Source organism: Perognathus longimembris, chromosome 27 (assembly GCF_023159225.1).
Source record: "Perognathus longimembris pacificus isolate PPM17 chromosome 27, ASM2315922v1, whole genome shotgun sequence".
Taxonomy (NCBI): domain Eukaryota; kingdom Metazoa; phylum Chordata; class Mammalia; order Rodentia; family Heteromyidae; genus Perognathus; species Perognathus longimembris.
The window spans coordinates 924,760-1,060,754 of NC_063187.1; the positions used below are offsets into that span (position 1 = coordinate 924,760).

The window sequence follows — 135,995 nt, forward strand, 5'->3', positions numbered from 1 at the left end:
TTCTTTTTGCCAGTCCTGGGCCTTGGACTCAGGGCCTGAGCACTGTCCCCTGGCTTCTTTTTGCTCAAGGCTAGCACTCTGCCACTTGAGCCACAGCGCCACCTCTGGCTGTTTTCTGTATATGCGGTGCTGGGGAATCGAACCCAGGGGCTTCGTGTATACAAGGCAAACACTCTTGCCACTAGGCCATATTCCCAGTCCTGTGATGGTTTTTCTTTATTCAGGCTCACAGAGGCACTGAATGGCTAGAAGAATCTATATATGAGCAATGTTAAAGGTCAATTACTTCTACAAGTAACAATGGTGTTGCTTTTATTAGTAGACCAGAAAGCAGAACTTATTTATGTGAAACCAGAATTCTTTTTCTTTCTTCTTCTTTTTATTTGTGGTTCTGGGGGAATTAGAACCCAGGGGCTCCAGAATGCTAGGGCAACATTTTACTTCTTGAGCCCTAGCTAGGAAACGGTTTAAAGGAATATTTCACTATTTTTTTTCTTGGTAGATTGTAAGTGGTGAACTCCGGGCCTGGGTGCTGTCCCTGAGCTCTTTCCCTCAAGGCTGGTGCTCTACCACTTGAGCCACAGCTCCATGTCCAGTTTTCTGGTGGTTCATTGCAGGTAAGAGTCTCACAGACTTTCCTTCCTGGGCTAGGTTCGAACCATGATCATCATCTCAGCCTCCTGAGCAGATGACAGGTGTGAGCCACCAGTGCCCAACTATAACACTACAAATGTTTAATAAATATGAGCATAATATCTTGCATGTCATTATTGAGCATATATTTACTGGATCAAAAATAAGCTCTCCAGAGTTCAAGCCCCACAACCAACAAAAACGAAAATAAGCTCCAGGCTAGGCATGTGGCTTAGTGGTAGAGTGCATGCCTAGCATGCATGAAGCCCTGGGTTCGATTCCTCAGTACTATACAAACAAAAAAGGCCAGAAGTGGTGCTGGGGCTCAAGTGGTAGAGTGCTAGCCTTGAGCAAAAAGAAGCTCAGGGACAGTGCTTAGGCCCTGAGTTCAAGCCCCAGGACCGGTAAAATAAAAAATAAAAATAAAAAGCTCTTTTCAAAAGACCCTATTCCCAGTACGATTGCCTGGACGTCTCCTATAGCACACTTAGTGCAAAACCTAGGACTGCATTCCCACTCCCCTCCTGGCACCTCATAAAGGGGTGACAAAGCCCCCAGGGCCTTGGTGACAGAGCTGGGTGACAGGTTATCAGGCAAGGAGCCAGGTGGATTGATTCAAAACTCTCGGGATTATTCCCATCTGAAAGTGTGCAATCTGTGGGAACACACATTGTCTCCTGACTGCTCACAGTGGGTCTCTGTCTTGGATTCTGGGAGTACCCAGGAATACTGAGTGAATGAATGACTTCTCACTGATACTATTTCCCCCCTCACACACCATCATCAGTGCTAAGCTTTAGTGAGTCCTTAGCATGCATTCCTTTACTGAAGGTACCATTTATAGGAACCAAGTGTGTCCCAAGGCACCGCCTCTCTGTTCATTATAGATGAAGAATTTTACAGAAACAGCCCAGAGGCCCCCACTATAGAAAAATAGATCCAAAAAAAATGTGCTACACAGAATGGAATTTTACATGGCCAGTACAGAGTAAGATTAGATCATTTGCTGGGAAATGGAGGGACCTAAAACAAGCTGTGTTAAGTGAGGTCAGCCAAGCTCAGAGAGCTAAATGGCGCTTGTTTTCCCTCCTAGGCAGAAGCTAGATCTGATGATGAATAATCAGGACTCCGCATCCACACACAGGGAGACGCAAGGAGGATGCTCTCAGGGGAGAGACACAAGGGCGCAAGGCCGCTGGGCCTCTCATCAGGTAAAATCATATTTATCCAAATGAACTCCAGGAAATGGAAACAGAAGAATTTTTTCTTTGTTGTTGTTGTTGTTTCTTTTTGTCTTGTGTGTTGGTTTCTCTGTCTTTGGGAGGGTGATGGGGACACAGAAATGGAGGGACAGAGGGGGAACAAAGGCAGCCGTGGTCCTCACTGGACGCGATGTGGAAAATGACCTCGACAACTCGTGCGTGGGGACGGAAGGGGAAAACTGGGAGAGAGCGAGGGAAGGGGGGACACGGTCCAAAAAGAAATGCACTCATGACCTGACTTATAGAACTGTCGCCCCTCTGCACATCACCTTTGTCATAATATATTTTTTAAAATAGAAATGACTCAACATCTACTCTTCTCAGGGCTTCCAGCAATGACTAAGGCTCAGCAAACCCAAATAAATCATTTCAGGTCACAAAGTCAATCAATGACAAATTTAGGATCAGAACTTGATTTTTGGGGTCCCCCGCATAACCCTTCCTTCTGAGGGAGAAATAAACTTCTGATCATGTGCCCAGGTGGGGAAAGATAGCTGTGGATTGAAATTATCTGACTTCATGATCAACTCATATTCAAGATGTCATTTAACATACTATAACTCATGTTTCCAGATGATTAAACAAAGGCACAGAGAGGCTAAGTATTTGTCCCAAGATCACGCAGTTCCCAATGGCACCAAATTAGCATGGAAAGCTAAAAAGTATTGTACTAGAAACTGATCAACTCCCAGTATGAGTGATTTTAATAAATGAACTACAGTCAGCCTTATCAAATCCACAACCTTATCAATGATAAATATATATGATTTCATAGATCCAACTAGTGTCCTAGACTCCTTCCTCATGAAGACCAAAAGAAACAAGACAAAGATAACACCCACAAAAGCACGAAAACAAGATGGGCACTGGTGGCTCACACCTGGCAGGAAAGTCCATGGGACCCTTATCTCCAGTAAACCACCAGAAAACGGGAAGTGCAGCTGTGGCTCAAAGTGGTAGAGGGCTAGCCTTGAGTGAAAGAGCTCAGAGACAGCTCCTAGGCCCTGAGTTCAAGCCCCATGGCAGGAAGAAACTAAAACAACAAAAACAAAAATGAAAGCATCTCACTTCAGCACTGATTGCTCAGAAATAAAGCAAAAGCTACATTCTAACCACCTCCATTTCCCAGTCAAAAGCCAATAGGAGCAAAAAGGTGTCAAATTGTTTGAGAGCTTAGATCAAACCAGCCAACAGATAAAATATGTCCCATCCTTCTTTGGACAAGTAGACACGTATAATCACCTGGAACCCCAGATTCAAACGCAGACGTCCCACATTGATCAAGAGTCACTGTGTCCATAAACTACTTTGTTGCATGATAACTGATCTGTAAAAGTACTTAAAGAAAATAAAACGTTAAAAATCCAACGCAGGCATCCCAAACCCCAGTATGTTTAGTGCTGGAATTGGGGGCGGGGGGGGTCACCCCACTTGCACACAAGTCTGCATCCTATTGTCTCTCTCTCCATCTTTGGGAGGAGGACGTGACTACCCCCGAGGGACGGGAAGAAGCACAGGAAATGCCCCCACATGGACAGGCAGGCTGTGAAACTGGGTAGGTCACCTGGATCCGTACTCCATGGGTGGGGGACCCCCTACACAACGCAAAGGAGCCGCCCCCACCCCCCCCCCAAGCTTAGGACGGTTGGGACCAGACGGTGTTACAAGACAGGAAATCCAGGTTTCCTCCTAACCCAGGTTTCATTCCAAAATGGAATGTCCACATGCTCCCGACTGTTCTAGAAACAGCAAGGGGGCGCGGGTGTATTCTGAGATGACTTGTGACCTGTTCATCTTACCTCAAAATCACCTTGTGTAACTACATCTTACCCTAGTCACACGAGCCAATCACGAGCAGATCGTGAGCCTGAGCTCAGCCAATCGGAGCAATCGGGGTCGGGGTCTGCCGCGTGAGGGGTAACTCTATGTAAATACATCCTGCTGAGCTCAGCCAATCGGAGCAGAGGGGCGGGGCCTGCCGCGTTGGGTGTAAATACAGGAGCAGCCTGCTTGCTGGCCAGGTTTCTGGCTGATGGTGCATCTTTCTACACAGAAGTAAATTTTGCCTTGTCTGAGACAAAAGCAAACAGACAAGAATTTTTGAAGAAAACATGCTGCTTCCTTCTCTGATGCAGAGTGCTGGCCACCCAGTAGATCCCTGCTAAATATTAACTGATCTGTGGCCATAACTAAGATTCACATTATCAAACTCTTTTATAATCCACCTTAATGAATGTGCTTCCCATTTGCTATGTGTGTGTTTATTTGTTGTCTCTTCTGATGTCCCTAAGAAAGTCCAGGACAGTCAGGTTCTGATGGCTCACGGCTGTAATCCTAACTACTCAGAAGACTGAGATCTGAGGATCAAGGTTCAAAGCCAGCTGGGACGGGGAAAGTCTGTGAGACTCTTATCGCCAATAAACTACAAAAAGAACTAAAAGTAGAGCTGTGGCTTAAGTTGTAGAGCGCACAAAAGTTCAGAGACGGTGCCCAGGAACCTGAGTTCAAACCCCAGGACCAGCACACACACACACACACACACACACACACACACACACACACGGGGGGGGGGGAGAGAAAGAGAGAGAGAGTAAGAATTGATCAGGTAAGCACAGAAAGTGGTGGCTTAGCCATAAGGCTGTGCCAGGCAGAGGAAGTTAGGCAAAACCAGCACAACTGGTGCCTTTCAAGAACGATAATCCAGTCTTACTAAAGCACAAAATGGAAAATTGATGAAAGATGGAGAAAAGACATCAGGGCTAGATCATGCTATAATAATGCTTTGATTACCCAAGCACATCAGAAAACAAGCATGAAGAGTAAATCAAATAAGTGGATGGAGTTTAAATTAAATAATGGTGCTAGAAAACCAACTCCCTCCTTTTTCTCATAGATTCTCATCTGCAAACCAAGGGACAGGCAAAAATCTATTTTATAGAACTACTTTGCGGGACAAAACATAATACACATTGGGTCCAGTATATTTGTGTCCAATAAATGCCCATAAAGGATTATTTTGTTTGCTTTGATGATTACTGCTGAGCTGTTTTTTTCTCTCACATTTCTAAAGTGGCTAACACAATTGTGCTTTCCTTTCTTGGTAATTTTAGTCTTGGTTTTTGTTTGCTTGGTTGTTTCTTTTTTTATTTTGTTATTGCTTTGTGTTATTGTTTGAATGGGGGTATTTTTTAGTTTGGGTTTTGGTTCTGAGAAGTGTCTCATTTTGTGGCTTGGGCTAGCTTGAAACATACAGTATAGCTCTGCTGGCATACAACTTTTTATTCTCTAGCTTCCACCAACCAAGTGCAGCAATTACAGGTATAAGCCACGGCACCCAGCTTGTATCTTATTTTCTCAAGTATCAACATTTATTTAACTTGCCATGCATGCCCTCAGCTCATGCCTGTCATCCTAGCTACTCAGGAGGCTGAGATATGAGGATCCCAGTTCAAAGCCAGCCCAGGCAGGAAAGTCCATGGGACACTTATCTCCAACGAATGGGGGGGGGCGGAGCCAGGATAAAGGTGTGACTTAAGTGGTAGAGCACCAGCCCAGGTCCTGAGTTCAAGCCATCTTATTAAACAATCTTTTCCCCATATCACTTTTTTTTTCTGTTTTAGCCTCTGCACCCAGGAACTCAAAGTGGGAAAGAAAAAAGCCACATCAAGGCAGACATTTTCCAGTTAGTGGTTTGTTCAGGAATTTTTTAAAAAATTAGAAAATCAAAACACATGGAAACAAGAGTGTGGCTGAGTCATAGTCACACTCAGTGAGTCAGTAACATTTTCAAAACTGCTTTGCTGTTTCTTATCCTATTTTCTCCCTCCACGTCCCCTGAGTGCCGTCATGTGCCACCGTTCTGATAGGGGACACACTGCGCATGCCCAGCCATAGTTCCTGCCACCCCGCTTCTCTCGAGCCAGGCTGCAGCTACAGTCAGAGACCGGGACCTGACTGCCCTCTATCCGACTCCCAGCCTTGCTACCGAGGCTTCCTCGGGATTCAGCAACAATGCTAAGAACTTTCATATGCTACAGCCCTTTCTTTTCTCCCTGCTATGAAAATCAGCCTTTACCGCTTCTGTACATACACACACATAGAAATATACAGACTTTTATAGAGAGGAACAGGGTTCTAGCTCCATACATAATATCTAGATAGCTATAGAGGTCTTAATATATACAAATATATAAAGGGACATATTTCTGTATCTCTATAATATACAGATGTCTACCTATAATATACAAATATCTTATATAGATCTATATATAGGTAGATGATAGAGATATATCTATATACATATATAGACATCTAGATACCTATATATCTATATCTTTATATACCTAGATTCCTGTATATCTATGTATGGCTGTATAGCTGTATATATCTATAATATCTATATACACACCTACCTATCTATATATACCTATATAGATGCTTGTATATATACATATTTCTATTGATCTATATATGTATATAGATATACCTTTATTCTATCTATAAATATCTAACACTTATTTATATCTATGTCTAACCGATATTTATCTGATCTAGATATCTAGGTAGATATATAATCCATAGAGCTAGCCTTATAGCTATATGCGATCTCTATCTCTAGCTACCCTAGAAATATGTTTTTAACTCAGGACATGTTTTTAACTCTATAGATATGTACAGATATGGGGAGAGACAGAGTCAGAGAGACAGAGAGATCTGTGATCTGAGATCTGAGACAGTGATCTGTGGCTTTTGTGCCATTCTGGGAGGTGCTCTGAACACAGGCTGGCTGGCGAGCCTTGGTGTGATGTGCATGCAGAATAGCTACCTCTACACGGTTTCTGTGAGGACTGTGTTTGGTAACACAGCCTCCGAAGACAGGTAGGTAATAAGCACTTACATTGTGTTTTTTTCACAGCTCTTGCTTTGTGGTTTCCCTGTCCCTGTACCAAGAATAAAGGCTTGCACAGACACTCCGAGCTGAACTTCATCTCTGAGGAGGGAATGGTGCTGTGGGAAGGAGCTGGTGAGAGAGACAAGCCCTACTTTGCTTTCTAATCTCCCAACGACTTGACTACTCCATCCAATGCTCCAAGACTAGAAGAAAAGTCTGTGCCATCTGCTCCATTTCTGTTTTGTTTTCTTGTGCTGGTCCTGGGCTTGAACTCAGGGCCTGGGTGCTGTCCTAGAACTCTTTGTGCTCAAAGCTGGTGCTCTACCACTTGACCCACAGCTCCACTCCCAGTTTTCTGGTGGCTCATGGGAGATAAGAGTCTCACAGACTTGCCTGCCTAGGCTGGCTTTGAATCAAGATCCTCAGATCTCAGCCTCCTGAGTAGCTGGGATGACAGGCGTGAGCCACCAGAGCTCAACCTCTGTAATCTTTCTATAGGGAAAAACTTCCTGGCTGGCTGGTATTTCTCACTCAGTGTGCCCAGGCTCCTGGAGGAGGCTCAGAGTTAGAGAAGGAAAGTCACCAAGATAAAAGTCAGCATGAGGGCTGGGAATGTGGCTTAGTGGTAGAGTGCTTGCCTAGCACGCATGAAGCCCTGGGTTTGATTCCTCAGAAATGCATACACAGAAAACGCCCAAGTGGTAGAGTGCTAGCCTTGAGCAAAAGAAGCTCAGGGACAATGCCCAAGCCCTGAGTTCAAGTCCCAGGACTGGCAAAAAAAAAGGCAGCATAAAAGTCAAATCAAACAGGAGAATCAGAGGCTTGAAAGAAAATGGGAACCACTTCTCCACTGTCTTCATGATATTAAATGGTATCCCCTGCCCCCCTCAGGACCTAGGCTTTCATCAGTGAACTACTTTCAGCTCTAGCTCTTTAATAAAGCCCTTTTAAACTAGTATGTAGATTTTTTGAATGATATTCCTGTTAATTTTCTGAAATATAATTCTGGTCATAAAAAAGATCATTTTAAAATAATCTTCACAGATGAGACTAGCAATTTCAAACTGAAAGGATACAAAGCCATGGATGATCAAATACAGTCTACAGTAGCAAGTTTATATTGTGACAGTAAAGGAATCTGATCGCAAACCTAAGAACAGTATTTCCTACCAGTACATTTCTGTTTGTTTTGCCAATCACCCTCTAGTTAGCAATCAGCTACTGCCAAGTACTGGTGGCTCACGCCTATAATTCTGGCTACTCAGAAGGCTGAGATAGATCTAAGGACCAAGGTTGGAAGCCAGCCCGGGCAGGAAAGTACTTGAGATGTTTATCTCCAATGAGCTAGGAAAAAGCCAGAAGTGGAGCTGTGGCTCTTAGTGGTAGAGCCTTGAGCACAAAAGCTAAGGGACAGCTTCCAGGCCCTGAGTTCAAGCCCCAGGAGGGCACCCAAAAAACAAACAAACAACAACAACAAAAAACACCCAGAAATAATTTTCTCCCAAAAGTTGAGAGACATAGCTGGAGATCCAGCTCCCACCCTGGCTTTGTTCTTCTTGCTCCTTTGCTTTGCTTTGTGCTCTTGATTTCAAGTCCTGTCCCTGAAGGGCATTTCTGTCTTCCAGAAGCGTCTACGCAGCCCAGCCCAAGCTCAGGAGCCTGGGAGCGCTCACACCACGCACCCATCACTGGGGGGAAAGTGACCTTGGAGAAGTGTCTGCCCTTCCAGACAAATCCACCAAAACATCAAACGCCCAATCCCCGTGCAGTGGGGCAGCGCAGCTGGCACGTCAGTACAAAGTTGTGATTGCCGCACACTCGTGCACGCGCGGGCACACTCACGCGCTACATGCGCACAGCCCCGGGGCTCCGGAGTCCGCTGCGGGACCGCGGGGACTCGAGCGTCAGCCCAAGGTCCGCACCCGAATCGCCCCCCTCCGTCCCCACGAGGGCCTGGCTCAGAGCGCTCGGGGACCAGGGGACCCCGCGTCCTCCCGGGGAGGCGGAGGCGGCCACGGTCTCAGCACAAAGCCGGGGTCGCCCGCCCCCTCCCCGCCACCGACAACAAAGGGGACAGGAAAGCTGACGGGGGGGGGGGGGGGAGGGGAGGAGCGGCGCCTGAAAGGGTGCTGCAAAGTTGGGGCGTGCAAGGACAGACGGTCAGGCAGGTACACAGACAGACAGACGGCCAGGCAGGTACACAGACAGACGGCCAGGCAGGTACACAGACAGACGGCCAGGCAGGTACACAGACAGACGGCCAGGCGGGTACACAGACAGACTGTCAGGCGGGTACACAGACAGACAGACGGTCAGGCAGGTACACAGACAGACAGACAGACAGACAGACACAGACGGCCAGGCAGGTAGACAAGACAGACGGCCAGGCAAGTACACAGACAGACGGTCAGGCGGGTACACAGACAGACAGACGGTCAGGTAGATACGTAGACGGGCAGACAGGCAGACAGAAAGGAGGGCAGACAGACAAACAAGCAGACAGGAGGGCAGACAGACAGATGGATGGACAAACAGGCGGGCAGGTGGGTGGGGGGGAGGGTAGATGGACCGACCGGCGGGCAAAAGGTTGGACAGACAGGCGGGTAGACGGGAGGGCAGAAGACAAGCAGACAGACAGACAGGTGGGCAGGCAGACGGATAGATGGATGGTCAGGCGGGCAGACAGACAGACAGGGGAGCAGACAGACGGGGGGGGGGTACAGACAGGCGGGCAGACAGGAAGGCGGGCGGGCGGGCAGACGGATGGACGGACGGTGAGGCGGGCAGACAGGCGGCGGTACCTGAAGAGGCGCGCGGCGGTGCGGTTGCGGGCCCAGGCGGCGCCCCTGCGCAGCACGGCGCGGATGATGTCCTGGTCGCGCGGCGGGCGGCCGGCGGGCAGCACGTAGAGGCCGCACAGCAGCAGCGCGCACAGCGCGCTCGCGCCCACGGGCAGCCGCGTCCGCGCCAGCCGCCAGCCCCGCGCGGCCATGGCGCCGGCCCCCCCGGGGCTCACGGCCGCCCCGGCGTCCCGGGGCCGCAGCCGGGACGCGCGGGGCCTGCGGCGACGCCCGGCGCGGGGGGCGCCCGGGGGCGCTGCACCATGCGCGCGCGTGCGCCCGGACACGCGTGCAGCCCCGTGTGCGCACACACACGCGCCCTCGCGCACCCGCGCGCGCCTTCCGTCTCCTCGGCTCCCCGCGGCTCACCGCCCGCAGGCGGCCGGCGTCCCGGGCGCCGCCGCTTCTCCGCGGCGTCCGTTCTCCTCCGCGTCCCGGGGCGCGGCGCGGGCGCCCGGGCGTGGGTCACGCGCGGGGCCGAGATCGCCGCGGGCGCCCGGGGGCTGCGGGGGCTGCGGGGGCTGCGGGTGGCGGCGATCGGCGCGGCTCGCGAGCATCCCCGGCGGCTTCGGGGAGGATCCCGACACTCGCTGTCCCCGCCCCGTCCCCGCGCCCCGCGCACGGCGGCGCCCCGGGAACCTCGGCCGCCGGGATGCGCTCGGGGCCGCGACGCCTGCCCACCCGCCCGCCGCCTCCGCCGGGCCCGGGCCGGAAATTTCCACCGGGGTCCCGGGGACCCCGACCCGGCCCCGGCCACTCCCCCGGCCGCCGACCCCCCCCCCGCTCCTCCCCGCCGCTCCCGGCCGCGCCAGCCGCCAGCCGCGCCGCAGCCTCCCCGGCCCGGAGGACGGAGGACGCGATTGGTCCGGACGCGGCGGGGACCGCCCTCCTCCCCCCCTCCTCCCCGCCCTCCTCCCTCCCGTGGCCCCCACCATCCTCCCCTCTCCCCCTCCATCCCCCTCCCCCTCCCTTCAGCCTCTCCGCTACCCTCCTCACTCATCCTCCCCCCACTCCCTCCCGCGCCCCCCTCCTCCCACACACCCAGCCCCGCCCCGAGCCGGGCTGCGGACAATGAGAACCGCGGCGCGCGAATCCCCACATTATGGACATGCGCACCGATGGGCCATGCGCCCCGGGGCAGCCGCAGACCCTCCTCCCTCCCCACTCCGTCCCCCTCCCTCCCCCTCTCCTTCCCTCTCCCCCGCATCCCAGCAGCCCGCGAGGACCTGGTGGAGATTTTTACTTTCCCGGGCTCCTAACCCCGTTAGCCGGTCCTCCGACATCCGTGCGCGCGCGTGCGCAATCACACAGCCATGCACACACATGCATGCACGCGCACACACGCTCACTCGCCTACATTCGTGTGCACACACATACAGGCCCACAAGAACACACGTGCATATACGCAGGTGCACACACATGCATGCACACACAAGCGTGCGCACACTCCCGGGACCTCCACCCCGCAGAGAGGCTCTGGGGGCCCGCGGCCAATCCCTGGAGCCCAGGCCGCATCCCCTCCTGCACCAGGCTGGGGGTCATATTCTGTTTTGTGTCTGTGTCAGTGCACCCCGGGTTTTGCCCATCGGCCCCGCCAGGAGCCCCAGAGGCTCAAGGACCCGGGTCAGCCGCGCTGGCTCTGCTCAGGAGCGTGTGACATCCCCGATCACGCGTGCTCACACACCAGAGCCACCCAAGGACCAAATCTCTCTAGCATCTAAATCCACGGACAGCCTCACCTCCAGGGTACACAGAGAACCCCAAACTAGCTGTCCTTCATTTCCACACTTAGTTGGTTTGGGGGGGGGGGGGCTTTGTTTTTGGCAGTCCTGGGGCTTGAACTCAGGGCCTGGAGGTTGTCCCTGAGCTTTTGTGTGCAAGGCTAGTGCTCTATCATTTGAGCCAGGGCTCCACTTCTCTGTTCTTTCTTTTTGGTGGTTCACTGGAGATAAGAGTCTCACAGACTTTTCAACCCAGGCTGGCTTCAAACTGTGATCCTCAGATCTCAGCCTCTTGAGTAGTTGGGGTGACAGGCAGGAGCACTGTGCCTGGCCATTCTCGTGCTTCTCCCCATGGCCCTCCACTAGCAGTCAAGCTCCAGGACCCAGCCCCCATCCTTAGCAAGTAAGTGGAGACCCCAAAACATCTTAAGCTACATTTTACTACAGTGGGGCCTGATACAGATTCTTTACAAAGAAGAGCTTCATTGGGCACTGGTGGCCCATGCTTGTAATCCCAGCAACTGAGGAGGCTGAGATTGGAGGATTGTATTTCAAAGCCAGCCCAAGCATCTCCAGGGAACCACCGAAATGATTAGACTGCTAGCCTTGAGGAATAAATAAATGAATAAATAAATAAAGCTCAGGGACAGCACCCAGGCCCTGAGTTCAAGCCCCAGCACACACACACACACACACACACACACACACACACACACACACACGATTTTAGCAACCCAGAGATCCAGAGAGAAAATAAGCACATAGGTACTTACACAACATCAACATTTATGATAAATACATAACATATATATGTATATGTACGTATGTATTTGTCAATCCTGGGGCTTGGGACTCAGGGCCTGTTCCTGGCTTCTTTTTGCTCAAAGCTAGCACTCCCACTTGAGCCACAGAGCCACTTCTGGCTTTTTCTGTGTATGTGGTACTGAGGAATTGAACCCAGGGCTTCATGCATGCTAGGCAAGCACTCTACCCCTAAGCCACATTCCTAGCCCTCTATGGTAAATATTTTAAACTATAGTAAGATTTCACTAAACACCTACTAAACTAACACAGCCAATTAATTAATGAACACACAAGTAATAATGCCAAACACTTGTGAAGATGGAAACTCCACAATAAGGGCTTGGAGGTATGGCTCAGTTGGTAGAGCACTAGCCAATGAGCAAAAGCAGCAAGTACTGAGTTGAGAAAAAAAAAAAAAAAAAAGGCAAACCCTCACAGGACTGAAGTCCTGGCCCCTGAGATTGGCAAGTTTGGCACTTCCTGATACAGAGACACCTGACTCACTGGGTCACTAACTGACTGTAATCCCATTCAGTTATTTTCCCAAAAAGCAATGAAAACTTAAGTTCACACCAACGGTGTATACTCAGATGCCTGTAGCAACTTTATATATAAATGCCAAATCAGGAAGGAACTCAAATTCTTTCCCTAAGGGGTGCTATAAACAAACAGGGCCAGCCATAAAAAGGAATATGAGCATTAAAAAAAAAGTAATAATAAAGCAGGTGCTGGTGGTTCACGCCTGTCATCCCTGTTACCCAGGGGGCTGAAATCTGAGAATTGTGGTTCAAAGCCAACCTGGGCAAGAAAGTCTCTGAGACTCTTATCTCCAATGAATCAATAAAAAGCTGGAATTGGAGCTGTGGCTCTAAGTGGTAGAGCACTAGCCTTGAGTGAAAAATCTCTGGGACAGCAACCAGGCCCTGATTTCAAGTCCTGGGACACACACACACAAAGTGAGATAGTACTATAGTCTTGATTTGCATGAGATGAGGGACTTGGTGCAAATAGATCACTCATTCAGAGACAGAAATGCTCACGGTCAGTTCTGCCCTTGCTGACCTGGAACTGGCATCAGAATCTCATGGAGGCAGAAGTTCTGTTGTCTGGCACATGCAGAGATATTATCAGTACTGCGCCTTGCTTCAGTCTGGGGTAGACTGGCCTCTTGTCCATTTGGGACTATGCTTGCCTACCCTGCCACTGTGGAGCTTCTAGAACATTCCCTCCACCACCATACACCCACCAGGTTGGGTAGCAGCCAGTGTTGGAGAGAATAGGAAGACAGAATGCCTCTGATGGTGGTGGTGGTGGTGAGGCCTGGAGACTGAGAAGGCCACCAGGGAAAAGTCTAAAAGTTCCTCAGTTATTTGGAAACAGAGCTATCACTCCTGGACACAGACCCAGAAGTGCACAGGCCAGGGTGCCGTAAAGACGCCTGCACACCCATGTTCACTGCCGCACTGTTCACAATAGCCATGTCGTGCAAAGAGCCCAGATGGCCCACCACAAAGAAGCATTTGAGACACAGTAGAATTTTACACCGCCAGTACAAAAAGGAAGATTATGTCAGTTGCAGGGAAATGGATAGATCTAGAACAAACCATGTGAACATTCCTGAAAAACCCAGCCAGCCAAGGAAAGAAGATACCCAGTATGGGATTCTGCATCCAGAGGAGTATTACTCAGCAAGGCAAAGGACTGAAGACATTCTGCCACGCCTCTTACAGCCATCACATGACTCCATTTTTTTTTTATTATTGTCAAGATGGTATACAGAGGGGTTACAGTTACATGCTTAAGGTAGTTAATACATATACACTTGTCATACCAGTTATCTCCCTCCTCCCCTCCCCTCTGGCCCCTCACCCCACCCCGCTTGCTTTCTTATTTTTTCAAAAACCAAAACATAAAATAACGTAAAAAAAGAAATCTTATCCTTAATGTACATTGTCACTTTAGTCTACAGTGCTTATGTCCTCTATGATTAGTAACTATGAAACAATTCCTTTCGGCCTGAGTTGCTTAGTTTGTTCTCCTCAGTGTCCATTGCAGCTGTTGGGCCCTTCTTACTGTATGTCCCCCATTTTCCATTCATTCTGTGTCCTCCTTCCAGCTTCTTTCAGATGTGTGTCTGTCTACATCTTGTGTGGGGTAAAGGGCATAGGGTCCTTTAGTTTCTCTAAGATTGATTTCGAAGACTTGGTTCTTTATCTTTGGTGTTTACAGCCTGGATATTAAATTATGTATGAATTTATGTATGTATAATTTAGAGTTTGTGTTTCACTTTTGGGTGCCTTTCTCCCAAGGCTGCCTCCTCCCCCCCTCTTTTTTTGTCTCCCTGTGAATTGGTATCTTGGGTCCTGCTTCTTATTTCTAACATCCACATATCAGAGAGACCATGCGCCTTTGTTCTTTATGTTCTAGGTTTGACATGACTCCAGTTCTATCTAATGTACAGAATAAAAATTCATGAAGACAGGAGAGCAGGGAGGGGCCTGGGATTAAGGATAGGAGCTGGGGCTAGTGGGGACAGGGTGTGTGGATGGGGGTGAAAACAATTTACAGTTATAACCTGGTGATGTTTATGTCACGTTGTGAATATACTCTTCACCCCTGAATTGTATAATTAGGACAAATGCACTCTGATAGTCTCAGCATTCAGCCCAAAGAAGGATCTTGAATTTGAGGCAGCCTCTGCTACCTGGTAAGCCCTTCTAGAAACAAAAACAAAACAAAACCACAAAGAAACCAAATAACGAAAAAAGGAAACATTCTCAATAAAGCTATTCTTTTTCGTGTATGTGCTGGTCCTGGGGCTTGAACTCAGGGTCTGAGAGCTGTCATTGAACTTCTGTGCTCAAGCCTAGCGCTCTACCACTTGAGCCACAGATCCACTTCTGGGTTTTTAACTCTTGTGGACATTCTTGCCCAGGCTGGCTTCGAACCCTGATCCTCAGATCACAGCCTCCTGAGTAGGTAGGATGACAGGCGTGAGCCACCAGCAATGGGCTATTTTTCTGAAAAGAATTAACACTCAGATCTTTTTGTTAGCCTGTTTGGTATGAAGTATAAAATATCAGCTATAGTTTAAAATAGGATATAACATATTGTATGTTATTCATAAACATACTGATACATTGTAAGATGGAGACAGTGGGCTCTAAGTTCTACTTGAGCAAGAACTGTTCACTGCAATCTATACATTATGCTTTCTATAATACCTTAAATAGAGCCAAGATATGGGGCCCCACGGTGGCTGCGCCCGCTCTGGTGGGCACACTCTGGACAGGTAGGCAGGGCCCCCCAGCGGCAGCGCCCGCTCTGCTAGGCGCATCTCTGCACAACTGGGTGGGCCGCCCATCAACAACACCGGCCCCGGAGCAACAGCCAAACTCAAACCCAGAGCCAGGACACAAACTAGTCTCCCACTGACGGACCAGCTTGAACCAGCACAAAGCCAAACCAGGGAAGCCACCCACAGATCTGCAGATGCGCAAATCACAAAGAAATGTAACGAGTTTCGTCAAAGGGCAAGCCAACTCGCCAGCTCCAAAAAGCAGCACGACTGAAGAGGAGATGGAGAATAAAAACTCAAATGAGGCCATGTTAACAGAAATGATGGAAAGCGTCAGAAACGAAATCAGAAAACAATTCCAGGAGTTTAGAGTGGAAGTCTCGAAGGACATCCAGGAAGCCAAGAAAGAAATGGAAGCAAAAATGGATACAGTGCAAACCTCTGTCAAAGAAGACCTTAACATCCTGAGAAGGGAAATGCATGAAAAAATAGATTTAAAATACAACTCTTTAAAGGAAGAAATTTCCACGATCAGAGCTGATCTGGCAACCATAAATAGCTCTCTGACATCCATAAACTCCGCAATTGAATCCACAGCACAAAGAATTGACCACATTGAATCAGAATCTCTCTCTTGGACGATGATGCAGCCGACAAGAACCAGAAAATTACCACACTCCAAGAAACGGTAAAGCTCCAGGGCAGAATAATCCAGGAGCTAGTGGACAAAGACAAGAGATATAATCTGCGCATAATTGGAATAGAAGAAGGAGCCGAATACCAGAACAGAGGGCTTCAAAATATTCTCAATAAAGTGATTGCAGAAAACTTCCCCAATCTCACAAGGGACCCCATCCAGGTAACCGAAGTCTACAGGACACCTGGCAGACCAGACCCCAGAAAAGCCACACCAAGGCACATAATATTCAAGACTTCAGATCTCAAGAATAAAGAGCTAATTTTGAACGCAGCCAAAGCGAAGAAAGAAATTTACTACAATGGGAAGAGGATCCGAATAACAGCAGACCTCTCCACACAAACCTACCATGCGCGAAGAGAATGGAAGAACCCCATCCAAGTTCTACAGGCCAACAATTGTCAACCTCGAATAAAATATCCAGCGAAGTTGGAGTTCACATTCGAGGGGAAAACCAGATCTTTCCATAGCAAAGAGGATCTAAAGGAGTATGTGAATAAAAAACCAGCCCTACAGCGAATTCTAAGAGGGGAATCCCACCCAACAGAAACCGTACAGGACACACAGACAGAAACAGAAAGAAACTACAATAGCCAGAACCCAACAGAAAGAGTAGCTCACTAAAAACAAGAAAAAAAAAAGAGGAAAAACAGCCCAGCAAGAAAATGGAAGGAGAAAAAACACTCTTATCCTTGATCTCTTTGAATATAAACGGTTTAAACTCTCCGATAAAGAGGAGCAGACTGGCAGAATGGATCCACAAACAAAAAGTTGACATCTGCTGCATACAAAAGACCCACCTTACAGCAAGGGATAAAAACAGGCTCCGAATGAAAGGATGGAGCAAGATCTTCCAAGCAAACGCACCTACCAAAACGGCAGGAGTAGCCATCCTGATCTCAGACAAGGTGGACTTCTCATTAAAAGCAACACAAAAAGACAGAGAAGGGGGCTGGGGATATAGCCTAGTGGCAAGAGTGCCTGCCTCAGATACACGAGGCCCTAGGTTCGATTCCCCAGCACCACATATACAGAAAACGGCCAGAAGTGGCGCTGTGGCTCAAGTGGCAGAGTGCTAGCTTTGAGCGGGAAGAAGCCAGGGACAGTGCTCAGGCCCTGAGTCCAAGGCCCAGGACTGGCCAAAAAAAAAAAAAAAAAAAAAAAAAAAAGACAGAGAAGGCCACTATATTTTAATACAAGGAAAAATCCAGAATCAAGACATCACAGTGATAAATGTATACTCACCGAACAAAAGAGGCCCTACATATGTCAAGCACATTCTCACAGAACTACAGAACAAGATAGACCCAAACACAATCATAGTGGGTGACTTTAATACCCCACTCTCTCCAAGAGACAGATCCAACACCCAGAGGATTAGCGAGGGAGCTGAGGACCAAATAACACCATAGCCCAAATGGATCTGACAGATCTATACAGAATCTTCCACCCTACAGAGACCCAATACACCTTCTTCTCAGCAGCCCATGGATCATACTCCAAAATAGACCATGTCATAGCCCACACAAAGAACCTCAGCAAATACAAAAGTATTGATGTCATCCCATGTATTATATCTGACCACAGTGGAATAAAGGTAACCCTCAATAACAACGGTTACCACAGACACTATACACACTCTTGGAGGCTAAACCCCACACTGTTATCCAACACTTGGGCCACAGACCAAATTAAAGACGAAATTAACGAATTCATAAGCCACAATGACAATGAAAATACATCACAAAGAAACCTATGGGACACAGCTAAGGCAGTGCTGAGGGGCAAGATCATCTCCCTCAGCACTCACATTAAAAGAATGGAAACAGAGCAGGTGAATAACCTCACAATGAAACTGAAACAACTGGAGAAACAAGAAATGGTCTAACCTAAAATGACTAGGAGGAGAGAGATCACAAAGATTAAAGAAGAGATAAATCTGATTGAAAATAGAAAGACCATTCAACAAATAAATAAGACTAAAAGCTGGTTCTTTGAGAAAATAAATAAAATTGACAGACCCCTCGCAAGACTTACAAAAAAAGAAGAGAAGAGACTCATATACGTAAAATCAGGGACTCCACCGGAAAAATAACAACTACACACGATATTCAAACAATCATAAGGAGCTATTTCCAAAACCTCTACTCACTAAAAAACAATAATTTTACAGAAATAGATCAATTCTTAGAGAAGTATAAACTGCCCAAACTGAACCAAAAAGAAATAAATCAACTAAATAAACCAATAACGTACAGCGAGATACAGGGGGTAATCAAGAACCTCCCAACAAAGAAAAGCCCAGGCCCAGATGGATTCACCAATGAGTTCTATAAAACCTTTAGTGAGGAGCTAATAATACCAATACTCTTCAAACTCTTCCGCGAAATAGAAATAGAGGGAGAAATCCCAAACTCATTCTATGAAGCTAATTATCATACTCATTCCCAAACCAGGCAAAGACCCAACAAAAAAAGAGAACTACAGACCAATATCACTAATAGACACAGACGCAAAACTCCTCAATAAAATATTAGCTAACAGGATCCAGAAACTGATCAAGAAAATTATACACCATGACCAAGTATGCTTCATCCCCCAGTCACAAGGATGGTTCAACATCCGTAAATCAATCAATGTAATTCACCACATAAACAGATCTAAAATCAAGAATCACAATGTTATCTCAGTCAATGCCCAAAAAGCCTTTGACAAAATACAACACCCATACTTATTAAAAGCTCTGGAGAGAACAGGAATAAATGGAACATTCCTCAAAACAATAAAAGCCATATACAACAGACCAACTGCTAACATCATATTAAATGGAGAGAAACTTAAATCATTCCCCCTAAACTCAGGAACAAGACAAGGATGCCCACTCTCCCCACTTCTTTTCAACATAGTGCTGGAATCCCTAGCCATAGCAATAAGGCAAGAGGAGGACATCAAAGGGATCCACATCGGCAAGGAAGAAATCAAGCTATCCCTATTCGCAGACGACATGATCTTATATCTGAAAGACCCAAAAAACTCAGTCCCCAAACTCCTACACCTAATAAACTATTTTGGCAAAGTAGCAGGATACAAAATCAATCCACAAAAGTCAGCAGCTTTTCTGTACACCAGCAATGTACAAGCAGAAAAGGAAATTGTTAACAATTCCATTTGCAGTAGCCAAAAAAAAAGTACCTAGGGATCAACCTAACCAAGGACGTGACGGACCTATTTAATGAGAACTATAAAAATCTAGTAAGGGAAATCAAAGAAGACACAAGGAGATGGAAAGACCTCCCATGCTCATGGGTAGGCAGAATCAATATAGTGAAAATGGCCATATTGCCCAAATTGTTATACAAATTCAATGCAATCCCTATCAAAATCCCAGTCACATTCTTCACTGAAATAGAGAAAGCAATCCATAAATTCATATGGAACAGCAAAAGACCTAGAATAGCCAAAGCAATTCTAGGCAAAAAAAAGCAATGCAGGAGGTATCACAATACCAGACTTTAAGCTCTACTAAAGGGGCATCATAACAAAAACAGCCTGGTATTGGTATAAAAACAGACCAGAAGACCAATGGATCAGAACTGAAGACCCAGAAATAAAACCGCACTCTTACAGTCAGCTGATATTCGACAAAGGAGCTAAAGACATACAATGGAATAAACATAGCCTCTTCAACTACTGGTGCTGGGAGAACTGGGTGCCATATGCAGAAAACTCAAAGTAGACCCAAGCCTATCACCATGCACCAAGATCAACTCAAAATGGATCATGGACCTCAATATCAGACCTGAACCCTTGAAACTACTGAAGGACAGAGTAGGAAAGACACTAGAACTTATAGGCACAGGAAGGAACTTCCCAGGGGCACAACAAATAGGGGAGAGACTCGACAAATGGGACTACTACAAATTAAAGTTTCTGCACAGCTAAGGACATAGGCACCAAAATAGAAAGACAGCCAACCGTATGGGAAAGGATCTTTACCAGCACAGCAACAGACAAAGGCCTAATATCTGTCATCTACAGAGAACTAAAAAAACTAAGCCCCTTCAAGCCCAATAAACCAATTAGGAAATGGGCAAAGGAGCTAAAGAGAGACTTCACAAGGAAACATATGAGGAAATGTTCAACATCCCTGGTAGTAAAGGAAATGCAAATAAAAGATACCACCTCACTCCAGTTAGAATGGCCTATACTCTGAACTCAGGCAACAACAAATGCTGGAGGGGGTGCGGGGAACGAGGAACCCTTCTCCATTGTTGGTGGGAGTGCAAATTACTACAATCACTTTGGAGAACAGTATGGAGATTTCTCAAAAAGCTCAATACAGACCTACCCTATGACCCAGCCATACCACTCCTAGGCATCTATCCTGGACAACAGGTCCCAAGATATCAAAAAGACATTTGTGGGCTGGGGATATAGCCTAGTGGCAAGAGTGCCTGCCTCAGATACACGAGGCCCTAGGTTCGATTCCCCAGCACCACATATACAGAAAACGGCCAGAAGCGGCGCTGTGGCTCAAGTGGCAGAGTGCTAGCTTTGAGCGGGAAGAAGCCAGGGACAGTGCTCAGGCCCTGAGTCCAAGGCCCAGGACTGGCCAAAAAAAAAAAAAAGACATTTGTACTTCCATGTTTATCGCTGCACAATTCACAATAGCCAAAATATGGAAACAACCCAGATGCCCCTCCACAGATGAATGGATCCAAAAAATATGGTACCTATACACAATGGAATACTACATAGCAATTAGGAATGGTGAAATATTGTTATTCGCAGGGAAATGGTCAGAAATTGAACAAATAATGTTGAGCAAGACAAGCCTAGAACACAGAAAACAAAGGGACATGATCTCCCTGATATATGACTGTTAAAATGGGGTGACGGAGAGACAGTAGAGACCAGGTCTGTGAAACCAAAAACTGCTTGTCAAATGGTATTTCCCACAGGATTGGGTCAGCGACACAACATTATGTAACTAACACCAAACAACTACTCAACATATAAAGGTCAAAAATTGACCTCTCAGTGGAATACAACAGCTCAAAAGCTATGTATGTACGTCCTTATAAGACTACTGTCGACATATTGTCTAATGTCGACATTACATTTAAAGTCCTAGGTGAATTTTCTTTGGCGTAGGCCACGTGGCTACTGTATATGTTCTTGGTACATTGGGTATTGTATATATGTCTGCCTGACCTAGGGAAGGGAAAGAAAAACAGTGTAAGATATCACAAGAAATGTACACACTGCCCTACTATGTAACTGTACCCTTTTTACACAACACCTTATCAAAAAATTTTTATTTAATTAATAAATTAAAAAAAAAGAGCCAAGATATGCAGAGTGCTACACACACACACACACACACACACACACACAATCAAAACAGTGTTTGGTGACTGAAGGAAAGACCAGAGATGTCAAATGATTCAGAATACTGAGACATAGGAAGAGCAGACACAGGAAAATTCCTGTTTAGAAGCTTTATTTAAAAAATAAAACTATGAACAAAATACAGAAAAATATTGACACCCATGGTAACAAGGACATAGCATCTTTCTCAGGGCAATTTGTTCTGGGGAAAATAAAATCAGGAGTTTTCTAAAGACATTTTATTTGGGAATGTTGTATTCTACGATTTATTCACATCTGTGGCATCGACACAAACCAAATATTTCTATGTACACACTCAACATTATACAGCATATTTACTTCAAGGTACATTTTCAAGTTCTATGCCAACTGGCCAGTCAAGTCACCATTAAATTCCCTAAGACACGATGAAAATTCTACTGATTTGATAGCACAATAGAATTTTATTAGGAAAGAATTTTCTGTTCCTCCTGGGTCATCTGTATAATTCATTGGTGATCTAGCACACCATTGAAGCCAGGCTTCTTCGAGACAAATTAAGGATCCACTCAGATATGGCAGGTAATGAAGTCAGATATTAATTTTTCCCTCCCTTTTTGGAGATATTAATACTTTCAACGAAAGTTTTTACAGTGATTAGTATGTTTTACAGCTAGAAGTTGTAGAATTTTAACTTCTTTGTAAAAGATGGTTGAAGTATTTTCCCCTTCCAGATCTTACCAAATTCCTCATCCCCCACCTTCCAAAAAAAAAAAAAAAAGGAAAAGAAAAATGTTATTCAGAAACCTACAGTAGCGGGACACTGGTGGCTGAGATCTGAGGAACAGTGTTCAAAGCCAGCCTGGGTAGGAAAATCCTTGAAACTATCTCCCATTAATTAGCCAGCAAAAAAGCTGAAAGTAGCTCCAGTGGTACAGAGCCAAGCTTTGAGCACACACACAAAAAAATAAAAAATTAAATTCAGGGATAGCTCCAAGGCCCTGAGTTCAAGCCCCAGGACCAGCACGCACGCGCGCGCGCACACACGCATACACGCACACACACACACACACCAGCAAGAAAAACCCACGGTAGCTTCCTGGGTACTCCATTCCCTCTCTCCTTTTCAAGTTGATTGCTGATCAGCGATCTGTGAACTTCTTGTCTGTTCATGAGCTACCCTCATTTCCTGATCATCTCATTTCATTTTCTAAGATACGATTTTATTAAAATCAACATAAATTAGAAACGACTTCCATACCGAAGGCTGAGAGTTCATGGAAGGGGAGCCTAGCCTGGCGGTCTGGACAAGGCAAATGAAAGGTCAACATGAGAAATTCTCCCATCTCCAAGAGCAGAAACACGGCATGGACTCTTGCTTCATGAAAGCCTTGAGTTTGAGGCTGAGGGCTGCGAGGGAGACACAGGCGCTCAAGTTGGGACTTCCGGCCCGCTCCCCAATGGCTGGTACAGGGCCAGGGGCTGCTGAGCAGACATGGCCTCCACGTCTGATTCTCGGACGAAAACCACTGCGTCACCGCTCACGTTGATGAGACACTGCGCCTAGAGGAGGACAACAAGCAGGACCGGCCATGTGTAACGCGACGGCAGCTGCCGGAAATCACCAGGATCAAAGCAGAATGCTGCGGCTCACACCTGTCATCCCAGTTAATCAGGAGGCTGAGCTGTGAGGATCACAGTTTGAAGCCAGCCCGGGCAGCAAAGTCTGGGAGGCTTTTTATCTCCAATGGACCACTAAAGCATTGGAAATGGAGCTGTGGCTCAAGGGGCAGAGTGCTAACCTTGAGCACAAAAAGCTCAGGGTCAGTGCTCAGGCCCTGAGTTCAAGCAAAAGAACTGGCACCGAAAAAAAAAATACAGATAAAAAATATTCGCCAGGATGAAAACAGATGACCCAATGGGAATGGACAAGAGAACGCTCCACAGGATACACACGCTACACACGCCCGCTATCCAGCAGGGAGGGGCAGCCCCAGGCCATTTTATACATATTGCCAAAAATGGAGACTGGCCAGGCACTGAGCCAGTGTAAATGAAAAGAATGAAGCCAGGTATGGTGACTCACACCTGCAATCCCAGCGACTCGGAAGCTGAGAGCTGAGGTTCAAGTTGCTTAAGACTAACCTGGCGGATAAATCTTATTTGCACAACTCTTATTTGCACTTAACTGGCAAAAAGCCAGACGTAGAAGTATGGCTTACATGGGAGGGTATATCAGTCTTGAGTGAAAAAGTGAAAAGACAGCACCCAGGCCATGAGTTCAAGGCCCAGGACCAGCATAAAAGAAAAAACCAAAAGCACCGACTTTGGCTGTGTGTAGGAAAGGCAGCGCTTGGCTGAACACCGCGGGAGAGGCTTTCCCTCGCTGTGCCCCATCCACAGTGGCTGGCACTTGCAACCATACCCTCGATATGCAAAAGCTCACACGCCACGCACTCACGTGGGATGTGGGAGTGTATCCACACACTTCCAGTGTTCCAGAAATAAAAGGGAAAGGGTAGAAAATTCTCCCAGTTAGGTAAAGAGTGACCAGGCCTCGAGGCTATGGGTCAGAGGTGTGAGTGTGTGCATGTGTGTGTGTGTGTGCTCCCGTACTGGGGTGGGGCCTCAGAATCTCTCCTTCTAGCTCAGCTTTATTGCTCAAGGCTGGTGCTCTACCACATGAACCAGGCCTCTACTTCTAACTTTCAGTTGAACAACTGGAGATGAGGGTGTCTCAGATCTGTCTGCCCTGGCTGGCTTTGAACCCCGATCCTCCGGTCTAGGCAACCTGGGTGGCAGGGATCACAGGCAGGCCCCAGGCACCTGGTGCGAGGGTGCACCGCACTGGGGGGCTCACCTGGTTCTTGTTGGGGTTCTCCATGAAGACGCACTGCTTCATGATGTATGATACCACGGCGTTGCCACCCAGCGCCGCCACGTGCGCGCGCACCATGGCAAAAACCTCGGCGATGAAAGCGTGGAGAAAGCCGCTGACACCGCCTTCCTGGGGGGAAACATCACACGTCACGCCTGCGTTAAATCACCGTACCTGACGTCACCTGGGCCCCGCCCATACCTAGTGAACTCATGGGGCGAGGGATGCACACGTGCAGTGGCTCACGCCTGTTACCTGAGCCACGCGGGTGACAGATTTCAGGATCCCTGATTTGAGGCTCGCAATTCGAGACCAACCCAGGCAGGAAGGTCCGCGAGGCTCTCATCCCGCGCAAACCAGCAGAAAACCAGAAGGGGCCTTGCGGCTCAAGTGGCAGAGCGCCAGCCTCGAGCTAGAGTTAAACAAGATCGCAAGGACCTGAACTTAAGCCCCAGAACTGACACACAAAATACAAACTGAATAAAAGAATAAACTTATTATGGGGAAAAATCTTTAAAAACTTGGGTTATTTTTGTTTGTTTCTGCCAGTCCTGGGGCCTGAACTCAGGCTTCCTTTTGCTCAAGGCTAGCGCTCTAACACTTGAGCCACAGCGCCACTTGCAGCTTTTTCTGTGTATGTGGTGCTGAGGAATCGAACCCAGGGCTTCGTGCATGCTGGGCAAGCACTCTACCACCAGGCCACATGCCCAGCCCGTTAGCTATGTTTCTAAATTGGCAATCAGAATGTTCTTTTTTTTTTTTTTTTTAATGAAATAACTGCCAGGCCACCAGGGGCTCACGCCCATAATCCCAGCAGCTTAGGAGGCTGAGATCTGGCGGTTCAAAGCCAGCCCCAGCAGGAAAGTCCGTGAGACTCTCATCTCCCATGAACCACCAGAAAATGCTGTGGTTCAACTGGTGGAGGGGGGCTAGAAGGAGGTAGGGAAGGGCAGGGGGGGGGCAGGAAGGGAGGAGGGGCCCGCCGCCCTCACCTCCCGCAGGGACGTGGTCTCCCGGATGAAGAACATGTTGATGATGCCCAGGTACTTGGTGATCCTGGCTCCCGGGATGAAGGAGAGCGGCGTCATCCTCACCACGCTGACGCTGGAGCCGGCGCTGGAGCCCGGGCAGGGCGGCGGGGCCCGGGCCCGGGCGGCGCCCTCGCCCCCGGCGCTGGCCTTGTCCACCGCGGCGGCTGCTCGGAGGAGAGAGGGGAGAGAATGGGGCGCGGGCCGCGCCGCGGGGACCACCTTCCCCGGCCCGCCAGGCTAAGCTACGCGGCGGCGAGGGCGGGCATGCACCCATGCGAGGCAGACACACACGGACGGGCGGGGCGGGGGAGGCCGGCGTGGAGGGAGAATGGCATTCCTGCAAAAGAAGGTGTCGGTGCGGAGGAACAGACAAGACACGCCACGCCACGCGGAGCGGTGAGCGGCAAGCGCGGCCCTGCGCCCTGTGCCCCGCCCGCCCCCAGTGCGCAGGCGCCCCGCCCATCCCACCCCCCAGTGCGCAGGCGCCCTGCGACCGAGGGCGGCGCCCACCCTGCCTAAGAGCCTCAACTGCCTCCAGAGCCTGTGTGCCCCAAGCCTCGGGGCCAACCCAGAACCCGGAGCCCCGTAACAAAATGTCCTTGGCTGTCTGAAAGTTGTAAATCAAGTCAAAATAAAACAGCTACTACTTATGCAACAACTGCAGTATGGACATTCTATCCCCCATCCATCCATCCATCCATCCATCCATCCATCCATCCACCCACCCACCTATCTACCCATCCACCTATCCATCTGTCCACCCATCTATCAATCCATCTATCTATCCATCTATCTACCTATCCATTTGTCCATCCGTCCATCTATCTATCCATCCACTTATCTATCCATCTACTTATCTATCCATCTGTCCATCCATCCACCTATCCATCTAGGATAGGCCTGCCTATCCATCCATATCTGTCTGTCTATCTACCTACCCATCCATCCAACCATCCATCCACACACACACATAGCTAACTTGCACAACAACCCAACAATGTAGTTATCATTTGAATTTAAAAAAATTCATTTGGAGAGTGAAGCTCAGAGAAATGATTTGCCCAAGATCAACCAGCTATTAAGCTGGTATGGTAAGATTCAGGACCAGACCTGGCTGGTTCCTTCCCTTGTCATGGACTCTAAACTCCTTCATTCAAATATGGCCAAACCCCAGGGGGCTACTGGTGAAGAGAACAGCAGAAACATAGGAGTTCATTAGGAACTGTCTCAATAGCTTTCTCTCCTGCAGACCCCTGTGGCTAATGACTAGAGCAGGGGTTCCAGAAATGTCTCTTCGATACATAGGATAGACTATCGACAGCCACTCTTTTTCACAACAAAACAAAAAGGAAATGTTCAAGACAGTGTTCTGAGACATCTAAGGCAAGGCCTTTCCTTTGCTAGCTTCCTAAGTGACCCCATAGCCCGGCTACAGCTGCACCCTCCAGCCCCTGCCTGCAGTGTCGGAAAGTAAATGGCATTACTCAGCGATCAGGACTAGCTTTCACCATGGGAAATCAAGATATGCCCCTGAGATCACTGCCATCTGGTAGAAGCGTCCGCCTACTTGTCTTCATTGATCCACGCCTTATGCTCTGAGCTTTCAGTTTAATGAGCTCTATCCAGCTGCCGCATCTGTCTGCAAAGGAACTGTAATCAACGGACGTGGCTGGGGACACACACAGAAGAAACAAAAAGAAAAAACAAAGAAAAAATATGGATGACGTCTCTTACTGCTCATAACACTCCTTTCCAACGATGTCATTTAACTGTGACTTTAAAAAAAAACAACTAAAAGGATGACCCTATTCAAGCGAGGGAAGAGGTGTGAAGGGTCCAGGCTTGAGGCCCTGAGTTGTTCAAAATGAAGTTCTTGATTGGCTGAGCCAGGGTTTTTTTGGTGTGTGTGTGTGTGTGTGTGTGTGTGTGTGTGTGTGTGTGTGTGTGGCTGTGACTGTGGTCTCTGGGGGGGAAGTCTCAGATAAATATCAATGAAAGAATCACAGGCTGGGTTTACCTTGTTTTTCATTCGTGTGTGTGTGTGTGTGTGTGTGTGTGTGTGTGTGTTCATGTGCATCAGCATGGGGGCAGAACTCTAGGTCTTCGATTGTTATTGAGCTTTGATGCCCATGGCTGGCACTCTACCACTTGAACCACAGCTCCACGTCCGGCTTTTTGGTGCTTCACTGGAGAAGGGAAGTCCTGCCTGGGCTGGCTTGGAATCTGGACCCTTAGTTCTCAGTTTTCTGGGTAGCTGGGATTACAGGCGTGAGCCACTCTACCTTGCTCACCTGGCTTCACTCTTTTCATTCACATGGTTTCTATTGAATTATTCCCTCTGTTAGTTTTGCTTTAAAAATCAAAAATACAAACAATACTTCAAAATCCACTACCTGACATATCTCCTATTAAAATCTTCCTCCATCCTCAGCAAGAAAGAAAAGAGGGGAGAGGGAAGGAAAGTCATCTTGCCCATTATTCACTACGAGGTTCAGGGCCTTTTCCCTAGGCCTTTCCACTCAAGGCTGGTGCTCTGCCACTTGTGCCACGGCTCCACGTGTAGCCTTCTGCTGGTTCATTGAATTTTCCTGCCTGGCCTTGACTTCAAATCCCAATCCTCAGCTCTCAGCCTCCTGAGCAGCTAGGATGACAGGTGTGAGCCACCAGTACCTGGCTTCTCCAAACAATAACTTGCATATTGCTGAGTTCAAAAATAATCATGCTAGAGAGTTTGATTTTAATTTTTAGAAATTAAGAAAACTTTAAAAGAAATATTTAATAAATCTCCCCCCCCCAAAGAAAAAAAAATCCCAACTCCAAGTGAGTCCTGTTTTGGCATCTACCCCATGGTCCATTACCTTCCTATAGTGAGTTCACTAGCACTCCCCTGCGTGTTTGGTGAGTAGGTATTCAGTTAAATAAACTCACCTGTCGGGACATCTGGCATACCTGAGTTAGTTTGCAATCTGCAGGTGTTGGAATGAGACAGTAGGAACAACATGAGCTTGGACGATACTAAATGCCAGCCTGCATCTCTTCTCCCATACCTTAGCATCCTCCACTAGCTGGGGGACCAAGAGTAAGGTTGTATGGTGTCATTATGCGAGCAACTCAAATCTGAGTATTTAGGTTATATGAAAACTAGTCCAGTCTATCCATCTATCCATCTATCTATCTATCTGCCTATCTATCTTTACCATATATTGAAAAAGAAGACTTAAGATAATAGAAAAGGACTTTCAGAAACTTTAGTCCCAAAGTCTGAAGAAGTGACAAATGTTAGTTAACAGCAAATATGAAAGTCTCCTAACATAATTAAGACAGAGAAAAGGGTCCGAATATTGGGAAGAGAATGTGACGTGAAACAGGAATGGGACACCACTGAGGAGGATTAAAAAATAAGGTTCACAACTTAAACTTCACAGTGACCAGGAGTGGCTTCTGGGCCCAATGGGCCATCTCACCAGCGCCCTCTGGTGGCAGACTTCGTGGTCTCCAGAGAGAGAATGAGAAACCCCCAACCACAACTGCTGCTTTCCTGAAAGATTTCCCAGGGCATTGTCCATGTGTAATATACAACCAAAGATACAGTGCAAATTTAAGCATACTATTAAAATATCATAACCTATTTTTTTAATGTTCAAGCTCTAGCCACATGAGTGGAAAAGTTCAAAGAATTTTTTAATTGAAAGGAAAAAAGAAAGTGTTGCCAGTGCAGTTAACTCAGGAAAATCATGGAGTCAGACAGTTGAAGGAAATGATGAACTAAGTAAGCTCTGTATGTGTGTGTGCATGCACACTGCACCAGTCCTAAGCCTTGAACTCATGGCCTGAGCACTGTCCTGAGCTTTCTGGGGCAAAGCTAACACTCTGCCAATTGAGCCACAACTTCACTTGTTTTTTTGGGGGGTGGGGGTGGGGGTGGGGAAAGGGCCAGTCCTAGGACATGAACTCAGGGCCTGGGCACCATCCCTGAGCTTCTTTTGCTCAAGGCTAGCACTCTACCACTTGAACCACACTTCTGGCCTTTTCTATGTAATGTGTACTGAGGAATTGAACCCAGGGCTTCATGCGTGCTAGGCAAGCGCTCTACCACTAAGCCACATTCCCAGCCTGTTTATATATTTTATAAGTGATTTCCTCACAGAAACTGTGCAAGCGCTTCCTGCCATTTGGTCATCTGCTCCCTGCCATATGCCCCAGCTGTAACCTCTCTAGGTTTGCCCTGGGGCTGATCTGAACCCCTAATAATGGAGGTTGGGGGAAGAAGATGAGCGCCCACCCCATGGTGACCACTGGAATCTGCTGATTGGAACTCCCTTTCACGCCTCCCTCTCCCATCAAAGTCTGCTCTGTTTTGGGCCTCTGGTAACATGAACAGCATTGGGAGTATTTATTGTGATCATTATGACAAAAGTCTACAGTATTTTTGGTGTGTGCTGGTCCTGGGGCCTTGAACTCGGGGCCTAGGCTCTGTCTCTGGCTTTCTTGCTCTACCACTTGAACCACAGCTCCATGTCTGGCTTTTGGGTGCTTAACTGGAAATAACAATCGCATAGACTTTCCTCTTCCTGCTGGCTTCAAACCTCAATCCTCAAATCTCAGCCTCCTAAAAAGGTAGGATGACAGATGGGAGCCACCTGTGCCTGGCTTTACAGTATTTTTTAAAAGAACACAAACAGGGCTGTGGTTTTGAGTCAACAGGACATAAAACCTGAATTGTTGGTAGGGCATGGTAGCGCACACGTGGAATCCCGGAAACTCAGGAGGCAGAGGCAGGAGGATTGTGAACTTGAGGCCAGATTGGGCAAAGTAATAGAGAAATAAAAGGGTGGCCAGGGGGTATGGCTCATGGTGGAGAAAGTGCCCGGGTTCTACACTAGTAAAGGAAAAATCATTTTTAAAACCTTAAGTGTTCTAATAAAACTCATTTTTGTTTGTTTTTTGTCGGTTGTGGGGCTTGAACTCAGGGCCTGGGCGCTGTTCCTGAGCTCTTTTGCTAACGGCTATTTCTCTACCACTTGAGTCACAGCGCCATTTCCGGTTTTCTGGTGGTTCATCGGAGATAAGAGTCTCACAGACTTCCCTACCCCAGGCTGGCTTTGAACTGCGATCCTCAGATCTCAGCCTCCCGAGTCACTAGGATGACAGGTGTGATGACAGGTGTGAGCCACTAAACCAGCTTAGTGAGACATGGAAAATTTTAAACTATTGGTACATATGAATATACACATTATTTCAGCAAAGGGTAAGGCACGAACGCAAAGCTGAGGCACAGACAAGATGAACGTGATCCGAAATGTGGGCGGGTTGCCATGGCTACCATAGCCACACAAGACCAGGGACCCTGAGACCACACCAGGCTTTCTCACCCTCGTCCCCTGGGGGTCTGGTGACCCCACGTGTGACGGTATCTCTTAAGAAGTTACTGGAGCTCAGCACCATCCAACATCCCGAATGTAAAACAAAGAAAAAAATACATCAAGGTCATGAGCAAGGTAACGCCTAATCAGCCATAAGGCGAGCCAGTGCTCTAACCAGGCATGACGGTGAAACACAGAATCAAATACAGCCAAGGATGGCAGGCACAAACTAATCGTGGATGGACAATTCAGGGCCGGGAAGCTGGGACAGCACCCCGAATTAAGCATCATTTGGTCAGGACTTTTATGCATTTCCACTACCAGAAACAGAACTCAAGTCTCAGCTATGTGTCAAAGATAGAATTCTTTTTTTTTTTTTTTTTTTTTGCCAGTCCTGGGCCTTGGACTCAGGGCCTGAGCACTGTCCCTGGCTTCTTCCCGCTCAAGGCTAGCACTCTGCCGCTTGAACCACAGCGCCGCTTCTGGCCATTTTCTGTATATGTGGTGCTGGGGAATCGAACCTAGGGCCTCGTGTATCCGAGGCAGGCACTCTTGCCACTAGGCTATATCCCCAGCCCCAAAGAGAATTCTTAACAGATGATGCATAGTTCTTTTGTTATGCTTAGTTCTTATTTACTTGGTGCCAGTCCTAGGGCTTGAACTCAGAGCCTGGAGGGTGTCCCTGAGATTTACCGTTTAAGTTCTACCACTTGAGCCACCACCTGGCTTTCTGGTGGCTCACTGGAGATCAGAGTCTCATGGACTTTCCTGCCAGGGCTGGCTTTGAACTTCAATCCTCAGATCTCAGCCTCCTGAGTCACTAAGATGACAGACCTGAGCCACTAAGCCTCGCTAAAGCTTAGTTCTTGAAATATCCTCTATCAACATCAAAGGAGATAAAACCTTTTCAGCAAATCATCCTGCTTCTATTACGAACAGGAAAGCAAACTCAATTTCAAGCTCCTTAGTATGCCTTAAGAAAGAAAACAGCTACCAGTATATGTAACCAACTTGACAAAACATGAGAGCTGTACTGCAACTTGATTGGCTCCGTGATGTATGCAAGAAAACAGGCCACGTCCCGGTACTCTAACACTCCCACCTTTCTTTCCTGCCTTCTCTCTCTTCACTGCTAAGCTGAAATTCCTACACATTTCTTTCAACTGAACATTTTCCATGCACATGATGAAGTTCTGGCACTAAGTCCATGTTGGTGGCTCACGCCTATAATCTCAGCTACTCAGAGGGCTGAGATTTGAGTATTGCAGCTCAAAACCAGAGCCAGCAGGAGAGTCTGGGAGATGCTTATTTCCAATTAAACACCAAAAAGCTAGAAGTAGAACTGTGGTTCAAGAGCACTAGCACTGAGTGAAAAAGCTAAGGGACAGTGTTCAGGATCTGAGTTCAAGTCCAAGACTGGCACCAAAACAAACAAAAAGAACCACATCTTTCAGACCTTTTTAAAAACTCATCTTGCTCTCAAATCGCCCAAAGGCCTTTCAGGTAACATTTTAAGACATACTTAGCCCACTTTCTGAAAAGACCCAAGAACATAGACGATATTAGGAAGGATGTGAGGACACTACCACAATGTGTTTGAGAAAAACTGTCCTCTCTGTGGAAGTGTGTTGCTTGAAAGTTCCTGCATTGGCTTGGTGGATTGACTTTTTTTGTGTGTGTGTGCCAGTCCTGGGGCTTGAACTCAGGGCCTGAACACTGTCCCTGGCTTCTTTTTGCACTCTGCCACTTGAGCCACAGCACCACTTCTGGCTTTTTCTATATATGTGGTACTGAGGAATCAAACCCAAGGCTTCATGTATATGAGACAAGAACTTTACCACTAGGCCATATTCCCAGCCCTGGATTGACTCTTGTTAATGAAAAGAGACCTGCTTTGGGATAAGAGGTTTTTGAAATGAAAGGTTTTGTCGTAAAGTGGTTTCAAAAACCCAGTTTGTTCAAGAAACACCAGAAGGTGCACGTGTATTTTGAGATAACTTGGGAACTGTTAATCTTATTTCAAAATTAGCTTATGTAAACACATCTTACTCTATTCACACTCACCAATTATGAGCTCAGCCAATGCGAGCAGAGGGCTGGGGCCTGCTGTCTTAGGAATAACTATGTAAATATGGCTATTCCCACTAGCCAATCACGAGCAGATTGTGAACCTGTGCTCAGCCAATCAGAAGAGGGGAGGGGCCTGCTGCATTAGGTATAAATAGGGGAGCGGCCTGCCTGCTGGGTGTACTTGCTGGCCAGATTTCTGGCTGATGGCGCCAAGACAATTATTTATTTCGTGTCTGTAGTGACTCTAGTGGTTCCTGGAAAGCCTATTTATAACAATGCACCAAACCACACGAGCACTCTGGACACAGTACAGCCACGCTGGCTTCTCACGATCTGCTGATCATTTTCAGTGCAACACTGGAGGGAAAGCACCAAGGATGCAGCTGAGGACTGAGTGTGAGTTTTACAGGTGGGTGACTATTGATGATGATGATGATGACGATGATGATGATGATGATGAAAGTGGCATTATCGAATTCCATAATTTTCAAAAGTATGAAGTTCTTTCTTCAAATAATACATAGAAAAATGATGAGACAAACTCCATTAAGGCTACTCTGAGTTGGGGAGGAGGACCCAGAGACCTGGCCTCTCCCCTTACCTCCCTCCTGGGGTCCCTACCCCCACTCTCTGCACTTCTGCAAACCTGCTGTGGTTTGGAGGATCAGTGTTTAAAAGCTACTAGCTTCAATGATTTAAAGATTCTAGGTACTAGTTGTCTAAGTCACAGGCATGTGGGAATAATTAAAGAAATACAAAATAGAGAACTCAGGGAATTGCACAATTTTAAAGGCTTAACAGGAAGCCTAACCTTGTAAGAATCTACACAGGAGAAACTGAGGCGGAGAGACTGAGAAACCAGCCCAAGTTCTCACACCATCTCCACTACAAGGCTAGTAAGCCCACTCTATCTGCGCACTTCTAGAGGCTGTCAGCCACGGCAAAGAGATTTTTTTAGGTACTGTCCTAAGTCTACTCAAATATTTCTCACCTTGTTCTTTAGCTCACAAAAAACCATTTTAACTGGCACTGGTGGTGTAAGCCTATAATCCTAGCTACTCAAGAGGCTGAGATCTGAGGATCACAGTTCGAAGCCAGCCTGGGCAGGAAAGTCTGTGGCACTCCTATCTCCAAAGAACCACGGGTTCAAGCACCAGGATTGGCACAAAACACAATCAAACAAAAACATTTTATACTAATGACCACATAATCATTAGCCATAAATTACCTTTGAAAGCTTTTGGTACAGACAGCAAATTTACTGCTTCTCTGTAATCATTAACAAATAGTAAACTTCAGCCAATAAAGACCCCAACTTGAGAAATATCATTGTTGGTTGGATTCTAGGGTGCTTCTCTTGCTCTTGTTTATAGTAAAGATTAATGGCCCTTAAACGTGATTTTCAATTCTACCAAAAAAGCAAACTACTCCCTCCCCACCAACAAAAAGTGAGTTGGAAGGAATCCTGCACCAATACAGGTTTCTATATAAGGAAGCTACCTTTCTAATAGTTATTTAGTGAGGAAGGTTTACATTTTCTGTTCTAGAAATTACATGTATGATTCAGACATCTGAACTCAGCTAAGCTTTGAATTTGCTTTTTCCCTACTATTTGTTTAAGAAAGTTGAGGCACTTACAAGAGTCTCTATTTAGCTCTTATTTAATTCTTTATTTCATTCTCTCTTTTTTTTTCTTAGTCATGGGACTTGAACTCTAGCCTGGGTGCTGTCCCTGGGCTTCTTTTGCTCAAGATTAGCACTCTATCATTTTGAGCCACAGCACCACATCTGGTTTTCTAGTGGTTCGCTGGAGATACAAGTCTCGGACACCTTCCTGCTCAGGCTGGCTTTGAACTGTGATACTCAGATCTTAGCCTCCTGAGTAGCTAGGTATACCGGTAGGAGCCACCAGCACCCAGCTCTACTTATTCTTTATAATTCTGGTAACTAAAATGGAAAGATGACTGAAGTTAGCAGGTAAGGAAAACCAGAGTATGCCAGAGTCTGTCTTTTCACCTTTAAATGACAAAACAAACTTCCTCACCTAGACTGATAAAGAACCTACTGATAAACATAAAATGATTCTGCTTTATATGCAAACTGGTATCAGATAAAATAATTAACAACCAGAAACAATCATTTTACCAGTATCGTAACCCATAAAAATTAGAGTAGCTGCTTTTATTCTTAAATAACAAATGCATTGCTTCTCAGATTAAAAACTTTAGGAAAAGAAACATAAACTACGCTTTCTGAATTCTCATAATATGAGGTATCAGAGTTTTGAAAAAATTATATAATGAAAATAACCCTGAAATCAGAGGAGAAATAGAAACAACAAAAAAAAAAACCCTCACACTTTCTACTTTCCTCCAGACTATACAGACTAGAACAGATGTACTGCTATTAAATTAAGGGGTAATTTACTTCACATTTGACAAAATGGGAGTGGCTTATAAATACCTATGTTCTTTGATCCTAAAAAGGACACACACAAAAAAAAAAACAGGCCAATCCTGGAATTGTCCCACAACCTTCCCCAATCCCTTCCATCTGTGCCTAGCACTGGTGCTCACACCTGTAATCCCGGCTACCAGGAGGCTGAGATCTGAGGATCAACGTTTGAAGCCAGCCTGGGGAGGAAAGTCCGTGAGACTCTTGTCTGCAATAAACCAGCAAAATGCCAGAAGTGGAGCTGTGGCTCAAGTGGTAGAGCACTCACCTTTAGTGAGAAAGCTCAGAGATAAATAGCCAGGCCCTGAGTTCAAGCTCCAGTACTGACACAAACACACACTCAAAAAAACAAACAAAGAAACAGCATCTGGGGGAGGGAGTGGGTCCTACAAAAATCAAAACAATTCTTGAAAGATTAATGCTGGAAAACACTTCCCAAACACTGTATGAACCCATTGCATTAGAAGACCCCCCAAATTTCCATAAAGCAAACTTGAATCCATCTGAGGTATGAGAATGGAATGGCGCGTGGCAGAGTACCTTCATGATTGATGGTGACATTTCTGGAGAAATCAAAGCAAGAACTTAACTTCCTCTCATTTATGAACATGGACAAATACACAAGGAAGGGCTGGAGATAAATCTTCCCCTTGGAGCACAGCACATTGTCTACAATGCAGAGGCAAAAAGACGAGGAGAGCAGGCCCTTCGCCCTGCGACTCTACTCACCTTTGACTGTCGGAAACGAATGGGAGGGAAGAGAATCTGAACACAGCTCCAGCGGAAACTGCAAAAGTTCTTCATTATCTGAAGAGGCTGGGGAGACAAAAGATGCCAGGCAGTGAGTGACCACAACTGTTAACAAAATGTGATAAAGTAGCCGCCGGGTCTGGTGGCTCACGCCTGTCATCCCAACAACTCAGGAGGCTGGGATCTGAGGATTGTGGTTCAAAGCAGCCCCAGGCAGGAAAATCTGTGAGACTCTTACCACCAATGAACCACCAAAAAGCTGGACATGGCACTGTGGCTCAAGTGGTAGAGTGCCAGTCTTGAGCAGGAAAAAAAAAAAAAAAAAAACCAAGTTAGAGCTCAGCTCAAGGACCTGAGTTCAGGCTCCAGTCCTGGTACAAAAAAATAAATAATAAAAATTTTAAATGGGGCTGGGGATATGGCCTAGTGGCAAGAGTGCTTGTCTCGTATACATGAGGCCCTGGGTTCAATTCCCCAGCACCACATATGCAGAAAATGGCCAGAAGTGGCGCTGTGGCTCAAGAGGCAGAGTGCTAGCCTTGAGCAAAAAGGAGTCAGGGACAGTGCTCAGGCCCTGAGTCCAAGCCCCAGGACTGGCCAAAAAAAAATTTTAAATGATCTGTGATAACTTGTGTGTGTATGTGTATAGTCATGCGTGCGTATATTTCTTCTCCTTCACCTCAATTTATTCTAGCAATTTCTGTCCTTCCCCAGGACCTTCCTTTGCACAATACAGAGAGAAGTACAACCTAAAAGATTAATAGGAAGCTCTCCATAATAATAATTATTATTACCCTATACTTTTGTTTTGTTTTTGTTTTTGTTGACAGTCCTGGGGCATGGACTCAGGGCCTGAGCACTGTCCCTGGCTTTTTTCTGCTCAAGGCTAGCATTCTACCTCTTGAGCCACAGCGCCACTTCTGGCTTTTTCTATATACGTGGTGCGGAGGAATCGAACCCAGGGCTTCATGTATACAAGGCGAGCACTTTACCACTAGGCGATATTCCCAGCTCCTACCCTATACTTTTGTACCCATAAGTTTCTATAATTTGTGGGTGTGTGCCAGCATAGAGCTTGAACTCAAGGCTTGGGTGCTGTCCCTTAAACCTAGCTCTTTACCACTTGAGCCACAATTCCGCTTCTGTCATCAGTGTTAATTGGAGATAAGAGTCTCACGGAACTATGATCCTCAGATCTCAGCCTCTTGAGTAGCTAGGATTATGCAAGCCACTGGCACCCAGCAGGCAGTAATTTTTTTTTTTTTTTTGGTGCCAGTCCTGGGGCTTGAACTCAGGGCCTGGGCACTGACCTTGAACTTCTTTTGCTCAAGGCTAGCGCTCTACCACTTGAGCCACAGCACCACTTCCGGCTTTTTCTGTTTATGTGGTGCTGAGGAATTGAACCTAGGGCTTCATGCATGCAAGGCAAGCACTTTACCACTAAGCCATATTCCCAGCCCCTAGCAATAATTTTTAAACAGTGTATTATCTCTCTTCTTTGATAAATAACTGAGCATATAACCACATAATACAGTATCTATCTGACAGCCACTCAATGCTCAGATCTCCAATGTCATACAGGAAGAATGAAATCTCAACCTTAAAATGTTGAATCACGAATAGTTCAGTTAGTCAGGAAGTTCCTTCCACTTTAACAAGTAGTGGACCCCAACCCCTTCGTGTTGTTTAATTTTGCAGCTTCAAATCATTAGGATTCTCTTTGAATGTGTTAAGAATGGGGTTTCCCAAATTTTACTGCATTTAAGGACATCTCTAAGGATTTCTTGAATATGAAAGGAATTTTCCTAACAATTTCCAAGACTGCATCAGTAAGTCTGCATCTGATTTTAGGGTATAGAAGCCCCTAGATTGCCAGGCACTGGCGGCTCACGCCTATAATCCTAGGTACTCAGGAGACTGAGATCTGATGACACGATGAAGCCAGCCCCACGCAGAAAAGTCTGTGAGACTCTTACCTCTAACTAAGCACCCAAAAAATCTCCAGAGTGGAGGTTTGGTTCAAGTGACAGAGGATGAGCCTTGAGCAAAAAAAAAAAAAAAAAAGCCAGAGATAGTGCCCAAGCCCTAAGTTCAAGCCCCAGGACCAGCACCAAAAAACAAAACAAAACAAAACAGAAAAGAAAAAGAAATTACTGCAAAATGAATGTGCCATAATCTGTCAAAACAGTAATATTCACTGAGCACTGGTGGCTCACGCCTGTCATCCCAGCTACTCAGGAGGATGGGATCTGAGGATCGCAGTTCAAAACCAGCCAGGGCAGGAAAGTCCGTGAGACTCTTATTTTCAATGAACCACCAGAAAACCAGAAGTGGCGCTGTGGCTCAAGTGGTAGAGCACCAGCCTTGAGCAGAAGAGCTCAGGGATAGTGCCCAGGCCCAGAGTTCAAGCCCCAAGAATGACCAAAACAAACTAACAAAAAACCCAGCAATATTCTCTATGGAAAACTAGTCAATCACTTAGCTGACTACCTAGTAATTACCCCTAAATGTGACAGAAAATGCCACTTTGTTTTTTTAGGGGTAGGAGTCTTTTATTTAGCTGTACACAGAGTCTGTTGCCACCACCAGGATGGTGAAGAACAGCCAAAATTGCCACATTTTAAATACTTAATTTAATGCCAGATTTTCATCTTTCTGGCATGTGTGACTTAGGCATGTCCACAACTACCTCTATAAAGAGGACCAGGAAATTAAGTGGAAAATACGCACTTGTCATCTTGATTTAACATGGAACTTGACTATAGACAAATATATGGTCTCTGACCCATTGAAGGTGTACCTTTTTGCCAGTCCTGGAACTTGAACTCAGGGCCTGAGCACTGTCCCTAGGCTTCTTTTGCTCAGTTCAAGGCTAGTGCTCTACCACTTGAGCCACAGCACCACTTCTGGCTTTTTCTGTTATGTGGTGCTGAGGAATTGAACCCAGGGCTTTATGCATGCTAGGCAAGCACTCTACCACTGAGCCACCTTCCCAGCCCCAGGCTTACCTCTCTGAAGTGACTTTTCAGCTTGGGTGTTTGTGGTCTGTAAAGCCTGGTTCTTGTCAAACGTGATTGCGACCGCTGTGACAGTGACCTGCAGTTCCACACACCACAGATTAGTAAGGGAACAATGGGGAAATGTGCCTTACAAATCTGAGTCCACTCCTGAGCAGGAATTCTGCTTGTGCTGGATAACTCCAGAGAGAGCATAAGCCCTTGGCTAAAACCTGGAGACCAGCACAGTGCTGGTGGCTCATGCCTGTAATCTCTCAGGAGACTGAGATGTGAGGATTGAGGTTCAAGGACAGCCCAAGCAGAAAAGTATGTGAGACTCTAATACCCAATGAACCACCAAAAAAGCCCAAAGTGGAACAGTGGCCTCAATCAAAAAAGCTTAGGACAATGCGCAGGCCCTGAGTTCAAGTCCCAGGACCAGCACAATCCATCAATGGAGTGGTAATAAACAAACAAATAAATAAATGGAGATTGGTAAGATATCAATAATAAATAACTGGAGACTGGTAAGATACAAATAAATAAATGAATAAGTAGATGAATGAATGGAGAGTGGTAAGACTACATGATCAGCCTCATATCACATAGTGCATGAGTCAGAACTAAAGAAACGCGTGAACTCATCTCCAGATAATCTGAGTTCAGAAAGATGAAGGTACTGGGCACAGATCGCTCATGCCTGTCATTCCAGTTATTCAGGAGGCTGAGATTTGAGAATCACAGTTCAAAGCCAGACTGGGCAGGAAAGTCCGTGAGACTCTTGTCTCCAATGAACCACTCAAAACTCAGAAGTGGAGGGGCTGGGGATATAGCCTAGTGGCAAGAGTGCCTGCCTCGGTATACCCAAGGCCCTAGGTTCGATTCCCCAGCACCACATATACAGAAAACGGCCAGAAGCGGCGCTGTGGCTCAAGTGGCAGAGTGCTAGCCTTGAGCGGGAAGAAGCCAGGGACAGTGCTCAGGCCCTGAGTTCAAGGCCCAGGACTGGCCAAAAAAAAAACAAAAACAAAAAAAAAAAAACTCAGAAGTGGAAGAGAACAAAGGGGCATGGTCTACTTGATATATGACTGTTATGGTGGGGGGAGGGGGGCCAGTAGAGACCAGGTCTGCGAAACAGAAAACTTCTTTTCAAATGGTATTTCCACAGGTTTCGGTCAGCGACTTTACATTATGTATCTAAAACCAAACAACTACTAAACATAAAAGGTCTATTCTAGACCTATCAGTGGGTCACAATAGCTCAACAGCTATGTACATATGATCATATAAGACAAGGATAAGCAAAAGCAAGTCCAAGAGAAGGACACAGGAGGATTCTATTGTTGACGTTTCATTTAAAGTTCTAGGTGAATCTCCTTTGGCTTAAGCTACATGGTTACTGTATATGATTTTGGTACACTGGGTATTGTATATATGTCTACCTGATCTAGGGAAGGGAAAAAAAAACAAGGGTGTAAGATATCACAAGAAATGTACTCACTGCCTTATTATGTAACTGTACCCCTTTTGCACAACACCTTGTCAACAAAATTTAATTAATAAAAAAAGAATAAAAAAGATCAGAAGTGGAGCTGTGGCTCAAAGTGGTACAGCACTAGCCTTGAGCACAAACAGCTTGGAAACATTGACTAGACACTGAGTTCAAGTCCCACAACTGACAATTTAAAAAAAAGAAAGAAAGAAAGATGAAGAAATGGCCTAGTTGACACTATTATTTGTTTTAAGCTACACTGAGGTAAGACATGCTCAAGTTCCCGATATGACAAGTTCTAATACTAAGACACGCAGAAAAAGCAAAGCTAAGAACTTCTAATAATGGACTGAGTCATAATTACCTGAATTAACTCATCTTCAGGCAGCGATACTGTAAAATTCACATGACAAAGGCAACACGGAATCATAGACCGGAGTTTAAAATACAGGCTCTGCAAGGTAAAAAGGGTTAAGGTTACTTTATTTCATTACAAAATTTACAAAAGCTGCCTGTAATCCCAGCTACTCAGGAGGCTGAGATCTGAGGACCACAGTTCAAACCCAGCCTGGGCAGGAAAGTCCAGGAAACTTTTATCTCCAATGAACCATCAGAAAACCGGAAGTGGTGCTGTGGTTCAAGTGGTAGAGCACTAGTCTTGAGTGACAGAAACTCACAGACAGAAACTCAGGACCAACCAAAAAAAAAAATAGTAGCCTGCAGCTATTTAAGATATTGTAATATCTTATCTTTGTCTGTAGACAAAATAGATCATCTTGGCTTTTACTATTCTTCCTTTTTAATTTCAGTTGATCTGTGAATTACAATGCATTAGCCATGAGGGGATGTCACTGTGCTAATTCCACAGATCAATGCAATTGACTGTGAACATGTTCAACCCCCTCCCTACTAGAGCCTCAATCTCCCCTCCTCTCCTACTTCAAACCTTCCCACTTGTTGCTACATTTCCTCTCCCTCTCCCCTTCCCCTTCCCACGATTGTCCTCTAGACAGTGCTCTTTCACAGTCACCTGTCACCACCATCATCATAATCACTCTATCTCCACTACCATCTTCATCACATCATCATCTTCATCAACTTCACCATCACTGTCATGGTCATTCTCATCATCATCACCATCCTCACTATCACCCCCAACCTTGTCATTGTGGTCATGATTGTCACCCACCAGCACCAGGCCCCACGGTCCCAGCTGAGTCGCCAGCCATCCCGGGGGGCCTCTGGGTAGAGTGTGGGTGAGGATGGACGCCCACCTTGAGCAGGTTCTCACACAGGTCGTTGAAGTTCTTGTTGAGCACCTGGTTTGTCAGGTTGAGGCTGCTCAGTCTGATGACTCTTACCGAAGTAAACATCTAAATCCAGGAGAGAAAACAATGTGCCATTTATGGCTTTTAAACAAACACTAGCACACTGATAAAACTGGCCCAGAACAGACAGTAGGAACTGATGTGGTAGGGAAAAGATAGTGTTTATGTATAGTGTATATGTATGCGTGGCACCTGCGCATGGCTAGAAAAAGGATACTTTTAAATTGCCATTTGGTTGTCAAAAAACAAAATATGAACTTGGATGGAAAGCTAACTAAATTAACTTAAAATCAATATAAGGCTTACCTGTATTTCTGAGGTCCAATTATTTATACCAGGCATAATTTCTGTGTTGCAACTATAAAAGCCTGCCAAAACAAATGGCCAAGAAATACAGGATGTAACACTTCATCAATTTTAGGATGAAAAAGAACATTCTTCAATTATTACCGGAAAATCAAATTCCAAAACGTGTTCATTATTTTCCCCCCAAAACTCTGAAGATTCAGTGGACTTTAAACCATTCTAACAAATTACAGGTAGTTTATTTCCACATATAAATACATAGGACTTAAAATCATTTCCACTTAAGGGGCAGTACCGGGGATTGAACTTAGGACCTCACGCATGCTAGGCAAGTGCTCTACCACCTGAGCCACAGCCTGGTTCGTACGTATTTTCAAGGAAGGTATTCTCTGTCTTGAGGTAGCAAGGCAAGCCATGGAGGTGATTAGGTCACGGCGATGACTAAGAGGCTGGTGTTTTTACTCAGGCTGTTTCTTTACTCACCTGCAGGCGGAGGGACGTCAGTGAGGAGAGAGTGAACATCTTCCATGGCGTCCGTATCGTCAATCTGAGAAGACCAATGGATGAGTACTGCCAGTGAGTGCACAGTGCTTCCTGAGGGCACACACTGCTCTCAGGATGCACCAAGTACAAAAGTGATGAAGCAAGCTGGGCACCAGTGGCTCACGCCTGTCATCCCAGCTACACAGGAGGCTGAGATCTGAGGATCACGGTTCAAAGCCAGCCCGGGCAGGAAAGTTTGTGAAATGCTGATATCCAATGAACCACTAGAAGCCCGGAAGTGGAGCTGTGGCTCAAGTGGTAGAGCACCAGCTTGAGCTGAGGAGCTCAGAAATGGCGCCCAGGCGCTGAGTTCAAGCCTCGGGACACACTTGCACATATATATACAATTTCCTCAAACTGGTATGAGGACATGCTTAAAAGACATACAAATACCTAGGAACCTTGAAGAGGGGTGGGGAGGAATGGGGGAGAAAGATGGAAGGGGTGACATGAACCAAGAGGCATCATCCTCACACTCTGACATACTGCACTGAAACCACTTTGTACAACTTAAAAAATAATTTTTAAAGGATTTAAATAACTTAAACAAGTAACAAGCTTCATAAACACCTTAAGGAACCATGATCCCACTTTACTTAATAAAACGTACTACTAATTAACAGTAGTATTAACAGTACTAATAGTAGTATTCATAGGGTTAATTAATAAAATGTCCTACACCTTTTAGGCATCTTTAAGAAAAAACTCAAGGGTTAGGAATATGGCCTAGTGGCAAGAGTGCTTGCCTCATATACATTAAGCCCTGGGTTCAATTCCCCAGCACCACATATATAGAAAACGGCCAGAAGTGGCACTGTGGCTCAAGTGATAGAGTGCTAGCCTTGAGCAAAAAGAAGTCAGGGACAGTGCTCAGGCCCTGAGTTCAAGGCCCAGGACTGGCAAAAAAAAAAAAAAGAAACTCAAATAAAGGTCTTTCTTACAATGGAATGACGTAGGGATAAGACTTCAAAGGCAGAGTTCGTGTGGTGGAATAACAGTGTTGCTCCAACTGCATTATTATTCCATGATGATGTTCAGGAAGTTGCCTGGCAGGCTCTCCCATTCACCTGCCCATCAGGGTCCACTTTCCAGCCTGCTGACCTCTGACCTTTCTGCAAGGGATCCTAGGGCATAGGCCCTGCCTACATTTTTCATCCATTTACCCTCTTTCCTTCAATATCAAAAGGAAGTTTGCATATCTGTCTCCAAGCAAAACAGCCCCACTGGGAGCCCCACCCCCCCAGGATCACTTTCTTCCACCACCCTCCCGTGTATGGGGTGGAAGACCCCATGGTCTTTCCTGTCATGGTCACACTCAAGAAAGTCATTCAAATGCCTAGGTTGGACTGGGAATGTGGCTTAGAAGTAGAGTGCTTGCCTAGCATGCATGAAGCCCTGGGTTCAATTCCTCAGCACCACATACACAGAAAAAGCTGGAAGTGGTGCTGTGTGGCTCAAGTGGTACAATGCTGGCCTTGAGCAAAAGAGGTTCAGGAACAGCACGTAGGACCCGAGTTCAAGCCCCAGGACTGCAAAAAAGAAAAAAGAAGCCCCAGGTGTCTTTCTACCAAGGAAAGGCCAACTACATCTTCTGGGCTCCCCAGGAAAACCCCATATTCAGGTTTGCAATGTGACAATGGATTAGACATGTTCCAAGAGCCAGTCATCACTGCAGGAGCTTAGAGAACAGTGTGTACACTCAATTCTTACTTCAATTCACCCAAGCCTTACAAAAATAGCCTTGTCTTCTGCTTACACCTTGGAGCGTCCTTTACCTAACACACTTAGGGGCCTGGACCATTTGTGATTTCAGAATTTTACAGATTGGGGGAATAACTAGATATGTTTTGTAAATTGCACATCCTCGAACCTTAAAAAACCTGAGTATTTATTCCTACACCTCAAACTTTCTAAGTCAAATTTCAAATTTAGTGTACTTCAGATTTTGGAGTGTTGTGTTTTTTTTTTTTCTTTTCTCTTTCTGGTATTGTACTAAAGCTTGAACTCAGGGCCTCTCACTTGCCTTTCTTGCTCACAGCTGGTACTCTATCAGTTACCTCATGCTCCCCAACCCCCACAGCCCAGCACTTTGCCTATTATTTGGAGATAAAAGACTCTCAGACTTTTCTGCCCAGGTTAGCTTTGAACTCCAATTCTCCCAGCTGAGTGGCCAGGATTACAGGCATGAGCCACTAGTGCCTGGGTGGACTCTTTAATTAGAGATGTACTACTTGTATTTTAGCATTGTTCTAACGCCATAGCACTTGTCTCAGAAGCATCTACCTTCCTGTATCAGACCCCAAGTTGTGACATTTTCAAGTGTGTTTAGTTTCTACATTTAAGTTTTTTTTCTTTTTGTTAGTCGTGGGGCTTGAACTTGGGGCCTAGGTGCTCTCCCCAAGCTCTTTTACCCAAGGCTGGTGCTCTACCACGTGGAGCCACAGCTCTACTTCTGGTTTTCTGGTGGTTCACGGGAGATAAAAGTCCCACAGACTCTCCTGCCCTGGCTGGCTTTGAACTGTGATCCTCAGATCTCAGGCTCTGGAGTTCTTAGGATGACAGAGGTGAGTCACCAGTCTCCAGCTTTTGATATTTTTTAACAGTTGTAATAATACCAAAAAAGATCACTTCAGTGTTAAGACCTGGCTGTAAAAATGGTAAGAAGTTGAGCCCCTGGAGAAATTACCTCCAAAACAAAAGCATCTTTTTTCCCATGGGAGAGATCTAATTCTGTGGCCTCATCGGAACTTTCCGACTGAGATCTCAGAAGTCTCGAGCGCTGTCTGGGTTCTGGAATGGGGGATCCTATAATCTCTTCCACCACCTCCTGCAAGAAAGATAATTGCTTTGTGTCATGAGACTGGCGGAGTTTGGGGGTTTTGTTTTGGGGGTTAGTTTTTTTTTTTTCAGTTCAGTTTTAAACCTCTATGTGACTAAACAACTTCTGGCTAAGACAAGTGTGTACACACTCAATGAACTAAATCTCAGTGCAATCTTTTTGATGGGACATCACTGAAGGGAATGAATTCAGTTATTCATTGCTTTTGACTATGTATGTGGGGTTTCTGTTGAGCATTTTATTTATTTTTCTACTTGAGCATTTTAAGGTCCTAACTTACCCCCATCCCCCCAAAAAAGGCTTAAAGATCTATGGATAGGGTTTTTCTAACCTGATGGTAATTTCTGAAGTTCCACATACAAAAATGTGAAGAGAAATATCCAGACATACACATGTATACACACACACACACACACACACACAGCATGTATCTGCTATGCGATGTAGCATGCTACATAAACTTTACCAGGTCTCACAATGACCTTAAAAAAAAAAAAAGCACAGCCAGGCTTCTGTGGCTCACACCTATAATCCTCGCCACTCAGTTCTGAGGCTAAAGATTCAAAGCCAGCCTGGGCAAGTAGGACTGTAAGACTCTTATCTCCAAGTAACCACCAAAAAGCTGGAAGTAGAGCTCTGGCTCAAGTTGTAGAGCACCAACCTTGACAGAAAATGTAAGGGGATAGAGCCCATGCCTTGAGTTCAAGCCTTAGTACTCTTACACACACACACACACAAACACACATAAAGTAGGGGGGAACCTAAGAGGTGTTATGTTCTAAATAAAACAACTTGAAAATATCCTAGCAAGTGAGCTGATGTGACCACAACGCAGGTTGTCCTGACACTGAGCCGATGTGACCACAGCCCAGGCTGTATGCTACTACTTGAGCTGAGTACAACATGTGAGCTGTTGTACTCACGGTACTGCCTGTGGATTCCCGGGGGCCGATTGTACTTGCCGGTGGGCTGATTTCGTACAGCTCCTTGTTCTTGGCAATGGTGTCGTTGATCTTCTTCTGCATGTGAGAGACGTGCTGCTCGTAGGAGCCGTCGCTGGGGGTCTTGCCAGCGATCTGGATGCCACCGGGCATGGGCAACGCTGCCAGGTACACACCTGTGGCCGACTGGTGGAGGAGTGGGGGCAAGCATCAGACCAAGCATTCCAACTTAACAAGCTTTGCAAGCTTTCATAGCTAGGTCTTTCTGGGAAAAGGACAGAAGAGTCTGTGCACACAGGGCATTTCCAGGAGGAAATACACACACAGACACACACACAGACACACATTTCTAGGAGGAAATACACACATAGACACACACACAGACACACATTTCCAGGAGGAAATACACACAGAGACACACACACAGACACACACACACGTTCCTAGAGTAACCGATGTTGGCTTCCCCTAAAGGAGGGTTCGAAGTAGAAAGGAGACAGTTGTGAAAGGGGAACTTAGGTTTCCATGAATACCCAACTGTCCTTTAAAAGTTTTTAATCTTACAATTGTAAAAATGAAACTGACCAAAAACAAAAAATTAGCTCAAGCTGGGCATCAGTGAGTCACACCTGTAATCCCAGCTACTCAGGAGGCTGAGATCTGAAGATGGCAGCTTGAAGCCAGCCCTGGCAACCAAGTCCATAAGGCTCTTATCTCTGATAAACTACTCAAAAAAGACCAGAAGGGGCGCTGTGGCACAGTGGTAGAACACTAGTCTTGAGCACACAGAGGCTCAGAGACAGTGCCTAGACCCTGAGTTCAAGCCCTAGGACTGGGGGAAAAAGAATTAGTTTAACAAGATCAAGTTCATGCCTGTAATCCTAGCTATTCAAGCAACTGAGATCTGGAGGATTAAGGTTCAAGGCCAGCCTGGGCAGAAAGCTCCATGAGAGACTCCATCACCAAATAACCAGAAAAAAGTTGGACTGGAGGTGTGGTTCAAGTGGCAGAGCACCAGATAAGCGCCGAGTCCTGGAGTTCAAGCCCCAATCCAACTCAAAAAAAGAAATCTTAACTGAATAGGCAAATGTATAGTTGTAATTTTGTTTCAGAAATGAGTAGTCAGAAATTAATAATAGAAAATGAAAAGAAACTTTTGCAAATCAATGAAAGCTACTTAAGTCCAGAATGGACGCACTTAGATATAAATAAATGTGAGAAGATTCCAAAAGCCCCAAATTCTCACTCCATCACCCTATCTCCACAGTTGTTGTCTTGTACTCACTACAGATCTTTGTAAATCCAGTCAGTTAAACAGCTACAAATGAATGACTTCTCAGAGTTACTGTGTACTACTAATATTGGAAAATACCAAACAAGATCAAAACTTCTCAAAACTGAAGCTAGCAAAACATTCACCAGGGCCATCGAGCAATGTCTGGAGAAATCTTTGCCTCTGACAACTTTAGGGTCATATTACACTTTCTGTGGCCCTGAATATCACCTGGTAAACAAGGCAATACCCAGAGGGAGGCTGAGCTGGGGAAATCAAGTTTCACCCATACACAATAATAAATAAAACACAGAACCAAGGGGGTGGGAGGACAAGGACAAATTACCAAATGAACAGTGAGTGATAACTTTCAGTAGTGAAACTGTTATACAGACATGATGCCATTAAATGCCTGGCTGGGTACTAGTGACTCAGGCCTATAATCCTGGCTGCTCAGGGGGCTGGGATATGAGGATCAATTAACCACCAGGAAACCGGAAGTGGCCCTGTGGTTGGTTCAAGTGGTAGAGCACTAGCCTTGAGCTGAAGAGCTCAAGGACACTGCCCAGGCCCAGAGTTCAAGTTCCATGACCAAAAAAAAAAGCTTGGGGACAGCACCCAGGCCATGAGTTCAAGCCACATGATTGACAAAAAAAAAAGTGTGTATAAATATAATTTATATCATATGTAATATACATAATATGTAATAATGTAGTAGAACATGATATATAATATATAATAATATAAATATAAATAAATACATGGGGAGCTGGGGATATAGCCTAGTGGCAAGAGTGCCTGCCTCGGATACACGAGGCCCTAGGTTCGATTCCCCAGCACCACATATACAGAAAACGGCCAGAAGCGGCGCTGTGGCTCAAGTGGCAGAGTGCTAGCCTTGAGCGGGAAGAAGCCAGGGACAGTGCTCAGGCCCTGAGTCCAAGGCCCAATACATGGGGTGCCTGGCTGGGTGCTGGTGGCTCACGAGCTGTTCAGGAGGTCGAGATCTGAGGCTCACATTTCAAAACCAGCCCAGGCAGACAGAAAATTCTGTGAGATATCAGCTACAAGCAACCACTGAGGAGCTGGAAATGGAGCTGTAGCTCAGTGGTAGAGTACCAATTTTGAGCAATAAAGCTAAGAGACAGTACCCAGGTGCTGAGTTCAAGTTCCAACATTGGCACATACACACACACACACAAAACAAATACCCAACAAAGATGAACCTGTTACAACCACAGAAATCACACAAGGACCTCCCGAGCTTCTAAACTTACCGCTAACCCCATGACCATGTTTTCCCCCACAGTGATCTGAATCCTCAGTCCAAACAAGGCGTTCATCCCTTTGAGCTTCAGCTTGTTCATCAGCTGGGTGTGCACCTCGTACTCCATGAAGGGAAGCAGGTTGCTGATGGCCGTGGCATTGGTCTCTGCCTGGGCTTTCTTTTTCAAGCGACACAACCTACGCAAAAGAATCCTGTCACGGCACAGAGTCCTTGGGACCTCTCAGCAAAGGCCAATACACAAAGATACAATTGGAAAAGCCAGGTACCAGGGGCTCGCACCTGTAATCCCAGCGACTCAGGAAGCTGAGATCTAAAGATCACAGTTCAAAGCCAGCTGGGGAAGGAAAATCTGTAAGACTCTTATCCCCAGTGAAGCACCAAAAAGCTAGAAATGGAACTGTGGCTCAAGTGGCTGTGTATTAGCCTTGAGCAAAAGAAGATCAGGGACAGCACCTGGGCCCTGAGTGGAAGTCCCAATAATGAAAAAAATAATCATTAAAAAACTTTTTTTTTTTCCAGTGTGGGGCTGGAACTCAGGGCCTGGGTGCTGCCTTGAGCTCTTTCACTAAGGCTAGCTTCTCTACCACTTGACCACAGTGCCACTTCTGGTTTCCTTGGTTCATTGGAGATCAGAGTCTCATGGACTTTTCTGCTCCGGCTGCCTTTAAGAGTGTCACAGGCTTTCCTGCCCAGGGTGCCTTTGCACAGAGACCCTCAGATCTCAGCCTCCCAGGTAGCTCAGGATGACAGGCGTGAGCCACCAGTGCCCAGTTTAGTAATCCAAACAACTGTTAAAGCAGTTTCACGGCTCCCCACATCTTAGTTTTTGAAGGTGGCCCAGAGGGGTGAAGGCACAGACCTAGCTTGGATAAGACAGCCCTTGCCGACCACAGTGGCTTGGGCCGGGAGGTCGATGGTAGTGAGGAGGACATCTGGAACCTTCTGCCTCCGGCAGCAGCAACAGAGCGCCAGGTGAGCTGGGAATGGCGTGTTCACCTCGTCGTAGGGGGTGTGGCAGAACCCACAGCCTGGGGGCTGGCTTTCTCCTAGCCTGTGGAAACACACAGAGACCATCAGAAAGGCGTTCTGCCCCAGGATGAACCCACATCCATGCAAGCAAAGCATGCAAGCAGCATACACACAAGCACGGCACCCTTGGAAAAACTGGGCACTTTTCCAAAACAGATGCTTGTAGTACTTAGTGTACAGGCGATGCAATGTCATACCTACCCGAGTGAGAATATCAAAATGACCTGTACTAAATGGCTAGCGAATCAGAACCATGCCTGGTTCTGTGAATGCTTTATGAAAGGAACCTGCCAGTGAGTGCAGGTTCACACCTATAATCCTTGCTTTTCAGGAGGCTGAGAGGATCAAATCTGGACCTCAAAGGGAGAGACCAAACTGTGAAACTTTTGTTTCCAATTAAACAGCAAAAAAATACTGGGGGTGAGGCTCAAGCAGTAGAACATCAGCTGTGAATGAAGAAGTCAAGCAAAAAACCCCACAAGGCCCTGAGTTCAAATCCCAGTGCTGGCACACATACACAAAACAAATTTTACTATATTTTAAAGGCTATCTACAGTGATCTGTGCACATTTAAATATTAACAAAAGAAGGACTTAATAAACAAGGTCTTCTTGTCACTATTAGAGCCAGAATATCTTCTTTATTATATACAGACTTGCAGGGCTAGGATGAAGCACTGTGGTAAAGCACTTGCCTAGCAAGCGCAACATCCTAGGTTAAATCCCCAGGACCAAAAAAGAAAAAACAAAACAAATATACATTTAAAAAAATAAAAAGACTTGCAATTTTTTACAAATTTTATTCCTTAATTTATACTAAAATATTAATATAAACATTGTTTGGGTTTTTCTGGTGCTGGTCCTGGGGCTTGAACTCAGAACCTGGGCTCTGTCCCTTGAGCCACAGCACCACTTCTGGTTTTCTGATGGTTCACCGGAGGTAAGAGTCTCATGTTTCCTGCCTGGGTTCACTTTTTGAACTGCAATCCTCAGATCTCAACCTCCTGAGTAGCTCGGATTACAGGTGTGAGCCACCAGTGTGTCCAGCTTAATACACAGTGTGGCATGAAGATTTAGGTTCATTTCATCCAGGTAGTATATGGTATCACACCAAGAGTCTCTGTCAAAGTGTGTGTATACATACATATATGTGCATATATATGTATACATATACATAATATATACAACTACATCTATGTATAGTAAACCTATGTGTATATAAAATATATATTACATATACACATGTATATATACACACACTATATGTAAGTAGCTATTTACCTTAGAGATATGCTTCTAGAAAGCATTTTTTACTTTCAGAGAAGCCAACAGTGTAAACATATAGAGATTTTTCATTAAATAAGCTAAGATTACGCTCCTTTACCTAATGCTTCCTTATTTCGTTCTGTCACAGCTAGTCAAATCAATTCCTAAACAGTTTTGTGCAAAACTGTGCACTGATTTCTTTGTGAGGAGAGAGATCTTCTTGTTGCGCATTGCCCTGAGACCTCGTTCTGTCTTTGCAGGTGAGACACAGAGAAAAGAGAAGCTAAGGATTGGGAAAGTGGCTCAGTGGCTGAGTGCTCAACTAGCATGCACAAAGCCCTGGGTTCGATTCCTCAGTGCCACATTCACACAAAAAGCTGGAAGTGGCGCTATGGCTCAAGTGGTAGAGGGCTAGCCTTGAGCAAAAGAAGCTCAGGGACAGTGTCTAGACCCTGAGTTCAAGTCCCAGGACTGGTTAAAAAGAGAGAGAGAGAGAAAGGAGAGAAGCTAAATATAGTGCAGCGCATGCGCTCTCTACTGTGATAGAACAATACAGGGTGCCCTGAACATCTCCCCCTTGTAGCCGTCTCTTCACTGTGAGGCCCAGACCCCAGGTGTTTAACCCTCAGTGGCATGCCAGTCCCAATGCAAGCCCCTCAATGGTCAGCGTTTCCCCTTCTGTGCCCAGGGACAACCTCTGCTCCAGGCAGCCCTCCACGATGCCGTCCTGCAGGAAGCGGGGATTCAGCATGGCTGCGGTGCCTGAGGCAGACAGGATACAGACTTCCTCACTACAAGAGAAAGACACATGAGCATGTCAGAGTAGGACTCCAGGAAGTGCCACACCCAACACTATGGCAAGAGGAACAAGTGAAATTCAAGCAATGAGGCTGGGAACGTGGCTTCATGGTAGAGTGTAGGCCAAGCATGCATGAAGCCCTGGGTTGGATTCTTCAGTATCACATGCACAGAAAAAGTCAGGAGTGGAGCTGAAGTGGTAGAGTGCCAGCCTTAAGTTCAAGTCCCAGGACTAGCAAAAGCATTTTTTTAAAGGCCAAGCTGGTACTATGTCCAGTTTATGTATCTATGTATCTATGTACGTGTGCATGCATGCACGCATGCATATATGGATGTGTGGGTCCTGGGACGACTTCAGAGCCTGTGTGCTGTCCCTGAGTTCTTTCACTCAAGGCTGGTGCTCTACCACTTGAGCCACAGCTCTAGTTCCAGTTTTCTGGTGGTTCATTGGAGATAAGAGTCTCATGGGGCTGGGGATATAGCCTAGTGGCAAGAGTGCCTGCCTCGGATACAGGAGGCCCTAGGTTCGATTCCCCAGCACCACATATACAGAAAACGGCCAGAAGCAGCGCTGTGGCTCAAGTGGCAGAGTGCTAGCCTTGAGCGGGAAGAAGCCAGGGACAGTGCTCAGGCCCTGAGTCCAAGGCCCAGGACTGGCAAAAAAAAAAAAAAAAAAAAAGAGTCTCATGGACTTTCCTGCCTGGGCTGGCTTTGAATCGTGATCATCAATGTCAGCCTCTGAGTAGCTGGGGTGACAGGTGTAAGGCACTAGACCCAGCTTTCTGTCCACTGTCAAGTGAGACTCTCAGAGAAGCTGATACTTCCCAGGTGACTGTTAGGACCAGGATAAACTCGACCAGAGTGCTTGGAGGCCGGAAGTCCGCCCAGCCTTGCACACCAGAGGGTCAACCCCATCCCAATTCTTCCCATCTGCAGGAAGCACTTTCATCACTCACCAGATGCTGGTTGACTCGCTGTAGCCCACCACGGCGTGGCAGCCTAACGCCTTTGCGTGGGATTTGATTTCTTGTCTGATTTCTGCCCACCAAGCGTCTCGTGTTTCCGGTTCATCTGAAAAATAAGAGTTTCAATCAGCTGACTTAGCCAATCTCACTTGAGGAAGAGGCGCAAGACATGTTTAAAACCAACGTTAACTGGGAGAGGGCAGGGGAGGGCTAGCACAAGTTTGAAATGCAATGTTTACTACATCTTTAAAATAAACTACTACTTCTTCAACAAGAGAATTAAGATGAAACCCTTTTCAACCTCTAGCAAACACCTAGACACATGAATTGGCTAGAAAACAAATCTGTCCATTCTGCTCACCTTTTCTCTTTTAAGGGGGTTCTATGGAATGTGTTTTCTTAGGGATACCCTGGACCTTTTGAGTCTAATCTGAAATGACCATAAATTAAAGAATAATTTGGACTTCGTTTTTGGCATCTATTTTTTTTAATAATCCACTACATGCTGTAGATAAACCTTTCCATGGCAACGACTTATAAATGTTTATGTTTTTGTGGTTTTTTTTTAAGAAAAAAGACTAGCTAAATATAGCTACCTTATGTAGGTACAAAGAAAACCTGACCAAAAAAAAAAAAAGTGGACTAACCCAAATGAGGAAAAAGAAAAGGCAAATCATCAAAGAGATGAGTACATGAAAGATGGCTAACGTAAAGGATACATTTCAGACGGGATGCTGTCAACTGCCTATCTGGCTGTCACCATGAACAGTAGGCATGGACGGGGCAGGGTGGTACATGACTATAGTCCCAGCTCACCAGAAGGTCGAGGTAAGAAGATTACGTGAGCCCACCAGTTCTGAGACCAGTCTGAGCAACACAATGAGACCCCATCTCAACAACTACAACTAAAAAGATCACTGAGGGGATGGGATGTAGCTCAGAGAGAATGCACTTGCCTAGCATGAGGACGCTGGGTTCAATCCCCAGCATTACCCCCCAAAAAGAAGCTCATGACCTCAGGATTGGACTGCATTGCTCAATCGCCTGGAGCAGTGTCACCAGCATGCCATGGCCACTTAACGTTCAGGCAGCTGGGAGTTACAGTGACCTGTTATGTGTGATAACTTAATGGGTATTATATATTGTCATTGTATATATTATAAGTAGTATACCCTGATCTGTTTTATTTGGGGGGGGGGTACCTCCCATTTGGGAATCATTTGCAACTTTAACTATGGGACTAAGCTCTTACAGTAAATGTTCCAACTAAAAAAAAAACCCTCACTTCCTATTTTTAAATATATATATTATATATAAAAGCACATTAAAATTATGCATACATACATATATATGTATGTATGTGTGTGATATGTGTGTGTATATACACATACATACACACACAATCTCCAGCTTTCACATCAAGCATGAGAGGCAGTGGGAATGCTGGCTGGCTGGCCGGCCGGAATTCCCTGTCCTAGGACCACTCTATCTTCACAGCCAGAAAGAAATCAGGCCAAAAGGGGAGATGAGGAACTAAAAGCCAGAGGCCTCAGCTCTGGGAGAATTCAAGACAGAAGCCAGGCACTGGTGTTCATGCCTGTCAGCCTAGCTACTAAGGGGGCTGAGATCTGAGGATCATGGTTCAAAGCCGGCCTGGTAGTCCATGAGACTCCGATCTCCAATGAAGCACCAGAAAATGCTGGAAGTGGCACTGTGGCTCAAGTGGTAGAGGACTAGCCTTGAGCAAAAGAGCCCAAGGACAGTGCCCAGGCCCTGGGTTCAAGACCCACGACTAACAACAACAACAAGCAAAACAAGAAAACGCAGACTATGGGAAACTGAGCCACAGATCAACGTAGAAGATAAAATAAAGAAGGGAAGAAGAAAAGTCTACGGTACGGTGTGGTGCCAGCAGTCAGTACTGGGAGTTGAGAATTGTTGGGTACAGTTAAGTGGCCATCTTTTTCATAGACAGTACTGCTTCCAACTGAAATGTAACCACAAAGATGCTTGAAATTCCATTTACAAAAAAGCCACAGAAAACAGAAGCACGACACATGCCATATGCGCTTGTGTACCAGTTTGAACAGCATTTAACCTCATTCTTTCCTAAAAGGAAATTTCTCTGTGTGTGTGTGTGTGTGTGTGTGTGTGTGTGTGTGTGTGTGTGTGTGTGTATGTGCACATGCGCGGTCCTGGGGCTTGAACTCCAGCCCTGGGCACTGTCCCTGAGCTTTTGTGCTTAAGGCTAGCACTCTACCACTTGAGCCACAAACCACTTCTGGCTTTTTCTGTGTATGTGGTGCTGAGGAATCGAACCCAGGGCTTCACACATGCTAGGCAAGCACTCTACCACTAAACCACATTCCCACCCCTCCTGTTTACTTTTTAAAGTTTTTTTTTCCCTTAACTATATATTATGTTAACTATATATAGTTAACACACAAATATACACATGTATACGTATATACATATGTATGTGTATGTGTATTTGTCTTTTCTTTTTTGGTACTGGGGATCAAACCCAGGATGTTACAACACTTGCTAGGCAAGCACTTTGCTACTGAGCTACATCCCAGCCCTTCTACTTGCTTTTTAAACCATTCTAGATAGTATTATTTCCTAAAGGCAATAATCATACGCTATGATTAAAAGGACCCATTTTTCTCACATGGGGTTGGCCTGCCTCTGTACTAGAAGGGATACATAGGATGTAATACCTGCTTTTTATAAAGGAGATTTATAGAAGGTAAACCCATTAACATTCACTTTTAAATCATTAGACCAAAAAACAAACAAACCCCAATACCACCACAACACAGGAGGCTACTTAAGGTCTAAATATACTTATTTAGAAACTTATTTATAAATATCATTCAGCATGTTAAAATGGGAACATACGCAGTTCATCAACCTGGTGATATACGGTAGTCGCATGAAAAACAATAGTGCGTTCCAGACAACTTACCTTGCTATACCCCAAAATAGCAATCAGATCAATAAACCAAATACCATGACAGAAGAAGTGGCTGATTGAAAACAAAAGAAAACAAACAGAAACAAACGAACCAAAAAACAAACAAGCTGAATGCAGGGCGGCGGAGAGCACATCTGTGTCTTCTGACACTCACAAGCAGCTTTGGTGTGCACGCGTGAGCAACACAAGTGCGCGTGGAGATGCTGGTATGGACTGAATCGAGTATTTACAGCTTGGAGAGAAAGCTACAAGGAGTGAGGGAGCACGAGAGGCTGAGGAAGCAAATGGCGTTGAGAAGTCGGTTGATTTGGAGGTGAGGAGGAAGGGGGGGAGTCTACTGCAAAAGCTCAGAGGACAGGGTGGGGGGATTTGCAAAGCGGCTTCAGCATCCAGGAGCACTGGGGAGGGTGGCCTCGAAAGCGCATGCGCCGACCAAGGGGACAGTACAGACTTGAAAATATGGCAGCTCACTGAAATGGTCACAGAAAGAAATGGCCCTGGGCTCTAGGGTGAAAGGAAGCGTACAATGGAACATTTGGCCACAAAACTACCGGCTGCGTTGAGTCACCTACATCGGGAAGCCTGGAGCCACAGAAGAATTGTGCGGGCATTAAATTTGGGGGGAAGGGGGTTTAGTTAACAAGGCAATTAAAATGAGTTCAGGTGATTTCATATTAGAGAGAGAAAGAGAAAGAGAGAATAAATTTAAAAAAAAGCTATATTTACTTTCTAAGCCTAGATTCTCATTGTGCCAGACATGAGTCACAGAAAGTTCCAGAAATGATAACTACAATGTGCCACCAATACTCAAGAAAGGACCCTCATGTTTAATCCCTGTGTAAATGTGTGTTATAATTTCTTTTATAGAGAGAGAGAAGAAATATTTCAGAGGATCTGAATGGTTGAACACACCCAATGTAAGATGAAAATTCAGGTTTTGCCAGCCTCATCTCAAATGTACAGCAGAGCTTCATTGCAAAAGTTAAGTTGTCACAGAGGGTACTGGCTCACTATTGATTATTTGAAAGATATACAGATGGGAGGGGAGTGTGTATTTAATGAAGTCCAAAAACAGGAAGCAAAAAAAATCTCTGCCATTTAAAAACCATACGCCTCTCGTTCATCTACAGAACTATTTATAGTCATAAAAAGATTGTATTTGAGAAGTGAGAATTATACAAACGGTATTTGATGCTATTTTAAGCTCTTCTGTAGGGTCAAAAACGCATCCCAGAGTTCTTCAAGCATCTTAGGCTATGCCTTCACCCCTCCCCAAACCTACTGAACTTGCATTTGGGGTCACACCGCCACTGCAGTACGGCTGGTTTAGAACTCACTTCCTCTAACCATGCCCACAGCTGCCTACCTTGCCATCTTTTCATTGTTGTATTTGCTTCTGAAATGCAGGTGACACCAGGGAAGATGATCTTATAAATGACAAGGAGGCGTGCGCAACTTGGCATCACCTGCTTTTAATTAATAATAATAATAAGCTGCACTCCCTGGCGATTTCAGCAATAACCGTTACAACTGGCTACCGGAAGTCTTCAATTGAGTTCTATTATCTGTTTTGCCCAGGAACCGAATAAATACCTTTGAGAAGGCTTAAATCTGGGGAAAATGAAAAAAGAAAATGGAAGAGTTCAATCTAAAGTTGTTCTTTTTTTTCCTTGGAGACAGATTCTCATTATATTGTCCAGGCTGGCCTCCAACTCTGATCCTCCTGACTCAGCCTCGTGAGGCCCGTTGGGCTCAACCTAAGTTCTGAATAAACAAGAGATCCCATTTGAGTTGGAGTGCATAAAAGCTTTTTTTTGTAAAGTGAAAGTTTTGGATCCAATGATAATCGACCTTGTTACCTGAAGGGGAAGAACTTCAGATTGACATTAAGCATCCAGAACGTTCAAGTTTAAAGGGGTCTACCCTCTCACACTGGCTTGGGGATTGGGTCAGATGAGGGAAAGGATTCTCATTCAGAGGAAAGTGACACGCACAACAAACAACAGAACCTCATCAAATTCTCCCTGTGTCCTGAACAACATCAAGGGGGAAATGGAAAGGTTCGGAACTGTGTTAGGCTTGGTTTATGCCTGTGTGTTCTGGGGGTAATTGTTGAGACCCTTGCTGGATGGCCATCACATGTTCTGTGACAATTACCTCTCATGTATCTGCACTGACAAGAAACCTCTAAAAAAAAAAAGCTGGAAGTGGATCTGTGGCTCAAGTGGTAGAGGGCCAGCCTTATGTCAAAAGGCTCAGGGACAGCACCCAAAACCTGGGTTCTAGCCCCAACACTAGCACCAAAGATAAATCAAAGTATATTGTGAGCTACTTAGAAATACTCGGACAACTCAAGATATAAAAACGAAAGATCAGGGCTGGGGATATGGCCTAGTGGCAAGAGTGCTTGCCTCATATACATGAGGTCCTGGGTTCAATTCCCCAGCATCACATATATAGAAAATGGCCAGAAGTGGCGCTGTGGCTCAAGTGGCAGAGTGCTAGCCTTGAGCAAAAGGAAGCCAGGGACAGTGCTCAGGCCCTGAGTTCAAGCCCAAAGACTGGCAAAAAAAAAAAAAAAGATCAATTCACTAGAGAAACAAGAGGACTATTAATATTCATGCTTTAAATATTTTTATGATGCTTTACTGTTTTTTGTAAGACTTTTTTTTTTTTTTATTTTTGCCAGTCCAGGGCCTGAGCACTGTCCCTGGCTTCTCTGTCACTTGAGCCACAGCGCCACTTCTGGCCATTTTCTGTATATGTGGTGCTGGGGAATCGAACCCAGGGCTTCATGTATATGAGGCAAGCGCTCTTGCCACTAGGCCATATCCCCAGCCCCTTGTAAGACTTTAAATAAAGTAGAACTCTCAACTTTCTGATAAGCTTTTAAGTCTTCAAAGGATGGCAGTAAAAATATTCTCAGGTATAGGAAGAATTTTCTTTTTCCTGCATTGAAAAAGGTTCTCTCACTGTAGTTAAACTTAAGATACTACAAGGCAAGAGAAGAGGGGTAAAATTCTGTATCTAACTTAGTAAGCACAAATGAATACTGGCGAAAAAACTTTTGTCAATGCTGCAATGTTCAGATACAAATTGTGTGTGTGCGCATGCGCGTGTGCGCACACACACACACCTAAATACACGGTCTGAAATATAAACCTGAAAGTCTCTTATATATCCAAGTCTAAGCTTAAAAAATAAACAAAAAACAACACATCCCTAAGCTCCTGGCACACAACCCCCCAGCATCCTACCCTATCCACAGTACACACTTTACCTGTCCCTCAAGACTTTCATGAAGGCAGGGAAATAGGCAACCTCTGCCCTCAGGTATCCAGCCAGTCACCTGTTACTTAACGAGGCACCACAGTATCTATTCTGAGAACGTCCTCATTGGCCAGTTCCTGTCAAAGCATATCCTCAACTAATGCTGCTTAGAATGTCAACAGAATCTTCGGGGACCACAGTGGTTGATCAAAAAACCATCACAGGGGATCAGCAGCCAGTGGCTCATACTTCCCACCCCAATTAGTTAGGAGGCTGAGATCTGAAGATTGAAGTTCAAAGCCAGCCTGGGCAGGAAAGTCCATGAAACTCTTATCTCCAATGAACCACCAGAAAACTGGAAGTGGAGCTGTGGCTCAAAGTGGTAGAGCACTCACCTTGAGTAAAAGAGCTAATGGGACAGCACCCAGGCCCTGAGTTCAAGCCCCATGACTGATCCCAAAAAAAGCTGTGACTCAAGTGGTAGAGTGCTATCCTTGAGCTACATAGTAACTCAGGCACAGGTGGCTCACACCTGCAATCCTAACTACTCAGGAGGCTGAGAGCTGAGGATCGAGGCTCAGAGCCAGCCCAGGCAGGAAAGTCCATGGGACTCTGATCTCCAATGAACCACAAAAAGCTGGAAGTGAAGCTATGGCTTAAGTGGTAGGGGGCCAACCTAAGGATGGTGCCCAAGCCTAGAGTTTAAGCCCCAGGATCAATCAAAAAGAAAAGGCCTTAAGGATGGCATCTGAGCCCTGAGTTCAAGCCCCAAGACCATACTCCGCCCCCCCCCCCAGTACATGACTACATTTACTTGTGTGATGACCTACCATATTTCACAAAAAAAGTACGGTGTGATAGTGTTTTCCTATACCTTTCCATATTTTAATGTTTCTGAAATCGGAATGCCTAATAACTACAATTAACAAAATAGCTTTTCTTCCTTTCTCTTGAAAGGCTAGTATTAAAGCATCCGAGAACCCAAGAAATACACTATCAGCCATGCTAAAATAGATCAAGGATTCTTTTTTTTTTTTTTTACTAATGTGGTCAACTTTTGGTTTGCCGAGGTATTACAGCACTGCAAAGGCTAAATATTCCCAAATTATGGAAGACATATAAACGACTTAAATACTTGCACCAAAGATGTCACAATTTCCTTAGAATTATCTCTTTTTTCTAAACTAATATCAAAATCAGCCTTATTTCTGGAGATACAGGGTGAACAGGAAAATTCCAATGCTATTATAAAAGTACCCTGCTCTGGGGCTGGGAATATGGCCTAGTGGCAAGAGTGCTTGACATGGGGCTGGGGATATAGCCTAGTGGCAAGAGTGCCTGCCTCGGATACACGAGGCCCTAGGTTCGATTCCCCAGCACCACATATACAGAAAACGGCCAGAAGGGGCGCTGTGGCTCAAGTGGCAGAGTGCTAGCCTTGAGCGGGAAGAAGCCAGGGACAGTGCTCAGGCCCTGAGTCCAAGGCCCAGGACTGGCCAAAAAAAAAAAAAAAAAAGAGTGCTTGACTTGTATACATGAGGCCCTGGGTTCGATTCCTCAGCACCACATATACAGAAAATGGCCAGAAGTGGCGCTGTGGCTCAAGTGGCAGAGTGCTAGCCTTGAGCAAAAAAGAAGCCAGGGACAGTGCTCAGGCCCTGAGTTCATGGCCTAGGACTGGCCAAAAAACAAACAAACAAAAAAAGTACCCTGCTCTAAGACCATTAAGCTGTCATAATCTTTACATTCATTCAGTATTGTCCAATATATCCATCTTGAAGGAGTTGGTTCGTGTTTTGAGACAGGGGTCTTGCCTGGTATCCCAAGATGGCCAAGAACCCACAATTCTCCTTCAGCCTTCTGAATGCTGGGATTACAGGTGTGTCCTACCACAGCCAGAAAATCGTATTAATTTTCTTTCGTATCTTTGGTAGTACTGGAGTTTGAACACAGTGCCTTATGCTTGCTTGACAGGTGCTCTTACCACTTGAGCCATGCTCCCAGCCTTCCTAACCCAATTCTTTTTAAATACATCTCCCATCAGAGAGTATTTTAAATGGTGGCAAGGTAGACTGCTTTCTAACCATGTTTCTCCTTGCCAGACTGCTAACCTGGGACAGTGACTTCATGTGTCTAAGATTTTTTTGGCATCTATAAGCTCTGACAAGCTCTTACTTGCTGAAATTCATTTTTCCAGTGAATAATTTTTTGTCTTAAATTTTTTTTGCCACTCCTGGGGCTTGAACTTGGGGCCTGACCACTGTCCCTGAGCTTCTTTTGCTCAAGGCTAGCCCTCTGCCACCCAGTGCCCCTTCCAGCTTTTTCTGTGTATATGGTACTGAGGAATCAAACCCAGGGCTTCATGCATGCTAGGCAAGGACTCTACCACTAAGCCACCTTCCCAGCCTTCTGTATCTTTTTTTATACAAAGCTTTCTTCCTTCCCATTGGACTAATATGATGTTTTCTTAAATATGTTCTTACTTTTCGGAGACATATTCAAACAAGGTAGCTTTTAATTTCTTGTGAAAACTCCAGTGTAAACAGTCCTCTCTGAAATGCCAATATTAATCAATGCCTGCGTGGACTGGTGCCAGTGGACCTCGGGCTCCATGGCACACACTAGTCCTGAGTGACACCACTCCCAACACATGAATTCTTACACCCCAACTCACCTGCAGGACACCTTAGAAAAAAACCAGTGTAGGTAGCTAAAGGCCTGTGGTGAGTTTCTGAGAGAGACCCTTTCTAACAGCAACTAAAAATGATCCAGTAAGTAACATATTAGCTTTGATGCTGAAACAACATGGCTCTATTCTTGCATTCTAAAACAAAGATCATACAGAAATTTAGACATGGACGTTGGTAGTGAGAAAGCAGGCTGCCGGGCACCGGTGGCTCACGCCTATAATCCAAGCTACTCAGGAGGGTGAGATTTGAGGATCGAGGTTCAAAGCCAGCCTGGGCAAGAAAGTCCCTGTGAGACTCTTCTCTCCAATGAAATACTCAAAAACCAGGAGTGGAGTTATGGCTCAAAGTGGTAGAGTGCTAGTTTTGAGCAAAAGAGCTCAGGGACAGTGCCCAGGCTGTGAGTTCAAGCCCCAGGACTGACAAAAAATAAAGTTTTCCCGGCTCGTTTTCTTTAAAAGCTACAAATGAAATGAATATTTAAATTAGTTAAAATAATATTTATACTGCTTTACATGAGTGTTTAAACTGCTCCAGGTGAACATTTAAATCACTTTAATGAATATTTAAATTGCTTGGAATAAATATTTAAGTTATTTTAAAAGAAAACTCATTAGAAGGAGAGGGAAGAAAATTTATGAAAGCGCTACACATTTTGAAAGGACTCTAGCATGATAAATAAATATTTGTAGTCAACATTTGTAGTTATTTTACAGAATACTAAATACATTCTATCCAAATATAAATATGAAGTTTAAATATACTTTAAGATTTATTAAACTAGTCTATTAATGGTTATAATGTTTTAACAAAATTCATCAAAAAAGTGATTTGCCTGAGAAGAAAAAAAAAAAAAAGAAAGAAAACTACCCACAATGTGTAATTCCAATTTAACTCTCATTCTGAGATTTGACTCTGTCAGGGAAGTTATGATCATCTGTGACATTTCTATGGCTTCGGTTCCTTTGGTGAGCAATTTTATATGTGGACACGTGGATTGCAGAGTGGATCTGTGTAACTGAATTGACACCCACCTTGTTTATTCTAGAACACTTCTAAAGACTTCACTGAGCTGCCATAATTTTTTTTAAATCAGCGTATGTAGTACTGAATGACCATTAAAATACCTGAATTGAAACTATTCCAGTCTAGCAGTTTGTAAGATCTGGTGTTACCCATAATTCCGACAAAGGCTGAGTTCAAAACAGCAAATTAGTAGATCAGTTTTAGGTGCAGAATAGTAGAAATAAAACAAACAAAAAGAAAACTACAAACAAGAGCACAATTGTCAACACCACTGGGACAGGAACTGGAAAGACACAGACAGGAGAGTTAATAGAAGTAGAAATCAGAAGAGCTCGAGAAGCATGCTATTGTACTCTAGCATTACTCTCTACTTAATTACCTTGATTTTTAAAAGCCACCCCCCTTTTTTTCCCTGCTTTACATTTGTTGGCTTAATACTTCACAAAGGAGGAAGTTATAACAACAGAATAACAAATAATAATCCGTAGAAGTTATAGCAGGCAATAGTCAAGGTTAAAGATGGTTTTCATTTATGTGTTATACAATGACCACGGTATACCATTAAGGATCCAGACTTTCATTACAATTAAAACAAATTATAATCATTCATTAAAAAAAATATTTCAAGGGCTTTTCATGATTGACAAGTACTAACTAAATGTTCCCTTTTGCTGTAGGACATTTATATAATGTGATCATTTCAATAAAATCAGAAACGGGAATCCTTGGAATCTCACTCATGATCTATGTCACTGACAACAAAACAAAGTAATAATGTAACTCATCTACCACTGAAAATACCCTGCTGTGACTAGTCCATGGATAACAAAATTCCTGTCTATCACCTGAGAAACTACTCAGAAAGGGAAAGAAAGGGAGAAAATTTGGTGAACTGGTAATTGTCACACACAAGACACATTCTACAAGAGGGTTTTCCTATCTTCTTCTCTAAGCCTGGAATTCTCCCATTTCTTACATGGCTACAATGAACAGGAAAAGCACACTAGAGCTCCCCCCAAGAGTGGGCATTTATTTAAAAAAAAAAAAAAAGAAGAAAGAAAATAAAAACCAAATGACATTGAAAAGCAAGCACTCTACTTAAGGGTATTTTGAGTGGCCCAGGCTGTGTACTTTGACAGAGTACAGTATTTACGCAGAGCATGTGGAAGCGGCAGAAGAAAATCAAAATATTTTGAGTAATAGAAGAAATCACCAACAACTGACCACATTCCAGAAGCCATGTGGAGAGGAATCATGGCAGGGGGTGGGCCATCCATCCACAGGAGCCCAGCGATTCATGTCAGCTTGCTGAACTCCCAAAGAACCTGCCAGTCTTCAAGAGCTTGGGAAAATCAACTGGCCTCAGCCACAAGCTTCCTCTAAATACTCTAGACTATACAAGTACTATCAATAAAATAAAAAAATAAAAAAAAAATCTTAAGCCAGAAGCTGGTAGCTCATGCCTGTAATCCTAGGTACTCAGGAGGCTGAGATCTGAGGATCACACGCCAGGACAGGAGGTAAATCCCTGAGACTCATCACCAATGAACCACCAGAAAACCGGAAGTGGCACTATGGCTCAAGTGGCAATGTGCTAATAACTTTGAGCAGAAGAGCTCAGAGACGGAGCAACAGTGCCCAAGGCCCGGAGTTCAAGCCCCAAGACCAAAAATTAAAAAAAAAAAAAAAGAATACTGTAACATCATCCAAACAAGTGGCTGAGGAAAAATTGACATCTAGTCAATGGAATATTCTAGAACAAACTCTATGTAGTGAAAGTGCCCACCATTTATCCTGGAGGATTTCTAGGCCAAGACACTGACATCTGTCTTCTGTTATAATTAGGCCCCAGGCTTTAAAGAATCAAGGCTGGGAAGGTGGCTTAGTGGTAGAGTACTTGCCTAGCATGCATGAAGCCCTGGGTTCGATTCCTCAGTACCACATACACAGGAAAAGCCAGAAGTGGCGCTGTGACTCAAGTGGTAGAGTGCTAGCCTTGAGCAAAAGAATCCCAGGGACAGTGCCCAAGCCCCGAGTTCAAGCCCCAAGACTGGCAAAAAAAAAAAAAAGAGTTTTAAGCTGCTAAATTTTTCCTGATGGTTTATTCAGCATATTTATAGATCAGATATCAAGGAACTAGGTGTTTTTATGAAAATTCTTAACACATCTTACATTATACTCACAACTACAATTTAAATGAATACCAGGAAACTAAGTAATCTACCGAGAGCTCTTGTTAAGGAAAAGTATGAATACTTTAAATGAACAGCCATGATGGTCAGATTGTAATTAAAAAAAAAAAAATCTCCTGGATCAAAAAAAAAGAAAAATTGTGATTCAAAGATTATTTACAGATCTCCTCAAAGTGATATAGTGATACCTTGGCCAAAACATAAATCAAGACCATTTTGTCTTTACATAGGAAAGTTAACAAAAACCTATTTCTAATATATATGATACATTTCTAAATAAGATTATGGGAAATATTTTAAAGTCACATATGCCAGGTGATACTTTCTTCTCTCGCTTTTTTTTTTCCTTGTCAGGCTTCCAAAAATATAAATAAAAATCAGCAGTGACCGTTATGATCGAAATCAACATTTCATGAGACATACCAGGATTGTGGATACGGTCCAAAAGCTTCACAGATCGGGCGCTGACCACGCCACCCACGTGCAAGAGGAAGCCCGGGGGGAAGGCTGTTAAGGTGAAAAACGGAAACTCCTGGGGGAGAGAAAAGAGGGAAACACTACTGACCATGTGTGGAATTTATTTGATAAAAGAAAAAGTGCTGTGGAAAAGCTTGATGTAAGGAAATGCATACTAGGTCCTTGACATAAAAGGCTGCCCATGGGCTGGGAAGGTGGCTTAGTGGTAGAGCACTTGCCTAGCATGCATGAAGCCCTGGGTTTGATTCCTCAGTACCATATACACAGAAAAAGCCAGAAGTGGCACTGTGGCTCAAGTGGTAGAGTGCTAATCTTGAACAAAAGAAGCCAGGGGCAGTGCCCAGGCCTTGAGTTCAAGCACCAGACTGGCCAAAAAAAAAAAAAAAAAAAGGCTGGGGCTGGGAATATGGCCTAGTGGCAAGAGTGCTTGCCTCATATACATGAGGCCCTGGGTTCAATTCCCCAGCACCACATATATAAAAAATGGCCAGAAGTGGCGCTGTGGCTCAAGTGGCAGAGTGCTAGCCTTGAGCAAAAAGAAGCCAGGGACAGTGCTCAGGCCCTGAGTCCAAGGCCCAGGACTGGCAAAAAAAAAAAAAAAAAGGCTGCACTAAATGCATACCACAGGCTTGATACTAAGTTCCAATACCATATCACTAGACAGTCAACACAACAGAATCCGGGCATACTTCTATTTTATTCTTTTTTTTTTTTTGCTGGTTCTAGTGCTTGAACTCAGGGCCTGGGCGCTGTCCTGAGTCTCTTTTCGTTGAAAACCTGCGATCCTCAGATCTCAACCTCCTGATGGGATTCCTGGGATGATAGGCATGAGCCACCAAAACTCCACTTACTGTTTTTAATCAACCCTCAAACAGCATTTTGTTGATTTACTGATTATAGAGAAAATATTAAGGGTTCAATCTGAGATGTCTGTGACCTATTCTTCAGTCGCCATCATCTACTCCAGTGTCATCGCTCAATGAGAGGAAGTAACTAGCCAGCCAACCCTCTGAGCCATGTGTAATTTGGGGTGCAGAGCCCCCTAACAGGTCCCCAATGCTGGCTGTATAAGGAGCGCTATGCCCTGAGACATGGGATCTATGAGAAAGTGGGATTGTGGGAGTGGTAGGAGAGAAGCTGTTGGTAGGAGAAAGGCAAGTTTCAAGTTGAGGGAGGCAGAAGACTGCTGGGTACAATTACCCCTTGCTGTCACCCCTTCTCTGTCAGCACTAGGCCAGCAGGGAAATTGTAAGGAATGGGAGATGTATGTAGCAAGTCAGGAAGGCAACACAATTGCCACAGTTTTTCCAAGCTTCTCTCTTCCCTCTTCTCTTAAGGACATACAATCTGCCAACCTAAGAGTTAAGGGGAGCTGGGAAGGTGGCTTAATGGCAGAGTGCTGGCCTAGCATGAATGAAGTCCCGGGTTCAATTCCTCAGTACCACATACACAGAAAAAACCCTGAGTTCAAGCCCCGCCCCCCCCAAAAAACAGTGAGAGACCATGAGTTTAAGCCCTAGTATCAATATACACACGCACACACATGCATGCACGCTCGCTCGCTCACGCACACACACACAGAAAATTCACTGAAATAGCACATAGGAAGAAAGAGGCAAGCCTATGAATTATCCAAACATGGAGAATATGCTATCTGATCTCCAACTACAAGATTAATGTAGAAGTGGTGGCTCACGCCTGTCATCCTAACTACTTAGGAGTCTGAGATCTGAGGATGGCAGTTCAAAGCCAACCCAGGCAGGAAAGTCCATGAGACTTGGTTTTGATCAGTCATGGGACTTGAACTCTGGGCTTGGGCGCTATCTCTATAGGTGAGATCCACACCATTAGATATAGTAGCCACTGCATCTATGTTCAAATATAGCTTCTGGGGTGAGGGTGGGGGGCAGTCCTGGGGCTTGAACTCAGGGCTTACGCATTGTCCCTGAGCCTCATTGTCCCTGAGCCTCTTTGTGCTCAAGGCTAGTGCTCTACCTCTTGAGCCACAGTGCCACTTCTCTGGCTTTTTCTGAGTAGTTTAATTGAATGTAAGATTCTCATAGACTTCCCTGTCTGGGCTGGCTTCAAACCATGATCCTCAGATCTCAGCCTCCTGAGTAGCTGGGATTATAGGCATGTGTCTCCAGGGCCTGGTAAAACATAGAATTCTTAAAGCAGTCTCTATCTTAATTTCTGCACCCGAGTGGATTAAATGCAACATATAAAAGATAGGAGCCAGAGACAGTGCGAGAAACAGGCACAAATACAAGCAGCTGGGGCTCTGGCAGGCTTCGTCAACCATGGGAAATACAGAGCACAGCACTTGAGAAGACTCAACAAGCAGCCCGCAGTACCCAGGAATGTGTACACTTGTGTGCCCATATATGCACATTTAAGAGAAACTCAGTAACAATCTATAAGTAATCTCTACAGTAACAAGGGGAAGAAAATGTGTCTACATAGTATAAGAATAAAGCCAGGCGCTGGTGGCTCATGCCTGTCATCCTAGCTCCTCAGGAGGCTGAGATCTCAGGATCAAGTTTCAAAGGCAGCCTGAGTAGGAAAGACTGTGAGTCTCTAACTAGCAAAAAGTCACAAGTGGAGACATGGCTCAAGTGGTAAGGCACTAACTAGCCTTGAGTGACAAAAGCAAGTTAGAGTGTGAGGCTGAGAGTTCAAACTTCATTACCAGCACAAAAAGAGAAACTGGGAGAGCGAGGGAAGAGGTGACACTGTCCCAAAAGAACTGCATTCATGGTGCTGGGAATATGGCCTAGTGGCCAGAGTGCTTGCCTCGTATACATGAAGCCCTAGGTTTGACTCCTCATCACCACATATATAGAAAATAGCCAGAAGTTGCACTATGGCTCAAGTGGCAGAGTGCTAGCCTTGAGCAAAAAGAAGCCAGGGACAGTGCTCAGGCCCTGAGTTCAAGGCCCAGGACTGGCAAAAGAAAAAGAAAGAAAGAAAGAAATGTACCCATTCCCTGACTTAGGAAACTAAAACCCCTCTCTATATTACCTTTATAATAATAATTTAAAGTGTTTTTAGAAACTAGAGAAGAAAGAAAAACACCAATCTGTGGAACTGTTTAGATTTGGCCCAGCTGAGAGGCAGGGGTAGCAGGAGGAAAATATATCACTAGCTGAACATTTAGACAAAAAGCATTCTGCTCTCCATCTGAGCTGTTTCCATGTCTACTTTAGAGGAAAAATGCTCATATGATCAAATATGTGAAGGCTTTTCCAAAAAAGTAGGGCCTAATTCTTAAATTTCCTCAGAATATCTGGGGTGTCAGATGATGTTGCAGAATAGAGAAAGGTCCTTTGTATTTAATCCCTGTATGACAATATCTTCAATGCTTAGACAAGAAACACTGATCAGAAAATACCAAGCCATGCCTCCCCCAAAGGAGACTAGCTCTGCACGTTTAAGACTGCACACTGATTCTAAGACACAACTTGAACCTACGACAGACAAAAATGTCACTGTTCTTTAACCAAAACCTCACTATACTGTATTTTCTAATTAGAAAAGCTACTACTGCCCAAAGCCGGATGGGTTAGCTCACGCCTGGAATCTTAGCTACTGAGGAGACTGAGATCTGAGGATCATGGTTCAAAGCCAGCTCTGGCAGGCAAATTTAAGACACTGTTATTTCCAATGAATCAGCCAAAAAAGCCAGAAGGGACGCTGTGGCTCAGTGATAGAGCCAAAAAGCTAATGGACAGTGCCCAGGCCCTGAGTTCAAGCCCTAGTACTGATACAAAAAAGAAAAAAGGAGATACAAATTTCATCTATAACTGAATCCAAAATAATTTTCACTGATTATTTTTTCCCCTACAATAAGATGTTTTGAAGGTTCTTTGTACAGACCATAAGGTCACGGACAGAGCAAAAGTCTTGTCTTTGATTTCAAAAAAACTTTAGTTGTTCTGTGGAGGAAAATTCCAGAACAATAATTAGGGACCTCGGAAAAGAACATAAAAACAGGAGAGTTTGGAGATAAGAGCATTGTAGCCTAGACAATGGTGGGCGAGCTTCTCTCCGCTGTGTGTTTTTAGTCTTTTTATTTGACTTTGACAGGATTATGAGTGCTCAGGTGAGCTGCCATTAGTATTTCTATGGAGGAAATGAGGTGCTCTATGGGGGAACCCACAAACCACCATCTATCGCTGCGCATTTCATTCCTCACTAACTTCTGCCCTGTTCTCACAGTCATGTCCATCAGGTGAGCAGCGAGCATGAAGAAAAAAGAAACCGGTACTCAGGCCTGTAATCTCAACTACACGGGGCTGAGATCTAAGGATCATGGTTCAAGGCCAACCAGGGCAGGAAAGTCTGTGAGACTCTTATCTCCAATGAACCACCAGAAAACCAGAAGTGGAGTTGTGGCTCAAGTGGTAGAGTGCTATCCTTCAGGAAAAAAAGTTCAAGGGACAGTGCCTAGGCTCTGAGTTCAAGTCCCAGGATTGGCACATGCACGTGCACGTGCACACACACACACAAATATATTATACTATTTGCTATAACAGAATAAAAAAGGATTGTTCTCAAGAGGCAAATTCTGGAAAGGATACATTCACTTTCTATAATATATCCCTTCTCTTAACATACATAATAGGTGTTTGTTACCATTTTTTTCCCCGATGTTGGTATAGGATGCAACACAGAAAACTGCACAAATGCTGACAGCTTTCAAATCAGACATGAAGATGCAAGCTAAGGCAGCACTATGTTTGAAAAGAAATGCCAGGACAAAAAACAGCATGCGCTGTATTAGCACAACAGAGAACGAGGGTGAACTGTTATGTTGTTGTTGTTGTTGTTTTAAAGCTGTATTATGAAAAGAAGCAAGCTGGCGACATCTGCTACAAAGCTGAAATGAAACTTAAATGGCCAGACTGGTGAGTAGAAAAGCTTCTGCTACAAGAAACAGGTTCTCTGATGTGTTGAGAAACATACCGGCCCTCCGCAGAACCTATGAGGCGATCCTCGCTTAGCCATGAAGTTCAAAAGAAACAGAGAGAGAAACATCATCCAAAACTATCACAGCTTTGCACCCCACAAGCGGCCCTGAATATTACCCAGAACATTCAACACTGATCTTCTAGCCTAATGAGCCAAACATGCAAAATCGATATATTGTCCTAATTGCCTGCCAGAACATTCAAGCTCCACACATTATCCTAGTGAGCCAAACATTCAAAATCAATATATTATTCTAGTTCATGTGAATCTGAACAAATACAAAAGATGAGTTTGTTTGTTTGGTTTTTGTCAGTTGTGGGGAGCTATCCCTGAACTCTTCAGCTCAAGGCTAGCACTCTACCACTTTGAGCCACCGCTACCGGTGGCTCATTGCAGATAACAATCTCATGGACTTTCCTGCCCAGGCTGGCTTTGAACTGCGGTCCTCAGATCTCAGCCTTCTAAGTAGTTAACATGACAGGCGTGAGCCATCAGCACCCGGCCAATGAGTATTTCTAATATATCTTAGAGAATGACAAAAAGTATCTCACTTAATTGACAATTAACATTAACATACTAGACAATTCTTGGTCATGAAATCAAAACGCTACTGAAATTGTGTTCTACAAATTATATGAACCATCTCCTTCCCTACTTTAAGGGACACATTAAAAAATGTTTTCAGGGCTGGGGATATGGCCTAGTGGCAAGAGTGCCTGCCTCATATACATGAGGTCCTGGGTTTGATTCCCCAGCACCACATATACAGAAAATGCCAGAAGTGGCGCTGTGGCTCAAGTGGCAGAGTGCTAGCCTTGAGCAAAAAGAAGCCAGGGACAGTGCTCAGGCCCTGAGTCCAAGCCCCAGGACTGGCAATAAATAAATAAATAAATAAATAATAAAAAATGTTTTCAGCTGGGCACTGGTGGCTTGTGCCTTTAATACCAATTACTTAGGAGGCTGCTATCTGAGGCCTGAGATCCAGAGCTAGTCCAGGCAGGAAAATGTGTGAGACTCTCATTTACAATTAAGCATCAAAAAAAGCCAGAAGTGCCAGGCACTAGTAGCTCAAACCTAAAATCCTAACTAATCAGGAGGCTGAGATCTGAGTCTGAGGATCGCAGTTCGAAGCCAGCCAGAACAGGAAACTCCATGACGTGAGACTTTTATTGCCAATAAACTACACAAGGAAGCCAGAAGTGGTGCTGAGGCTCAAGTGGTAAGAGTACAAAGCTCAGGAACAGCACCCAGGCCCAGAGTTCAAGCTCACACACACACACACACACACACACACACACACACACACACACACACACACACAATCTCAGCTTTCAATGAATATTTCCAACTAAAGGTCAGAAGACAAAAAAGTTACACAATTTATCTAAACCAAAAGTTAACACTCATAAAGAAAATACTTTAGAGCCAAGTGTCAGAGGCTCACACCTGTCGTCCTAACTACTCAGGAGGCTGAGATCTGAGGATTGCAGTTCAAAGCCAGCTTGGGCACAAAAGACAACTGGACTCAATTTCCCATGAACTACCAAAAGCTGAAAATGGTGCTGTGGCTCAAAGTAGTAGAGCGTTAGCCTTGAGGAACAAAAGCTTAGGACAGTACCTGTGCCCTGAATTCAAGTCCCAGGACTGGCACCAAAAAAAAAAAGAAAAGAAAATATATTGATTTCTTTAAATGTATTTTGGACATGAAAAAAGTGTGATAACTGGATCCAGAAAAGCATGGGAGACAGGAGATATGATATCACTGCGCAGGCTGAGAACGTAAGAGCAGGCTTACCCTCTGCTCCAACGCGGACTGGGTCTGCTGCCTCAAAAGTGCTTTGAAAGGTCCTTCCTTGCCGGCACTCCCCATTCCTACGGGACAATTAGCACACAGGTAACCAGAACACTGGAGGAACACGAGCCACTTCCACATACAGCCCGAGTCACACGGGATTAAAACGCATCCACGCAGTTAGCAGCACTGGAGATGCAACTTAAGGACATACTTAACTCTCGTAGAGTAAATGAGAGTTATTGTCATTGCTTTTTTTAAAGCAAGATGTGAGGTTTTACTGATCTGTTTTAAAATCAATTTCATTAGAAAACTCATGCTATGGGACTGAATCTCTAATAGTCCATTTTTATAACATTAAGCCTAACAAAAAAATTAATCCAAATGATGTCTATTGCTAATCTATCAACTAAAGGACACAAAAAGAAATGGGAAATATTTGATTAAAGTAAAAAACAAAAGTGAAAAAAGGCACTGAACTATACTGAATATATACCAGAACTCTGTAGAGAACAAGAAATTGAGTTAATTTTGAGGTACAGTAAATTTATATTCTCCTAGCTTCCAATTCTACACATAATCATAATATAGTATTAACTGCGTACTTGTCAGCATTCATTCACAAATGTCAACACAACATTTTTTGGAAAAAAACTAAAATATGGACACACAATAGACACATCATGAATGTATATAGTTATGGATGAAAAGAAATATATTTCTCAAGCTCTTAGATGTATTTTTTAAGGCTTAATATTATACTTTCCTGTCTTGATTTACTGTTTTGGAAATACCACCAGAGCTATGGTAAGATTATAGCCTATAATCTATCATTATAATCTACATATTACATATTATAATTTATAATAGATTATTAGAGGAAAGTGGGAAGGAGTCTACACATCAAAACTAGTACCACCCTTTCAAAACTGTAAACACTGACAAATTCACTCCAGTGACTTTAAAAAAGAACTCATCTTATCATTTTACATTTTTAGCTGGTTTTGGATAAGGAAACAAAAGTTAGCATGTGTACAGTCCCGTTTCTGTTGTTTAAAAACAAGAATTTTTTTTAACAGTAGCCTAAAACATTATTGTTTTTGGACTATACAATGCTAAATAGAAAGAAAACTAAGATTCTTAAGTCTATTAAAAAGTTGTAACATAAAATGTAAATTTGTAGTGATAAGTAAAATATCCAAAACAAAAAAACTGAAATGATAAAATAATTTGACTAATGCAGTTGGGGGAGGAGGGGAGGGCAATCAAAGAATTATCACCAAATGAGACTTAAACTGATTCAAACACAGTAATTTACTCATGTGTCGGTGTGATTTGGTGAGGATGATGGGACAGGTCCAATGGAAATGAAGCTGGTGTGAAGGGAGAGGAGAGAAAACACCTAATCGTCATGATTGTCAACATTCTGATGAATGTCCTCCGACATAAAATTCGGAACAAATACAGGTAGGGGACATGTGGAATTCTCCCATCAGGTCCTTCTGAGGGTGTGCCTGGAATCAGTACTACAGGTGCAGTGGAATCCAGGAGTGAGACAATGGGCAGAGATCCATCCTTTGTATAGAACACACGGTTGATGTTTGCAAGAGTATGAAATAACGAAGCGTTTGTGCAAAGAGGATTACAAAAGGTGACATCATGGCATCCTACCGGAAGCAGACAGGAACAGTTCATCACTGAAAGAAACGCTTTTCCTCAGGATGGGGCACACAGGGGGAGGATGAGGCCTAAGGCTAGGTCCCGAGAGAAGACAGGGCTGTCTAAGATGGAAGGACTCACAAGAGAGGAGGGGGGAGCTGGGACTCAGGCAGATCCCAGGTCCCTGAGGGTTAGGTGCTGTGGAAAAAAAGTAGCAGAGATGCAGGTTCAGAAGGTGATCAGAAAAAATGCACACCAAGGCAGACCATAATGGGGCAAGGGCCTAGAACAAATGAATTCCAATGTACAGACAATTACACTAAACACAGGAAAGGCAGCAGGGCATCAACTCAGCACAAGGCAAATAAGCGCAGGTCTGAAGCTTAAGAAAAACCTTGCAAAGGAAGCATTCCTTCACACCTTCAACTGGATGCAGTTTTAGTTATTTATTTACTTATTTTTGCCAGTGCTGGGTTTGAACTCAGGGCATGGACCTGTCCCTGAGCTTTTTTTCCCCTCAAGGCTAGCATGGACTCCACCACTTGGGCCACAAGCTCCACTTCCTGACTTTTTTTTTTTTTTCGGTAATTGATTGGAGATAAGAGTCTCACAGATTTTCTTGCCCAGGCTGGCTTTGAACTGTGATCCTCAAATCTCAACCTCCTAAGTAGCTGGGATTATAGGTGTAAGCCACTGATGACTAGCAGTTTTAATCATCCTTAAAATGAACTTCCTAGAAATATTCAAACTACTTCCCTTGTTCTGTTTAGGAATTTGGAAGGTGGAAATGTACCACGTTTTTGAAGTGTTATACTTACAAATGTGCTGTATCAAAAAAAAATACTTATCCAAAGAAGGAAATACATCATCTTTAAATTTATTTTAGCTCCTTGTCTAAAAAGAAATGTATTCATTACCTGGCTTATATAACTGTAACCCCTTTGTACATCACCTTTATAACAATTAAAAAAGAAAAAAAATTGTTTCTAGCTAAGAGGTAACATATAATGGTATTTTTTATCGAATGCACATTTTTGTGTGGGGGCCAGTCCTGGGACTTAAACTCTGAACCTTTGGGCTACCTCTGAGCTTTTTTGTCTAGGGCTAGATCTCTACCACTCAAGCCACAGCTCCGCTTCCAGCTTTTGGCTGGTTAGCTAGAGATATCAAGTGTGAGCCATCAATGTCTATCTTGAATGTGTATTATTTTTAATCAAATACTCAGTACCCTATAAGATAGACAAAGTTGCCATTTTTACTTTAAAATAAGACTAACTTATTTCTGTCTGATTTGGAGGTGCATGTTGATAATCTTTTTCTTCTACAATGCCTCATCTTTATTCTGATTATAATAATGTATGCATATACACAGATTTGAGTTCAGACTTCATATACTCACTGGATCACAAAAACTAAGTGTAGCTGGTTAAAAAATTAGAAATTAGCTCAAAACAAGGTTTAAATTACTATCCAAACACTAGCTTTCAGAAACTACAGCCTTAATGGATGAGAACAAGGGGAAAATATATCAAAATAAAGCCTCATTAAATGTAAAAACTGAAGCCAGGTGCAGATGGCTCACGTCTGTAAGGAACCATATCTCAGCTACTCAGGAGGCTGAGATGTGAGGATCGTAGTTCAAAGCCAGCCTGGGCAGAAAAGTCTCTGAGAGACTTATCTCCAGTGAATCACAGAAAAAAGCTGGAAGTGGATTATGGCTCAACTGGCAGGGTACCAAACTTGAGTGGAAAAGTGAACTCAGTGCTGAGGCTGAGTGCAAGCCCCAGTAATGTACACACACCAAAAATACATAAATGATTAGTCTACAGAAAGAGGAGACATTGACCAGAAAAATAGGCAATAGGGTTAACTATTATATTAGTATCATAATAGTATGATTATAATAGCATGTTAGAATAGTAGGACATAATAACACAATAGTATTACATATAGTATTAGTATTATAATAGTGTTAACTATTATAACTATTTTAACTAACAGAAAATACAACTTTCTAGGACTAACTTTGCTCTATTTCTGGCTTTCCAGTTTTCAAATAGCTATTCAATGATCATCAGTTTCTTGTACCCCACTATTTCTTGGGGTGCTGATTAAGACCCAATGACTACAAATGAACACATTTCCGCAAGATTAGCTTATAAATTACTATGGGGAAATACTAATTTGTAAATGAATTTATAAGACTAATATAAAAGAGTTCACTGCTTACCCCACAGATGCTATAATCAAGCAAATAATAAAGGGAAGAGGCCTGGCCAGCTGCTTTCTATTTAATAAGCTTCTCTCAGCCTGGCCTTTCAGGTGAATCAAGGAACAGAAAAGCCCAGTGCTGGTGGCTCACGCCTGTAATCTCAGGAGGCTGAGATATGAGATATATTTCCAATTATCTTATCTCTAATCAACCTGCAGAAAGCCAGAAGTGGAGATGTGGCTTGAGTGGTAGAATGCCAGCCAATGAGTGGAAAAAGCCAAACCAGAGGAGGAGGCCCTGAGTTCAAGCCCCAAGTACCAAAAAACAAACAAACAAAAACCCAACCAATAGAACTAGAGGTGTAGAACAACATTCATAGAACTGGGGTGTCACTCAGTGGTAGAGTGCTTGCCTAGCATGCATAAGCCCCAGGTTCCATTCCTCAGTACCACATACACAGAAACAGCCAGAAGTGGCGCTGTGGCTCAAGTGGTGGAGTGCTAGCTTTGAACACAGAGAGGCTCAGGGACAGAGCCCAGGCCCTGAGTTCAAGCCCCAGGACTGGGGAAAAAAAAAATAATAATAATAAATAAAAATAAAAGGACTAGAAATGTGGCTCGGTGGTAGAGTGCTTGCCTCGCATACATGAAGCCCTGGGTTTGATTCCTCAGCACCACATATATTAAAAAAAAACCAGAAGTGGCACAGTGCTAGCCTTGAGCAAAAAGAAGCCAAGACAGTGCTCAGGCCCTGAGTCAAAGCCCCAGGACTAGCTAAATCAATCAATCAATAAATAAATAAATAAATGGAACAAAAAAGAGCTAAAAGAGGAAGAAAAAAATAGAAGATTTACTTTTCAAAACACAATGAATTTTTAGTTCTGTTTTGTCACCTATAAGGCCAGAATCTGGGGCTGGGAATATGGCCTAGTGGTAGAGTGCCTGCCTCACATGCATGAAGCCCTGGGTTCGATTCCTCAGCACCACATATATAGAAAAAGCCAGAAGGAGCATTGTGGCTCAAGTGGTAGAGTGCTAGCTAGCCTTGAGCAAAAAGAAGCCAGGGTCAGTGCCCAGGCCTTGAGTTCAAGCCCCAGGACTGGCAAAACAACAACAAAAAAAACAAAAAAAAAAAAAAAAAAAAACAGGCCAGAACCTATTTTTTTTTAAAGTAGACTACAATTTGAGTGGTTCCATGTTTATGGCAATAAGTATGATCAGAAGGCTACAACTCCATCACATCCATGGCTACAGCCAGCTCGAGCCAGTGCTGGAATTCACTAACAGTCCTGTCCCTTGAACTTTCTGGAAGATGGGGGCGGGCTCTGCACATGACCCTTGTATCTGAAACCATCTCCTCTGCTCTCCCACTGCACCGCGGCTTTGGGATGGTGGCAGAGAAAACTGTAGGTATTTGTGAACATGTGGGGTTTTCAAATAATTTTGTGCTGTGGCTGGTTTAATCCAGAAGGAGGGCTAACTATATATATATAAAAATAAAATTATTCTCAAATGTAACAGGTATTCATAAATCTCTTTCTTACATTCTGTGACCTTTTTTGGGGGGTGGGGGGTGCCAGTCCTGGTTGACCTGAGCTTCTTCTCCTCAAGGCTAGTGCTCTACCACTTGGGCCTACTTCTGGCTCTACTTCCAGCATTTTTTGCTGGTTCATTGGCGATAAAGAGTCTCACAGGGGGCTGGGGATATGGCCTAGTGGCAAGAGAGCTCTCCTTGTATACATGAAGCCCTCGGGTTCAATTCCCCAGCACCACATATATAGAAAACAGCCAGAAGTGGCGCTGTGGCTCAAGTGGCAGAGTGCTAGCCTTGAGCAAAAAGAAGCCAGGGACAGTGCTCAGGCACTGAGTCCAAGGCCCAGGACTGGCAAAAAAAAAGAATCTCACAGGCTGGAAACATGGCTTAGTGGTAGAGTACTTAAGCATGCAGGAGGCCCTGGGTTGATTCCTCAGTACCACATAAACAGAGAAAGCCAGAAGTGGCATTGTGACTCAAGTGGTAGAGTGTTAGCCTTCAGCAAAAGAAGCTCAGGAACAATGCCCAGGCCCTGAATTCAAGCCTCAGAACTGGCAAAAAAAAAAAAAAAGAGTCTCACAGACTTTCCTGCCTGGCCTGGTTTTGAACCACGATCCTCCTGTCTTAGCCTCCAGAGTCCCTAGGATTATAAGAATGCAAAACCAGTACCTGGCTATGACTATATTTTTGTGGGTTTTTGTTTTTGCTTTTGTTTTTTTTGCCAATCCTGAGGTTTGGACTCAGGGCCTGCACACTGTCCCTGAGCTTCTTTTTGCTCAAGGATAGTACTCTGCCACTTGAGCCACAGTACCACTTCTGGCATTTTCTATAAATGTGGTACTGAGGAATCAAACCCAGGGCTTCATGTATGCGAGGCAAGCACTTTACCACTAGGCTATATTCCCAGCCGACTATATTTTTAAGGAAACAAAAATTTAAATCCTGTAGAAGCTTTTTAAATGCCCTTCCTATTCAATTAGCACTGGTTTGAAGTTAAGGTGTTTCTTGGTTCAAAGTTTTCAGAAAATCTGTAGTCATGTAAGTTTCCTTTCTAACACTGGCATAAACAGCTCTAGGGTTTATTAAAGGTGTTAAATTTTTTAAAAAGAGTAAGAAATCTGTTATAATCAAATTGACAGGAAAATTGCTAAACAAAATGCTACTTAAGGGCTGACTACGTGGCTCAGGCCTAGCAAGCACAAGGCCCACAGTTCAAATCTCAATACCACCAAAATACTACTGAAAAGATTATAAATCATGAGCTTTTAAACTACTTATTTATGGTATTTTTATCGTTAAATAGTTGCCATTCATAGTATAGGAATAAAATTTTTGTTGCTGTTGGTTGTGGGGCTTGAACTAAGGGCCTGCCTGGGTACATCCCTGAACTCTTTTGCTCAAAGCTAGTGTTCTACCACTTGAGCCACAGAGCCACTTCCCATTTCCTGGTGGTTCATTGGAGATAAAAGTCTCAAGGACTTTCCTGCCTGGGCTGGCTTTCAGCTGAGTAGCTAGGATGACAGGCATGAGCCACCAGGATGGGCCGTGAATACCATTTTAATTGTTCTTTAAAATAATATTTTAATGTCAGTAGTTGTTTTTTAAAATAATAATGTAATCATTTAGATAAACTAGCTCTGGTTTTGAGCAACTAAGAATCTAATTTCATCCTTACCCATTTTTTATAAGAAAACATATTCACAGAAACCCAAAGATTCTTCATAAAAACACAAACAGAAATGAACAAAATGGAAACTGAATAAATTGAGAAATAGTCAAAGTAAAAACAATGCAAAACAACATTGGGTGTTTAGGAAAAAAAAGCTGTTTTCTGACTTAAGACAATAAAACAAGCAAAACCAACATTTAAACAACAAATGCATCAACGAGGGGTATCATCTGCTCCCCACCGCCCTGGGGTGCCTCTTAAAATGTTCACTGGGTCCTCCCACTGAGCAAACCTGTAGCCCACTCACGAGCCTCAGTGAGTTATTAGCCCAATCTACAAAGACTAGATAGCTACACTGCAGTGAAACCATTCATTGTACTTCTGGAAAATTCCTTCCATAATATAACCTTGTAGAACTAAATTCTGAAATAGAAACAAGGAATGAAATATGCTTCGCTTGCTGCTAGCCAGCATATGACTTGCACATGCGAATGCTTTTAAGGGTCTATTCCTGCTCTATTTGAGCATGAAATGAAAACATGCCCACACTCGAAAATAAATGTCTGGATTTGATCTTAACAAATGAATTCAATCCATTAAAAAATTAAATGCTGGACTGGGGATGCGGCTTAGTGGTAGAGCACTTGCCTAGCATGCACGAAGCTCTGGGTTCAATTCTTCAGTACCACAGACACAGAAAAAAACTAGAAGTGGTATTGTGGCTCAAGTGGTAGAGTGCTAGCCTTGAGTATAGAGGGTTCAGGTACAGAGCCCAGGACCTGAGTTCAAGCCCCACAACAGGCAATAAGTAAGTAAAAAATAAATACCCATCTCTAAATAAAGTCTTAGCTAAGCGATTTTTTTTAAAAAAGCTTCCTACTTCATTTGAAGTCACTGAAAAATGATCTGTCTACACATCCTCTAGTGACTTAACTAAAAACGAGAGAAAGAGTTGCATGGAAAGTGAATGCCACAGAAACAAAATAAAATTTTCAAATTTACAAAAAAAAAAAAAAAAGCAGAGGAGAAAGGAGGGGGTGGGGGGGCGGGTGAAGATGCCTTACCCGTTTTGGGTGTCAAACTTAAGTCTGTGTCTGAAGAAGACTGTCGACTGTACGATTTAGAAGGAGAAAAGGAGTAAGTGTGATTTCTCAGAGGGGTGGAGGGTCCTGATGAGTGAGCATTGGGCTTGGGGTCTTCGCTGAAGGGTATCCTGCCAGAAGAAGGGGGAGAAACATGAAATAATCATGTGCCAAAGGGCTTTGGAGAGATGGCAGCATGATCGGAGGGGGGTGGGGGAGCCCCAGGAAAAGCAACTGAGGCAGGGTGGGCCTGTCTTTAATCACATGTGGAGCCTGAGGAAGCCAGAGAACCAAGACTGCTTTAAAACGTTTTCACCATTCTCCGGAGAAAAATTATCTGCATTGAAACAGTTAATAAGCCGCGTGAACAAAGCAAAAAAAAAAAAAAAAAAAAGCATGAAATGACAGATCAAGGGGCAAAAGAAATATACATACATATATATAAATACATGAGAGAAATCAAAAGTATACATCTAGACCAAAATATAGAAAATAAGTGCTTTTGTTAAGTTCCAACTGAAAAAAATCATGGTGTGTGGGAATAGCCACGTGTTTGCAGATTTCTAGAGACACATACATACACACACACCTAGATTTCTTCCAAACAACAAATATAGACATAAATAAGAAAGTTAAAAAAAAAAACCAAGTATGTTTCCTTATCCCAAAGCATCCAGAATGACACAGCTAAAAACGCAGCTCAGATTAAAAACGCAGCTGAGCAGAAACACCGCCACTTACCTGTCCTCCAACAATCCTATTACACAGAAGGACCCCAGCAGGTTTTGGGGGGTGGGGGAACATCAGGACATAAGCAAAGGCAGAAATTCTGCTAGACTATTTCAGTTTAGAATCGGACCTCAAGATTTTCTCCGCCAATATGGAAAATGATTCCAAGGGCCATGGAATGAACTGGAAACTTCAGGAGTAGACTCAAACTGGGAGGACTCATGGGAAGTCAGGGGCCAGGGTTCTGCGAGGCTCTGTGGAGCAGGTTTTTGGGGTGTGGAGAGGCTTACACTCCCTTTTACTTAAGTGTGAGCTTCAAAGATGGCTCAGCACAAGTGCTCACAGCAGGTGGAATGAGAATTAGGAGAATAGAAGAGGAGGCGGAGGCAGCCAAGATTTGGGGGGTGCCTGTCTCCTGGGCCCTGCCTGCCTCTCTCCCCAGCTTTGGGGGTCTCAGTGGTGTCGTACCAGTGTAGATGAGAGTGGGAACGGACACAGAGAGGTTCTGTGTAAGACGGGAGCCAGTGGTAGTGTGAATTGGGCTGTTATGAGTCGAGCGGCATCCATGGTTGTTGGCAGGATGGGCCAGCGGAGACCTGAGGGAAGTGCGGTCACAGCGGAAGAAAAGAGAACACAGCACATACAATAGATTGCACAGTTAGGTTAAAATAGTGGCAAAGGAGTTTGCAGGCAAAGGAGAACACTTATATATATATATACACATATATATATTTTTTCAACCCTAGCATGCAGAAAAAAAAGATCCAAGGCAGAATAGCTACATAGCTATTTGTTATCACACAGTGGTCAATTGGAATGAATACATGAGAGCCGAGATTAAGAACATTAACAAGCTTACTAAGTCAATGGAATTGAGTTAGGTTAAAAAATAAATAAATAAATAAAAAGAATACTAGACCAGGTGCCAGTGGCTCATGCCTGTAATCCCAGCTATTTGGGAAGCTGAGATCTGAGGATCGCAGTTCAAAACCAGCCCAGGCAAAAAAAAATCCGTGTGAAACACTTCAATGTATCTTCAATAAACTACCAGAAGTGAAGCTCAGGCTCAAGTGGTAGAGGACTAGCCTTGAGTCAAAAAGGAAGCTGAGGGTGAGTGCTCAGGCTCTGAGTTGAAGCCCATCACACACACACACACACACACACACACACACACACACACACACACACACACACACAAACTAGGATCTGGGTTTAAGTCCCTATAACATACAAATTATTTTCACTGAGCTAGGACTTACTATAGTTTTTCAGGAGATAAATACCCAGAGATTTTTCTTTTTAAGTCAAATAGAAAGTTTTCCTATTACTTTTGAACTGAAGTATGAGTTGCTGATATAACTGGTTATAATATTCTATGAAGGAAATTTAAAAATTGTTTCTGTTTAGAGTTTCAAGATGGGATACATAAGAAAAGAATTAGAAAAGGGTTGTCTGAAAGAACTATGTTGAAAGCTGGGTGCCAGTGGCTCACACCTGTAATCCAAGCTACTCAGGAGGCTGAGCTCTGAGGATCACAGTTCAAAGCCAGCCTGGACAGAAAAGTTCGTGAGATTCTTATCTCCAATAAACTTCAGAAAAGCTAGAAGTGGCTCTGTGTCTCACATGGGAGAGTGCTGGCCTTGAGCACAAAGCGGCTCAGAGACGGTGCCCAGGCCCTGAATTCAAGCCCTAGGACACCCCCCCCCCCAAAAAAAAAGAAAACCACACATTACATTGAAAGCCAGGCACTGGTGGCTCACACCTGTAATCCTAGCTATTTAGGAGGTTGAAGTCTGAGGATTACAGTTCAAAGGTAGCTGAGGCAGAAAAGTCTGATGAACTCTTATCTACTATAAACCAGCAGAAAGCCAGAAGTGGAGCTGTAGCTCAAGTGGTAGAGTGGTAGCACTGAGTGAAAAAAGCTCAGGGGCAGACCCTGAGTTCAGGACTAACATTAAAAAAATAAAAATAGGGGCGGGGAATATGGCCTAGTGATAGAGTGCTTGCCTCGTATACATGAAGCTAGGCTCGATTCCTCAGCACACATATATAGAAAAACATAGAAGTGGCACTGTGGTTCATGTGGTAGAGCGCTAGCCTTGATAAAAAAAAAAAAAAGAAGCCAGGGACAGTGCTCTGGCCCTGAGTTCAAGCCCCAAGACCGGCAAAAAAAATTAAAATAAATTTTAAAAAAATTAAAAAGGCTGGGAATGTGGCTTAGTGTTTGAGTGCTTGGCTAGCTAGCCTGCATGAAGCCCTGGTTTTGATTCTTCAGTACCACATACACAGAAAAAGCTGAAAACAGTGCTATGGCTTAAGTGATACAGAGTGCTAGCCTTGAGCAAAAGAAGCTCAGGGACAGTGCCCAGGCCCTGAGTTCAAGCACCAGGACTGGAAAAAAAAAAAGAAAAAAAAGCACAATGGAGACAACTGGAATGAGCAGCCCAAGTGCTCTCATGACCTATGCAATAAGAAGCTTTCAGGGCTGGGGATATGGCCTAGTGGCAAGATTGCCTGCCTCATATACATGAGGCCCTGGGTTCAATTCCCCAGCACCACATATACAGAAAATGGCCAGAAGTGGCGCTGTGGCTCAAGTGGCAGAGTGCTAGCCTTGAGCAAAAAAGAAGCCAGGGACAGTGCTCAGGCCCTGAGTCCAAGCCCCAGGACTGGCCAAAAAAAAAAACAAAACAAAAAAAAAAAATCAAGAAGCTTTCAGGACATCCTAATGAAGGGCTGAGAAGGTGGCTCAGTGGTAGAGAACTTGCTTGCCTTGCATGCATGCGCCCCAGGTTCGAGTCCTCAGTACCACAGACATAGAAAAAGCCAAAATTGGCACTGTGGCTCAAGTGCCAGCCTTGAGCAAAAGAAGCTCAGGGACAGTGCCCAGGCCCTGTGATCAAGCCTTAGGACTGGCAAAGGAGGAAAATAAAAAAGAAAATCTTAATGAAGCATCTCAAACATATCCCTGAACAGGTGTTTCACACCTGGAAGCAAGGAACTGTGCAAACTAGAAGAAAAAATGTGCTCCCCCTTCTCCCTCTCCCATCCCTGGGTACACAGGCATTTTCTTATCTCATTCTTGCTCTAAGACACTGCATAATTCAGAAGGAAGACCTTTCAGGCACTATGTCTCCCAAAGCTAGGCCTCTTCAGACCCTGAAGGAATGAATTTCCAGGGCACCAAAGAGAGAGGGGGGGAAGAGGGGACCTAGAGTTTTTGTTTGTTTGACAGAATCTCAGCAAGTAGCCCAGGCTGGCCTTGAGTTCAAGATCCTTCCGGCTCGGCATCTCAAGTGCTGGTATTACAGGCATGCACCACCACACCTGGTCCTAAGACTCAAGCTTCTAATTCAATTTCAATGAATGGGAGGAAAAAAAGAATCTAGAACCCTTAAATATATATATATATATAATAAGTATGTATACACGTATACATGTACAGAAGTTCCTATTTTCTAGAATGTGCTTTAAACGGAATGTAAATCAAAGTCACATTTTCAGGGATTATTCCACTTGTAAATGCACTACCAAATAAAATTAGGCAATTAAGTCATACTGCACTTCCTTTTGTGAATAACTGTGTATTTGTGTGCGCACCAGTAATAGCGCTTCAGGACCTGAGTGCTATCCCTAAGCTGTTTCTCTCAAGACTGGTGCTATACCATTTGAGCCACAATACCACTTCTTTTTTGGACGGTTAACAAAAGGTAAGAGCTTACACTCTGCTGCCTGGGTTGGAGCCTCAGATCTCAGCCTCCCTGAGTAGCTGAGATTATAGATATGAGCCGCTGCACACCGCTAACCTCATCATTAAACCAGACAATGAAGCTTGTCTTAAATAATTCATGGCTGAGATTGAGGGGTACTGTCTCCAAAATGCTGAGACCCCCAAGTGTTTCAGATTCCTTAGATTTTTCATCTTTTGGAATATTTTCAAAGCCTTCATCTGCTGAATATTGTTAACCTGAAAATCCATCATCTAAACATCCACCCAAGAGTATACGCTGCTGGGGGCCAGGACCCAGCACAGGCGCATTTCCGTGTGCTCTGACTACATAGCCAGAGCCTGAAATATTGACTCTCTGGTCTTTCAGAAAAATGTCTGCTTGGCTGGGCACAGTGGCATGTACCCACAGTCCTGGATAAGGAGGTGGTCCAGGCCAGCCTGAGCAACAAAGATACACCCCATCTCCAAAAAGCAGAAACAGAAAGATAGATAGGGGTGAACAGCTCAAAGCCAGGCCAGGCAGGAGAGACCAAGAAACTCTGATCTCCAATGAACCACCAGAAAACCGGAAGTGGAAGTGTGGCTCAAAGTGGTAGAGCACCAGCCTTGAGTTAAAGAGCTCAGGGACAGCGCCCGGGCCCTGAGTTCAAGCCCTACTATTGACAAAAACAAAAAAAAAGAGATAGGGAGGGAGGCAAAAAGAGAGAACAACAGGAGAGGGGAGAAGAAGGGGTAGGAGGAAAAGAGGAGGTGGGGGAGGAGGTAGGAAAGGAGAGGTCATGATGGGAGGGGGAGGAGTAGGGTAGCTGACAAGAGGAGGGGAAAATAGGGGGGAAAGTGGGAAGGAGGGGAGAGGGTAGGAGGGAGGAGGAGGGGAAGGATGTAGGAGGGGAGGGAAGAGGTGGCTAGCCTACCTGGCTTTCCCAGCCTTCAGCACTTGTATTTAATGACACCCAATTATCTTATTTTTATGACCACCTGGCCCAGGTAAGCATCTGAGTCAGTAAGTGCTGCACAAGTCTACCCTTGCTCCTCACTATGCAGATCGCCAAGAATAAACATGATTTGACTTTTGCATGCAGGGTTTGAAGCCACCCCTAGATACATAATGTCCAATGGTCTGGAATGCTTCCATGGTATATCATTTTATATCAGGTCATATGAGGACAGCCCAAAGAGTTGATATACCTATCCACCAATGAGCCTGGCAGTTAGGTCTGATCAGAAAAAGCATGGGGGTGGGGGAATGGGGGACAAAGGATTGCTGCACATCGCTCCAAAATGTGACCCATGGAATGCAGAAAGCCGCCTGGAGAACCGAGTCCCTGCGCCATACTTACTCCTTCATCTCTTTGGACGGGGAATGGCATGCAGGAAGGAAGGTCGCTGGGTTAGTTAATTTATCCAGAGTGCACGCGGTTCCGATGGCTCGGACCACTAACCCCGACTCGCCCTCCAGATCAAAACACTGCAAGTACCCGACCACCGCGTTCCCGCGCATCTCCAGGACCTTCAGGCCAATCTTCCTCTGCAGCTCACCTACAAAACAAGCCCACTCGGTCGGCCTTGCTCCCCAATCGCCACATGTGGCGAAAGGCACACAAGTGTTACAACACTATGGGAACTCAGCCGGGGGCTGGGCTGAGACCTGAGGACCGGGGTTCAAAGCCAACCTACACAAGGAAGTCTGTGAGACTCTTATCACCACTGAACCAGCAAAAAGCCGGAAGTAGAGTGGTAGCTCAAGTGGTGGAACACCAACTTTGAGCACAAAAGTTCAGGGACAGTGCCCAGGCCCTGAACTCAAGCCCCAGGACTGGCAGAAAAGAAAAAAAAAGGCGGGGGGAGCGCTAGGAATGATGGTTTTTGGACAAGAACTGTGCAAAGGTAACGGTTGAAGATGGAAGTATTAGAGCCGGAGTAGCTCACACCGAAGCTTTGACACAAACAAATCCTAGTGGGAGGAAAAGCAGAACCAGTGCCTGCTTGGGCCTGCCCACCTCTAGCACTGTGTGTGAACACAATTTTCTTTTACTTGTGTGTCAGTCCTGGGACTTGAACTCAAGAGCCTGGTTGCTTTCCCTGAGCTCAAGACAAGCCCTCTACCACTAGAGCAAGAGCTCCATTTTCAACTTGTGGTTCACTGTAGATAAGTCTCACAGACTGGGCTGGGAATATGGCCTAGTGGCAAGAATGCTTGCCTCATATACATGAAGCCCTGGGTTCAATTCCCCAGCACCACATATATAGAAAACAGCCAGAAGTGGCGCTGTGGCTCAAGTGGCAGAGTGCTAGCCTTGAGCAAAAAGAAGCCAGGGACAGTGCTCAGGCCTTGAGTCCAAGCCCAGGCCTGGCCAAAAACAAAACAAAACAAAACAAAGAGTCTCACAGACTTTTCTACCCTGGGTTGGTTTTGGACCATGATACTCAGATCTCAGGCTCCTAGACTGGGCACCAGCAATTTCCTTTCGCTATCAAGTTCAAATGGGACCACTGGCTTCTGATTCAAATTTCTACATTTTAAAACATGCAGATGAGGATTGGGAATATAGCCTAGTGGTACAGTGCTTGCCTAGCATGCATGAAGCCCTGGGTTTGATTCCTCAGCACCACATACACAGAAAAGGCCAGAAGTGGCGCTGTAGCTCAAGTGGTAGAGTGCTAGCCTTGAGCACAAAGAAGCCAGGGACAGAGCTCAGGCCCTGAGTTCAAGCCCTGGGGCTGGCAAAAAAAAAAAAATCGTAACAGCTATTACATTTCAAGTAGCACTTCACAAACAAGTGAAAAACTGTGGGAGTCTGAATGAACACCGAAGGGGTTTTATGTAAATACCTGACATTAAGGAAATCAGTCTTTGTCTGGCCTCATTTGATGCTCGGGGTGTGCGGATTCGATCGATCCACTGATACTCTGGGTCTTCATTGACCACCAGTTCTTCCACAAATCCATGAATCACCACGGCTCTGTAGCACTTGGGGATGGATGTTGCTGTTAAAACAAATGATCTATCATGTGTCAATTTTTTTTTTGTCAGTCATGGGGCTTGAACTTGGGGCCTGGGTGTTAACCCTGAGTTCTTTTGTTCAAGGCTAGTGCTCTAGCACTTGAGCCACAGCACCATTTCCAGTTTTCTGGTGGTTAATTGGAGCTAAGAGTCTCACACACTCTCCTGTCTGGGCTGACTTTGAACCTCGATCTTCAGATGTCAGCCTCCTGAGTAGCTGGGATTACAAGTACAAGCCACAGGCGCCTGGCCAATTTTTTGTTGTTGTTGTTGTTGTTTTGTTTTTATGGCCAGTCCTGGGGCTTGGACTCAGGGCCTGAGCACTGTCCCTGGCTTCTTTTTGCTCAAGGCTAGCACTCTGCCACTTCAGCCACAGCGCCACTTCTGGCCATTTTCTGTATATGTGGTGCTAGGGAATTGAACCCAGGGCCTCATGTATACTAGGCAAGCACTCTTGCCACTAGGCCATATCCCCAGCCCTTTACTAAACTATGTATATTTAAGATGGGTGCTGCTGAGTTACATCTCAGCTACTTAGGAGACTAAGCTTTAGAGAATTGTGGTTATACACCACAGTCTGGGCCAGTGGATTATGCCTAGTATCCTAACTGCTCAGAAGCCTCAGTTCTGACAATTGCAGTTTGAAGCCAGCCTAAGCAGGAAAGCCCATGAGACTCTTATGTCTAATGAACCACCAGAAAACTGGAAGTGGCACTGTGGCGCAAATGGTAGAGCACTAGTCTTGAGCTAAAGAGCTCAGGGACAGCACCCAGGCCTTCAGTTCAAGTCCCAGAACTGACACACACTAAAATAAATAAATTAATTAATTACTAATTATTATTTTCTCTTTGGCCTTAAAACCAAAGTATAACACTATTTTTCTATTAATTTTTGGAAACAGAAATTTGATGTTACAACATCAAATATATCTCAAAAGGATACACTTTTTCTTGAGTAACAATGCATTTACTTACTGCAGAAGAATTTGACCCCGCAGGATGACTGTCTAAATCGATTTAAATCATTGAAAAGGTCTACTTTGACAACTACATTGATTTCTCCACGAATACCTAGAGATTCAAGGGAAAAGAAAATAATGTGCAGTTAAATAGTGAAGCGAATGGATGGTAACAGATGTTGTCTCAATAACATGACAACCTTAGCACAAAATCATCTTTGACTCCTAATTTTTTTTATTTTTTGTTGATCATGGGGCTTGAACTCATGGCCTAGGCGCTGTCCCTGAACATTTTTGCTCAAGGCTAGAACTCTACCACTTTGAGCCACAGCGTCACTTCTGTTTTTCTGGTGGTTCATTGGAGGTAAGAGTCTCACAAACTTTCCTAACCCAGCTGGCTTTGAACCATGATCCTCAGATCTCAGACTCCTGACTAGCTGGGATGACAGGCGTGAGCCACTAGCACACGGTTTGATTATTTCATACCCAGTGGTTTCCTATTACATTTTCTGAAGCACAAGGAGAATATTTTTAACTGTAGCCACATGTCTGCAATAATGTGAGCCAGGACATGGAAAGGCATCCCATCCACCAATGGGAATGAGGAATGAGGGCAATGTACTAATTACAGGTGACATCAACCCAGGAAGTGAATTTCTCCTAACAGGGAAGAAATGAAAACTGGAAGCCAGTGGCTCACGCCTGTAATTCTAGCTACTCAGGGGGTTGAGATCTAAGGATCCTGGTTCAAAGTAAACATGGGGAGGAAAATCTGAAAGACTCTTATCATCATTTAATGCAAAAGAAGCTGAAAGTGGGGGCTGGGGATATGGCCTAGTGGCGAGAGAGCTTGCCTTGTATACATGAGGCCCTGGGTTCGATTCCCCAGCACCACATATACAGAAAACGGCCAGAAGTGGCACTGTGACTCAAGTGGCAGAGTGCTAGCCTTGAGCAAAAAGGAAGCCAGGGACAGTGCTCAGGCCCTGAGTCCAAGGCCCAGGACTGGCAAAAAAAACAAAACAAAACAAGAAGCTGAAAGTGGAGTTATGGCTCAAGTGATTGAGCACTAACTAGACTTGGAGCAAATAGGCTCAAGGATAGTACCCAGGCCTTGAGTTCCAGCCCCAGGATAGACAGACAGACAGACACACACACACACACACACACACACACACACACACACACCCCAAAGATTCAGAACCTAAAAATCTTCTGTTTACTTAGGCTCTATTAATATTTACTACATTACAACTGAAATTAGCAATTTAAAAGCATCATTCCTTTAAAGTGGCAATAAGTTGCTAGCAACTCTGTGCTTTCAAAACAAACAAAAGAATTCATTTAATAAGTATGGCTTTGTTACAAGTTTAGAAACATCTGTAACGCCTAGCTCATGGGGCAAACTTTCATTTCTACTGTGTTCAATCTGTGCCAACACCATGAGTCATAAAACAAAATTTCTAAAAACAGAAACCCTTACACATCTGTGCAAATAAAAATGTGAATGAGATGAGCATAACAGGACAAGAGCCCTCAACTCAGAGACTGTGCAACACTGAGGGACCCTGCAATACCCAAAAAAGTGGACTGCTTTTCTACACGTTTCTTTTTGCCAGTCCTAGAACTTGAACTTAGGGACATGGGCACTGCCCCTGTGCTTCTCTTGCTCAAGGCTAGTGCCACTTCCATCTTTTTCTGTTAATATGGTACTGAAGAATCAAACCCAGGGCTTCATGCATGCTAGGCAAGCACTCTACCACTAAGCCACCTTCCCAGCCTTAGTGGTGGTACTGGGGCTTGAACTCAGGGCCACAGCTCTGTCCATGAAATTTTCAAGTCTGACGGTCTACAACTGGAGCTCAGTCTCTACTTTCGGCTTGTTAATGGTTCATTGCAGATAACTGTCATGGACTTTCCTACCTGGGCTAGCTTTGAATTGCAATCCTCAGATTTCAGCCTCCTGAGTAGCTGGGATTACAGGCATAAGCTACTAGCCCAACTTAAAAAGGCTTCTTTTAAAGATCTCTATTTTTCATTTATTTTGGGGGTTGGTTGTGGGGCTTGAACTCAGGGCCGGGGTACTATCCCTGAGCTTTTTTTTTGCTCAAGGTTAGTGCTCTACCACTTTGAGCCACAACTCCACTTCTGGTTTTTGAGTGGTTCACTGGAGATAAGAGTCTCACAGGCACTTTTCTGCCAGGGCTGACTTTAAACTGCAATTGTCTGATCTCAGCCTCCAAAGTAGCTGAGACTATAGGCATGAGCCACCAGCCCAGCTTAAAAAGGCATTTATTTTAAGATCTCTAGTTTTTGTTGTTGTTTTTTGTTGTTGTTGTTCGTTCGTGGGGCATGAACTCTGGGCCTGAGCACTGTCCTTGAGCTCCTCACCTCAATATTTGCTTTCTACCACTTGAAGCCACAGTGCCACTTCCGGTTTTCTGGAGGTTAATTGGAATTAAAAGTCTCACAGACTCCTGTCTTTCTATTTTTTTTTTTTTTTTAAAGCTAAGGAGGGGGTCTGGGGATATGGCCTAGTGGCAAGAGTGCTTGCCTCGAATACATGAAGCCCTAGGTTCGATTTTCCAGCACCACATATACAGAAAACGGCCAGAAGGGGCGCTGTGGCTCAAGTGGCAGAGTGCTAGCCTTGAGCAAAAAGAAGCCAGGGACAGTGCTCAGGCCCTGAGTCCAAGGCCCAGGACTGGCTAAATAAATAAATAAAAATAAAGCTAAGGAGGGCCTGGGCGAAGGTGAGTTTCCTGTGCTGCTGGCGCTGCCTACCATGTATGGTGTCGTAGATGGGGAACCAGCCTGAGATGACGGTGGCCGCCTCGCTGTACAGCAGAGGGTCAATGTCGATGTACACTTTGCCGATGGCATCGTTGGCACTGTAGGTGTCGTGGTCCAGCACTGTGATCTGCAGAGGCTCGTCCTGCAGGTCCTCATCGTCCACCTGTAAGATTGCAACCTACATGGTTGCTTTGCTTTTTTTTGTTTGTTTGTTTTACATTTGGTTTGTTTTGAATTATCTTTAAGTAGTTGTCCAAAGGAGCTGCCATTCAACAAAGCAGTTTGTGCATCTAATGGATCTTTTTTTTTTGACCAGTCCTGGGCCTTGAACTCAGGGCCTGAGCACTGTCCCTGGCTTCCTTTTGCTCAAGGCTAGCACTCTGCCACTTGAGCCACAGCACCACTTCTGGCCATTTTCTGTATATGTGGTGCTGGGGAATCGAACCCAGGTCCTCATATATACGAGGCAAGCACTCTTGCCACCAGGCCATATCCCCAGTCCCATCTAATGGATCTTAATTGACATTCTTGGCTTTTATTTTGTTTGTTTTCAGCCAGTGACTGGGGCTTGAACTCAGAGACTGGATTGTATGCGGTCCCCTGAGCTTTTTCACTCACGACTGGTGCTCTACCAGTTGGACCACAGTTCCACTTCCAGCTTTATTTTAATTTCTTTTTTTTTTTTTTTTTTTTGCCAGTCATGGGGCTTGAACTCAGAGCCTGGGTGCTGTCCCTAAGCCCTGAAGCAGAAGCAGTGCTGGCATTCCTGGGGAGAAAGGACGCTTACCTCGAACTTAAACCATTCCGAGTTCCAGTGGGGGTTCAGCGACTTGAGGTAGACATCCGTCTTAAAGGTGGTGTTGCCAAACTTCACCTAACGGCAAATGAGAGTGAAATGAGGGCTGACAGCAGCAAGCCATGGCAGGGCAGAAGCACGGGCACGGGCTCCGGGGATCACCCATTGACCACCTCCACCTTTGTATCTCCGATACACAGGATGTATCAGCGCTCAAGGCAGAACTGCACATGCCCAGGGGCACAGGCTGGACCGCGCATGCCCAGGGGCACTCAGCGGCCAGCGCTGGACAGCGCATGCCCAGGGCTGCTCAGCATTCAGTGCTGGACTGCGCATTCCCAGGACGCAGTGCCTATCTTACTACAATCCTCCAGGTCTAGCACAAATGTGTCCCAAGACCAGGCCTTGTCATACACACCTGTTACCCCAGCATGGGGAGGCCAAGGCCAGCTCCCACTGAGCCTACTGGCAACAGTGAGAAAAGAAAAAAGATTCCCCTCAGTAGCCTTAGGCTTCATTACCCCTGCCCTAGGAGCTTAGATTTCTTATAGTCCATTATTACCAAATGTATCCCTTTCTGAGGTATAATCCTTCATTATTCCCCTACTCCTGTTTGAATGTTGCCCTTCCTATGAACACACACAGACCTAAAATCTGCTGACATAGGGGAAGGCACTGCAGCTTGAACTTGGGGACTCTCATTCTTGCTTAGCTTTTTTTTTTTTTTTTTCACAGCTGGTGCTTTACCATTTGAGCCACAGCTCAACTTCACACTTTTTATTGGTTAACTGTATTTTTTTTTTCCAGCCACTCCTGGGCTTTGGACTCAGGGCCTGAGCACTGTCCCTGGCTTGTTTTTGCTCAAGGCTAGCACTCTGCCACTTGAGCCACAGCGCCACTTCTGGCCATTTTCTTTTCTTTTTTTTTTTTTGGCCAGTCCTGGGGCTTGGAATCAGGGCCTGAGCACTGTCCCTGGCTTCTCTGTGCTCAAGGCTAGCACTCTGCCACTTGAGTCACAGCACCACTTCTGGCCATTTTCTATATATGTGGTGCTGGGGAATTGAACCCAGGGCCTCATGTATACGGGGCAAGCACTCTTGCCACTAGGCCACATCCCCAGCCCTTTATTGGTTAACTGGACGTAAGTGTCTCGCTGATTTGTCTGCTGGTGGCTCACAACTGCAATTCTAGCTGCTTAAGAAGCTAAAATCTGAGGATGGTGGTGCTAAGGCAGCCTGGGGAATGAAAGTCTGTGAGACTTATCTCCAATGAAACACCAAAAAAGCCAGAAATGGGGTTGTGGCTCCAGTGATAAAAAGCTCAGATATAACCCAGGCACTGAGTTCAAGCTCCAGGACTGACGATGGTGATGACCTCTCTCAAATACTACAGTCATGGACTAGGATGTAGCTCAGTGGCAAAGCACTTGCCTAGCAAGTGCAACATCCTGGGTTCAATTCCCAGTTTAAAACAACAACAACAAAAACTACAGTTATAATTCCAACTACCTCCTTGGTTCAAGAGACATTTGGAGCATAATATGCCCAAATGAAAACTGATTCTTGCTCTAACCAATCTCTACCAGCCCCTATGGAATTTCAGAAACTCAGCCAACTTCAAAATGCCAGGAATTTATGCTCAAATTCCTTTCCTTTGATCCCCGGCACTCATCTTTCAGAACAAATCCTCTTTCAAAATAGATCTGGAATTCACCCACAACTTTCCATTACCAAAACCATCACACTTGGCTGTCACCATCTGGCGTCTGATATCCTTAGAGCCTGTTCCCATTCGTTCCTCTTCAATTCTCCACATAGCAGCAAAAGAGCTCACTTAACAAGTGCCAAGGAATGAAGAATAAAACTCCAAAACAATAAGAAAAAGAGGAAGAAGAAAGTATTTAGTCCCAATCTACCTTTGCAGCTTCATCTTGTCGCAACTCTACTATTTAGCTCTTTCTGATAATTCCGGTTCATCTCAAAGGAAGATGATCATTAGAATTCATGACATTCTCCATTCCGTGCTTTGGCCTTTTTCTGTGTGACAGTACTGGGGTTTGAACACAAGACCTCTCACTTGCTAGGCTGTCAAAACTACCACTTGAGCCAAGCCTCCAAGCCTGGAATTTCTCTAGGTTGTTTTTGTTTTGTTTTTGCCAGTCCCAGGGCTTGAATTCAGGGCCTGAGCACTGTCCCTGAGCTTCTTTTGCTCAAGGCTAGCACTCTACCACATGAGCCATAACGCCACTGCCAGCTTTTTCTGTATATGTGCTGCTGAGGAATCGAACCCAGGGCTTCATGTATGCTAGGCAAGCACTCTACCACTAGGCCACATTCCCAGCCCCTTTTCTGGGTTTTGTTGTTGTTGGTTTTGGAGGCTTGGACTCTGAGCCTGGGCACTGTTCCTGAAGCCTCTTTGTGCTCAGCCAGAGCACCAACTCTAGTTTTTCTTTTTTTTTTTTTCTAAGAGTCTTACAGACTTTACAAAAGCCTGGGCTGGCTTCGAACCATAATGCACAGGTCTCAGCCTCCTGAGTAGCTGGGATTCCAGGCTTCTCTGGTTATTGTTGGGAAAAGGTCTCATTGCTTGCCTGGTGTGCACCTGAGCCCCTATCCACCTACTTTAGGCTTCCCATGGCTGCAGGAACAGCAGGCATTTGTGGCCTCATCTAGTTCCCCTCTAAGGTCTTTCTTGCCTGGGTTGGTTTATAACTTTATCTGCCTAATCTCAGTCTCTCACATAGCTTAAGATGACAGTTAAGGTACCATTGACAGGTAGTTGTTCATTGAGAAGCCTCACAAACTTTTCTGCCTTGGCTGGCCTTGAGCCATGATCCTCCCAACCTCAGCCTCCCAGGTAGCTAAAATTACAAGTGTAAGCCACAGACATGTTCCTGTCTGGGTTTTGTTGTTGTTGTCATTTTGTTATGGTACTAGAATTTGAACTCAGGGTCTCACAGTGGCTGAGGCTCACTCAGTGGACCCTCTACCACTTGAGACATGCTTCCAGCCATTTTTGTGGCTTGAGATTCCCCCTCCCCCCTGCCTGGTCTGACCTCAAACTGCAATCCTCCAGATTTCAGCCTCCTAACTGTGCCATGCCTTTGCCAGGTTTAAATCTCAGATGTCCCTCAGAGGGCTACTCTAACGTCACTTCCTTAGAAAGTCCTCCTAACGTTTCAGAGGCAGAATAAGCTTCTTCATTGCAATCAACCATTCATCGTTAAAAAAATAAAATAAAAGTTAGTAAAAGCCGGGCCCTGGCGGCTCACACCTGTCATCCTCGCTTCTAGGGAGGCTGAGATCTGAGGATGATGGTTCAAAGCCCACCTGAGGAAGCAAAGGCCGTGAGATTCTTATCTCCAATGAACCAACAAATCACAAGTGGCGCTGTGGCTCAAGTGGTAGAGTGCCAGCCTTGAGCAAAGGAGCTCAGGGACGGTGCCCAGGCCTGAGCTCAAGCCCCAAGACTGGCACCAAGTAAAGAAAAAGAATAAAGCAAGCAAGCGGTGAGCTACAGACGCTAGATCAGCGCTTGGTTACTTTTGCACCAAGCACCTTTCGCCCCCGGTGTGGACTCCGACGGCGTCCGGTCCCCTCTCCGGCCCCAGGGGCGATGCTGACCTCCGCGGTGAGTTGCACGCAGGGACTCTTGTGGAAACTCCTCGTTAGGTTTAACGAGCAATTTTGCAGTTGAGATCCGTGACACCGAATTCCCTTCCTCACCTCCGGGCGCTGCATTTTCCAGCCAGCCAACTCGGGCGTCGGCGGGAAGCGCTGGGCGCGGGTTGGCACCCCGCCCCCGCGGCTCGGAGAAGGGGGAACCCCTCCCCGGGGACGCGGAGATGGGGGGCCGGGGCCCGAGCCCGCCCCGCCCCGCGCGCCCCGCGCCTGCGCCCCGGCCGCCGCGAGGGCAGGTGGCCCCAGACCCCCACCATGCCCCACGGCACCCACCGCCCGGCGGCCTGGGATGGGGGGGGGGGGTCGGAGGTCCGAGGTCAGGGGTCACCCAGCCAGGCACGGCCAGGGTCGAGGAGGCCCGGGAACGGGGACCGACCGGGGCCGGGGAGGGCGCGTTCCTCGGCGGGGTGGCGAGACCGAGGTACCCACCTCCACGAACGCGTCGGTCAGGTCACTGGCCCGATCCATCACCGGCAAATGGCGCCCGGCCACAATTTTCACCTTCAGCTTGCCGGGCATCGTCTCGGTGGCGGCGGCGGCGGCCTCCCCGCAGGTTCCCGCAGAAACCAGCCAGCGCGTCTGCGCCGAGCGCCGCGCTCGCGCTCGACGGAGGGAGGTGGGGGAGAGGGGGCGAAAGCGGCGCGACGGCGCGCACGCGGGGGGCGGGGACGCCCACGTCGCCGGGGACGCGCGCACCGCCGCGCGTGCGCACTCGCACTCACGCCCGGAGAAGATTCGAAAGGGTTAGTCCGGCGCCTGCGTTGAAGCCTCATTCTACGGAGACAACCTGAGGAAGGGTTCTGGAAGATTCTTCTGCCCTGGCCCCAGTGTCCTGGGAAGAGAAGTGAACCTTCCCACTCCGCATCCCGTTCGTTCAGCCTCGGCCGCCCCAATGTGTGTGTCTCCTCCCACTCCTCAAAAAAAGGTGGTGCTGGGGGCGAGGGAGGGGCGCGAGGCATCGATGATTCCTGCTCGACCCACTTGGCTGAGTGGGCGTGGTTTAAGTGTGCCTGGGGAGGGGGCGGGCTGAGGGCGTGGACCTGGTGGGACAGGGATATGAATGGAGTCCTGCATCATCCACCCAACCCCTGGCAGCCCGTTTGGTGCTTGTGTGCTCCAGCTGGGAGACAAACCTCCAGGAGGCCAGCGGCACCCTTGTCCAGGCCCGCGGTCGGTGTAGCCACAGCCCGCAATGCTAGGGAAATCGGCCTTTCAATGCCCCTTGGTTGAAGGTTTCTGCCAAGAAAGGGTCCCAGGGTGAGTGGTTAGTTGGTGGCCTTTTCTTCAGTGGGCCAGAAATATCAGAAGCACCTTGCATTGGTGGATATTACTTCCTGGGAGGTTTGATTGGGCCCTCGTGCCGTGTTTTAACCGGGTCAGATTGCTTTGTGAGGACTGGAAGTGGGGACACTTTGAAATTTGGAAATGCTGCTAGCAAAGCTGTCTTTGGGGTCATATGTAGAGAGGAGATTCACACTGCTCATTTTCCTGCCTAGGGTAAATTCAAGAAAGGAACTTGAAAAGCATGGACAGTTTTATGGCTCAATCAGATCCATGAGCTTGCTAATACCATCTATAGCTTCATTCAGACCATCAGATTAAGAGTGATGAAGAGGGCTGGGGATATAGCCTAGTGGCAAGAGTGCCTGCCTCGGATACACAAGGCCCTAGGTTCGATTCCCCAGCACCACATATACAGAAAACGGCCAGAAGCAGCGCTGTGGCTCAAGTGGCGGAGTGCTAGCCTTGAGCGGGAAGAAGCCAGGGACAGTGCTCAGGCCCTGAGTCCAAGGCCCAGGACTGGCCAAAAAAAAAAAGAGTGATGAAGAAAATTGTCAGTACTGCTGGCTCAGGTCTGCATTCCTAGCCACTCACGAGACTGAGATTTGGAGGATCATGGTTCAAGGCCACCTGGAGCAGCAAGGTCTGCAAGACTCCCGTTTTCAAAATGCCAGCAAAAAAAAAGCAGACAGAACTGGAGGTGTGGCTCAAATGGTAGAGCACCAGCTGAGCAAGCCAGCCAAGTGAGCTCCAGGCCAGCCTATTTCAAACCGCAATGAGATTAGTGATAGAAATTCCTCTTATAGGGGGAAAATTGTTCTTATAAGTGAAGTTGAACTCTTCCAAAGAAAGAAAACAGCACCTTGCTCAAATCTTAGCTTGTGTCAATGCCTCACAGCTATCACCCTGAGTACTCAGAAGGCCAAGATCTGAGGATTATGGTTCAAAGCCCTCTGAAGCACACAAATCCAACAAACTAATCACCAGTTAACTAGAAAAACCCATTAGTAAGGGTGTGGCTCAAGTGGCAGATCAAAAAAGCTAAGTGAGACAGCAAGTTCAAGCCCCATACTGGCAAACAAAAAGAAAAAGGAAAGAAAAAAAAAAACAGTGCAAAGTCTTTGGACTCAAAGAATTTGGGTCCAGACTTTCATCCCATAAAGTTTTGTGCTTTATGGTTTGAACAAAGAGATGGAGACCAGGGTTCCTATGAAAATTTCCTTAGATCCACCAGTCACGTCTTGAATTTGACTTTACCGAAGTCTGAAGATCAGTTTACGCTGCGGGATCTGTGGTGTGTTTGTTCTGGTGATGCTAGGGTGGAAATTGCTTTTCCTAATAAAGTCAAAGTAAAATCAAAGTTATAATCAAAGGGTTTGATTACTGAGGCACAAAATTATATGTTTTGGTACTTTGATCCTCCAGCCTCAGCCTTCTGGGTGCTATAATTCCAACTGTGCATTACCAGGCTAGGCTAAGCAGTTCATTTGGGCATGGGGAGAGGGTGGTCCTGGGTTTGAAAGCTTTTTTGCTCAAGGCTGGCACCCTATTACTTGAATCACAGCTCCACTTCCTGCGTTTCGGTGTTTAATTGGAGATAAGTCACAGATTTTCATGCCCAGGCTGGTTTCGAACCACAATCCTTAGATCTTAGCCTCCTGAGTAGGATTACAAGCCTCATCCACTGGCACCCAGTTCTTGATCTCCCTCACCCCCCAACCTTGGACTCTAAGCTCAGTGATCTCCCCTGCGCTGTGTAGAACACACACACACACACACACACACACACACACACACACACACACACACACACACACACACACACACACACACACACACACTGGGCTTCATGCTTGCTTGGGAGGTACTCTACCACTTGAGCCCCGCCCCCCATCACCCAGTTGATTTATGAAGTGAGACAAACACCCAGTTTATGTGGCCAGGAAGGGGTGTGGCCAGGGTTTCTGTGCCAATCACAGCACAGTACTTTATGTAGATGGAGGGTTTGCACCAATCACAGGCCTGCTGGGGCTGTAATTGGCAGCCCCCCTTTGGCCTAGGTGCAAATGGCTGCTAGCCTTCATCTAGACTTGTGATGCAAAAGTCTGGTTCAAGCTTTTAGAAGCAGTTGAACCGGACCAGTGCCCTCAGGAGCCCGGGTTGTGCTTTCATCTGCCAGCAGCAGCTGTGATGGCTGTGCCCCTTCCTCAAGGCTCCTCAAAGCAGTGGGGCTGGCATGAAGGCTAGATGGCTCCTAGGCTGATAGTCCTCCACTCAAGCAGCTTGGGCACCAGGGGCGGGCCTAACAGCTGTCAGGAAGTCAAACTGCCCCAGCCTCCAATGGGCACCAGGGGCGGGTCTAAGAGCTGTCAGGGAGTCAGACTGCCCCAGCCTCCAATGGAGCACCAGGGGCGGGTCCAAGAGCTGTCAGTTAAGGAGTCAGACTGCCCCAGCCTCCAATGGGGCACCAGGGGCGGGTCCAAGAGCTGTCAGTTAAGGAGTCAGACTGCCCCAGCCTCCAATGGGGCACCAGGGGCGGGTCTAAGAGCTGTCATTTAAGGAGTCAGACTGCCCCAGCCTCCAATGGTGTACCAGGGGCGGGTCTAAGAGCTGTCAGGTAGCAAAATTGTCTTAAGTCCCCAGAATCCTAGGAGACAAGTTTGACTGAAAGCCATCAGAGGGGCCCTCACAAGGAGTGCCTGTGGAACCGTTGAGGGTGCTTTAACGGCGTTTAACCGGCTGCACTCCTGCCCCCAGGCCCTGGAAGAAGCGGGTTCCCCACTCTGGGTTCCCCAGACAAGGTCCCAGGGGTCGATGTCGGGCACGCGCGCTTGCACACGCACACACCCTACAAAAAAAAAAAAAAAAAACGAAAACCAAAAGTTTGGCAATCATCTCTAAAGGAAAACAATTCATTAAATTACAAGATGTTGTAATGTTAAGAAAAAATTGCAAATTGCACAATTACAGGTTAGCGAGATCACTCTCCTAATTAGAAGATTACAAGGTGCTTGTGCAAGCCCTGTCGCCCAGGGCGCATCGCGGGAGATTATGATTAAGATGCTTCCGGAAGACTTTTAGGGGAATTAAGCCTGGCTTCACTTTAACTGTTTCTTAATCACGGTGCTCGTTAATTTTAATGAATGCTAGGAACTGTACGGATTTTCCTGACAAATCTATCATAAGCTGCCCCCTCCGTTTCCTTATTTGGCTTCATATCCTGTACTTCTTTTCGTAGTTTAGATCACATAATAATAAGAAAAATTCATCTGGACTGTGCTTGTGTGCCGGGTATTGAATTCAGACCTTCATAGCTTCTAGGCCTGTGGAATAGAAATTATCATCTGTCTTCCTCCCTTGCTTCCACCTTCTCCTTTTCCTTCTCTTTTGTCTTTTCCATGCTAAGGATGTAGCCTTTATCCTATAGTAAATTGTAGCTCTGAAACATCTCTGGTGATTTACCCACAACCCCAGAACTGGTAATGGAGTCACTATTTACATGTAGCCAGTGAGCTAGGTGACTGACACCTATAATCCTAGCTACTGAGGAGACGGAAATCTGAGCATCATGGTTCACAGCCAGACTAGGCAGGAAGGTCTGTGAGATTCCCATCTCCAGTTAACCACCACAATTCTGGAAGGGAAGCTGTGGTTCAAGTGGTAGAGCAATAAACTTGGTTGAAAAAGCTAAGGGACAGAAAACCAAGGTCCAGAGTTCAAGCCCCAGTATGGAACACACACACACACACACACACACACACACACAGAAATCATTTCTTCTATCTGCCTTGTGCTGCTACTGAATCTTACACAATATTGTAATGCATTCTGTAGATAATTGTCTGCCCCCACCTCTCCCCTAGTAAACTTTGAACACCTTAAGGGAAAATATTGGGGTTTTTTTCAACTTTAAATGCTTGTTCAAGGTGGGTACAATTTAACTATGAGTGCTTCTTTATCAGAATCACACCTTCCATCCTCCCTCATCACCTGTACTCCCTTCCCCCACACTCATGTCTTATTTCCCACAACATTTATCACACACACACATTGAATATTCTAAGGGATTAAGTCCCCTTTTCCATTCATCCATCCCCTACCACGAGACACCCTCCCCCTTTCAACATGTTTCAAGTTCTTGATATTTATTTTCTTTAATGTCTATTACTGTTCACAGGGATTGTTTCATATATTTATATGTAAATACATACATAAACTTATGTATTTTCATATATTTATATATAAACATATAACCGGGCTCTGGTGGCTCATACCTGTAATCCCACATAGCTGTAATCCAAGAACTTGAGGGACAAAGAAAGGAGAATCTTGAGTTCAAGACCAGTCTAAACTATATAGTGAGATGCTATCAAATATCACTTTTGAGCCAAGCACCAATGGCTCATGCTTATAATTCTAGCTACTGGGGAGGTGGAGATCTGAGGATCATGGCTCAGAATCAGTTGAGGAAGGAAAGTCCATGAGACTCTTATCTTCAGTGAACCACCAGAAAACCAGAAGTGGCGCTGTAGCACATGTGGTAGAGCACTAGTCTTGAGCAAAAAGAAGCTCAGGAACAGCGCCCAGGCCCTAAGTTCAAGCCCCAAGTAGAGAAAAAAAATCATATTTGAAAACGGAACCTGGCACTAGTGACTCTCACCTGTAATCCAAGCTACTCAGGAGGCTGAGATCTGAGGATTGCAGTTCAAAGCCAGCCTGGGAAAAGCAAGTCCATGAGACTCTTTTTTTTTTTTTTTTTGGCCAGTCCTGGGGCTTGGACTCTGAGCACTGTCCCTGGCTTCTTTTTGCTCAAGGCTAGCACTCTGCCACTTGAGCCACAGCGCCACTTCTGGCCATTTTCTGTATATGTGGTGCTGGGGAATCGAACCCAGGGCCTCATGTATATAAGGCAGGCACTCTTGCCACTAGGCCATATTCCCAGCCCCCATGACACTCTTATCTCCAATGAATCACCAGAAAACCGCAGTGGTACTGTAGCTCAGGTAGTAGAGTACTAGCCTTGAGCTGAAGAGCTCATGGACAGCACCCAGGCCCAGAGTTCAAGCCCCACGGCAGGGGCCGGGACTATGGCCCAGTAGTAAAAGTGCTCGCCTCGTATACATGAAGCCCTGGGTTCGATTCCTCAGCACCACATATATAGAAAAGGCCAGATGTGTCACTGTGGCTCAAGTGGTAGAATGCTAGCCTTCAGCAAAAAGAAGCCAGGGACAGTGCTCAGACCCTGAGTTCAAGCCCCAGGACTGGCAAAAAACAAAAACAAAACAAGCCTCACAACAGAAAGAAAGAAAGAACCCAACACAGTGTGCTCTCTTGAACTCATCCTAGTAACATCTTTTGCCAATTAGGTGGGACTAATAATTTGAGTTGTTACAGTTCTGTGAACCATTATCTTCACAGACACTAATTGTCACATTCATTAGATTAAGTTGACGTCATTTCCCAAGTCATCTGTTAACTTCCGCCCTTTTCCTATTATTAAAAGATCAGCCTAATAAAGTGTCAAATGCACCTTGAAAAGCAAAGCTAGATTTATAATGAGCCTGGCATTATGACTCTCAAGCTAAACTCCCTGTGGGCTAGTGGTAGTTAAAGCTGCTGACAGGTGGGTTCTTAGAAATCACTGCATGGATGGAAAGAACCAATTGAGCCAGTCCTGCCTACTATCATGCCACAGGCTGCAGGAGATGTATGTAGAATCTATTCATCCTGTTCTAGACAGCTGCATACTAAGTTTATAAACCTGCTACAGTGTGTGTCTCTGTGTGTGCATGTCTGTGTGAGAGAGAGAGAGAGATCTCCCATGAAGAAGTAATTGTACCCATTACAGGTCACACACATGCAAAAAGCCAGTACAATTCAAATAAAATTAGACTGAAGCCAGGACCCGGTGGCTCACGCCAGTAATCCTAATGACTCAGGAGGCTGAGATCTGAAAATCATAGTTTGAAGTCAGCCTGGAAAAAAGTCTATAAAATTCATATCTAATCACTGCAAAGTCAGAAGTGAAGCTGGGTGCTAATGGCTCATACCTGTTATTCTAGCTAGGCAGGAAGCTGAGATCTGAGGATCATGGTTCAAAATGCCAGCCAGGGCAGGAAAAGCCAAAAGATTCTCCAATGAACTACTAGAAAACCAGAAGTGGAGCTGTAGCTCAAAATGGTAGACTGCTAGCCTTGAGCAAAAAGAACTCAAGGACAGCACCCAGGCCCCAAGTTCAAGCCTCATGATGAAAACAACAAAAGTCAGGGGGGCTGGGAATATGGCCTAGTGGTAGAGTGCTTGCCTCTTATACATGAAGCCCTGGGTTTGATTCCTCAGCACTGCATATATAGAAAAAGCCAGACATGGTGCTGTGGCTTAAGTGCTAGAGTGCTAGCCTTGAGCAAAAAGAAGCCAGGGACAGTGCTCAGGCCCTGAATTCAATCTCTAGGATTGGCATAAAAAAAAAAAAAAGTCAAAAGTGGAGCTGTGGCTCAAGTGGAAAAGCACTAGTCTTGAGCTAAAAAGCAAAGGCACAGCACCCAAACCCTAAGTTCAAGCCTCGGTATAGGCACCAAAAAGAAAAAGAAGGGGCTGGGGATATGGCCTAGTGGCAAGAGTGCTTGCCTCGTATACATGAGGCCCTGGGTTCGATTCCCCAGCACCACATATACAGAAAATGGCCAGAAGTGGCGCTGTGGCTCAAGTGGCAGAGTGCTAGCCTTGAGCAAAAAGAAGCCAGGGACAGTGCTCAGGCCCTGAGTCCAAGGCCCAGGACTGGCCAAAAAAAAAAATTAAAAAAAGAAAAGTAAGTTAAGACCAAACTTTTAGTCTTCAGTACCAATACTTAAGGAACCACTACTAGCTTCACAAATGCAATTATGGGATGCACTTTAACAGAGGAAAACTTTAATAAGTGTGCCTTTGGGTATACATGCGTATATAGAATACATACATATTTATTATCCATATATAGAATACATACATATTTATGAAGACAATGAGACACTTAAATTGAATTATTTGAAAATAACTGTGGAGGTGAAATAAAAAAGAAGAAAAGCAGATAGGGAAGAGAGAGATAGTAAAGGAATTCACTTCTTAAGCCAGACTCAGACAAAAGGCACATGTTTTCTCTCCTGTACAAGTTATAAACAATGAACATGATGCATGTGTTGATATACATGTGCAAACATGAAAATATATACAGGGTGATATGCATATATACACAAGGAAAATGAGAATTTCCATGCTGCAAACTCAGTGAGACACTTTTTTTTTCTTGCCAGTCCTGGGCCTTGGACTCAGGGACTGAGCATTGTCCCTGGCTTCTTTTTTGCTCAAGGCTAACGCTCTGCCACTTGAACCACAGCGCTACCTCTGGCCGTTTTCTATATATGTGGTGCTGAGGAATCAAACCCATGGCTTCATATATATGAGGCAAGCACTCTTGCCACTAGGCCATATTCCCAGCCCCATGCTGTGAACTCTGAATAATTAACAGATCGATTCATAAAATGAGTGTGAGGAGGCTGAAGTCTGTCTTGTCTCGAGTGGGATGGAGAATAAGGGCAGAGGGACAGACGAGTGGAGAGTGGAAAGGTGAGAGAACACAATCACCATATGCAGCATCCATAGGTGAAAATGAAATTGGGTGATTTGAGGGAGGGAGAGATGGGGGAGACGAATGGAAAGGGGAACACGGATCAAGATGCATTTTACAGAGTGCTTGCCTCGTATATAAGAAGCCCTGTGTTTGATTCCTCAGCACCACATATACAGAAAAAGCCAGAAGGGGCGCTGTGGCTCAAGTGGTAGAGTGCTAGCCTTGAGCAAAAAGAAGCCAGGGACAGGGGCTGGAGATGTGGCCTAGTGGCAAGAGTGCTTGCCTCCTATACATGAGGCCCTGGGTTCAATTCCCCAGCACCACATATACAGAAAATGGCCAGAAGTGGCGCTGTGGCTCAGGTGGCAGAGCGCTAGCCTTGAGCAAAAAGAAGCCAGGGACAGTGCTCAGGCCCTGAGTCCAAGCCCCAGGACTGGCCAAAAAAAAAAAAACACACACACACACACACACAAAAAAAAAAAAAAGAAGCCAGGGACAGTGCTCAGGCCCTGATCAAGCCCCAGGCCTGGCAAAAAAAAAAAAAAGGGAAGAAAAAATATATACTCATTACCTCGCTTCTGAAATGGTAACCACTCTGTACAATACCATAATAATACCAATAAAATTATTTTTTAAAAGATGCATTGTACATATAAACTGACATTGTACTGAACTGACATAACCTGATGTGAATTGAAACCCTTCGCACATGGGCTGGGAATGTGGCTTAAGGGTCCAGTGCTTGCCTAGCATGCAAGAAGCCCTGGGTTCGATTCTCTAGTACCACATATACAGAAAATCCAGAAATTGTGCTGTGGCTCAGATGGTAGAGTGCTAGCCTTGAGCAAAAGAAGCTCAGGGACAGTGCCCAGGCCCTGAGTTCAAGCCCAGGATGGGCACACACATACTGGCCCATCAGGACACCAATTCCAGCTGATGAATGGCCAATTCAATGAATAGGTGAAATTGCTAGCTGAGGCAGACTCTTCCTAGAGTTTTTGTTTGCTTTTCTTCTTCTTTTTTTCTGGTTGTGGGGCTTGAACTTGGGGGCGGGGGGGCTGGGTACTGTCCCTGAGCCTTTGTGCTCAAGGCTGACACTGTACTATTTTGAGCCACAGCTCCATTTCTGATTTTCTGGTGGTTCATTGGAGATAAGAGTCTTACAGACTCTTCTGCCCAGGCTAGTTTCGAACTGCAATCCTCAGATCTCAGTCTGCTGAATAGCAGGATTACAGGCACAAGCTGCCAGCACCTGCCTTTTATTTGATTTTCATTAGGTTTTTATGAGATTCCTTACTTAGAATAGTCCAAACTCTTTTCCCATTCCTCAAGCTTTTTGATTCTTTCTGCCTCCATTATGCTTCTTGTTTGTTTTGCCTTTTTTTTTTTTTTTTAGTATAGGTCCTGTGGTCTGAACTCAGGGCCTAGGAGCTATTCATGTACTTCTTTTGCTCAAGGTTAACACTCTAACACTTGAGCCAAAGCTCTACTTCTAGCTCTTTTTGGTACTTTAATGGAAATAAGAGTCTCACAGACTTTTCCTGCCTGGGCTGGCTTTGAACCATGATCCTCAGATCTCAGCCTCCTGAGTAGCTGGGATCACAGACAAGAGCCTCTAGCACCTGGCTTATTTTACTTTTCTTTTAGTTATTCAATAACTACTTGAATATTTTAAAATACCTACCAAGTGTATATACATGTGTATATATGTACATATATATCATATATATATACACACACATACACACAAGTAGATAGTAAGCCAGCCAGTGCCTTCATACCTTTCTGCCCAGCCTCCAGAATAGTGAGAGAAATAGACCTTCCTTGCTTACAATCCACCAGCTTGTGACATTTTAGGATAGCTTCCACTTGAACTCAGACCTGGGGCAGCACAAAGATATATGATACAAGAGAAATACAAACCATGTTACAAGGTCCTAATTGGGTCTGAGTCGGAGTCAGCATTGGCTTGTACAACACAGCACTATCCCAAAGACCATCTATGTCATGAAAAGAAATGACAAGTCACTGGGGCGTGGTGGCTCACGCCTGTCATCCCAGCTACTCAGGAGGCTGAGATCTGAGGATTGCAGTTCAAAGCCAGCCTGTGCAGGAAAGTCCATGAGACTCTTAGCTCTAATGAACCACCAGAAAACTGAAAGTGGCATTGTGGCTCAAAGTGGTAGAAAGCTAGTCTTGAGCACAGAGGCACAGGGATAGTACCTAGGCCCTGAGTTCAAGCCTCATAACTGACCAAAAAGAAAAAAAAAAAGATAGAGGTCTGGGGATATGGCCTAGTGGCAAGAATGCTTGCCCCGTATACATGAGGCCCTGGGTTCAATTCCCCAGCACCACATATACAGAAAATGGCCAGAAGTGGCGCTGTGGCTCAAGTGGTAGAGTGCTAGCCTTGAGCAAAAAGAAGCCAGGGACAGTGCTCAGGCCCTGAGTCCAAGCCCCATGACTGGCCAAAAAAAGAAAAAAAAAAAGATAGAGATTATGTGTGAGCATATTCAGGGTTTCCAGAAGCTTTCTTTGTACAATCAGATTTTTGCACTGACCGGATATGTCTAATTTCTTGTGATAGCCCTTTATCTCACACTCAGGACAGTCCACCTGTGAGTCAGCTTTTGTGGCCTCTGTATTCAGCTCCATTAAAAATAAAAAGCATGATCACAGGAGTTCACAGTAAGGTCATTGTGTGTGTGTGTGTGTGTGTGTACATGAGACTGTACCCCTTTACTTCCCTTATTACTGTATGAGAGGGTGTGGCTACAAGATTATGTCCACCTGGTTGCTAGGCAGAGCCCTGTCTTCCTGGGTCAGTTGCCCAGGACTGTTGCTAAAACAAAAAGAACCAAAGAAAGGTAGGAGAGCTTAAAGCCTTCTGTTGACAGTTTCCATTGTAACCTTCAGCCTACGGCTTTCTAGATCCCAGAGAGACTTAAAACCCAGTCATCTATTAGAGTCCACAAATGTCAACATAGAACACTAAGCTGATGCCAGTGCTCAAGCCTGTAATCCCAGCAACTCAGGAGGCTGAGATCTGAGGATCACCTTCCTACACCAGCCCTGGCAGGAAAGTCCATGAGACTCATCTCCGATGAACCAGCAGAAATCCAGAAGTAGAGCAGTGGCTCCAAGTGATAAAACACTAGCCTGGAGCAAAAGAGCTCAGGGACAGCACCCAGACCCTGAGTTCAAGCCCCATGACTGACTAAAATAAAATAGGAGAGGAAAAAACAAATGAATAATAAACAGGATAGGAAGTCAGAGGCATGGCTCGAGTGGTTCTAAATTCAATTGTTGTCATTTTCAAACAATAAAAATAAACATACAACACCTGCGGTTTACTCCTGTAATCCTAGCTACTCAGTAAGCTGAGATCTGAGGCTCAAGGTTTAAAGTCTGCCCTGGCAGACAAATCTGTGAAATTCTACTCTCCAATAATAAACAAGAAAAAAAACAAAAAAACAGAAGTGCCAAAGCAGTGGAGTGCCAGCCTTGAGTGAAAAAGCCAAGAAAGAGCACAGATCCTGAATTCAAGTGCCAGAGTCAACACACACACACACACACACACACACACACATACAAACACACACACTTCTTCATTCTGACTCCATTCTACATTCTTTTTTTCCCCAATTCTACATTCTTTTTCTTTCTTCTTGTTGCTGCATTAAATATTTTAAAGCAAACCTGAGATCGCTTGAAACTTTCTTCCACAGACTTATAATTCGGATTTTAATTGAATTAAAAAATAACTAGTTAACCAAATAATAAGAGTAATAATAAACCCAAAATACCCCAGGAAGTATTTGGTGGGGTGCAAAATATAGCAATTAATCTTTTCTCACTTAATCAAAGGCAGCAGCAGGGCTCAGGAATATCAATTATGTTCAGAAATGGAAATTGTTTGAAGTGGAAAAGCAAGGAAGCAATTTTAAGTTTGCTTAAAAGCCTTAACTTCAGTTTCCTTCCCCTTCAGCTTCTCACTCACACTTTCTCTGCCCCCATTGGGGTCATCAGGCTGTGTGCAAATCACACTTGATATCTCTGCTTACTATGAGAAAGGACAGAATTGCTGAAGGACTTTCCATCTTTCCAGCAAAATCCTGACCCTCTGTCCAAGGGGTCTTCCCAGTTCTTTACCTGTTTAAGAGCAACCACTAGCCAGGTGCCAGTGGCTCACACCGGTAATCCCAGCTCCTCAGGAGGCTGAGATCTGAGGATTGAAGTTCCAAGCCAGCCTGGACAGGAAAGTTCATGAGACTCTCATCTCCAATGAACCACCAGAAAACAGGAAGTGGAGCTGGGGCTCAAGTGGTAGAGTGCCAGCCTTCAACTCTCAGGACCAGCACATACAAAATAAAATATTAATGAATCAATGAAGATAGCCTATTTTGTGATGGATATGGTTCTTTGTTTTGTTTTGTTTGCCAGTCCTGGGGCTTGAACTCAGCGCCTGAGCACTGTTCCTGAGCTTCTTTTGCTCAAGGCTGGTGCTCTACCATTTGAGCCACAGCACCCCTTCTGGCTTTTTCTGTATATGTGGTACTGAGGAATCAAATCCAGGCTTCATGCAAGCACTCTACTGCTAGGCCACATTCCCAGCCCGGTTACATATTTTTAAAATATTTTTTGAGTGCCAGTAAGTATTTATTTATTCATTGTATTTTCCCAGGAAAAGAAGGGAAAGGAAGAGTCAGCACGTGTTACAAAAACATGATTAGAAAAGGGGAAAGGAAGTACTAGGATACAGCAAAAATCAGTCATGAAATACAACACCTCAGGTTAAAATATTTTTTATTAATGACTTTGTTGTTCATGTGGTACTGAGGAATTGAACCCAGGGCCTCATGCTTGTTAGACAAGTACCATGAAGCCACAATTCCCTCATTCTATAGTTTTGAAGATTATATATATGATAACTTGATGTATTTAAGCACAAACCAGTTCAACAATAATACTTGAAACCCCAGTTCTAATATTTGGATTCTGATAGCAAAGTTGAACATTTGGAATGTGCTATCGGGTTACAATATTTAGTCTCTTACATTCAGTCCACCTGTTCATCACTACAGTCGACAGGGTTGAAATTTGGGGTGGAGAAGAGTGATCAGCTTCATCTACCATCTCGCCTTTTCCATTAGAGTGACGTCGGTCAGCCTCCACTGATGGAATTTGAGATTCAGACTCAACTGTGGAGGGAAGAAAGAAAAAACAGAACAAAGCAATATGGATCTGGGGTGATTAAAAAAAAAAAACGTAAGCAGATGAACCAGAAGGCACTACCCCCCCCCACACACACATATAAGTAAAACTGGTGGACATGAGGTAAAGAGAAATTGAGATTGTTAAGAAAAAAGAAAGCCAGGTGCCTCACTCCTGTAATCCCAGCTACTTAGGAGATTGAGATCCGAGGATCACAGTTCAAAGCCAAGCCCAGTTAAGAAAGTCTGTGAGACTTTTTTTTTGTCAGTCATGGGATTTGAACTCAGTGCCTGGGCACTGTCCCTGAGTTCTTTTGCTCAAGGTTAGCACTCTATCACTTTGAACCACAGGGAGACTTCTGGTTTTCTGGTGGTTCATTGGAGATAAGAGTCTCATGGACTTCCCTGCCCAGGCTGGCTTTGAACTGTGATCTTCAGATCTCAACCTCCTGAGTAGCTACGATTACAGGCATAAGCCAACAATGCTCACCTATTAATTTTAGTAGAGTGTTAAGTACATTGTTGGAATTTATTTTATTTTATTTTATTTTTTTGCCAGTCCTGGGGCTTGAACTCTGGGCCTGGACACTGTCCCTGAGCTTCTTTTGTTCAAGGCTGGCACTCTAACACTTGAGCCACAGTGTTATTTCCAGCTTTTTCTATTTATGTGGTACTGAGGAGTCAAACCCAGGGCTTCATGAATGCTAGGCAAGCATTCTGCCACTAAGCCACATTCCCAGCCTGGAATTCTTTTACATTCTGCTACTTGAATTGTACTATTTTGCAAGTGTTGTTTCCATTCATCCACAGCTATTATTTTAATGTGGGTCCTCTTTTCTTTGAAAATATCTTTTTGATGACAGCATAAGGTTCTGACCAGTGAATGAATGTACTGAACTTCGTGTTCCTCTTGGATTTATATTGTTTCTAATTTCTTCAATTTAAGAAATGAACCATGACTAATGCACTGTACTTCTGGACTTATTAAAGACTTACTCCACTAAGATAGATTCTCCTAAGAAGAATTGTAATGCAAAAGTTACAAATGTTTTGTCCAAAAAAATTACATGAATTGGAAAGATAGAAAACTCACTGTTTATACCTTAGTCAAGAGTGAAGGGGCTGGGGATATGGCCTAGTGGCAAGAGTGCCTGCCTCGTATACATGAAGCCCTGGGTTCAATTCCCCAGCACCACATATACAGAAAATGGCCAGAAGTGGCGCTGTGGCTCAAGTGGCAGAATGCTAGCCTTGAGCAAAAAAAGAAGCCAGGGACAGTGCTCAGGCCCTGAGTCCAAGCCCCAGGACTGGCCAAAAAAAAAAAAAGTGAAGGGGTTGGGAATGTGGCTTAGTGGTAGAGTGCTTGCCTAGTGTACATGAAGCCCTGGGTTCAATTCCTCAGTACCACATACACAGAAAAAAAGGTGGCAATGTGGCTCAAGTGGTAGAATGCTAGCCTTGAGCACAGAGAAGCTCAGGGACAGCGCCTAGGCCCTGAGTTCAAGCCCCAGGAATGGCAAAAAAAATATTGAGTATTTTCTTAGAATTATTATTTTGTGTGTGTGTGTGTGTGTGTGTGTGTGTGTGTGTGTGTGTGTGTGTATGCACACGACGGTCCTGGGGCTTGAACTCTGGACATGGGTACTGTTTTTGAGATTATTTTTCTCAAGTCTAGTGCTGTACCACTTGAGCCTCAGCACCATTTCTGGCTAGTTAATTGGAGTAGTTAATTGGAGATAAGAATCTCACGGATTCTCATGGCTTGGCTGGCTTCGAACTGTGATCCTCAGATCTCAACCTACTGAGTGTAATAAAATTATAGGTGTAACCCACTGTTATTTGGCTTACAATTTTCATTTTAATGTATTAATGAATTGCATAAAAATAATTTTAAAAAGGTCATGCATTGGTTGAATTTTCTTATCATTAGAGGAAACTAATGAATATCATGCGACATTACATCATATATACATACATAATATATATGTATATATATATATATATATATATATTTACCAATCCTGGGGCTTGAACTCAGGGCTTGAGCACTGTCCCTGAACTTCCTTTTGCTCAAGGCTAGTACTCTTACCACTTGAGCCACAGTACCACTTCCAACTTTTCTTGTGTATGTGGTACTGAGGAATCCAACCCAAGGCTTCATGTATGCTAGGCAAGCACTCTACTGCTAAGCCACATTCCCAGCCCTGCAGTTACATCTTAATGAAATCTTTTTTTTTTTTTTTTTGCCAGTCCTGGGCCTTGAACTCAGGGCCTGAGCATTGTCCCTGGCTTCTTTTTGCTCAAGGCTAGCACTCTGCCACTTGAGCCACAACGCCACTTCTGGCTATTTCCTATATATGTGGTGGTGAGGGATCGAACCCAGGGCTTCATGTATATGAGGCAAGTACTCTTGCCACTAGGCCATATTCCCAGCCCCAAAGCAATCTTTTTTGCACATAACATCTTGGATTTTTCCTAATCTTTCTTTTCTTTCTGTCTGGCTGCCTTCTTCTGCCTTCTTGCCTCTTTGCTTTTTTTTTTTTTTTTTTTTGCCAGTCCTGGGTCTTGAACTCAGGCCCTGAGCACTGTCCCTGGTTTCTTTTCTTGTTTTTGTTTTTTGCTCAAGGCTAGCTAGCACTCTACCACTTGAGTCTCAGTGCCATTTTTGGCTTTTTCTGTGTATGTGGTGCTCAGGAATCGAACACAGGGCTTCGATGCTAAGCAAGCACTCTACCACTAAGCCACATTCCCAGCCCCTTTTCTATCATTCTTAGAAAAAGATGTTTTGTATTTTACTTCACAATATATTTATTTATTGATTTGTCAGTGGTAGGGCTTGAACTCAGGACTTGGGCTCTGTCCCTGAGCTTCTTTTGCTCAAGGCTAGTGCTCTATCACTTGAACCACAGTTCCACTTAGGGCTTTTGTTGGTTCATTAGAAATCAGAGCTTCATGGATTTTTCTGCCCAGGGCTGCCTTTGAACCACAATCCTCAACTAACAGTCTCCTGAGTAGGTGGAATTACAGGCAGGAACCATGGGAGGCCTGATTTGCAAGGTATTTAAAGAGAATGGAAACAAACTTTCCAAGCAAAGATAACCTTGACCGATTTTTCAAAGCAAAGGAGCTCATTGAGTCATAAAGTTTTACAAAAATAAGATCTGTTGTGTACAGTGTGCTCTTCAAATATCTGCAAATAGCTATTGAAGTATTCTGTTCTCTCAGCCAGAGGTCATGGTGTCCTTAGCATTTCCATAGCCACTGTCTTTTGGAAAGCTTTTTCCTGGAAAAATTCTCCAGCCTCTACATTGATATATTATCATACAACCAGAAGTGAAATTGTCTGTTATGTTGGAAATGGCTTTGAAGACTGGAGTCACAGTTAGGTACAGGTGGCTCATACCCGTCATCCTAGCTACTCAGGAGACTGAGGCTGAGAGCTGAGGCTCACAGTTCAAAGTCAGCCCAGGCAGGAAAGTCCATAAGATTCTTACCTCCAATGAACCACCAGAAAACCAGAAGTGGAGCTGTGGCTCAAAGTGGTAGAGCGCCAGCCTTGAGTACAAAAGCTCAGGGTCAGCACCCAGGACCTGAGTTCAATTCCATGTACTGGCGCATACACGAAATAGTCTTACTTCTTCTTGTGTTTTTAATTTATTTTTATGAACTTTTAGAAATCAATTGTAGTCTTAGGAAGTCTGATATGTATGGTTGGATTTTCTTGCTCCAAGCTGTGTGTGTGTGTGTGTGTGTGTGTGTGTGTGTGTAAGATGTAGAGTTTGAACTCAGGGCCTAGGCATTGCCCTAGAGCTCTTTTGCTCAGAACTATCAAGTTATTATATGTATATGTATACATGTTATTTTTTATTTTTTGTCAATCATGGAGCTTGAACTTAGGGCCTGGACACTGTTGCTGAGGTGTTTTGCCTCAAGGCTGGTGCTCTACCACTTTGAGCCACAGCACCATTTCTGGTTTTCTGGTGGCTCATTGAAGATAAGACTCTCACAGACTTTCCTGCCCAGGCTGGCTTTGAACTATGATCCTCAGATCTCAGCCTCCTGAATAGATAGGATTACAGATATGAGCCATAGGCACTCAGATTTTTTTTTTTTTTACTGTATCTATGAGAGATGTTTTTTGTATGTGTCAGTACTGAGAATTTATCTGAGCACTGTCCCAGAGCTTCTTTTGCTCAAGGCTAGGACTGTACCACTTGAGCCAATGTGTCACTTCTGGCTTTTTCTGTGTATGTGGTGCTGAAGAAATGCAACCCAGGGCTTCATGCATGCTAGGCAAACACTCTACCATTGAGCCACATTCCCAGCCCCCACTATTTTTTTTATTACCTTCTGAATGATCACACGCTTCCCATTAGCAACATAAATAGTTAATGAATGACTTGAAGAATTTAAATACAGTCTCAATTGCCAGCCTGGGGTCAGATTCCACCTTGAGCTAGATCTCCAGTTACTGGGAAATTCAAATGACTTCATCGCAATAAATTTCTTCCATTAACCAAACTTCTCAAAGCAGAAGAAACTTAGTTGCTTTGCAAAAAAAATTATAATATCTATGCTGGTGTCCTAATTTCATCAACTATCAAGTAAGTCAATTTTCAGCTCGGTTGTAGATCTCTGTAGTCTTACAGAAAAGGTCGCAGAAACCTAGCACGGTCTGTACTTCATATCTAAAGAGTCTGCCAGAAGGTGTTGTCCACCCAGAACTTAATGAGAGATACAAGATTCATGTGACTCATTATCTCAGTCATTTGCTTTTGCTTTTTTTTTTTTAAAGCTTGTTTATGTGCTAGCTAAGGGGTAAATAAATTAATTTGGGGGTTGGGGATGTAGCTCAGTGGAGAACTACTTGCCTAATACATGTGAGGTCCACTATAAAATATGTCAACAGGCTGGGAATGTGGCTTAGTGGTAGAGAGTTTGCCTAGCATGCATGAAGCCCTGGGTTCGATTCCTCAATACCACATACACAGAAAAAGTCGGAAATGGTGCTGTGGCCCAAGTGCCCAGGCCCTGAGTTTAAGCCCCAGGACTAGCCAGAAAATAATAAACAAATCAATTAATTAAATTAACTAAGGAAGAAAAAAATTACATACACACACAAAGAAAAAAATGGCATATAAAATCTTAAGGAAAATGAAACACAAATAGCTTACGCATAGAACAATTATGATATTCATGCTATCAGCCTAACCGCTGAGGAGGCTGGAAGACAGTGAAGGCGGTAGTTTGACACCATCTGGAGCAAAAATAAAAATTGTTTAAGAGACCCCATTCCAGCCATTAGCTGAGCATAGTGGCATATGCCTGTCATCCCAGCTACCAGGGAAGGTAATATCAAGAGGATCACAGTTCCAAAGATGATCCAATGATCCCTTATATCCTGAGTTATTTTCTTCTTCATTGTTTTATTAGTCATGGGCCTTGAACTTAGGGTCTGGGTGCTGTCCCTGAGCTTTTTCACTCAAGGCTAGCACTCTACCACTCTGAGCCACAGTGCAACTTCTGATCTCTTAGTGGTTCATTGGAGATAAAAGGCTCATGGATTTTCCTGCCCGGGCTGGCTTTGAACCGTCATCCTCAGATATCAGCTTCCTGAGCAGCTGGATGACAGGTATGAGCCACTGGTGCCCAACTTGAATTATTTTCTTCTTAGGTCTGTCATTGCTGTCTCTTAAATATCATATACCATTAGTAGCATTGATTCTTTCTGGGTTCTAAATTTTCTATGATATTCATCGGTTCTCAAAGTTTTGCAAAGCATTCCAGTCCAAAACATATACATAATTAATTCCATAAGCAGCTTTTCCCCTCAGAGCATAAATATAAAGCTTTTTTACTTTTTTACTCTCTCTCTCTCTCTCTCTCTCTCTCTCTCTCTCTCTCTCTCTCTCTCTCTCTCTCTCTCTCTCTAAATGACTACACTCCTAGCCAGGCACTGACTTATGCCTGTAATCTTAGTGTTGTGCCAAGTTGCAAGACCACCCCCAAGAAGACCACCGAGATTCAGACACTCCGAAATGCAAAAGCAAGGCAAGGCTTTATTTAACGAGCTGCCAACTCGGGCCTCGTCCTACCCACCGACACAGCGGAGGTTAGGAGGAAGCCCCGAGCTGTGATTACACAGGGCTTATAAAGGCAAAGAACAAGGTTACAACAATCAGCTGTGCAAGCAAGATTAGAACACAGGTACAAATCTGATTGGCTCAGGGTTCGATTCTAAAATGGGGTTCACGTGATGGGGCCTGACTTCAAAGTCTGGCACCTCATTTCCCCCTTTTTCTTTTTGGTACCTTGGGAGCCAATCATGGCTCCATTCTGTCCATTTCAATGGCTTGCATGTCTAGGGGATGATATAGAGGTAAGGCATGGGCCAGTAGGGCCAAAAGTAGTATCCGAAAATAACTCTGGTCCCTCGGTTTTAAAGGGGGGCTGATGGGTGAAGATCATCCATCTTCTGTAACTTCTTCAGGCTGACTCAGGGGCGTTGACCTCACCCAGCCAGGAACCTATAACCCTAGTCTACTTTACCAAGGGACTGCAGGATTCACCTCACTTTGGAGTGAGCTGCCAAAATAACATTAACACCAGCCAGGGTAGTAAGGAAAGAAGGCAAAAAGAAAATAATATTCAGTCTAACTTTCTTTTCTTGAGGCAAAGGCGAAGTGGCCCAGCTGGGTGCTTGGAGACCTCCCATGTTCCATCACGGTAGTTGTCGTCCAGGGCAAAGGGGTCAGCTGGCCTGGCGTGGAAGCAATGAACCCAAGTGGCGATGCCGTCCAGGGTCCCCTCCACCGTGGTTAATCTGTTGATTGGGGGCATTGGCAAGCTGACAGGCCTTTAACAGATCTCAATAAGGACAACACAATCTCAGGTCTACAAGCTTTCTTTCCTAAACAGATGTATCAACTTAAAATTCTTACTGCCAGTCAGGGCTTTGAGTAAATGCGGGGGGTGAGATTTTAATCTATCCTCTCATTTAACAAACTTACCCTTACCAACCACTATCACATATGACTGGCAAATTCCTGCCAAGTAGACAGACATGGGCACTGGAAAGGCATGCTCATGAACTATTCTTCTAGGACTTCCCGGCTTTAGCTTTTGAAAGGCCAACAGTAGTGACTCTAGGATCTGACACCATCTCTGCCATCCAAGCAGTGGCTTACTGCCTCTGGATGCTCCATCACTTTTGTCCCAGGAGGAGTGACTTTCAACTTGGACTCAGGGCCTGAGTGCTGTCCTCAGCTCTCCAGCTCAAGACTAGCACCGTACCACTTTTGAGCTCCACACCACTCCGTTCCCAGCACTCTGCTGGCTGATTAGAGACAAGTCTCTCACAGGGACCTTTCTTTGCCTGGGCTGGCTTCGAACCGCAGATTTCAGATCAGTGAGTCTTACAAAAGGCCACTTTACTCCAATTAGAAGCAACAAGGTGGTCCACACAGAGGTACAAGGTGGTCCACACAGAAGTAGTTTTTAAGCATGCTCTCTTACCTGGAACTTATTAAGGGTCAGTATTAGATCTTGACAAACTTGTAGGAATCACCTGTGTTTCTCTGTGGGCCTGCTGGAAACTTACAAAAAAACCTACAAAGAAGCTGGAATGGCAATTAAACATTTTGGTAGCCATAATTCTCCTTTTCTCACTTTGCAATAATTATTTAGGACAATTTTACTTCCAAATTTCTTCCAAAAGGCTACAAAAACAAAACAATTAATACAAAAGGAGGAAAACACACAGGCCTAAGAAAAGCTACGAGTTGGAGATCTCCCAAGCTGGCCCACAACCTCCTACAAGGGTGCAGAAGGAATGGACCCGAGTTGGCCCACAACCTCCTGCAAGAAGGAGTGGACCCGAGTTGGCCCACAACCTCCTGCAAGGGTGCAGAAGGAGTGGACCCGAGTTGGCCCACAACCTCCTGCAAGGGTGCAGAAGGAGTGGACCCGAGTTACGAGTTGGAGATCTCCCAAGTTGGCCCACAACCTCCTGCCAGGGTACAGGAGGAGTGGACCCGAGTTGGCCCACAACCTCCTGCCAGATAAGCAGAAGGAGCAGACCCAAGTACAAGGTGGGCGGGTTGAGTCTCGTTTAGGAGGTCCTCCTGGTCAGTTCCGGCCAAAAACCAAACTGACTCGCGCCCTACAAGCAAAAGCAAAACAGACAAACAGACAAACAGACAAATTACAGGACAAGACAAATGAACAGCGCTGTTTTCTTACCTTCGGAGTCTGGGATCTCGGGGTCTCTGGGGCTATCCCGGACGAAACCCCAAATGTTGTGCCAAGTTGCAAGACCACCCCCAAGAAGACCACCGAGATTCAGACACTCCGAAATGCAAAAGCAAGGCAAGGCTTTATTTAACGAGCTGCCAACTCGGGCCTCGTCCTACCCACCGACACAGCGGAGGTTAGGAGGAAGCCCCGAGCTGTGATTACACAGGGCTTATAAAGGCAAAGAACAAGGTTACAACAATCAGCTGTGCAAGCAAGATTAGAACACAGGTACAAATCTGATTGGCTCAGGGTTCGATTCTAAAATGGGGTTCACGTGATGGGGCCTGACTTCAAAGTCTGGCACCTCATTAGGTAATCTGGAAACTAAGGTCTGAGAAATATGGTGCAAAGCCAGCGTTGACAGAAAAATCTCCAATGCACACACAAAAAAAAAACTGGAAGTGGAGCTGTGGCTCAAGTGGTAGTGTGAAAGAAGCTCAGGGACAGTGCCCAGGCCCTGCGTTCAAGTCCCAGGACCAGAATTTTTAAAAAAGCAAAAGCAGGAGGCTCTGAGTTCTAGCTACATTACCCTAAATCGGTTCTACCAGATCTTCCAGCCTCACCTCTTAACATTTTAGGCAAATCCAATACCTTAGTAATTACATGACAGTAAAATAATATTCATTCTGCTTTTTAAATTTTTGTCAGTTGCGGGGCTTTGAACTAAGGGTCTGGTGGTTGCTACCACTTGAGCCACCCATCCACCTCTGGTTTTCTGGTGGTTTCTGTGATAAGAGACTCACAGACTTTTCCTGCCCAGGCTGGCTTTGAAGTAAGATCCTCAGATCTCAGCCTCCTGAATAGCTGGGATTACAGGCGTGAGCCACCAGTGCCTGGCTAAATTCAATCTAATTTGATGCACAGGATGGCAGCCACAGGGCCTTGAAATGACTCAGACTTCCCTACTAGTCAGAATTCTCAGTAGTGAAGTGCCAGACTTTGAAGTCAGGCCCCATCTTACCACGTGAACCCCATTTTACCACGTGAACCCCATTTTAGAATCGAACCCTGAGCCAATCAGATTTGTACCTGTATCCTAATCTTGCTTGCTTGAACACCTGATTGTTGTTACTTTGTTCTTTGCCTTTATAAGCCCTGTGTAATCACAGCTCGAGGCTCCCTCCTAACCTCCGCTGTGTCGGTGGGTAGGACAAGGCCCGAGTTGCAGCTCGCTTAAATAAAGCCTTGCCTTGCTTTTGCATTTCGGAATGTCTGAGTCTCGGTGGTCTTCTTGGTGGTGGTTTCGCGACTTGGCACAACAAGTAGAAGGCAAGCACTCTACCACTAAGCCACATTCCCAGCCTCGTGGCAGGATTTTTGTCAGCTACAATCTGTGGGGAGCTAGACTACGGACTCTGTTGAGGAGAAGTCAATGAACCCATTTAAGTTTTACTATCTACAATGATCAACCCAGATATTCAGTATGAGAGCTGTTGTGTGGACTGAGAATAAACACTGCACCATGTGTAGCATGTGGCAATCAATTTGTAAGGCATGGCAGTCCATTTATAGCCTTACCACTGCTCATTCAAGAATAGTTAGGAGACCCCCCCCCCCCCAGCCTAAGACAGGCGGGTTTGCTTCTTTAAATAAAGACGGGGGAGATGTTGAAGTGCCAGACTTTGAAGTCAGGCCCCACTTTACCACGCGAACCCCACTTTACCACGTGAACCTGAGATAAGCAGGCCCTGTGAGCAAACCCAGGACAAGCTTATTAGGGCCCAGCTGGTCAAGAACTTCTAACCGCTGGGAATGCTTAACTCTAACCACCCCTAGAATGCCTCGAGCCCTGTGCCTTGAGCCCTGAGCCAATCAGATTTGTACCCATGTCCTAATCTTGCTTGCTTGAACACCTGATTGCTGTAACTTTGTTTTTTTGTCTTGCTTGAACACCTGATGGCTGTAACTTTGTTTTTTGCCTTTATAAGCCCTGTGTAATCGCAGCTTGAGGCTTCCTCCTAACCTCCGCTGTGTCGGTGGGTAGGACGAGGCCTGAGTTGCAGCTCGCTTGAATAAAGCCTTGCCTTGCTTTTGCATTTCGGAACGTCTGAGTCTCGGTGGCCTTCTTGGTGGTTGTTTCGCGACTTGGCATAACAATGTAGAGAGCCAACAGCGAAGTTCATCCTAACCTCTGGCTATATTGTTATCTCAAGGACATGCAAGGACATGGTTTACTTGAAGGGCAGTACTAATCACGAGATGTTTTATTATGTCCACAAAAGTCTGTTTTATGTAAACCATTTAACTGTATCTTGTTTTACTGCCTGTTGTTATTTACCAATTTCAGGGCCTTCCTGTTTTCTTAAACCTTAGTTAATCCTATGCTATTACCTGGTTGTCAAACTGCATATAAGCTGGAAGTTAAGAATAAAACATGGCTGCAGTCTTGAGTTACAATCTCGAGATGCAGACCTCCCGTAACCCCCCCCCCAAAAAAAATAATAGTTAGGAGGTGGCTGGGAATATGGCTTAGTGGTAGAGTGCTTGCCTCGTACATGAAGCCCTGGGTTCGATTTCTCAGTACCACATATATAGAAAAAGCTGGAAGTGGTGCTGTAGCTCAAGTGGTAGAGTGCTAGCCTTGAGCAAAAGGAAATCAGGGACAGTGCCCAACCCTGCGTTCAAGCCCCAGGCCTGGCCAAAAAAAAAAAAAATAGGAGACCACTGGGGAGCTAGTCGCTCACACCTGTAATCCCAGCTTCTCTGGAGGCTGAGATCTAAGGATCTCAGTTCAAAGCCAGCCTGCGCAGGAAAGCCGGTGAGACTCATCTTCAATGAACCACCAGAACACCAGAAGTGGTGCTATGGCTCAGATGGTAGAGTGCTAGCCTTGAGCAAAAGAGCTCAGTGACAGTGCCCAGGCCCTGAGTTCTAGCCCCAGGACTGGCAACAACCAACATGAAACGAAACACAAAACACCAGAAGTCACCCATTTACCCACAACTTAACCTTTGTTGCTTTTGTTTATTTTTCCAACAGGATCTTCTATTTACGATGGCTTCCCTGGACTGCAGCCCCCTATTTATACCTTTCACATAGGTTGAGATCAGATCTTGCAGATTTTGACCCCTCGAATCTCAGTATTCCTGATCGCCATCTCCAGAGTAGCTAGGATTACAGGCAGGTGCCACCACGCCTGGCTAAGTCGCAGCTTTCATTCAGTTGCTATGTCTTCTGATTCTTCAATCTTAAGGCTTTCTTTGTAGTTCATAAAGTTAACACACTTTTTTCCTCCCCCTCTTTATGGTTTGAACTCAGGACCTCATGCTTACTAGGAAGTTTCTACCACCTCAGATACATCCCAATTGTTTTTTAAAAATTAATCTTTTCTTTTCTTTGAGGTGCCAGACTTTGATCACATGAACCCCATTTTAGAGCCAATCAGATTTGCACCTGTGTCCTAATCTTGCTTGCTTGAACACCTGATTGTTGTAACTTTGTTCTTTGCCTTTATAAGCCCTGTGTAATCGCAGCTCGGGGCTTCCTCCTAACCTCCACTGTGTCGGTGGGTAGGACGAGGCCCGAGTTGGCAGCTCGTTAAATAAAGCCTTGCCTTGCTTTTGCATTTCGGAGTGTCTGAATCTCGGTGGTCTTCTTGGGGGTGGTCTTGCGACTTGGCACAACATTTGGGGGCTCGTCCGGGATAGCCCCAGAGACCCCTGAGACCCCAGACTCCGAAGGTAAGAAAATAGGGCCGTTCATTCTGTGAGTCTGTGTCTGTGTGATTTGTAGTTTTGTTTTCTGTTTAGGCCAGCCGTTTGAATCTGAACCTGTAGGTAGTGAAGGATGAGCCGGAGTGGACATGCTCGTATGGGCAGTCCTGGGGGACTTGGGGAACACCTCAAGCCCTCCACAGGGGGCTCAGGCTTCCCACTACCACCCTGAACCTGAAGGACTGGACCGAGAGGCCCTTCTAATGGGTGTCCGTCTAGTCCACTCTATATTTGAGGTTGTCTGGTCCGCTCCTACACAGGAATGGGAGAGAGAGAGCCTCAAGACTGTGTAGTCTGTCCCCTCACAGGGGCAGGAGAGACACAGTGACACTGTGTGGTCTGCCCCCTCACAGGGGCAGGAGAAGCACAGTGAGATTGTGTGGTCTGCCTCCTCACAGGGGCAGGAGAGACACAATCAAACCTGTAAGCCGCGGCTCCCTAAGTCTGTAAGTGTTGTCTGGTCTTTGTGCCTGTGATTATTTTTGTGTGTTTCTTTCTTGCACTGTGCCTGACTGACAAACGGATGATGGGGAACGTTCCTTCCACTCCCCTGGACTTGATCCTAGCTCACTGGAGGGAGGTTAAGGAGATAGCTCAGAACCAAGGTGTGGCCCTTAAGAAGGAAAAGTGGATCACCCTGTGCAAGTCAGAATGACCCACCTTTGAGGGAGCTAATTGAGGGAGCTTTGACATAGGTAAGATCAGGACTTTGTAACACCTAATCTACACCCCTTGTTCGGGCCATCCAGACAAGAGAGAAACCAAGAAGGAAGAGAAGAAATTGTACTCACCTGTCCTCCAGGGAGGAAGCACGGAGGAGGAAATGTTTCCTGCTCCATACTCCCCACCCCAGTTAACTCTACAAGAGGAGGACTCTGAGGAAAATGTTTCAGCTGTGCCCTCCGCTCCGGAGGGTCTTGCCCAGTCAACTCGCCGGCGCCGACAGCCCAGGACACGGACGCATCAGCCCCAAGTCCAAGTCCTGACCCGCAGCCGCCAACAGGGTAGACGTAGGGCCAGCCCAAGCCACCCACAGGTGGCAGGGAGTGACCTCACCATGCTGCGCTGTCATCTCTGTGTTGTTTGTAAGTCTAACAGTCTCTTTTGTGTCAAACCTGCATAGCTCATTGGAAAGATGTACAGGCGATGGTTCACAATCAGAGTGTGAGTGTCCACAGAAAGAACTCTGGGGGGACCCCCACCCAGCCTTCTTAAGCAGAAAATTATTTGGTATGCTAAAAATGTTTTACTAAGGCTATCAAGCTCTAGAAAATGAGGCTGGAGAATGCTAAAATCATTTGTTAAAGGTTTTTGTCTTAAAATGTACGGCCGATGCTTATTCTGCGTGCTTTAAGATCTTTTGAAATTGTATGTGTGTGTGCATGTGTGAGTGTGAACATGTTCAAGACTGTTAGTATGATGTAAAATTGAGTGAGTTTAAGTTTAAATTCAAATGGTCATCAAGTTCGGGCATTACTAAATGCTTTAAAGGATTATTGCATTGCATTAAAGAGGAACTATAGTTAAAAATGTTTAATTAAAAAAATCAGAGCTAAGTATCAGAAATTTGGATTTAAAAGGATATATATTAAACTAATGGCATAGAAGTAAACTCTCATTAACTCTATGTATGTAGGAAGAAATGGCAAAATGTAGGAAGAAATGGCAAAATGGGCCAATGTTTCTCACTAATATATTGGAAAGCTGAATGGATAAGTATTTCTAATTGTAATTCTTGCATTAAGGAAAAATTCGAAAGTCTTCATGCCATTCAGTAATGGACTGAAGAAAAAAAAAAAAAAGAGGCTCTTTTGAAACAAGCAGCCCGTAAGCAAAGGGCGGCACCTGGTTTCAGATTGCCTGTGAGCTTCAGTTTTTCCGATGCAGATAAAAGCTAAAGTGTTGTGTTAGTGTTAAAAAGGCTTTGGAAATCAAGAATACATTTCTAGATAAGAAATTTGGAAGTAAAATTGTCCTAAATAATTATTGCAAAGTGAGAAAAGGAGAATTATGGCTACCAAAATGTTTAATTGCCATTCCAGCTTCTTTGTAGGCTTTTTGTAACAGTTTCCAGCAGGCCCACAGAGAAGCACAGGTGATTCCTACAAGTTTGTTAAGATCTAATACTGACCCTTAATAAGTTCCAGGTAAGAGAGCATGCTTAAAAACTACTTTTGTGTGTACCACCTTGTTGCTTATAATTGGAGTAAAGTGGCCCCTTATAAGACTCATTGATCTGAATCTGCGGTTCGAAGCCAGCCCGGGCAAAGAAAGGTCCCTGTGAGAGACTTGTCTCTAATCAGCCAGCAGAGTGCTGGGAACGGAGTGGTGTGGAGCTCAAAAGTGGTACGGTGCTAGTCTTGAGCTGGAGAGCTGAGGGACAGCACTCAGGCCCTGAGTCCAAGTCGAAAGTCACTCCTCCTGGGACAAAAGTGATGGAGCATCCAGAGGCAGTAAGCCACTGCTTGGATGGCAGAGATGGTGTCAGATCCTAGAGTCACTACTGTTGGCCTTTCAAAAGTTAAAGCCGGGAAGTCCTAGAAGAATAGTTCATAAGCATGCCTTTCCAATGCCCATGTCTGTCTACTGGGCAGGAACTTGCCAGTCATCTGTGATAGTGGTTAGTAAGGGGAAATTTGTCAAATGAGAGGATAGATTAAAATCTCAACCCCCCACATTTACTCAAAGCTCTGACTGGTAGTAAGAATTTTAAGCTGATACATCTGTTTAGGAAAGAAAGCTTGTAGACCTGAGATTGTGTCCTTATCTGTTAAAGACCTGCAAAGGTAATGTAGGCATTTTTTTAGGTCATCAGAGATCAGTTCCCCAGCAGTTGTTTTTGGGAAGCTGAGGGCAGGCTTTGGTTACTACTTTGGGCCCTATTGGCCCATGCCTTATCTCTATATCATCCCCTAGACATGCAAGCCATTGAAATGGACAGAATGGAGCCATGATTGGCTCCCAAGGTACCAAAAAGAAAAAGGGGGAAATGAGGTGCCAGACTTTGATCACATGAACCCCATTTTAGAGCCAATCAGATTTGCACCTGTGTCCTAATCTTGCTTGCTTGAACACCTGATTGTTGTAACCTTGTTCTTTGCCTTTATAAGCCCTGTGTAATCGCAGCTCGGGGCTTCCTCCTAACCTCCGCTGTGTCGGTGGGTAGGACGAGGCCCGAGTTGGCAGCTCGTTAAATAAAGCCTTGCCTTGCTTTTGCATTTCGGATTGTCTGAATCTCGGTGGTCTTCTTGGGGGTGGTCTTGCGACTTGGCACAACACTTTCAGATAGGATCTCTTATTCCTACACAGGGCCAGCCTGGGCCATGATCTTCTAATGTGTAGCTGAGACTATAGAAGTGAACCACCATGCATGGTTTTGTTCATTGAGATGGGGATCTCATTCACTTTTCATCCCAACTGTCTTCAAACAGTGTTTCCTCCCCAACCCCACACCCACCCCCACACACACCCTTCCCCCAGCCAATCTCCACTTCCCAAGTAGCTGGGACTACAGGCATGAGCCACTGGGTAGTTTCATTGGTGATGACTCTACAGAAATTTTATAGAATGCTCTCAATCTGGGCTGTGTTAGTTTTCTTCATCATGGCATTGAGTTTGGTGGTTTTGTTTTTGATTTTGAGGAGAAGATGACATCAGTGATAGTAATGTTTAGTGGTATGTGGCACCAGGAAGTCCCGTCACGAAATCAAGCAGGCGATGGAGTTATTAATAGACATTATACAGAAACACTTTCCTATGTAAACATCCTGTTTCCTTTCCCACATTTCCGGCAAAGCTCTGCATTCATGGACCACACTTGTCTGAAACACTTATGATGGATGGTGTTGGTGAAGTGATTAATCTCCATTATACCTTCCCCCTTGATCAAAAGGATTTCTGTAAAAAAGAAGAGGTTTCCTGCCAGGTGCTGGTGGCCCCTGCCTGTCATTTTAGCTATGTGGGTGGTTGAGATTCCAAGAATTATGGTTCAAAGGCAGCCTGGACCATGAAAATCTCATCTGCCAATTAACCAGCCCCCCCCCCCCCCAAAAATTAAAAAAACCAAAAAGCCAGAAGTGGAGGTAAGGCTCAGGGGTAGAGCACCAGGCTTGGGGGGGGGGCGGGGAGGGGAGAAATGAGGTGAGAGTGAAATGCCCTGAGTTCAAGCCCCAGTACCAGCAAAAAACAAACAACAAGTGCACACTCACACACACACACACACACACACACTAGTTTCCTTCTGCAGTTAAGATATAATAAGCCATTTGTTCTTTGTCCTTTGTTCCTGGCTGAAAACCCCTATATCTTTCAGAATTTCCTGAGAGTTAGGAGTACCTTTTATTCTCCTGGAACCAAGCTGCGCACCAGGAGCTCATGCCTGTCATCTCAGCTACTCAGGAGGCTGAGATCTGAGGATCATGGTTCAAAGCCAGCTTGGGCAGGAAAGTCTGTGAGACTCTTCTGTCCAATGAACGACCAGAAAACCAGAAGTGGAGCTGTAGCTCAATGTGGTAGAATGGTAGCCTTGAGCGAAAAAGCTCAGGGACAGTGCTTGGGCCCTGACTTCAAGCTGCAGGATCAGCAATAAATAAATGAATAAATAAATAAATACGTAAAAAGCTTTAAGTTTTTAGTGCTGTATATCACCCCCTGAGACAGAAGAAGTAGCATAGGGCTGAAGAGAAGTCAAAAGCCAAGTGTGTGTGTGTGTGTGTGTGAGAGAGAGAGAGATAGAGAAAGAAAGAGAGAGAGAAAGAGGCCTTGAATTCAAGCCCCAGTACCAGCATCAAAACAAAAGAAATGCACAATAAACAAATAACCATGAAAAACCTCAGGCTTCTGTTGTCATCTTTAGCTTTTTGCTTTTTTCACCACATCCATAATTCTTCCATATTCTGGTGATAAGCAAATTCCTACATCCATTCTGGTTTTGGGGTGACTGAAGTTATTACCACAGACTCCCTCATACTATTTACTCTTGTCCCTCTTCCTTTGCTCTTGTGATCTTTCCAGACTGTGTTGCCCAGAGTTTTGAAACATCAGTGGGAGGAGGAGAGAACAGGAGTAGATTTAAGTCAATTATAAAGACCCAGAAAATGTCTTAAAGGATACTGTCTTCATTCTTGCCCACAATCTATACTTTTATGGTTCAATATAGGCTTCTATTTCAAGAAAAGAAGAGGGAGCTCGATGCCCGTCATCCTAGCTACTCAGGAGGCTGAGAGCTGAAGATCAAGGCCCTGAGTTCAATCCCCATGGACGATCAAAAAAGAAAAAAAAAGGCGGGGGGGGGGGGGGAGTCTTTGGGATAGGTGTATCCCTAATTTTTTTGTGCCAGTCCTGGGACTTGACCTCAGAACCTGGCATCTGTCCCTGAGCTTCTTTTGCTCAAGGCTGGAGCTCTACCACTTGAGTCATGGCTCTACTTCTGGCTTTTTGGGTGGTTCATTAGACCTAAGAGTCTCATAGACTTTCCTATCCAGGCTGGCTTCGAACTGTGATCCTGAGACCTCAGCCTCCTGAGTAGGTAAGATTACAGGCCACCAGCACTCAGCTATGGCAGAACCCAAATCTAACTCAGTTCTGGATTTTAAAGTTTCTTTACTGAACTAAGGGTTGAACTGTTCCTTTGGGTGTTGAGGATCTTTTACCTTTCCCTACTACACAATAATCACACCTTCTCATTTAATAATAGCTAAATATTATGTGCCATTGGATTTAATCCAGATAAAAATTTTATAATGTCCCAGATAGACGCCAGTGGCTTACACTTGTAATCCTAGCTACTCAGGAGGTTGAGATCTGAGGATCACCACTCAAAGCCAGCCCAGGCAGCCAAATCTGAGACTCTTATCTCCAATGGACCATCAAAAGGCAAAAGTAGAAATGTGGTTCAAGTGGTATAGCACCAGCCTTGAATGGAAAAAACTAAAAGCATGTGGCCCTGAGTTCAAGCCCCAGTACATACTCTCTGTCTCTCTGTCTCTGTCTCTGTCTCTCTCTCTCTCTTTCTCTCTCTCTCTCACACACACACAATGTTGCAAATAATATACAAGTTGGGAAAAGTCAGAATGCTAGTAAACAATGAAGACTGATTAAGCCATTGAGTTTAGTTTGTTTCCGATTATACGGCGGAACACATTTAACCTCATATCTTTTTATTCTTTGGACAATTCCTTTCTCAATGCCCACAAAATGCCAAGTATCAACTCATGTCTGGAAATGATAGATTCAAACCTCTAGGATTTGAGTCTCTAAATGTCTGGGTATTGTCTTTCCCCTGGCTGTAAAGTGATCTGGGTGCTATTGATAGATAATGGAACCATAATGAAAAATTGATCAGTGCTTGGGGATGTTTTTGTTAGTACCACCACTGAAATGACAATGGATTTTAAACCAGCTTACTAAATTCTGCAGAAAAAATAGTATTTCAACCTTGTTTTTGAAGACCTCCTTTCCCCCCAGTTTAAAATATTACCTTTATTTAGCTGAGGGTACTTGCAATATGCCTATAGACCTATAGGCATTCAGGAGGCTGAGGCAGGAGGAGCAATGGAGCCTGGAGTTGGGAGAGCTGGAAGTCGTGCTATGGCTCCAGTAGTAGAGCACTAGCCTTGAGCAGAAGGAGCTCAGGGACAGTGCCCAGGCCCTGAGTTCAATCAAGCCCCCAAACCGGCAAAGTAAAAAGAAAGGAAGGGCTGGGAATATGGCCTAGTGGTAGATTGTTTGCCTCCCATACGTGTAAGCCCTGGGTTCGATTTCTCAGCACCACATATATAGAAAAAGTCGGAAGTGGTGCTGTGGCTCAAGTGGTAGAGTGCTAGCCTTGAGCAAAAAGAAGCCAGGGACAGTGCTCAGGCCAAGTCCAAGCTCCAGGACTGGCAGAAAGAGTGAGAGAAAGAGAGAGAAGAGAGAGAGAGAGAGAGAGAGAGAGAGAGAGAGAGAGAGAGAGAGAGAGAGAGAGTTTCCTATTATAGATGTTTGGAATTCCTTCATTTACATTGACTACAAGAGGCTAGAAAATGCCTTTTCCTGGTAAGTGTACAGGAATTATTTCATTTTAAACCCACTTTCAATTATGCCAGACTCAGCCCTTAGCCATTCCTACATAATCTCACTTCACAGATTTCTTTCTTTCGTTCTTTCCTTTTTTTTTTTTTTTTAGTGTGTGTAAATTCCTTATGTTGTTATTCTGGGAACTAAATAAGTCCATTGTAATAAAAAGCCTTTCTGACCAGAATCTCTGGATTTGAAGTCAATGATCCTTTTATTCTCTTCTACAAAATGCTTATTATATAATAAGATATAAATGGTTTCTCTGGTCTTTTATAGGCAGCATAATTATTATGACTTAAATGCATAAAGTGGGTGTTTACAAGGCAGAGAGTTTTATGAGGTGTTTAAACAGATGTACAAAAGGAAGAAATAAGGCTGGTAATTATAGCTCAGTGCTAGAGGTTTGGCCTAGAAGTGCAGGTCATTGGTCGTGTGTGTTTGTGAGCTCATACTTTGTGTGTGCGTGTGTGTGTGTGTGTGTGTGTGTGTGTGTGTGTGTGTGTAGATACTGGGACTTGAGTTCAAGGTCTCTCATTCTTTAATTTTTGGCCAGTCCTGGGGATTGAAATCAGGGCCTGAGCACTGTCCTTGAGCTCTTTTGCTTGAGCCAGAGTGCCACTTCTGGCTTTTTCTGTGTATGTGGTACTGAGGAATCGAACCCAGGGCTTCATGCATTCTAGGCAAGCACTCTACCACTAAGCTACCTTCCCAGCCCACATCGCTTTTTTAGAGATCACTGAATAATATTTCACTATATGCACAAGGCAGAATATTTTTAATTCATTGTCTCTTGAAGAATATCACCGTTGCTTTCCAACTCATGCATAAAGGCTCTGTAAATAAACACGTGCAGGTTTCTATGTGGACATAACTTTTCAACTCACTTAGGTAAATAGCAAAGAGCTGTAATGGTAGAGTGTGTGGCAGGATTGTTTCTGGAAGAATCAACCAGACTGCCTTCCAAAGTGGCTGTGATAGTTGGCATTCCACTAATGATTCGTGAGGGAATTCTTGTTTCCTCACATCTTCATCAGCATTTGGTATCTTCAGTACATTGGATTTCAGCCACTTTAATAGCAATGCCACGGTATTTCCTTGTTTCACGTTGCATTCCTCAAAGGGACGTGAGGCAGGCATATTTTCAACAGATGCTCATTTGTCATTTGTGTATGTTTCTGGTGAAATGTCTCTTTGGCTCCTTGGCACATTTTTCTTTATTTTTATTCCTTTTGTGCCTGTCTTGGGCCTCAAGCTTGGGTCTGGGCGCTGTCCCTGAGCATTTGTGCCTGAGGCTAGCAAGCTGCCATTTGATCCACAGATCCACTTCTGCCTAAAAAGGAATTAATTGGAGATAAGAGTCTCACAGACATTCCTGCCTGGCTGGCTTTGAACCATGATTCTCAGATCTCAGCTTCCTCAGTAGCTAGGATGACACGTGTGAGCCACCAGCTCCCGGCTCTTTTGCACAGTTTAAAACTAAGTTTGTTTTCCCTTTTGAGTTTTAAGTGTGCTTTGTAGATTTTTGGAGACAAGTCTTTCATTGCATATGTGTTTTTGCAAATATTTTCTCTCAATCTGTGGCTTAACCTTTTCTTTATTTTCATGAGCTTTTTCGGAGTAACATTTTAGAACACTACAATAAAGTACAGTTGATTAATTTTTCTTTGATGGGCTACAATTTGGAAGTTGCCTCAAAAATGTCATTGCCAGGGCTGGGAATATGGCCTAGTGGCAAGAGCACTTGCCTTGTATACATGAAGCCCTGGGTTCGATTCCCCAGCACCACATGTATAGAAAACGGCCAGAAGTGGCGCTGTGGTTCAAGTGGCAGAGTGCTAGCCTTGAGCAAAAAGAAGCCAGGGACAGTGCTCAGGCCCTGAGTTCAAGGCCCAGGACTGGCTACAAAAAAAAAAAAAATGTCATTGCCAGCCATGTGCTAGTGGTTCACACCTGTAATCTTAGCTACTCAGGAGGCTGAGACCTAAGAATCACAGTTCAAAGCCAGCATCTTACCTCAACAAAAGAAGAAAAAAGCTGGAAGTGGTGCTGTGGTAGAGCACTACCCTTGAGCAGAAAAGCTCAGGAACAGTGCCCAGGACCTGAGTTCAAGCCTGAGGACTGGGACAAAAGAAAAACTTGTTATCCATCTAGGAGTCATCTAGATTTTGTTACCTTCTAGGAGTTTTCTTTACTTCTTTTCTTCTTCCTTCCTTTTTTGTTCCTTCCCTTCCTCCCTCCTTTCTCTCCTCTGTTCTTCTTTCTTTCCTCCCTCCTTCCTTCCCTCCCTCCTTCCTCTCCCCCTTCCTTCTCTCCCTTCCTCCTCTCCTTACTTCCTCTCCCCTTAACCACTTTACCTCTTGAGCTACATTCCATGCCTGGAGTTCCTTTTTGTGAAGAGTGTAGGGTTTGTCTCTAAATTCACATATTTGGTTAATTTATTGTGAATTTATTGAAAAGGCTACCCTTTCTCTGTGGAGGAGCCTTTTTTTTTATCCACTGTAGGTTTTCTAGAATTTGGTTCTACAGACTGATTTGTCTATTTCTTTGTCAGTAACATCTGGTTTGGATTACCATGCTTTAAAGCACATCTTGAAATTGTGCACAGTCTTCTACCACATTTTTTTGGTCAATATTCTTCTAGTTTGTTACAATTATTTCTTTTTTGCATGCAAGCATTACAATGGATTTCTTGATATTCCAATACTAAACTTACTGGGAGGTTAATTGGAATAAAAGAAATGGCATTTCTCATTTCTTGTGTTTTAAAAGTTTTTCTTTACCTTTTCTTTTGGTCAGTCATGGGGCTTGAACTCAGGTGCTGGCACTGTCACTGAGCTCTTATGCTTAAGGCTAGAACTCCATCACTTGAGTCACAGCTCAACTTCCCATTTTCTGTTGCTTCATTGGAGATAAGAGTCTCATGGACTTTCCTGCCTGGGTTGGCTTCAAACTGAGGTCCTCAGATCTCAGCCTCCTGAGTAGCTAGGTTGACCCGTGTGAGCCACCAGTGCCTGGTTTCTTTTTAATTTTGAATCTTCTCAGAATTATTCTTTATGAACAATAAGGAGGAACTATTATTGCAGTAGCTCATTGGCTGTTTCATCTTCATAACTTCATTGGTTTATTTTTTTGACTAGATTATTTTTTAGAAATAATTTTATTTTTTTGCTTATGTAGTACTGAGGAAATGAACTCAGGGCCTTATGCATGCAAGCAGTCTGTTACTATCTTCCTAACTTAATTAAAAAAAACAAAACTGAAAGGTAGTTTCCCATAGAAACTCTATATTCCATACTTTGGCCTTGAATAGCGGTTGTACTGTATCACATGACCACAGCCTTGAGCAATCTTGCATGTGGTATCCTAGACAGTAATGTCATGGCCCATTACCCCTGGGAGATTTGCACATTAACTATGAAGTCATTGAACCCAGAGATGCGTGTCTGAAAGCACCTGGAGAGAAAGCCTGCACAGGGCATGGAGAGCTCGGGCAGGCTCAGCCGAGCGTGTGATTGGGTCTGGGGACTGCAATCGCTTCATGGCCTGTCCAATGAGCTTTGTGTCTTCATGGGGCTTGAACTCAGAGCCTGGGCTCTGTCCTTGAGCTCTTTTGCTCAAGGTTAATGCTCTACCACTTGAGCCACAGCGCTACTTGCAGCTTTTGGGGGGTTCATTAGAGATAAGAGTCTCATGGACTTTCTTACCTGGGTTGGCTTCGATCTATCATCCTCAGAGCTCAGCTTCCTGTGTAGCTTGGAAATACAGGAGTGAGACACTAGTGCTGGGCCCTTTTGTTTTAGTTTTAGGTATTTAATAGCTTCTCCTCTCTCTCCTCCTTTTTTTCTTTGTCAGTCCCAGGGCTTGAACTCAGGGCCAGGGCACTGTCCCTGGCTTCTTTTTGCTCAAGGCTAGTACTCTACCACTTGAGCCACAGTACCACCTCTAGCTTTTTCTGTATATGTGGTATGGAGGAATCGAACTCAGGGCTCCATGCATGTTAGGTAAGCACTCTACTACTAAGCCACATTCCCTGCCCCTTATCCTCCTTTTTAATGGACTCGATTAAAATTTCAAAGAAGTAGCATTTCCAAAATAACTTTTCATAACTTGCTATTAAACAATTGTATGAAATACATTATTTTAAGAAATTCAACAATTTTATGATGTATAATAAAACAATATATTAGTTAAGGATTTAGCTCAAGTGGTAGAGTGCTTGCCTAGCAAGCACATGATTCCTGAGTTCAAACCCCAGTATCACCAAAAAACCCACATATTAAAATATATATTAGGGCTGGAAAATGGCCCAGTGGCAAGAGTGCTTGCCCTGTATGCATGAAGCCCTGGGTTTGATTCCACAGCACCACATATGTAGAAAATGGCCAGAAGTGGTGCTGTGGCTCAAGTGGGCAGGGACAGTGCTCAGGCACTGAGTTCAAGTCCCAGGACTGGCCATATATATATATATATATATAAAATTAAAAATTTAAATGTTGGAAAGGGACTGGGAATATGGCCTAGTGGTAAAGTGCTCACCCCGTATACATGAAGCCCTGGGTTCGATTCCTCAGCACCACATATATAGAAAAAAGCCGGAAGTGGTGCTGTGGCTCAAAAGGTAGAGTGCTAGTCTTGAGCAAAAAGAAGCCAGGGACAATGCTCAGGTCCTGAGTTCATGCCCCAGGACTGGCAACAAAAACAAACAAAATTTTAAATGTTGGGGCTGGGAACGTGGTGTAGCGGTTGAGTGTTTGCTTAGCAGGCTTGAAGCCCTGGGTTTGATACCTTAGTATCACAAGAACAGAAAAAGCTGGAAGTGGTGTTGTTACTTATGTGGTAGAGTGCTAGCCTTGAGTGAAAGAAGCTCAGGGACAGTGACCAGGCTGAGTTTAAGCCTTGGGAGTGGGGGGAAAAGAAAGAAAGAAAAAAGAATTCAAATGTCGTGTTTAACAAAGTATATACAATAGTTCAGGAGCTACTATTTCAAATGTGAAAGATTTAGGATTGTGTCCCCAAATAGATACATAACCTAACATTTTCTGTAGTACATTATATTTTATCCTTTACAATTTGCTTCTTCTTACTTTGGTTTTGGTAAATGAACCCAATGTATTTCCATAGTTTATATTTAAACTTAAAAGTCTAAATCTGGTAAATGTGGAACCAACTTCTTTGCTGTATTGTCAAGTTTGATTTCTCCTTCTTTCTAGTTTAGGAAATATGAAGTTAAGTATTTCCCCCATATTTGTCTTGTGACTTAGAAAGTTGAGTAGTATTTTCTTGGTGAGTTACAAAATAGGCTTTTGGACCCACCAGAATATAAATGTATGCTAATGTGGTTATAAAACATTCTGAATGGTTACTTGAGTTCACTTAGGGATTTCATTTCCTAATTATTTTGCAGATGTGTTCACCAAGTATGTACCGTGGCTGCATGAGTTCAGATTCCAGGGTCAAATCCCAGACCCCTGTCTTCCTCTCAAAGAGACGTAGGAAGTCCCAATACATTAGTAGCAGATGACTGGGAAAAATGTGGTAACATTAACACTACAGGTTTCAAGATGGCTGTTGTTTTTTTTTCTTTCTTCTCTTGCCAGTCATGGGGCTTGAACTCAGGGCCTGGGTGCTGTCCCTGAACTTCTTTTGCTCTACCTCTTGAGCCACAGCACCACTTCTGGCCTTTTCTGTGTATGTGGTACTGAGGAATCGAACCCAGGGCTTCATACATGCTAGACAAGCACTCTATATCCATAAGCTGGTTCCCAGCTCCTGCTGGTGACAGTCTTGAGTCCCACAAGAACTCCTCCACCCTGACACAGCCTGAAGATCTCAGTGATCCACTGCGAATCTCCAAACTTTTTTCCTTCTCTTTCGTCTTTATCCCAGACTCTAACCTGTTTCTATTTGAGTAATTGTGTGTTTAAGTATCTGATCTTTGAAATAACTATGGAAACGTTGTTGCCTTATCCAACTATGTCTAAATAAACAAACCGATTTTTCGCCTATGCTGGTAATCCTAGCTACTCTGGAGGCTGAGAGCTGAGGATCACAGTTCAAAGTCAGCCCATGGGCAAGAAAGATCAGGAGACTCTCATCTCCATTTAAGTACTGAAAATAAAGAAGCTGGCAGCAGAGCTGTGGCTCAAGTGGTAAGAGCTCTCTAGTCTTGAGCAAAAGCAGTTCAGGGACAGTGCCCAGGCCCTGAGTTCAAGCCCTGAGACCACAAAAATGTACCTTGAAGTAATTGCACAAAGGGAATTGAATGCCGAAACTTATGGGTGCAAGGCAAGCTGATCAATGTCACCCCTTTCTTCCTTCTTCTCTGTCTCTTCCAACCCTACTATGCTTCCCACATCTTTCTCTATTAGAGGAATCTAGGGACTCTATTAGGTGGTCTCCAGCAGTAAGAGCACCAAATGAATCAAGTCTCAGACTCAGGAGCTTAGATTAGAGGCTGATCTCAGGCTTA

The 135,995-nt window shown here is 44.8% G+C and overlaps 2 protein-coding genes across 6 annotated transcripts in view; both read right to left on the reverse strand.

Annotated features, from left to right (window-relative positions):
* St8sia1 (ST8 alpha-N-acetyl-neuraminide alpha-2,8-sialyltransferase 1) overlaps positions 1-9,778 on the reverse strand; it is a 42,002-nt gene extending 32,224 nt beyond the window's left edge. Inside the window, 1 exon segment of the mRNA XM_048335042.1 lies at positions 9,588-9,778. Coding sequence (XP_048190999.1) covers positions 9,588-9,778 — 191 coding nt within the window.
* Positions 9,779-22,556: 12,778 nt separating this feature from the next.
* On the reverse strand, positions 22,557-96,962 carry C2cd5 (C2 calcium dependent domain containing 5). 5 transcript variants are annotated; one of them, XM_048335150.1, is made up of 26 exons: positions 96,792-96,962; positions 92,674-92,760; positions 91,878-92,049; positions 89,110-89,205; positions 87,964-88,119; positions 86,472-86,670; positions 80,655-80,803; positions 74,189-74,374; positions 72,521-72,597; positions 65,701-65,809; positions 53,117-53,231; positions 52,058-52,153; positions 49,928-50,119; positions 49,058-49,244; positions 46,529-46,693; positions 45,414-45,554; positions 42,668-42,731; positions 42,185-42,246; positions 41,825-41,923; positions 40,915-41,004; positions 39,071-39,158; positions 36,042-36,128; positions 26,993-27,094; positions 25,387-25,589; positions 24,377-24,523; positions 22,557-23,079 (listed from the first exon to the last, which is right to left on the reverse strand). In XM_048335150.1, the coding sequence occupies exons 1-26, from the start codon at positions 96,879-96,881 to the stop codon at positions 22,948-22,950; spliced, it is 3,291 nt and encodes a 1,096-aa protein (XP_048191107.1). In that variant the 5' UTR covers positions 96,882-96,962; the 3' UTR covers positions 22,557-22,947. The 5 variants fall into 5 exon arrangements, with proteins under 5 accessions (XP_048191107.1, XP_048191105.1, XP_048191108.1 ...); XM_048335148.1 differs by lacking the exon at positions 74,189-74,374; XM_048335151.1 differs by lacking the exons at positions 74,189-74,374; positions 80,655-80,803 and adding an exon at positions 81,870-81,997.
* Positions 96,963-135,995: the final 39,033 nt, after the last annotated feature.

What these genes read in the sequence shown, in the direction of transcription:
- C2cd5 (XM_048335150.1), bottom strand. Translation starts at nt 96,881, where the DNA reads ATGCCCGGCAAGCTGAAGGTGAAAATTGTGGCCGGGCGCCATTTGCCG. An exon ending in AGCGAGTCAACCAGCATCTG is followed by an intron (nt 52,154 to 53,116) that starts GTGAGTGATGAA and finishes TTTCTCTTGTAG; the next exon opens with TGAGGAAGTCTGTATCCTGT. An exon ending in GGCTGTCTTATCCAAGCTAG is followed by an intron (nt 49,245 to 49,927) that starts GTCTGTGCCTTC and finishes TCTTTTGCGTAG; the next exon opens with GTTGTGTCGCTTGAAAAAGA.